The 144,179-nt window shown below is 39.2% G+C and overlaps 1 protein-coding gene across 3 annotated transcripts; it reads right to left on the bottom strand.

The window, feature by feature from the left end:
• Positions 1-59,081: 59,081 nt before the first annotated feature.
• OPRK1 (opioid receptor kappa 1) lies at positions 59,082-78,938 on the bottom strand. 3 transcript variants are annotated; one of them, XM_040972708.1, is made up of 3 exons: positions 78,632-78,938; positions 63,066-63,418; positions 59,082-59,705 (listed from the first exon to the last, which is right to left on the bottom strand). In XM_040972708.1, the coding sequence occupies exons 1-3, from the start codon at positions 78,886-78,888 to the stop codon at positions 59,173-59,175; spliced, it is 1,143 nt and encodes a 380-aa protein (XP_040828642.1). In that variant the 5' UTR covers positions 78,889-78,938; the 3' UTR covers positions 59,082-59,172. The 3 variants fall into 3 exon arrangements, with proteins under 3 accessions (XP_040828642.1, XP_040828644.1, XP_040828643.1); XM_040972710.1 differs by lacking the exon at positions 78,632-78,938 and adding an exon at positions 72,501-72,523 and having other exon boundaries at positions 59,173-59,705; XM_040972709.1 differs by lacking the exon at positions 78,632-78,938 and adding an exon at positions 65,626-65,660 and having other exon boundaries at positions 59,173-59,705.
• Between the last annotated feature and the right edge of the window lie 65,241 nt (positions 78,939-144,179).

The raw sequence follows: 144,179 nt of genomic DNA, 5'->3' as shown, positions 1-144,179 counted from the left end.
GAGTCTGGTCAATGTCAAGAGCCTATAATTCCATCCAGATCTTCCACATGGATGGCAGGAACACAAGCACCTGAACCATCATCTGCTGCATCCCAGGATGCACATCAGCAGGAAGGTGGATTTGAGCAGGTAACTTGGGCCTTAGAGCCAGATACTCTAATACAGCATACAGACACATGAAACAGTGATTCTGTTATCTGGGTCACAATACAGGTCCCTGTGTCCTGCTTTATAAAGCAAACAACATAAAGACTTAGGAGCCCATCCTGCCCCAGAATGACTTCTTGATGAATAATTACATCTGCAATGACCCTGTTACCAAGCAAGGTCTCATTCTGCAGCAACAAAGTTTGGAACTTCAGCCAAAAACATTCAGCCTAGAAAATGTCTCAAACATTATTGGTACCAAGGTATTGCTTAAATCTGAACAGTGCTGCTTTATCTGAGACTAAGAATTCCTATGCAGGTAGATTTCTTTTCCATAGCTGAGGTTCCAAGTTTTGTTTTCTGGTTTTTTTTTTGTTTGTTTGTTTTGTTTTGTTTTTAATGTGATACACAGAGACTTCTACTGTAGACATAATCCCTGGTGATGGGAAAGGAAATCAAATTCTCTTGTTGTGCTAGTACAGTTGCATTAATTGCAACTTTAGTTCAAACTCAAGGACACCAAAATCAAGTCTCATTATAGTCAAATTTTCCCTCAGCTTTAGAATTGTAGAGTAACTCAGCCAGCAGCGAGATAACAAACAAGAAATGAAAGCAGGCACTCAGCACTGCCATACTGTGAATTCTAGTGAAAATCCTGGGAAATAAGCATCTGAGTAAGGTAAAACCAGATCATAAGTGGAGCTAACATAATGAAGAGTGGAAAGGTTTGAACTTAGAAAACGCTGAAGTGGATTGTGCACTACCTCAAGTTACCTTAAATGCTAGAACCTGACAGTTGAGCTCCACACATTTTTCTAACAACAGGAGCAATGGAGAATCCTTAGGGTCTCAAGAGTGCTATATACACAAAGTCTTCTCTCTGTGTAGGACTTTATGGTCTCTTAGGACATGATGCTCATTTTCAGAAAGGGTTTGGAGACAGAGTAGTTTTTAATTCAATAGCAAGGATTTAATTAAAAGCTATTCAATGTAAGCATAACAAAAAGGCTTGTGCTTTGGTTCATACCATTATTCCTAAGGCTTTTTAAAGAAAGGGTTTCTGAGACTAAATGTCAAAGGCAAGACTAACCCAATATAATTACAACACTAAAAATGTGATATGAGCACCCATTTGCAAATAAAGATAGTATTACCAGGTAAACAAGAACAAAAAGAAAATCCAATCACAGTATGTAAAAGAAACCCACTGAAAGGTACTGCTCTTTTTCTTTAAAAATATTTATTTGATTATTTGAAAAGCAGAATTACAAGCAGAGGAGAGACAGAGATCTCCCTTTCACTGGTTCTTTAATTGTGGCAGTGACCAGAGCAGGGGGAAGCCATACCTGGGAGCCTGGAGCTTCATCCCCATCTCTAATGTGGGCAAAGGTGACTGAGTCAACTTCCACTGCATTCCCAAGCACATTAACATGGAATTATATCAGAAGTGAAACAGTTAGGACTCAAGCAAGCATCTGTATGAAATGCTGGCATCACGGGCAGAGTTTAACTCCCTATATCAATATGTTGGCCCCAATACACTGTTCTTGAATACAGGAGAATGTTGCTTTCTTTCCTAGCATACAAAGTTAACATTTAAAGAAATTCAGTTCCCTATCAATAATGGCTACATAGATTCCAAATATAAGCACAGCCAACTGTTTGCTCTTTGTTACAAGAGCTGGTTGCTCTTTGTTACATTAGCTGGTCAATAATGACTGGTATTAAAGTGCTAAACCAGAAAATGTTGTGCGTTATTATTATTATTTTAAGTAGAAAAATAAAGTTATTAATATCCATATCCCATGGAGAACATTTTGTTCTAAAATCCGTTTTCCATTGCTGTTAAAAGCTACAAAAATGTTAACAAGGTCATCATGGCACACTAACAATGTGCTGTCTCTTGAAAAGGGACGTATTATAACTGAGCTGAGGTGCAATCTTTTATCAAAATGCTGCATCTTTCTAGAAAACAGTGTGATATGGACATTGCTTTTATGAGGGACATTTATCGGGATTTAGATAAAGTCCATATCCAGAAAGTCAGCTCACAGAGAACAAGAAGTGAGCAAGTTCAAAAAAGTGTAGTGTCTTCTCATGTGATCTATTAAAGTGGAATATGTGCCTTCTTGAGTATTTTCCTAAGTTGCCATTAGGTTGCTAACTTTTACCTGTGTTTCAAACACCTTAAATTGGCATAAGAAGCAATGATATCATTTTTAAAAATTTACTTATTTTATGATATAGTTCCATAGACTCTAGTATTTCCTTTCACCCTTCCCAAATTACCTCCCCCCACTGATTTCCCGTATAGTATAGCCTTTCAAAAAGTTATTAAGTCCATCATTCTGCTATTTCCTAAGTGCATCCTCACATTTAAGGTATGGACAATGGCAAAGAATCCAGACAATAAATATATTGTCCAAATACATTTAATAGTTTCATTGGCAGTCTATCTTTGATTTGGAAATAGAGACGCATACTGCATTGTGTCTTCACATATCAATAATATAATCTCTGTTACACAGTACCTATAGAAAACCATATATACATGTATGTTTACCCATACATCTGTTGATTCTGTATTTTGCATGAAGGTTGCCTTAAATCGTAGAGAATACATGATATTTATCTTTTTGGGATTGGCTTACTTCAATGAACATAATAGTCTCAAATTGGGACTAGTTTGTTGCAAATGGTAGAATTTCATTCTTTTTAATGGCTGATTAGTATTCCATAAGGTAGATGTACCACAGTTTTTTTTTTATCTATTCCTCTTTGGACAGGAATCTGGGTTGTTGTATTTCCCTAATAGCTAAGGAGCCTGAGCAATTTTTCCTATGTTTATTAGCCATATGAATTTGTTCTGAAAAAATATTCATTTCTTTCACCCATTTCTTCACAGGGTTGTTTGTTTTTGCAGTTGTTGAGTTTCTAAAGCTCTGTGTAAATCCTGAATATTAGTCCCCTGTCAGTTACGTAGTGTGCAAAGGTTTTCTTCCATTCAGTTCGTTGTTTCTTCAGTTTGCTGATTGTTTCCTTAGCTGTACAGAAGCTTCTTCATTTGATGTAGTCCCATTTGTTTATTTTAGCTTTTATTGTCTATGCATTTGGTGACTTTTCTAAGACATTTTCCCCCCAATGCCTGTATCTTAGAGAGTGCTTCCTATGCTTTTGTCTAATATTTTGATGGTTTTTGGATACAGATTTAGGTCTTTGATCCATTTAGAGCTGATTTTTGTGTAAGGTGACAAGTGGGGGTCTTGCTCTGCAGCCTGCTATCCAATTGTCCCAAAAGTATTTGTTAAAGAGACCAGGCTTTTCCCAGGATTGTTTTCAGTTCTCTTGTCGAAGATTGGTTGGCTATACATGTGTGGGTTCCCTCTGGGATTTCTATGCTGTTTCATTGATCTTCTTCTCTTTTTCTCACCAGTATCAGGCTGTTTTGATTACCATTGTCCTATAGTATGTCTTGAAGTATGGAAGTATGGAAGTATGAAATATGGAAGTATGAAACATGGATTGCTCCAACTTGATTTTCATTCTTCAGTATAGCTTTGGCTACTCATGGTGTCTTGTGTTTCCAGATGAACTTTTGTATCATCTTTTCTATTTCTGAGAAAAATATTGTAAGTTTAAATTGGATCACATTGAATCTATATATTACTTTTGATAATATGCACAATATGTTTGATGATAGCAAACAGTATGACATGCTGATCCAGGAATATGGTGTTTCTGCATCTATTAATGTCTTCTATTTCTTTTTTTAGTGTTTTGAAATTTTCATCATAGAAGTCTTCCACATCTTTGTTTAGCTTACATTTCAAGGTATTTCAGGGTCCTGTCCACTATTTTGAAGGTGATTGTACTTACAAGTTCTTTCTCAGAATGCAGTGATTTGTGCATAGCAAAATCATTGATCTAAGTACATTAATTTTGCATCCTGTTAACCTGTAAATTATGAATTCTGATAATCAATTAGTTGAGTGTTTTGTATCTCCTACGTAGAGAATATGTCATCTGCATACAGGGATAATTTGGAAGGTGAATTTTTTTTTTGGTCGATTGATTGGGATTATGCTGCTGTAAAATAGTCTTCCAAGTTCTGTTCCTAAAAGTTAGGTAGATAAATCATAGATATGCCTAAAGCCTGAATATGTTTTGACTTGGATTTCTGCCCACATCCAGATCTGTACAATAAAAGACAACCTATGACATAAGAAAATCTTATTGTTGGACTAGTATAGCGTGGCCTCGTGATTAAAGTCTTTGCTTGCCTCGTATGTGCCAGGATCCCATATGGGTACTGGTTCATGTCCTGGCAGCTCCACCTCCCATCCAGCTCCCTGCTTGTGGCCTAGGAAAACAGCAGAGGATGATCCATAAGGCTTTGGGATCATCTACACCTGCATGGGATACTTGAAGAAGGTTTCTGGCTCCTGGCTTCAGATTAGCTCAGCTTCAGCCATTGTGGCCACTTGCAGAGTCAGAAGATCAGCAGACAGAAGATCTTTGTCTCTCCTCTCTGTAAATCTGGCTTTCCAATAAAAATAAATAAATCTTAAAGAAAAAAAAGTTCTGTCATCAGTTGCACAAGCATCTTATCAATTCAGGAAATAGTTACTGAAGCCTTAAGTAATGTGTCCCAACCCCCTCCAAGAAAACGTACTCCAATGGCCTTTAAAGTGCGACCAGCAGAACATCAAAGTTTCCATAAGGTCAATCCTCATTGTGTTGAGTTCTCTCCGACAGACACTCAGGTAACACCAAAGGCCTGTTTCACTCAAAACTTTGCTTGATGAATAAGAAATATATTAATTTTTATTAAACATTGACCCTAAATACATATTCCAATGTCATGTATAATAAAATAAGAAATAAATTTTAAAAATGAATACATACTAGAAACTAGTAGTAAATTGCAAGAGCAAGAGAATGTGTGATTGTTTGGATTGTAAGCTTAATGAGCCATTTATTTTCACAAATAACATTTTTACTTGAAAGAATGATTGACAGATAAATGATGGGTATTTGGACTTGAGTACTTGACAGTTTCTCAAAACGAACAGAATAAGCCTGCCACTTCAATGAAAGCAACAAAACATGAGCTTTCAAGTGAATATCAGAACTGTTGAAAGCCTGTAAAAACAGTGCAAGTTTAACAGCTTCCTAATAGCAAAAGACTTTTCTAAAGTTTTTTACAGTGATATTAAATAAAGTGATTCTTTTTCACATTGTCAAACAAAATGCATCAACATTTAGAAGATCTGTATAACTCAATGTGGCAGTACCTTGCTAATGTGCATGTTGTGATGATTTCATATTATTTTTTGTAAAAGTGATGAATCCAGATTGCAATGTATTTTCGTGTTATACACTGAGGAAAACTCTTTGAAATGATTTACAATTTCACATCACATAAATCATTTAAGAAGTCAACTAAAAATCAATCTACCGTATGACCCAGCCATCCCACTCCTGGGAATATAACCAAAAGAAGCAAGGCAATAGGTAATTTGATGAACATATACTGGCACCTTATTGTTTTAATTTGTATTTTCCTAATCACTACTTTGGCTGAGAATATTTACACATTCTTACTGGCCATGCAGTTTTCTTCCCAGTGTACTGTATTAATTTTTATGCTTATTTATTTCTTTTTTCTCTACTTGGTTGGTAGGAGACATTTTTGTTTTGCTTTTCTTATATTATAGATACGGATATTTGCTAGTTATATGCATTACATTCTTCCCCTTGTCTTTGAGTTTTGGTTTCCCTTATTATCTACATTTTAAAGATTATTTTATTATAATTAACTAAAATTATTTTTCTTCATGATTGTGTGTACCTGTGTGTACAAATGCATTTTTATAAAAAGTCATTTTGTACATGAAGAAGACAAGATACACTGTATAATTACATTCTAAAATGTGTTGCTTTTCATGCTTAGTATTTACATGGCGTATTATTTGTGTGTGATGTAAGACTTGTGTTCTACCCCCACTTATTGATTCCTCAAGAGTCTTCAAAGCCTTTTTCTCACCTAAATCCAGTCTGTAGATAATGCCATAATTCCCTTCAGGGATTTTTGTCTTTTTCTACTATTCCACTTGTCTATTCTTGGCCCCACAGCATAACATCTTAATCACTGTAGCTCTGAAACAAATCTTGACATCTAGTAGAATGAGTCTTTTCATCTTGCTCTTGCTATTCATCCTCAGTTATCTGTGACGCTTCATTCATCTTTGCAAGATCAATAACCAGTACTGTGCAGATTTATCTTGGGATTTGCACTGGAGTTGTATTAAATATAATTTATAGAATAATTTTATTCAAATTGGAAAATATTTTATTGACTTTTCTATCCATGAATGTGTTCTTTGCTCCCATTTATTTAAATCTTATTCTTGACTTTCAATAAAATTTTGTAGTTTTGCTGTTAAAAAGCACAAAGGAAATGAAATCTGCATAAGAGAAAGTAATCAGCAACCTTATTATTATAGCCGCACAATCCATGATAATGAAGACTTGGAAGCAACTCAGATACCCATTGAAAAAGAAATGGATAAAGAAGCTGTGGTAAACGTATTCCAAGAAATACTATTAATCCATTAAAAAAGAATGAAATTCTACCATTTGTAACAAAATAATCCCAAATACAGACCATTATGCTCAGTGAAAGTAAAGATACATTACAGTAAGCATCTCTATTCTTGAATAAAAGGAAGACTCTAAATGAAATGGTTAAAGATACCTCGACAATATGATACTGGATTTTCTGTCATTGTCTGTCTACAATACCATGGTATACTTACACAGCAGAATATTGGACTTGCAATGGTTACTGAAGGACTATACTACTATAATTATCTTGGAGGATGATGGGAGGAAGGGGAGATGGAGGCGGGAATGCCTATACCTACAAAACTGTATCATGGAAAATAATAATCACAATAAAAATACAAAAAATTAAGAAATTACCACTTTCTGTGTTTGGTCTATTATCAAGTATTCACAATTATCCCAAGTGATCACTAAAATACTCCATTATCAGCTTTCTGCTGTGTGACTTTGGACTTCATGCATTTCAAACAAAACAATTGTTGCAACTAATCAAATAGAGAGCTATTGCTTTTCTCCCTTAGTCTAAACACTAAACTAACATAAAAATATGAAACATTTTGCCACATACACTTCATATGTAGGCAATATGTACAAAAACCTATGTAGGATTTTTTTCTTGGAAACAGATTAATATCACAAAGTGAGAGATCCATGATAGTGATCATAGTGTGAGGAAAGAAAGGTACAGTGTGATGTGTGTAATATGATTCATTGAAGCAATGTTTGTAACTACATACCTAATCACATGACATCCAACCTTGTTTATTCTCCATGTTATCTTTCACAAGTACGACTAGAGAAGAAACTTACAGGATATTTAAGCAATATTTTCATTTACGTATATTATATAAATCCCTATACAGAATGAATATTTTATAGCACTGGAGAGTGTTCATTTTGTTGTAAGGATCCTGCAGCTTTTGAGGGTCCAAAATCATACTCACTTTACTAAAAACTTCAATTAAAACATTACAAACCCAGTTGTCTGGACAAAAATTTTTGATATAATGGTTAATTTATGATTTTTTATTCAACTAACAGACATTTTAAGATACATTAGCTTAATTTTGACAAAAAGGCTCTCATAAATCCCTAAATATTTTTCAGAGAATGAATGAACCCATAAGTCAAAATGAGAAGGAAAAAGAAATCACTGACTTCTACAACATATAGAAATTCTATATTTCTACGTAAAATAAAAAGATGACTTAGTAAACACAAATCGTAAAACAACTGAAACATGCGAAACATTTCAAACGGAAGCATATAATTCTGCTTATTTGGCTGGTTCTTTCAGTTTAGCTGAATTGTTTAACTCTGGTTACCAAATGGTAATTGTTTTTACTTGATATACACTTACTGTTTAAAATAAACATCCCAGGTATAGAACTGTACCCATTAAAACACGTGCAAGTGCTCTTACAGATTATAATCACACTACTCGTGATTATGAATGGAGCCAATTATATAATGAGAAGCTCACCGCTAAGGACTCTATTATCCATTCTCTGTATCTTTGCTCTTACCTTCCCAGCACAACCAGGTGAGAGACCTTTGATAAATTATCCACTCACTTTACAATACAGTCTAGACTCAACATGATTTTTAAGATTTGCCAACTGCTTACTTTTCACAATATGTGAGATTTGTCCCCTATAATTTATAGTATGCGGTACTGAAACTCATAAGGGTTAAATGACATCTTCAAATACAGTTATTGAAAAATGTCTGGAACTTTTTTACTTCTTTTTCCAATGTATAGTTTTGTAGGTATAGGGATTCTCACCTCCTCCTCCCCTTTCTCCTCCTAATTCTCCACACCATTTCACCCTATATTATTACAATAGTATAATCCTTCAGAACAGTCACAAGTCCAACATTTTTTTCCCTTTCTGTAACTCTACCTTAAACAAATAAACAACAACAACAACAACAAACTAATCACTCTAGCTCATTTTAGTGTAGCAAACAGAAAGTGAAATTTAATAATATATATAATTTATAAAAAGATTTTCATTTCATAGATTTATTACAATTGTTGGGTCAGGGGTAGGAAGTAACTAGACTATAAAATTAAATCCAGCATATTTTAAAATACAGTGTAAGGTTAGATGTTTAACATAGGGTGAGATGCTAGGTGGGACATTCACATCCATTTCAGAACACCTGTGTTCAAGTTCTAGCTTCACTTCCAAGTTCAGTTTCCAAATTATGCACAACCTGGATGGCAATAGGTGATAGCTTCAGAGATTAGGTCCCTGCCACTCATATAAAAGACCTCAACTGAGTTCCTGACCTCTGGTTACTATGGGCATTTGGAGGAGAGGAGGGCTGTTTTATCAGCAAATGGGAACTCTCATTCTCTGTCTCTCAAATTGAAAAATAATAAAATAAAATAAGGAACAAACATTGCAGCTGTGAGAAAAAATAAGATTGTCATGAATCTACTCCCATGGCTGTATAATCATGCGATGGATTCTGAACTCAGAGCTTTGCACCCCACCCATGTTTTCAAAAGAAGACACATCAGAAAGGATATATTTCAGAAACAGAATGAAAAAGCAAAGAATCACTATTCTTTATAATGTCTTTTATTATTGGTGCACACATACACATACACACACACACACGCACATACACACAATGTGGTCTTGCCAGTATCAAAACACCTCTTCTACTTACCTTTTTCTTATTTCCCTCTACTTTATGAAAACACACACTCACAAATGTAATGTATATGACTGAAACTTGTTTCTTGTTTACAGCCCCTGTCTATACGCCCACAGTAGTCTTTCTATTTTTTACTTGCTGAATTTTTAAAGATTTATTTAACTTTATTTCATTGGAAAATCAGATGTACAGAGAAAGGGAGAGACAGAAAGGAAGCATTTTCTATCTACTGGTCTCTCCCCAAGTGGCTGCAATGACCAGAGTTGAGCCTATTGAAAATCAGAAGCCAGGATCTTCTTCCGAGTCTCCCATAAGTGTGTAGAGTACCAAGGCTTTGGGCCATCCATTACTGCTTTCCCAGAGTAAGGATGGGAAGTGGAGCAGCCAGGACATGAATTGATGCCCACATGGGATCCCAGCAGATCAACATGAGGACTTAGCCATTAGATCAACACGCCAAGCCATTGCTGAGTTCTTTATCCTAAATAAAGAATCCTCAACTAAGAGGATTAATCCTGTAAATGTTATTACAAAAAATAAAAAGAAACATGCAGGAAGGAGGAGGGAAGGGCAATATGAGCTTGAATTTGCACATACGAAATACATGAAATCTCTTCATTTAAGTAAAGCTAAACTAATTTTAAAGGTAGTTGGAAATTTTTAAAAACCTGCTTTCCGGGCCTGGCGGCATGGCCTAGCAGTTAAAGTCCTTGCCTTGAACACGCCGGGATCCCATATGGCCGCCGGTTCTAATCCCAGCAGCTCCACTTCCCATCCAGATCCCCACTAGTGGCCTAGGAAAGCAGTTGAGGATGGCTCAAAGCTTTGGGACTCTGCACCCATATGGGAGACCTGGAGGAAGTTCCTGGATCCTGGCTTTGGGTTGGTGCAGTACCGGCCGTTGCAGTCACTTGGGGAATGAATCATCAGACAGAAGATCTTCCTCTCTGTCTCTCCTCATCTCTATATATCTGACTTTGTAGTAAAAATAAGTAAATCTTTAAAAACAAAAATCTGCTTTCCTAAAAAATCAATTTTCTCATTTCTTGCTTAAAACTCTCCTCGTGAAGTTTTCCAAGTTTTAATCTTAAAAAAAAAATAATAAGTAGGGTTGGCCCTTTCCTTATCAACTCTCTGCTATTTGAAATGAAGAAATAATCTCTTCCATTCTCTCACTGCACAGAAAAACAAAGCTTTAAATATCCTCCAGCCCCTATAACCATTCTGATAGATTAATATGTTCATAAAAAACGCCTTCAAGAGAAATGATGGAATATGCAACTGTTTTTTTTTTAATCCAAGGGAGTTTTTAGACCAATGATTCACAGTTTGAGTGTAAATTTTATATTGGCATATCAGATAAATTTGAGAATGCGTATTTATAAGTGCTATAAATTTTCAGGCTAATGGTTTATAGTTAGCTGGATTTATTATTTAAGCAGTATGTGCACTCATGGAAAAATATAAAAATGATTTGCCAATGGACCTGCATACTTAAAATTCAGCCAGTTCTGCTCTGTGCTTGAAATGGATCAGAGTGAGCCTCAATTGATCACATATGTATAGGCTGTGAACAATCCCTTGTGAGCTCATTGCACTGCACCCTGATTTTCACCTCGTGTCTGCAAAGGATGTAATTTGGGATGCTTGCACAAGAGACAGGGACATGGTTTTGCATTTGACTTTCTCAAGGACACAAGACTTGGTAGGATACACCCACAGGAGCCTGGAATATCTTCCCAACAATGCCATTCACCTTCAGTGAATGTAACAATCTGTATGTTGCCTGCAGCTAGAATATTGTGTATTTCATTACAAAAATGAGGAAAAGAATGAGTTTTAAGAAAAAGAGTCAGTTGGGATTGCTGTCATTAAAATACACTGTGACTGAATAGTGATCCTGTTGAAGCAACTCAGATCACAAAACTAAACCTAACAGAATCGGAAGTTATGTTTAGTGAGCTAAGTTTTATTTCAGGACTTGCCTCAATCTCTGAAATATTGTCTTTTGTTTATGTGGCAGGTCAGGTTCCAGGAGGAAGACAAAAAGCTGTCTCTTCTTCCTCATCTAAAAGAAGCTAAGGATACTCGAATTGACAACAGCAATCTGTGGAGGTGAGCCATTGTTCCTCCTTCTCTTAATAGGTCAGGGATTATACACTGTTTCCATTCTACATCTCCCTCTGGCATGTGCAAAGGTCTTTGTGTCTCTCCTTCTCTGATTTGATTAAGTAACAATTCATTTACAAGGCTTAGGGTAGTGAGTTTCCCTGCAGGTGGAATTTAAACTCCAAGAACACCAACGACGCTTGCTGGCGAGGATGCGGGGAAAAGGGAACCCTACTCCACTGCTGGTGGAGCTGCAAATTGGTACAGCCTTTATGGAAATCAGTCTGGAGAACACTCAAACAACTCAAAATCTGCATACCATATGACCCAGCAATAGCACTCCTAGGAATATATCCAAAACACCTGTTTTATGACAAACCAACATGCATCCCTATGTTCATAGCAGCACAATCAGTAATTGCAAAAACATGGAAGCAACCGAAATGCCCATCAGCAGAAGATTGGATAAGAAAGCTTTGGTTCATCTACTCCATGGAATACTACTCAGCTATTAAAAAAAAACAAAATGCAGTTCTTTGTGGCTAAATAGGCCCAACTGGAAACTATAATGCTAAGGGAAATGAGCGAATCCCAAAAGATTAGATACCACATGTTTGCCTTAATTTAACCTGTAATTTTTGTTTGGTTGTTTGTTACTTTTTGAACCTGTCATTGATACTGTCTCAACCCAGATGTTTCGAAGAATGGAACTTGCATTATTTTTAACATATTGTTTACCCAATACTATGTCAATTAATTCCATAATGTTGTATATTGATACTGAGGTTTTGTTGGGGCTTTTAACTGACTGGATCTTTACTCTGTTAGCCCTATCTTCAGACTAGAGAAGGTCTCCCCAAGAGGCCACTGAACTTATCTGGACAATAAGACGCTGGACTTTAAGCTAGGTATGTGTTTGCAAGGAAGGAATCTCAACTGAACTTGAACTGTGGTTATGCAACAAGGTGGAGGAATCCACCATGGGGGGAGGGATATGGGAGGGGTGGGGGGAATCCCCAGTGCCTATAAAACTGTATCACATAATACAATGTTAACAACAATAAAAAAAAAAACCTCCAAAAAGCACTGCCTTATCTTCTGTCAAGTGTAGGTTCTGATACTCCATGCTTGTTTTCCTACTTTTTTTTTTTTATTAGGCAGCAACAATATTAAGAACAAACTAGCTTGGTTTATGCCAGCTACTCATGGGATGTGGTGAGGAGGCAAATTGGATCAATGTAGCATAAACAACGAACTCATCCCATAATTTAGAACCTGAGTTAGCATCAGCGCTATGGATAATAGAAATATTGGAAAAATTAGACACAGGAATGTGCAGACAAAATATTGTTCTAATTTTAGAGAGATTTAGATTCCATACTCATTCCTTCTAGTTTAGAAAGAGCAATCATTGGCATAATCGATGCTACAGAACTACTGCTTTCCAGTATGACAGAGTGAGAAAGAAAAAGAAAACATAGGTATGGTCAGCTATCACTCAGTATCCACACGAAACTGGATTGAAGACCTCTCCATGGATATCAAAATCTCAGGAAACTCAATTTCTTATATAAAATAAAACAATATTTGCATGTAGCCTTTATGTATCCTCCCATAGCTTTAAATCTTCTCCATATTACTTCTGATACCTACTGTGATGTTAATGCTGTGTATGAAGGTTCTAAGAGTATTCAGTACAAATCCTATTTTTTAAAAATAATTTTGATCCCAGATTAGTTGAATCCATGGATACAGAAATCATTGATACAGCAGGTCAACTTACTTAGTAAATAAACTCAAATTCTAAAGTTGAGCTTAAATACATACATATTTCATTTAGTTCTGCAAATATAGATTATATATATAATTAGTCAACACACCCAATTGCTGAGAGTAACCATGTCCTAGCAGAGGCGCAATAGAATCAGTAATAGCTGGTCTCTGGCTCACAGAAGAGGGGAAGTACCTGAACTTATACAATGAAGAAACACACATGGTGGAGATGAGTTATGGAGAAAAGAAAATTCTCTGATCTCCCAGACAGTAAAGAATATATGCTTCCAGCTTGGAACAGGTAGTTCTTTCCATTGTTCCCTGCACAGTCTGTTCAGGTGATTGATACATGCTATCTGTTAAAGCATAATTTAATGAGTTATAGTTTTTCCAGCTCAAAGCAATCTAGAGAAGAACCCAATATGTACTGATAGAATTAGTAAATAATTGAAGTAGGAAATCTAAGCCCTCTCTTAATTCTGTTCTGGTATAATTTAAGTGCAGCCATCGGGGAATTAGCAGCACCAGGAAAAGTACATGCAATACTCTCTGTGTTCAGTTCAGTTAGACTATCTTTGGGAGAACCTGGGTCATGGCTTCCAGTAAATAAGTATAGACTTTGTTGATTGGTGCCTGAAAGTTCTCTGAGAAGATCATTTGTGCCTAGTCTATCAACCCAATGCAGAGACTAATTAATGTTGTTAGCTGCATTGAATGTCAGACAATAACAGGTGATGATTAAATACTGGTCCAGTTGTTTTGTAAGGACACATAGTGCAATTCTTAACGAAACTTACAAAAAAAGTAAATCCCACAGGGTAATTTAAATAAAGCTACAGACATGACATGAAACAGTAACACCGACAAAATATTCTTTAACACAACATGCACAGGCATTGTGGCACGTTAAGACTTGTTCGCTTGAAACACCTGCATTGGCACAGGGATAAGAATGATCTCGCCTGCAGACCAAATAATGCCGTAAAAATCTTATGGTCTGATCCTACCAAAACTACCTCAGGTATGATTTAAAAAGCAAAAATTATATAGCAGGCTAATTTTTATGTTAGTGATTTTTCATGGTCCACAGATAGTGTTATAAATATATAAATGGTCCTTGGCAAAAAGAAAAAACAAGTTCTCCACTCCTGCTTGCTGGTTCAAGCCCCAACTGTTCTGCTTCCCTTCCATCTCCTTGCTGATGTGTCTGGGTGGTAGCATGTTATGATTCCCTATTGTCTACATGAGAGATTCTTTCTGAGTTCCTATCGCCTGGCGTCAGTTTGGCCAAACCCTGATACTACAACTATGTGGGGATAAACCTGTGGATTGAAGTTCTATATCATTCTGCCTTACAAATAAATAAGTAAATGTCTTAAAAGAACCTTTTTTATTATGAAAAACAAGCATAAAAATATAGAGAGTGGTATAATGAACTCTCATAATCATTATATCATTGGCTCACTCGTGGCTAATGTTGTTCAATGTACAAGTTCTCATCTCCATGGAGACATTCTTTTATTTGCAGATATTGCAGTCAATATCTGTGAAAAATAAACACTTAGATATAGCAATATTGTCGTAAGTGAAATTATAGATTGTTAATTTTTATGTCATCTAATACATAGCCAGTATTTAAATTTTTCAAATTGTCTCATGATTTATTATTTTTATGAAAGATCCCACCAAATACATGCTGTATTCGGTCAGCACATTTTTTTCAGTTGGCTAATCTGCAACCTGCATGTGCCAGTATCCCATATGGATACCAGCTCATGTCATGGCTGCTCCACTTCTCATACCTGTTTCTGGAAAGGGGAAGTGCCAGAGGAGTGCCTAAACCCTCAGACTCTGAACTCACATGGTAGACACAGAAGAAGCTTTTTGCTGCTGGAGATGAGCTTAGTTTCAACAGTTGCAGCCACTTGAGAATGAACCAGTGAATGGTAGACCTTTTCTTCTGTCTCTGCTTCTCTGTATAGTTCAGCCTTTTCAATAAAAAAAATAAGTAGATCTTTTTAAAACATGCATGTCTCACGATTACTTTATATGTCACTCAAATAACTAGATCTGCAAAGATTTTTTATGTGTTTATTTTTATTTATTCAAAAGCAGAGTAAAAGAAAGAAAGTTCTTCCACCTGATTCATCCCTCAAATAACTGAAACAGCTGTGGCTGGGCCAATCCAAAACCGAGTGATTGGACCTGAAACTCCAGATCTCCCAGGGGAAAGCGTGATACCAATGCTTGAGACATCATTCACTGACTCTCAGAGTGTGAATTAGCAGGAAACTGAAGGAATGGAAAGATGGTTCACTGGGACCCGAGCACTCTGATAAGAAATGTGTGCGTCTCAAACGTGGCTTAACCTGCTGGCCACAATATTTATTTTTTCATGCAATTTATTTCTTCACAAAGCTTCCCATTTTTACTGACTGGTCATGTTACTTGGCATGTTCTATTCCTCTACCTCTCCACTCCAACTTCCTTCCTTTACCAAGAATCTGGACTCAGTTCTGGGACAAGGATAGATTTAAGTTTGTGTCTTTGATAAGACTACGTCATAGATATTAAGCTGAGTCACTTCTCCTTGTGGGATGTTATTGGAGATGGATAAACATTGCAGAGGTTTATTCATTCATTGTAAGTAAACTATTAGTTCGTTGCTGGGAGATGTTGGCCTTTCAAGGCAAAGCAAGGTGTAGAAAATAGGAAAACATTGGCTGCCTCTTCCTTATCCTGGAGTTTCATTGTCCCTGGTGTTCTGTGGATCACCTGACACATGCCTTGCAGAACGTTGTCCTATCTGGTTAATTAAGAATGAATGTTTTATGATTTAATGTCTGAATCTAAAGAAAACGGGGCAAAAATGCAAAATTATTTGTAATCATGAACTTGATAAATGCTCATGTACATATTTATAAGTGCATATAAATGTTTATTTACATATGTATGATCTTATGCCTTAGTTTTTTATAACTCTCTAGAGTAAATTTAATGATTTATGGCTCAGTAAATTGTATATGGAGTATAAGATCAAGATTGGATGATATCCTGTAGTATAGACAAATGTGAAGCACAAACTGAAAATCATCTTGTGAAGAGCCAGATGGGGTAAAAGGCAGTTAGGGCCTCTGGTCCCTGGTGAAGTTAGCTTTGTGAAGCATAAAGCCTGCTTCTCCTCAGTGCTTACAGTTTCAGGAGCATGTTCTCCCTAGCTTCATCCCTGTCCTCTTAAGAGAGAACAAGAGACAGGATCAACATATCAATTCCTATCTTTGAGACAAAAGCAAGAAGATACCGTGGAGTACCTCCATCCCTGAGTTACTGTCAGGGAAGGTGCCTGAGATTTCAGCTTCTCAGGATGGGAGGAGGAAGCCACCAGTCACACCATTATATGACACCGTGCTGAGCAAAGTGCCTCCTTTTCTCTCTACTCCTCTGTCCCCCTTCCTGAGATGGTACATAAAAGACACCATGTCCATCATTTCCTTGGGTCATTCCTCTTTTGGATCCCCTCCTGTCACTGGGGCAGGAAACTTCTCTTTTATTCTCTTAAATAAATCTTTCTTTGTACACTAATGTTGTCCAGGTGAAAATTCTTCTGTATGAGACAAGAAAAAAGGTTGCTGTCATCTTTTGTGGTGAATTCCCTGCAACAATCTGTGCTTATCTCATACAGATATACTTTGCCAATATAATTATATTCATGGATTAGTGTGAGGATTCTGTGAAGATGTAATAATTGAGGCACAGCAGATGTTCAAAACAAATAAGCAAAATGCTAGAAATGTTTATGAAATGCTTCATCTACTGAAAACTGGTATGAAGGATAGTGAAAATTACAGAATCCCATGCTGAGTATTTAAAATAAATAATTGTCCTGTATAAGTTAAAGCAGTTAGAAAATGTCTCAGACCAGAAATATCAACAAAATGGAGAAACCAAATAGGAGGAAAAACAAATGCAAATATGAAAAAAAAATGATGGAATATGTTGTAGGATTACTCACCTGTCATTGAATAATTCAGAAGTCAAGATTATACTTATGAAAAGTTAGCAAATTTCCGTACATTTGGCTGTGAAAAATATGGTAATGGATTGGATTGACAATCTTTTAGCACTTTAGCTCACTAAAAGTTATCTACCTTTAATAAAATATGTCATTCAGATAGATAATATATTTTACATTGGAGTTTATGAGCGTGTACTAGATTTTTTTAAAAATATAAACCTTCTAAACATACACTGCAATTGATTTCTTTCTTAAACAGGGTAACAATTGCTTAATTGTGATATTTTAAAAATATTTCTTAACTGAACTTGACAGTTTGCATGCATTGAGAGCTTATTGTAGACCAGAAACGTATGGGTATTAGAGACATAGAGTGGTGGACTTTGCTCCTCAGCCAAGAAAGCCTGGGAAGTGTTTGTAGAGCACCATACCTTGGTCCTACATTTTCAGTGGAAACTTCAGATGGACACATATTTATCGTCATTCACATACTCTCTCAACCTAGCCAAAAAGGAACAGTACCTGTGATCTCTGGGGCAGAAAAACATAAGTTTATTAATGCTTCTTGATATTCACATCCTAGATGATCTTTTCCTATCGAATGCGCAATTAACCTAGTGGCTTACTTCTGTCAATAAAATTTTACAAAGTTGAGAGAATAGTCATTTCAGGGCAGTTCACGAAAGCTCATGACTCCCATCTTGCTGGCACAGTCTCTCCAGTGCCGTTTCCACTGCACACCTTGATGACCCAAGCAAGGGCTTAAAGCAATGTCTGGTCAACAACATGAGAATGGACGCCCTCTATGAGCTGTAGCCTGCCCACCACCATGTAAGCTCAGAGGTCAGTCTTTTTCCATTGAGCCTTCAGGTGAGACCACGGATCCTGATCTGACAGCTTGATTGCAGCCAGAGCTAGATGAGCTGTGCACAGACACCTTTAGAAAGAAACTGTGTATGCTGTCACCAGTTGCTAAGTTTTGTGAGACTTTTAAATGTGGCAGTAGACAATTAATACTGTGCTGCAGAACTTCAGCCATATTTACTCGGCCCTGTTCTCAGGAACTTCTCCAAACTCTAATAAACACAAACAGAAGTGAGGCATGTAATTGATAAACAAGACAAAGCCAGACCTGATGGTTTGGAGGGGAATGTCCATAAGATCTATTTAGGCCAGACGGATTTGCCAGCCCAATTAGGAATCCTGAGTTGGGCTGTTAGCATAGAGTATCACTGACTGCCACACACCAGCCCACACCACAGCTATGGATGGGGGCCTGTTTGGCAGGGCTAGGTACCATTACTTGACTGGGTGGTGGAATAGTGGACTCTTCTCATTTGGCAGGGCCAAGACACTAACCAGCAAGTGAGAGAACTTGGTTTGGGGGTAAACTCTGTAGGGAAAGTGTGGAACCAACCCTGTGGAAATACAAGTCCCACAGGTTAGCTCGTGAATTGAGGTTGGCGAAGGGCAAAGCTAGGAGTGAACATGGCACCTACCATCACTTATGCGCAAAGGAACCAATGGCAATCTGGGCAGGTCAAGGCAGCACCACCCGAAGGTGCATCCTAAAATAGGATGTGAGGTGGGCCAAGCTGCAACTGGAAGGGGGCAGACTGGGCAGGATCAAGCAAACTTCAACTCAAAAAAGAAAAGAAATCAGGATGGAGCACATGTCATTCCAACCTAGGCTCTTACCCCAGCTGGTCTTCATGAGGCAGGGATACTATGGCACAGCATCAAAGGCAAAGGCTGAGACAGATGAGGGGCTAAGCCAACTGGGTCAGAGCACCCACTGACATGCATGCAATCTAGGATTGGGAATAGACTCGATTGGGGAGCTGTGAGAGCACACCCTTGCTGGATTGGGATTCCCACCGAAGGGTGCGGGGGCTGGAGTGGGGCCTGCATTCTGCTCTGGATATGGCTGCAATCTCCCTAGGCACAAATGTGGACTGGGGCTGGGTGCCCCAAGCTGGGCTAGACACCAACAACACCTGGCACTCTGGAGAACCACTAAACTGGGTCTCCGCCCCTACTGAGCCACGTGTGTGCAGTGTCTGGGTATGGACGAGCTGTGGCTGGGGTGAAACAGCCAATGGAATGGATGGAAGGCAGCAATAAGAGCTGGCCCATGGAACCACCAGTACACGCAACACCTGGCATAGGGAGAGGTTCTGAAGGAGGAGCTTGGGAAACGCCTCTGTCGGGACACAGCCCCTACAGGTGAGTGCAAGATCCATGATGAAGAGCAGTCCAGACCAGGCGACAGAAAGATACCCACCATCATACATATGACATAGGTGGGGGCAGACCAGGCTGAACCCGTTCACATCAACCACTGGCAAATCTGAGCACCAGCATAGAGTGTGGATGAGACCAGCTTTGGTCGCCACACATACCAGTGCAAATTAAGGAATGCCAAGATGAGGTGAGCCTTACCAGATGTGGTTGCAGTGCCCAAACAGTACACATAAGAACCAGGAAGAGAAGGAGGCAAAGCTGGGGGAAATGTGGGCTCCCCTGCTAGACATCCACTCCCACTGAAGAGCATGAGTTGGAATGGGGGCAGACCAGACCAGGCAGTGATACAACACCTGTGGGCCTCATGTGAGTTAGACTAGGTTGGACTGATTGTTACAACTGGTGCAAGCAAAATTTAGAATGGGTGATGTTTGGTTGGACTTTGGCACAGCATCAGCTGGCAGAGGCTGGTACTGGGGGCTAATTCTGTTAAACTCCAGAACCACCTGGAGAGTGCAAAATCTGGAAGTTGGAGTGGCCTAGAGGGAGATAGTGGACACCTCCCTCTTGGGTTACCACTCCCACTGGAGAGCATGAAAACCATGACTGGGCAGGGGTGGCTAGACAGAAAGGCACCTGCCAGTATGTGTGTGGGCTGGATACTAGGTTGGTTGGGTTGAACTAGGCTTCAATGTCCATTGACATGTACAAGAGCTAAATGGGATGTGGGAGAGACTGAACAAGTCTGTGGTACATACTGGCATGCATGGGAACCAGGGTAACGAACAGGCCTGGTGGTGGTTATGAGGAGTTGCCCCAACTAGGCTGCAGCTCCCACTGGTTTGCATGAGGACCCAGTATGAAGTGGGCAGGGTCGAGCTGGACTACAACATCCATTGGTTCAAGTGGAAGACAGGGCTGGAAACAGAACTGACCCAGCAACTGCAATGACCAGCATGTGCCAGACCCTGTACTGGCAAACTCACACAAGAATCAAGTTTGGGATCATCTCAGATGAAGTTTCTTTGGAGATCCCTCCAACTGATCAGCTGATCTCAGAACCCCAATCATGAAGAAACTATGTCAGCCAGTAGATTCTGAATAGGTTTCACTGTGCTTGGGATGGCGAGATTGGCAGAAATTCAGACCTGTTGAACTATCAAAACTGCTTGAGCAGGACCCTCTGAGCGAGCCTCACGTTGGAGACCTGGGATGGGTGGGAGGCTGTGTGGGGCTTCTTCCTTTGTTTCTCCCTGACCCCAGATACAAAGAAAAAAAGATGATATTAGTGTGGAAACAATGGTATTATCCACTTTTCTGTAGCCCTTGACCCTTTGTACCTTAATCAATTAAGTAAGATTATTAAAAAGAAATAAATAAAAATTGCAAAAAGAAAATTACTGCCACCTCAAGGAAGCTATGCAAATTCTACTGCAACATAGCTTCTTCATCAATTGGGCATATTAATATTAACATTTTAGCCTTCAAAAAGAACAATAGATGCATAGGTAAACATCTATACACATAAATTTATCTAGAGGAACTTATAACAGACGCAAGTATATCATGAAGATACATTGCAGTATGTATTTCTAGTTCTGAATAAAAATTGGACTCCCAATGAAACTGTTAAATGTATATTGACAATAGGATGCTAAACTTTCTACCATTGTGTGTACTTATAATGTTATTATACACTTAAATAGAATAAACAATGGACTTACGACTGTTTCCTTTTTAAATTTTTATGTATTTATTGTGTGTAACTGCACTAATATTTTTATAATTTTTTAAATTTATTTTATGATACAGTTCCATTGGCTCTGGTATTTATACTCCCTTACTTTCCAAGTTCCCTCTCCACACTGATCTTCCCTATGTTATTATAACACTTTAGTCCTTCAAACAACAGTCTATGTCTGTCATTCTGATATTTAAGTGTATCCCGACATTGTAGGTATGGACAATGGCAGAGAGTCCAGCATCCTATTGTCAAGATATACTCAGCAGTTTCATTGGCAGTTCATCTTTGATTACGAAGTAGAGATGCACACTGCCCTGCATCTTCAGATCTCAGTATGACAATCTCTATTGTGAAGTACCTCTAGATGACTATGTATACATGCATAGACATGTATATCTATTGATTTTGTATTTTGCGTGAAAGTTGGCTTATGTCAGAGAGCATACATAATATTTGTCCTGTTGGGAACAGCTTCTGTTAGTAAACCAATTGGGACCATTTTCTGCAAATGATAAGATTGCATTTTTTAAAATGACTGAATAGTATTCCGTAGAGTAAATATACCACACTTTCTTTATCCAGTCATCTTTGGATGAACATCTGAGTTGTTTCCATGCTGTCACTATTGTAGATTGTACTGCCATAAATTCAGGAGTACAGGTCATTTTCTCATATACAGATGTTACTTCTTTTTGATATATTCTCAGAAATGGGATAGCTGGGTCATAGAGCAGGTCAATTTCCCATTCTTTCAGCACTCTACACTGATTTCCAAAGTGGTTTTACTAGCCTATACCCCCACCAGAAGCGAAAGAGGGTACCTTTTCTCCCCACATCCATGCCAGAATGTTTTGTTAGAGTTCTGAACGTAAGCTGATCCAATTAGATGAGATTAGATGAGGTTAGATGGAACCTCAGTGTGGTTTTCATTTGTATTTCCCTGACAGCTAGGGAGCCTGAGCATTTTTTGATATGTCTATTAGCCATTTGATTTTGTTCTTTCAAAAAATATTTATTCATTGCCTTTGCCCATTTCCTCATAGTGTTGCATGTTTTGCTGTTGCTGAGTTTCTGAAGCTCTTTTGAAATCCTGGATATTAGTCCCCTATTGGTTATATAGTATGCAAAGAGTTGCTCCCATTCAGTTGGTTGCTTCTTCACTTTCTTGATTGCTTCCTTTGCTGTACAGAAGATTTTAGTCAGTTGTAGTCCCATATGTTCATTTTGACTTTGACTGCCTGTGGCTTTGGTTATGACTGTTTTCTGAAGAACTGTATCATTATAATAAAAACAGGGAAATCAGTGTTGGGGGAGGGAAGGTGAAATTCCAGATCATTTGGGACTGTATCATAAAATGAATTAATTGATTAGCTTTAACAGAAAATATTTTTAAACATTTATTTATCTTATTGCAAATTCAGATATACAAAGAGGAGGAGAGACAGAGAAGATCTTCCGTCCAATGGTTCACACCCCAAGTGGCCGCAATGGCTGGAGCTGAGCAAATCCGAAGCCAGGAGCTTCTTCTGGGTCTCCCATGCAGGTGCAAGGTTCCAAAGTCTCGGGCCATCCTCAACTGCATTCCCAGGCCACAAGCAGAGAGCTGGATGGGAAGTAGAGCAGCTGGGATTAGAACCAGTGGCCATATCGTATCCTGGTGTGTTCAAGGTGAGGACCTTAACCGCTACGCTATCACACCAGACCCAAAAAGAAAATCTTAAGGGAAAAAAAGAAAAAGAAAAAAAATTTTTGTTAAATTTAAAATAAAATCTGAAAAACACAATCAAAGCTTAAGGAAGACATGATACATTTCCTAGAACATATTAAAATAACAGACTTTGTGTGTCTGTGTATTTTTCTTTCCAGGATGTGGAATTGTGTCGTCTATCACACATACATGATGAACCCTTCAAGGAGAATTTCTCAGGTTTGGATCTGGGTGCTTGTACTTCCGAATAAACAAATAAATTAGAAATCTTTTTGCTTCTTTTAATGTAATTTCTTTTTTTTTTTTCAAATAAAAGCAAACTTATTTTTTTCAGTAGCTACAGGTCAATCTGCTGAGTCCCCACGAGAGAATCAAAACAAGTATGATACATTCTCTCATGATCTGTAGATACTGAAGAATCTGTTGCTTAACTGGAGAGACAACCCAAAGCATACAGAATAAACTAGACATCTATTGTTTTAACAGATTCCTTGTAGATACTGTCATTCTGAAATAAATTCAGATTTTTGCCATCATTTGTATATGATCATTCAGAATTCATTGGGTTAGCCCAGAAATAAAGCAAACAAAACTGATAGATCATAATTATTTTGTTTATTTCTCATAATTTCAGTTGTCATAATAACAGATGGAGACTGACTGAAATTGGACTAATTTAATTATCACTGTGCCAGACACTTGAATAATTCAATCAAATGGTTCCGTGTATGATGTTTTATTGGGTTGACATGATTTTTATTTAAAATAGAAGTAGAAAGAGAAAACAGAATGAAAGACATAAAATATTAGGCATGTGCTATGATAAAAGTTGTTTATTTAAAATTTCAGGATACAATTAATTATAGTTGGAAGATGAAAATAATTACAGCATCTTATAAAAAGAGACAATGAACTTTTCTGTGTTCTGTCCTCAGCTTTAAATAATAAGAAATAAAAGAGCTTCCATTGGAAGTATTTTGTTCTGCAATGCCTTTCTATTACATTGTTGAAAAGCGTGTTATTCAAAAGTAAAAGGCAAAACATTTTTTAAAATATCCATTTTGGCACCTTTATGCCTTATTAGAGTCGGATAACCATCAGTGAAGTGATAATTATGCATTTTAGTTATATATCAACTATAGGATGACATTTACACTGAACAAATTAGGGTAAGTAGAATTTTGAATTTACAAGTAACTTACAAGAATTTAAATTTGTACGTTTTCCCTCTCTCTGCTTGCCTATTCTAGTATCATCTTTTTTTCCTACCTTTGGAAATGGATTTATATCATTGATAATCTTGGTTCTTAAGTCTTTGGACTCAGACTACAATTGTACCACTAGTTTTCCGGAGTATCCAATTTGCACATCTAATGAAACTTCTAAGCCTTAATAATCATCTGAACCAAATCCTTGCAATAAATTCCACAGGTCAACAACAGACGTGGATGACAGACAGCCAGACAGCAGATAGATACAGTTATTCAATTGGTTCTGTTTCTCTGGAAATTCCTCACTAATACAAATTAGGAAAGAAACTTGACTGTGAGCTCAAAAGGGTTGGAATCCTGAAGCAGTAGACATGATAACTGCCCTGAGAAATAAGCTATGGCATATGGGTTAACTTACATTTTGTTGAAGGTAATAAAAGAATTAAGTTATAATGATATCTGATTAAAACTTTAGCAGTACAGCCAAATGTTATGCGATACTGCTCAATAGGACAATGCAAGAATGATTGGTAAAAGTGATGCTGTCGGGCTGATAAAACTTTACGTAATACTGGCATCCACAATCACACATTGTTACAGATCAAAATGGGGAAGCTTGTTTAAATTCTTGTGGATATTGGCTCACCATTAGTTCTTGCTATGAGTTGCTGATATTTATTGAGTGCTCACTGGACCGACTGCTTAATATTTGCATTTATTCACTCATCTATTAATTTATACAACATATGCAAGGGTACTTCAAAAAGCCCATGAGAAATTAAATTGAGAGATAAGTTTATTCAGGTGTAATAAATTTAAAGAATTATGAACACTTGCTTTGTGAAACAGAATGGAGTTTTATGGAATCTTAAAATTAGTAATACTTGTGATTAATGGTAGGTAGTGTTTTAGATGCTAAGCATATAACTGATGTATTCATCTCAGCTTCCCTGTGAATTGGATGCACATCTTCATTTCACTGGTAATAAATTTGAATTTAACTAAAATTGTGATTCAAATCCTATTGGTATTGTAGAACACCTCCAAAGCTTGAGTCCCAGCCCTTGTTAGGACTCTTTATTTTCTATTCAAAGCTATGTCATGCTTCTTGAGTCACAGTGGCCTCCCATGCAAGTTGGGCATAATGATACTGTCCTCGCCTGCTTTACATGTATGAGGTGATCAAGTCAGATATGTACACAAAAATGCTTTGCAACTCTAAAAGATATTATTACAAACCTAAAAAGCATATTTGCAATACAGAATGAGTATCTGAACCTGAGTTTTGTTTTACCCCCGTGTTTGATTTTCTTGCTTAAGAATCAGAAGAAGGGTCGCTGAAGGAAGCAGCCCATAGTGGTTTCTAAGAGAAGTAGGTTTAAGTCCCAGTAAAATCTTTGTTACTTGGTGGTAGATGGTAGCCCAGGCACAGAGCTGTAAGCACAGCTTTTCTCCCAATACCCAGGAGAGTAAAGCTCATAGCTCAGACTTTGCTTATCACCCATTCAGTTTGATTTTGCATTTTGCCCTTAAAAATCATGAGTCATGGTAATAGGCTTTAACCGTGTGACTGCCCAAAGGCCGAAAATGAACTTAATGAACTTCTAAGTTCCACTCTCCCAGATTCAGAATTATGTTGTCTGCAAATGCTCTGTGAATTAACTGCAACAGAGTATCTGTCAGAACCAAAATGAGCTTCATAAGTGTAAAATAAATACATCCACTTTTCCGGCTGTGAAAACATTAATTTGATTTGTTTCTCTAACACGTTAACTTGAACTGGAGGAGAATCATAAGTAATGCTGTTTTAAAATTTAAAATAAAATTTCAAGTAACAGAGCAGCTTGAAGCTTATACAAAAGCTATTACTATATAATTAAAAGTCGGATTGTTCCTGATCGTAAATGTCATGACAAAGACTGTTTCCTGGATGGATAGTTTTCAGGAATACTGGAAATTCATAAACAGTCTTGAATTATAGAAGATCTCATCAGGATATCACTTCATTAAAGACACAAAATGTAATGTTTTCAAAATAATTTAAGCCTTAGCATACAGCTTTAGAAATCTGACTAGTGACAAAGGAACAAGATGTTTGGGAAAGAACTGGTTAGCCAGCTTCATTCTCATTTACACTTCCTTTCACCAAATCTTTCTACAAGTAGGAAGTGAAGACCAGGAAAGTCTGTGTGCATTTAACAGGAATTCAGACATGATTGCTAGCATTGATTGCAGTGGGATTGTTACAAGCTGAATTCTGTCTCATCTCCTCGCCAAAGGTTACTTGAAGTCTTACCTTACAAACTTCATAATGTGACCTTTCCACATTCTTTTCAGAGGGACCTTAGTTAAAGTTAGATCATTAAGGGGCTGGCATACTAGCACAACAAACTGATCCTCTATCTTTAGCACAAGCATCCCACATGAGTGCCAGTTTGCTTTCCATCTGTTCAACTTCTGATCCAGCTTCCTGCTGAAGGTCTGGGAAAGCAGCAGAAGATGGCTAGAGGCTTGGCCCCCGGGGCTGCTATGGGAGACCCAGAAGAAACTCTTGACTACCACCTTTGAACTTGTCCAGCTCTGCCTTAATGGGGAGTCAATCAACAAATGGAAAATCTCTCTGTGGTGTCTCTCCCTCTCCATCTGTGACTCTGACTTTAAAGTGAACTAAGTAAATATATATATATATATATATTTTTAAAGTGGTCATTAAGTTGCCTTTTAATCCACTTTGACTATGGCTTTATAAAAAAAAGGGAGGGGCAAGGACAAGAGGGCAAGAGACTTAGACATCAGCACAGCATGACAGAAAGAAGATACTATGAAGAGATCTTGAGAATACCAAGTGTCTAGCACCTGGAGAATGGAGTGATGCTGCCACAGGCCATCATCTGAAGCTACCAGAACTTGGAGAAGGTATAGATGTAGTCATCCTCAGATCTTGGAAACAGTTTACCTTGAGCCCAGAGAATCATGAGACAAGCAACAACTGTTCTAAGATACAGCGTATGGTCCTTTCCACAGCTGTCCCAAGAAATTGATACAAGACTCTTCCTAAAGAAATGAATTTAGTGTAAACTTTATGAGGATAAAGTCAATCACACATTGAGCAAGTCAGCCACTGAAATAATGATTTTTCTTAAAATTTTGTATATTTTTATTTATTTAAAAGGTGAAGCAACAAGTAAGCCAAAAAGAGCGAGAGAATGAGAGAGAGACAGAGAGATCTATGTGCTGGTTCAATTTCCATACCCACAACAGCCAGTACTGAATTAGGCCAAAATAAAAATCAGGGACTTACAATACAGATCTGTTAAAGACAGACCAATCCTACCTTTGACATCAACAGCACTTGGTGATTTTTCTCAGAAGCAGACAGTAGTACATCCAATCACAGGACTAAGGAGAGCAACAGAACTTTGGGGTGGCTTTTTCACCATAGGTTTTAAGTAATCTATAGCTGGTAGATACTGGGGCCAGTTTTGTAGGCTATGCCAAGCTCTGAATGTAAGCATAGATTTAGCTGGACTATTTGATAAATAAGAAGTTTAAATTGGTACCAATAGGCTTGAAGCCAAAGAGCTTTTGCTGTTGTGAAGAAGTAAACAATGTAGGAGCCAACACACAATATGACTTACATGCTCAAGCATTCTGCCAGTTGTTTTTTTGGGGGGGATATTTGTTTCTTAAATGCTAAAATGTAGAGGTTATTTAGATGCTTTGGACATTCTTTGTTTTATCTAAATGCTGTACATATATTCATAGACTGGCTTGTAGGATTTTTTGTGGGCTTCTTCTTTTAAAAGATTTATTTATTTTTATTGCAAAGTCAGAGAGGAGGAGAGACACAGAGGAAGATCTTCCATCCGACGATTCACTCCCCAAGTGACCACAATGGCTAGTGCTGTGCAGATCTGAAGCCAGGAGCCAGGAACCTACTCCAAGTTTCCCACACTGGTGCAAGGTCCCAAGGCCTTGGGCTGGCTTTGACTGCTTTCCCAGGCCACAAGAGGGAGGAGGATGGGAAACAGGGCTACCAGAATTAGAATCCTTGCGCATATGGGATCCCAGCACTTTCAAGGTGAGAACTTGAGCTACTAGGCCACGACACTGGGCCTTGTGGGTTTCTTTTTGATGGAGAAATTTGACAATCACAAAATTCATAATTTTTATGAAGCTCAGAAGCTCAGATCATTGCTTTCTTAAAATGCTAGTGCATTTTTGTTTTGGTGAAAGTGATCTTTGTCTGCCTTGAGGCTAAGAAAGTATTCCATAAAAAAAAAAAGAAAGAAAAAAAGAAAGAAGGTATTCCTTGAACTTTCTTCAATAAGCTTTTTGGTTTCTACTTAGCATATCTATCTGTTTTTCTATCTATTTGGTTTATCTATCATCTATTTTATGTATTCTTCATATAATACAGAGGAAAAGTTTATTGAGTTACAATTTATATGCAATAAAATTCATCTTTTTCAAGTTCATTTGATGAGATTTTTTGTTGTTGTGTTTAGGATTTATGAATTTTTATTGGAAAGTCAGAGTTACAGAATGAGAGAGAAACAGAGAAAAAAAAATTTCCATCTGCTGGTTCACTCCCCAAGTAGCCATTAGGGCTGGAGCTAAGCTAATCCGAAGCCAAGAACCAGTAGCTTCTGGGTCTCCCACACTTTGTGCAGGATACCAAGGCTTTGGATCACCCTCGACTGCCACAGTAGGGAGCTGGATGGGATGTAAAGCAGCCAGGACATGAATTGATATCTATATTGGTTTCAGGGGTGTGTAAGGAGAGGATTTAGTTACTGAGCCATTGTTCTGGAATGATTTTATTTTTCTATCTGTATCCTTATTTCTTGCTTATTTTTTTCTGTCACTTACCGGGAAATATTAATTAAAATCTCCAATCATGATAACAAATTATCTTTATCTTCACTTCCAATATGCTTACACTGTACATTTTAACCTGTAGTATCAAGAGAATACATACTTGAGTGTACTATAATTAATTAAGCGGTCCTTTGATCATTATGAAAAATGTGTTTATTCCAGGTATTATTTTTAGGTTAAAATAATAAAATTTTGAGAGAAAAATTGCACATATTAATGGGGTATAGGATTTTGTATTTACTATACACATATATATGCAATGTTACATGCAATATAAATATACTACATATATACATATAATAAAGTATCATGTCAGAGTAAATATATTTGTCCTTTCAGGCATTTAATATCTGCTTATAGCAAAATCACCCAAAATTCTATCTTTGAGGTTTTATTTAAACTAAGGAAATGAGCAGTATATTCTTTTTCAACAGTTTCTCTACTGTGTGGCAGAACCATAAATTTCTTATTACTTTCCAATACCTGTCAGTTGATGTTTTTCTATCAATTACTTGATATTTGATATTTTGATATAGACTAATATATATCCTACCAGTGAGTCAGATCATATGATAATTCTGTTTCTGTGCTGGCTTATTTTGCTTTGTATGATGACCTCCAATTCCACCTATGTTGTGAATGACAACATTTCATCATTTTAAAGCTGAGTAACATGTCATGTAGCACTTCTCTTCATTCTACAGCCAAAGGAGATTTGTTTCCATTTCCTAGCTATTATGAATATTTCTGGGATAAACCTGGGAGTACAGATTTTTCTTTAACATAGGATTTTCATTCCTTTGGATATATACCCAGAGTTATACCACCTAACAGCTCTACTTTGATTTTGTTTTTTGAAGGTGCTCCACATCGTTTTCACGGCACCCCTACTAATTTAAATTCTCTGTATTCAATGGCTCCCTTTTCATTACCTATAAGCTATGTCTTCTATTTAGAAACATCCACCTTGAACTATTGCTTATCATTGAATTGATTTTTTTTGTTTATGTTTTCCTATTGAGTTGGTTAAATTCTTTATACATTTTGGATCTTTTATTTTTTATCTTTTATCTTAATTTGAAAAGCAGATCAGATTTATGGAGAAAAGGAGACACAGAGAGAAAGATCTTCAATTCACTGGTTCACTCCTCAAGTGGTTACAGTTAAGCTCATCCCAAGCTTGGAGCCACGAGCTTCTTCTGGCTCTCCCAGGCAGGTGCCGGATACCAAACTTTGGACTGTCCTCTACTGTTTTCCTAGGCCTTGAGCATGAAGCTGGGTGACAAGCGGAGCAGCTTGGACCGGTGCCCATATGGGGTCTCAGCTCTTGCAAGGTGAGAATTTAACCATTGTACATCACACTGGGATCCTATTTTGGATCTTTATTCCTTGTCAGGCACATGATTTATACACATTTCCTCCATTTCTGTAGCTTGTCTCTTCAATCTTTTGATCATTTCCTTAAGGGTGCAAAAACACTTAGCTTGATAAAATCTCATTGGTGAACTTTTAAAAAAGGTTTATTTACTAGAAAGCCAGAGTTAGAGATGGAGACTCAGGAAGAGGAGAAGGAGGAGGAAGGGTAAGAGAAGAATGAAAAAGAGAGGGAGAGATATCTTCCATCTGCTGGTTCACTTTCTGAATGACCACAACAGACAGGGCAAGGTAAATCAAAGCCATTGCCCCTGGAATGCCCTCTGGGGGCTGGATTAGAAGTGGAGCGACTGGGATTCAAACAAGTGCTCAGATAGGATGTTGGTAGTTTAACCCACAAAACAATAATTCTGCCTCCCTCATTTGTAAACATTTGCTTTCATTTCCTTTGCTTTAATGGTCTGATCCAGGAACCCTTAGTCCATGCTTATGCTTTCCTCTCTCAGTCTCAAAAGTCTTACGTCTCATATTTAGGTGATTAATCCACTTGAGTCAATGTTTTTGTACATGGTGGTAGACAGAGATCTGGTTTCATTCTTCTGCATGTGAATATCCATATTTCCCAGCACCATTTATTTAAAAATTTCTTTTTCTCAATCTGTTCTTAGCACCTTTGTCAAACATCAGTGACAATGTGTATTTTACTTCTCGGTTCTACGCTCTATTCCATTGGTCTATGGATTTGCTTTTATGCCAATAATATGCTATTTTAATTCTACGATTAAAACTAAATCATTGATGAAAGAGATCAAAGATGACACAAAGAAATGGAAGGAAATTACATGTTCATGGAAGACTGGGTTAAAATGTGCATACTATTCAGAGCAATTTACAAATTCAGTGTAGTTTCTGTGAAAATTCTGATGATATGTTACTAGAGTTAGAAAAGAAGCACTACTATAGTTTGTGTGGAAAAACAAAAATTCCTGAATAGCCTAAGTGATTTTTTTCTAATTTATCTGATAATGGTAGAGTCACACCAGTTTTTTTTTTTACGTTCAATATTTCATGCTATATTTTTACCTAAATTCATGATTTTGACCTATTGTGTCTTTATTTTAAATAAATAATTAAAAATAGGAAAAGAAAAAAAGAAGTCTTAACCAAAAAAAAAAAAAAAAAAAGAGGCCAGTGTAGCCGCATAGCACGCTAAGTTGATGCCTGAAGCTCCACAATTCCATGAGCTCCTTGCTTATGTGTCTCAGAAAGCAATGCAGGATTCCCCACATACGTTGACCCTTGCATCCATGTGGAAGACCTAGAAGAAATTTCTGAGTCCAAGCTTTGTCTTGGTCCAGTCCCAGGCATTGGAGCCTGGCTCTGTAACAGGGGAATAAAACACATGCCGTTTCAATAATTATATCACCAGTTTTCAATCATTTGAAAATGAGTTAAATATGTGAAATTATTTACTTGAAAGGCAAAGTTACAGAGATTTTCCATCTGCTGGTTCACTCCCCAAATGGTCACAATGGCCAAGCCTAGGTCAACTGGAAGCCAGGGCTCAAAACTTCCATTCAAGAAACCCACGTGTATTGCAGGGATGCAAGCACTAACGCATTCCTTTCCCTGGTGCATTAATCAGGGCTGAATTGGAAGTGGAGCAGCCATGACATGAACCAGCACTCATGGGAAGCTGGAATTGCACATGGTTACTGAATCTACTGTCCCAAAGCACCAGCCCCAGAAAGAGGTTCTTTAAAACACAATTGACATGGTTATTTAAAGTCAAAAATGTTATCAACAAATTATTCTGGTTTTATTTTATTTTTATTTTTAAAATTATTACATAGTTGAAGGAAATTCAGGATGGGTGCAAGTATGAACGAAAGTAGGTGGGACAAATGTTTCAATTCTTTTCTCTTTTACTCCTGTGTCTGCAGGAGCAAAAGGGAAAGGGGATGCTCTCTGCTGTCAAATTATATTAGCACCAAGGGATTGAGGATAGCCATTTAATGACTCCCTTGAGATCCTGATGTGAGGAAGAATGTCCTAAGAGTGCCACTTGAGAGATTTTGATAGATATGAAACATAGTTGGAGTCATTGCATTGGGATTGAGAAAGATCTATTGGCTGACCAATTCCCCCTTACTGCATCCACAGACCCAGACACCTATTGCAATACTTGGCCAGGAGAATTGTCCAACCTGTTTTTCTTTCCACCCTCTGAAGAGGCATTTGACATCCTCTGTTGGCCTAGATGAGCTGGCTGTCATGTCATGTACATCAACAACTAAGGAGGCCAGATCCCAACATAGGCACTTCCAAGTTGGACCACGTTGCTTTTGATTCTCCCTTTGGCAGGGTTTAAGTTCAATGGTCTAGTTGGGGAGTCCCCAAAACACCTTGCCTGGGATGATTCAGGACCTGACTCAGGACCTGACTCTTCTGTGTGCCAGATAGTTTAGGGTCAGATTTGGTTCATCCAACACACATACTGGTGGGTGCAGCTTCTTGGCCCATTCTGTCCCTGTCCCATCTCCTGCATGAACTGATGGGTGATGCAGCCTATTCTAACCCAGTTTTCACATATACCAGTGGGTGCTGCAGCCCAGCCAGCACAGCCCCCAACAATTCCAATCAGGCCTGCTTCCAGCCCCTGTCTCTGAGCATACTTGCATGTGCTGTGACTCACCCAGTATGGCCTGCCTCCCTTCTGGCTCTCATGCATACCCCTTGGTACTGCAGCTTAGCTCAGGCAACCCACCCTCAGACCTATCCTATACGTATGCTGATGGGTGCTGCTGCCCTTTCTAGCCTGGCCTGGTCGATGTGCCCACCATTGGGATCTGCAGCCTAACAGGCAAATGCCCACAGTTTTCCAACAGGCCTGCTCTTTTCCCAGCTCTAGATCTTGTGCTTGCCAGGGGGTAATTCAGTCCAGTCTGACATGACTTGCCCTCAGTTCCCGCAGGCACATGCTACAAACTACCCATTCCTTCCCCTCCACCATCCCTTGCTCTCATACGAACTGGTAGGTGTTATGGCCCAATCTGGCTAGGACTGCTCCTTGTCCTGACTCTGGCATATGCCAACAGGTACTGCAGACTGGCCCAGCCCAACTTGAACACAGATTCGGCCCATAAAATTAGTCCTAAATAAATTACCTTTTCACATACGTTGTTTTAGCATTTTGTTTTACTAAATCATAAATAATAAAAATAGGCACTCTGTTAGGCTAATACACATAGATTAAAATTTCAAGAGAATTCTTTGTGAACTTATATCCAATATTAAAGAGCCATCTGTGTTCTGGCTGCTTTGCTTCTGATACAACTCCCTGCTAATGAGCTTGAGAAAGTAGTGGTTGATGCTCCAAGTCTTTGGGCCCTCTCCATCCACATCAGAGAGATAGCTGGAGCTCCAATCTCCTGGCTTCAGCTTGGCCCAGCCCCAGCTATTGGAGATTCATTCTCTCTTCTTCCTCTTTCTCTCCAGAATTTTGACAAAGTAATTAATATTAAAGTGCAAAAATGAGAATCTATGTAAGAAAATATTTTTGTATTTTCTCCCAAACATATGATTTATATAATTCTTAAACTCTTCAAATCTGTGTGTAGAGCCCAGTTTCCAACTGGTTTCATATTCCTTCCTATTAATACATATTTACATGTCCTTTTCGAGGACCCCTTATGTACACGGATCTTCTACGTACTCAACAGTGCAGGAGGTGAAGAGAAGCTCAACTGTGTCAGTCTTGTTTCATAGTTCAGAGGAATAAAAGTCACCATGTAGGGGTTTTGTACCATCTTGAAGCTCTGTGCTCAACTCCAACAATAGAAATAGTAGCAGGCTCAAAGGGCACGTAGTTTTCTGGCACATTGGACAGCCTAGGGTGGATCTTAGGGAAGAGAGAGTTTAAAAACAAGACAGACAGCCTCTGTTTTGTGCTGTAATTATGGAAGATGCAGGTTGTATCCCCTTGTTTCATCAGTCCCAGTGTGTCTGTCAGTAACAGTCCAAAAGACCGGCAATCCATTACTACATGAAAGTCTTTAGCAAAATCGAGAATTCTTCCTTACATCACTTTTCAGCACTCTCGGTGGATTCCCCCTTCGTGCCTAGCCATAAATGTCATTACCTTTTAGTTTCAAGCTATGGCTTTCCTGGCATTTGAGGGATCAGGGAAAAAGATTCACAAATTTCTGACTGCTAGCAAAATACTGATTCACATACCCTTCAGCCCTTTGCTGACTTCTCTTCAACAGCCTCTTACACAAGAGATTGATCTCCAAGCTCTCTTCATTGAGCAGCAACACCTCTTCAAAGAAGTGCTCTTCACTTTCTGTTGCTGAAGGCCACTGAGTCAACTGCCTCCCAGAGAACCTGACTGGGTTGGGAAGAAGGGTGTGGCAAATATATTCCCTGCTTAACTTTTCTACCAGGCCTATTCTGCCAGAGCAGGATCCATTCCATCAATGACCTCCTACATGTAACCTCCTCTCTAAAACACTGGAGTATTCCTGGAACTCTCCCACTAAAGAAATTTGGTTGTTCCTAGTCATTCCTTTTATAGTCACAACTGGCTTGTTTCTTAAAATGCAGATTTTAGTCTTTTTTGCTTCAGCACAAATCGTTCAATCACACAATCAATCTTAAGAGACAAAACAGAAAGACTCAATGCAGCTCAGCTGGGTTTTAAGGATTGCTTTCTTCTCTTCCTCTTGAAGAAAGAGCTTTTTAATTCACTGATATACTTTAAGTTCTCCCACTACAAGAAGGTATAAATTTGGGACAAGTGCTACTGCAGTGCAGCATGCTCACAGAACCAGAACTACTCTGGAGGGCAACAATTAATTGTTGGCCACTTCTGTCTCTGTATGGTATTTCAAAGGAATGCTGGATGCTTTGAATAGGAGCTGTACAGGTAAACTCACTAATCCACAAATTACGTGGTGTGTTGGCTTTTTTGTCACTTTAGGAAGCAAAGATGATGTCAAAATAATTGTGTATAGTAGTATTTATTTAATTTATTTGAAAGGCAAATATTGAGAGAGAGAATATTTCAAACAGTGAATGACTCCCAAGATGCCTGCTAGGTCCAGGCAAAGCTCTGCATTAAGCTGGAATCAGAAGCAGAGCCAGAACCAAAACTAGCATCCTAAAGCGCTTATATGAGCTATAAAACTATGACTGCTAAAACAAAGAGTAAGAGAAATAATGAGTATTTACCAACTACCTATTATGTGTCATGCTTTGAGCTGAGTGGTTTATATGTTCTGCATAGTTTATGAGTTCATTAAAGAGTGAAAAAATACAAGAACTACAATATATAACCATTATATATCATGGAGACAAAGCACTGGGGATTCAAAGAATTATTGGTGGAGAGCTGTAAATTCTGCAAGACTTGAGCATGAGTCTGTCATCTATGTTTTGAATGTTTCCAGGGTGACTCAAGAGCAGCCAGGCTTGGAAATCACAGATCTGATGTGGATGCTTTCATGTAGACTGTTGGCAGGCAAAGGGTGAAAAACAGTGCATGACTAAAACTGCACAAATGGATGAGGGAGAGGTGAGAAGAACCAGGACTTGAATTGGGCTAAAAGTCGGAATATATACGAGTAGACAGGAGGAGGCAAACAAACCAGATCTGGTTACTTAATCAGGGTAAGCTTGGCTGAAAAAGAAGACACAGAAAACATGACTTATAATGAAGATGAGATAAGGAGGGAGACAATGTAAGGTGTGATCAGTTTTAAGTACCTGCCAGCTAATCTGAATTGACTGAGTAGAATCAAAAGGTAAGGAACTCGCTGGAGAATCATTGCTGGTACAAATTTCAATAAACAAAAAGCTTCATTCAAGTCTGTGTGAAGTGCAAGAGCAGGCAATTCTGGCTGGTAAAAGCTTGAGTTCTAGTAGCAATTGAGAGTACATGAACATTGCTTCTAAAAGTGTATGTTGATGGTTTGTGGCAGGATGGGAGGTTAAAAGAATGAGGCAGATTAACAGAAGCCCAGATGAGTTGCTCAGTGTTCTGTGGCTCTCTTACATAAAAGGAGCTAGAGCATCTGTGACATGAAAGTCAATAGGCCTCTCACACTAAATGCAAAGGTCTAGTGAGGAGCAAGGAAAAAGCTGGAGTCCAGCCATTTCATACCCAAGAGAACATACCACAGTCCCAAATCCCAAGATGGTCTCCCTTGGGAGACAGGCCCGTATGCTGCAGAGGCAAGTGAGCTTCTCTGAATCCCAACTTTTCCATTTAGTCTTGTGTGAACTGGCCAAGTTGCTCAACTCTTGTGAGCTGTAATTTTCTACTTGTAAATAATAACCCTCCTGGGAATTTTCTAAGTATTGAAGTATTTTATTTTAAAAAATAAATTATTTTTATTGGAAAGGGAGATTTACAGAAAGGGGATCGAGAGAGAGAGAGAGATCTTCCAACCACTGGTCCACTTTTCAAGTGGCTGCAATGACCAGAGCTGAGTCAATCTGAATCTAGGAACCAGGAACTTCTTCTGGGTCTCCCATGCAGGTATAGAGTCTCAAGGCTTTTGGCCATCCTCTACTACCCTCCCAGACCACAAGCAGGGAGTTGGATGAGAAGTAGAGCAGCTAGAACACAAACTTGTGCTCATACAGGATCCAGGAACATGCAAGGTGAGGACTTCAGCCACTAGGCTATCATGCCAATCCCAGTATTTAAGTATTTTCACATAAGACATGCCAACTCATAATAAGGAACCTGGCTGTTAGAAAATGATCAGTAGAGTCAAATGCAGCAGGATAAGGTGAAGTCACAGTAATGCAGGAGTACTGGAAGAGAATCAGAGATGGCACTATCCTACATGATAGGAGTGGACATGTTGGCAGCAGAGCAACATCTGAGAATCTATGAAAATAGGGATGCAGCGCAAACAGTGGTGAAAATGGCCTACAACCAGAAATCTACTAACAACACCTGCTGATGTGAATGTCAGGGAAAGATATCCTATTCCACTATCAATGGGAGTGTAAATAGCTACGAAAGTCAGAATGGAGAGTACTCAGACAAGTGGGAATTGATCTGCTATGTGATGCAGCTAATCTAGTCCTGGGAGTATATCCAAATGAAGTGAAATCTGCACATAAGAAAGTGACATGCAGCTCTTTACTTTTAGCAGCACAATCCACAATAGTGAACACACGGAAACAATCCAGATACCCATTGAATGGAATGGATAAAAAAATCTGATCCACCTACTCCAAGGAACATTATACAGCCATTGAAATCAATGAACTCCTACCATTTTCAACAAAATGGTCTCAACTAGAGACCATTGTGCTCAGTGAAATAATACCATCCAAAAGGGCAAATATTTCATGTTTTCTCTGATACAAGGCAACATATAGGACAAACTTCAAAATAAGTAGATATATAGCTGAACAAGCCTGTTCTCACAGATGAACTGTATAGCGGTGATTACCACACCGGGAACAGAAGATTTGTCACAGTATGCATCTCTATTCCCAAATAAAGCAGGATTTCCAGTGAAACCATTAAATATACTTGGACTATTTGATACTAGATTTTCTTAAGATTTTTTTCATTGGGAAGGCAGATATGCAGAAAGAAGGAGACACAGACAGAAAGATCTTCATTCCACTGTTTTACTCCCCAAGTGGCCCCAACGTTGAGCTGATTCAAACCCAGGAGCCAGGAGCTTTTTCAGGTTTTCCCACATGGGTGCAGGGTTCCAAGACTTTGGGTCATCTTCAGCTGCTTTCCCAGGCCACATGAAGAGAGCTGGATGGAAAGTGGAACATCCAGGACATGAACTGGTGCCCGTATGGGATTCCAGGGTGGTTGCAAAGCAAGGATTTAGCCTGGCCTAGTGCTAGGTTTTCTATCTTTGTCTATATCTACAGTTCTGTACTGTACTTAAATAGTAGAATGATAAACTTGTAGCAATCACTAAAGGATTATGCTACTGTAATAATCTGAAGGAAAATGGTGGGAGAGGAAAAGGAAAAGGGGGAGAAAGAAAAAGGTAAATTTCTAATCCTACAAAAATGTATAATGGAAAAATAATAAAAAATAATTTAAAAAAATTAAAAATAAATAAATGAATAAAAATGACCATGCTCAAAATGTTTACTGTTGGTATTGCCATTGGCCTGTGAGGCAGACCAGCCTGACAGTGCTCTAGAATTGATTTGGAGGTGAACTTGTAGGTGAGAAAGAGTTTAATTGAGATGATGAAAATGAGAGCTTGAACTAAGAAAGTATAGGCAAAGGGAGGACTTGGTGTTAAACTTACTAGGTAACTGGCTGTGGAAAACCACTGTAAATGTCAAAGTTGTCACATGGCGTTTCAACCTGATAAATTGAATTACACTGATTCTACAGGTATTTCCATAATTACTTTAAGCTCTGCCTAAAGCTGCCTCCACATATAATACAGTTCAAGTCTATTTTTTTTAAGATTTATTTATTTAAAAATTAGAAAAGAGAGAGAGAGAAGGTTAGAATTCAATGAGATCTTCCATCTATTGCCTCACCAAGTACCTGCATCAGATGGGGCTGGGCTAAGCAGAAGTCAGAAATCTGCAACTGCAGTCTGATCTCTCACATGGGTGGCGGGGATCCAACAACTTCAGCCATAGTTTGCTGCATTCCCAGGCATATTTGCTAGTAGTTGGATCAGAAGTGGAACAACAAACTACATTCATACAGGATAGAGACATTGCATTAGGTCTTAACCCTCTGGGCCTCAATTCAACAAATGACAGAGTATACTTTTATAACTGCAGAGTCTCAGCCAATCACAGTGGTCAAACTTAAGCCAATCCTCTACTGTATACTAAACAGATCCTGCCAATGGTATCCTGCTGTATTCATTCAGTTCTTTCCATCACTTCCTTTTCTCTAGTTATAAATATCTGCACTTGCGATGGGTGGATTGTTCTGAACAATTTTTCCTCTGACTACTGCTCAATTCAAGAATTGCCATTAAAGTCTATGCACACTCAAAAAAAAAACTAGATTTGCTCTAATTTTACCTTTTAACACACCTGCATGATGAGGCAACTTATGTTAAGTGCAATTTATACATGAGTTTTGAAAGAAAAAAAGGATTTGTGAAGAAATAGAGACTTGGAGATACCAGGATTTGATATTAAAATGCAGAGATTGCATTGACCCATGGAGTTTTTAAATCCATTAAGAAAGAGGTGCAACAGATGGTAAAGCCTTTGGAGGCAGCAAATTTATGGGGTAGACCAAAGCATAAGAAACAACCTTGAAAGAATATAATGGAGAGAATGTGATGTGTGAGAACCTACCAAGGGAGAGCAAAAACAAGAGTTTTGGAGGTAGGTGGAAAATCCAGCAACTTCGTTTGCAGAGAAAACTAAGGAAGGACTGAAGAGCAGGACACTGGGAAAAAATGGGGACCATGCAAAGAGTCAGGCTCCAGTCACCTGCATCAAACATGTAAGAAACAGCTGCACTCAGCACTTCATTGTCTTTTTAGATAAAAGTGGGCTAGCAGGTGATCCTTAGTTGAGGTACCAACTTGGTAAGGCAAATTGTGTGAAATACAGACAGATTTAATTTTTTTTTCTTTTTAAAAATTTACTTATTTTATGATTTGCTGACACAGTTCCATAGGCACTGGGATTTCCCTTCACCCTTTCCCAAATCCCTAGCCCCCTCCAAAACACACACACACACTGATTTCTCCTATATTATTGTATAAGACCTCATAAGCAATCATAAGTCCATCATCTAGCTATTTAAGTGTATCCTGACATTGTAGGAATGGATGGTGGTAGAGAGTCCAGCATCCTACTATCAAGATATATTGAACAATGTCTGCGGCAGTCCATTTTTTTTAGAAAATTCATTTATTTTTATTGCAAAGTCAGATATACAGAGAGGAGGAGAGATAGAGAAGAAGATCTTTCGTCCAATGATTCACTCCCCAAGTGAGCGCAACGGGCCGGTGCTTTGCCAGTCTGGAACCAGAGGCCAGGAACTTCCTCCAGGTCTCCCACATGGGTGCAGGATCCCAAAGACTTGGGCCATCTTCGACTGCTTTCTCAGGCCACAAGCAGGGATCTGGATTGGAAGTGGAGCTGCCAGGATTAGAAGTGGTGCCCATATGGGATCCAGGTGCGTTCAAGGCCAGGACTTCGACTGCTAGGCCACACCGTCGGGCCTCATAGTCCATTTTTGATTTGGAAGTAAAGATGCAGACCGCAGTGTATCTTCATATTTCATTAAGCTAGTCTCTATTAAACAGTTATTATACATACATTTAAATGAAAAGCCATGAGACAAAATCAACAATAGGAAGAAATATAGAAGTTAACAGCAATATAAAGTTAAATAGCATGCTACTGAATGACCAATGTGTTGCTAAAGAAATGAAAAAGAAAAATCAAAACTTTCTTGATGCAAATAAAGCCATTGTGTGAACTGTCAGTGAGGAAACTAATAAGAAAAAAAAAATGTTTTTGAGTGAACAAAAACAAAGACAAAAATATCAAACCCCTGAGATACAACACAAACAGTACTGAAAGGGCTGTTGATTTTGTATTTGCATGAAGGTTTCCTGATATCAGAGAGATTACATGACATTTGTCCTTTGGGGATTGACTTATTTCACTGAGCATAATGGTCTCTAGTTGGGACCATTGGGTTGCAAATGATAGAATTGTATTCTTTTTAATGGCTGAGTAGTATGCCATAGAGAAGATAAACCACGGTTTCTTTATCCACTCCTCTTTTGACAAACATCTGGGTTATTACCATGTCTTTGCTATTGTAGATTGTGCTACCGTAACTATAGCATTACATATCCCTTTCTCATATGCAGACTTCATTTCCTTTGGATATACTCCCAGAAGTAGGATAGCTGGGTCATACGGCAGATCAATGCTCAGTTCTCTTAGCACTCAAATTCTGAAAGAGTGATCACAAAATAACATAATTATGTCCTTATGTCCTACTAACGCTATACTTTACCTAACTTTAAGCATGCTTTTCCATCCTTAATGAGTTCCTAATATAATCTTTTTTATAGATAAAGTGTGTTCAAGTTTACACATCCGTGAAACTTGTAAGATGCAAATCAAAGAAACTAAATTTAGATATAAGGTAAATACATGAGGAGACTATATACCATGGAAACTATAGTTAATAATATTTCATTATATACTGGTAATTTGCCAAGAGAGTAGATTTTATTTACTTTTATCAGGAGAGGAAGAAAACAACAAGCGAGAGAGGCAGGAAGAGAAGAAGGAAAGGACAGAGTGAAGGAGTGAGGAAGGGAATCATAAGACAATAGAGATGTTAATTTGTTTAACTGTAGAAACCACTTCACTGAATGTTATATATAAAAATAAATACACTCTAACATCATATTGTACACAAATATAATCAATAAAATGATAAGTTGAAATTCAACTGAGTGGCAAAAGTCTATGCTGTGTTAACAATGGCAAAACAGTTTCTACTAGGGTGATCCATACCGCTGAAAAACTGCTCTGTGGAAAATGAGTTAGTCTAACTACTCTACAATGCATGAAGGTTCATTTAAAGAAAATAATTTGGAAAAATCACTCAGCACATAATCACTTGGATTGTTTAGTGAGCTTGAGTTCTTAACAATGAACAGAAGATTTCTCTGAAGAAATATTTTCTGAGAAAAAGAAGATTGCTTTTTCATGGATGATGTTGTTATTAAGAAAATGTTTTTTGCTAGAGAATGAAAACCTTGAGCTTAACAAAAACCCTTTGAATTCTAGCCCAGAAAATCTGTCTGGGTTTTGATTCAGCAATTGCCAAAACATTCAACATATATATCTGTCTAGGCATTGCCAGACGTAGCTCAATATTGTGCCATCAAAGATCTTAAATTTGCTTCATCTCATTAGATTAAACATAGTTCCTCCCCCACAGGCATTAATAGGCTATAGAAATACTCCTTAATTTACTACAAAGCAAAGATAATAGAAAGTCTTTATTGTGGATGCTGTGAAGTTCCCTGTTTTTAAATTTGTGGATCATGTTTTACCTGTTCAATGGCAATATCTGTGGAAAGCTGCACTCTAAAAAACAAATCCACGTCTTGTGACTAAAAGAGGCTGTCTGTCCACATTACTTTTTCCTCTTCACCCTGATTACATAGCTATTTCCTAACCAATAACACCTGCATTCCAAACTAAATGTGTTGAGATGACTGAATCTGACAAATGGCCTGGGGGTGGAACAGATATGAACCATTATCACATGTTTCATCTGAAATGGGATGGAAATGTTATAGCTTGACTTTTATATGTTGAATGTGTAACTTCATATGATGAGTCTCTGACATCAGAGAAATGATGCTTGTCATTTCCTGATGAACTTCTCTGAGCTAGGACTATGCTTCTTCTGGTTAACTGATAGAAATTTGTGGGTTAATCTATTATAGCAACTACTCCCACCATACTGCTATCCAACTTCAAATGATAGTTATTACCAGTATTCTTATTTAACATTTGGGGATGTAGTCAAGAAGTAAATGATATCAGATAATTTGATTCCAGAATCAAGGCTCTTGAACAGACAATAATTTGGTTCTTGACAAATAACAGCTCATTTTTTCTTTTAAGCAAGTGATATAACCCAATGGCACAGGGTTATCATTTAAAAATACAAATCTAAAATATCAAGAGAAGACATTTCTTAATAATGAATAAGAAGGCTGGTCATCTAAAGCTGTCACATGTCAGCTCAAATATTTCTACCAATTGGCAGGTTTTCAACTGACACTGAGAAAAACAGAGGGAGGCAGGAGGTAAGGAAGGGCTGTATCAACATACTACTGCTCTCTTTAGTCTAAGTAATCAAATAGGAACAGATGTTCTTGCCCTGGAGCTCCCAATAGGTCTGAATAATCAAACAAGGAGGAGTGCCTCCATCTACTGAATAGAACACAGAAGTATTTTTTCCAGTTTTTGCTTCCTTTCATATCCAGGAGTTTGTATCAAAATAGGAAAGAGGACTTTTACTTCCTTAACATTTATCTGGCCATGTTTCAACAGCAGTATAAAGGAAGTCTCTTCCCAGATCAATCCTTAAAGTAAACATGTATATTGACTTACTGAACTTCTGGTAATGAAGCAGATGCCTACAAGACACAAAATGTCCAAGGGAGAGACCAGAACCAGAACCTCTGCCATGAACTAAACTTGAAGACATTTACTATCACTCACGGAAATGCAGGCCTAAAATACAGCCTTCAGACTTCCTCTAGGCGGAGTTAACAGGGGCATCATCCAATGGCTGAGAAGCAAAGACAGTGCGAAAGTACAAGAGCATAAATACAAAGACTCAAAGCCTATCATAATTGGCATTAATCCTATCATAAAAGGTGGAACCCTCATTACCTAAAAACTCCCCTTAGGTTCAATCTTTCCACATCATGGTCTTAGAGATTAAGTTTCCAACACAGCCAAACCATAGCAGTGACAACCACTGTATTTTCAGATGTTTATTGTCACAGATTGCACCTGGGGTCACCATCAGTGATGAAAATCTCAATAGATGTCCCTCTTCACCAAAGTTGAGGGGAAAAGTGCAGAGGCTGAGAATGACATTCCATGTGCTACACACATGAGCCTTTATATTTTGCAGATACAAACTTGAAGCTTTAAAATGAGAGACCATACATTCAAAAGCTTCAAGTTCCTATCTGTAAAATGGTGACAGTGTCTGCTTAGCGGGATTATGTAGAGTATTTTTAAAGTTCATGTATGAGAAGTACTAAAAACGATCACCAACCAAATAACAGCATGCTATTAGCCATGACAGTCCCAATTGTTCCCAAGAGTTTAATCCTGAATGTCAATACTCCCTATAGTGATTACAATGATGACTTTGATTCAATCCATTCTAACTAGAATTTACCTACTAATAACCTATAATATATATGTACTAGCCTAAGGAAAATCTATGTTCAGCTCATATGCAAAATGAAACTCAGCACTGAATTTTTCACTTCTTCTGTGTCCATTGGGATGTCCACTGGGAAACAACTTTTCTTAAGAAAAACTTCATTATAGGGGCATTCATAACCCAGTAAGCATTTCATTTGACTTCTCTTACCAAATTCCTGCAATACAAAAACTTATATTCAATGTAGGACAGGAGTTGACACACTATACAGATCTTTTGAACCTATTGATGTTAAACCATGGTGTATAGAAGCTATTTCTTAGTCAGTAACCTCACATGACCCTCGACATAAACAATACTATAGAGATTTCTGGTAAGAGTGGTGAAAACATCACTTATTAAACACAAGAAAATCCTTTTATTTGACTGTCTTGAACTGTATAGAGTTCTCTTGACCTTTAACCAAGGCTTAGAACAAATTTTTAAATGACACAATCAATAGAAATGGTACTAAGCTTTCCTTTTTTGACACAGCAAATTCTAATTCCATGGGAAATTAAACAACACCTTGAGAGGCTAATGACGGTTTTCCATTGCTCAGAAACCATGATGTGACATGGTGTGAACACAACGGCTTCCTGAATTTGATAGTTTCTAGGTTTTTCACAATCTGTTTGTTCCCTGAAAGGAAATGGGTCACACTTATGGGGAAAAAAATTCATTCATTGATTTGGTTTCTGCATGAAGCTGGCTATTTTCATTTCTTAATTTCTTTCACTTCAGTGTTCACTCATTTACTCAAATCAAGTAGAAACATCAAAAGGCAGATAAACCTCGATATGTTGACTTCACTCCTGATTTTACATGGTCTTTATTCAAACTGCCATTTCATCAATAGTAACAGCTCATATAGGATCATTCCTGCACAAGTGGACTACATTTTTTCTGAGAGTTGTTTTCTTGCTTCACAAGCATTTGGTGCATTTAACCCAATTCCTTTTGTTTCTATAGAATTCCAGATCCCAGTGTAAGATGCAAACTTTTCTCCTCACAACAAGGAAAAGGCTGACAAACCCAAAAACCAATCATTCTTCTTAAATCAGCAGGAAGTTAAGGTGATAGAGAAACCATTAGTGCAGAAACTGAAGTGAGGAAAATATAGAAGCAAGTTTCCCAGGCATGGAAATTCAGCTAGCAGCAACAGTCAAAGGGTGGGAACTATTTACTAGAAACTTAGCGTGGACTAGATCAATTGGAAAACTGTGACAACACCACTCCCATAACTCAGCTTTGGAAGGAGTTGGGGAAGCATTCATTAGTTTTCTTCCAAGAAGGTACCAAGTTGTTTAAATGAAGATCAGAGCAGGGACATGAGAGAGTAACCATTTTGAAATAGACCCAGAGCCTTCCACCATTATTAACAAAGATAATTCTTTTATTTTTTAAAGATTTATTTATTTTTATTGGAAATAATACAGAGAGCAAAGACAGAGACAAAGAGCTCCTCTCCACTGATTCATTCCCTAAGTGATCACAGCGGCCAGAGCTGTATGGATCCAAAGCCAGGAGTGTAGGCCATCTTCAACTGCTTTCCCAGGCCACAGCAAGGAGTTGGATGGGAAGCAGGGCTGCTGGAATTAGAACCAGCACCCATATGGGATCCTGGCGTATGCAAGGCTAGCCCCTGGGCCACAACAACTAGCCCCAAAGGCAATTTTAAATGAAAAGCTATGTTACCAGAGCTTAACCAACAGAAAGTTAGGGAAACATCAAATCTCATCTTCCCAGTCTACCCAAAGAAGTGAACCAAATTCCTAGAAGCTTTTGTGAAGGGTACAAACTCAGAAAAAGAGTGAGTTTACACAAAAGCAGATAAGAACATTTTCTCCTGCCACAGTTTAATACCATACAGTTTTCCTCTTCTTTCTAATAGTACAGGTTACAGTTAAGACTGTAAGGCTCAGATCTTTTTAGAAGACTTTTTAGAAAAGCCTCAATAAGGAAACTAGAGGAAATTTTAGCCTCTGATATCTGTAGCTATAGCAAACAAATGCAGTTAAATCAGCCAGATGAATATGAAATTTCATACTAAAGAATATTTATCTCAGTGCCATTTTCTTAGCGAGTTATATATTCATTTCAACAAAATAGTGCAGTGCATATTAAAGCAAACCAGGTATAGATATGACAAATATTTGGAAAATGTCAGCAAAGAAGTCTAAAAGGACTATAAAAACATGCAAGAGCTTTAATGGACAATGTACAAAAACAAGTGGTAATGAAAACACAGAGCTGGAAAATCAAAAGGAGATGATCCTTTACAGGGGAATCAAAAACGCAGTGTACGGTGATGATGACCTCTGATGAGCTCATTCATAGATCTGACACAGCCAAGATTCAATAAATCAACCTGAAGACATGTCAATAAAAATTTCTCAAATGAAAGGCAAAACAAAAAATTGAGAAGAAAACCAGACTGGACATTCAAGAAGATTGAATGAATTTTTATCCAAATTGACTTCATCTTATTTCTAAAATTTTGAAAGGGAGATGAGAGAACAGAGAGGGTGAGATGGAGAACATGTAAATCAGCTCTCAAATAGTGTTTCACTCCACAAATGTTTGCAATGTGGTCAGGACGAGGCTGGAGGTGAAGCAGGGACTGGGAACAATTGAGGTTTTGTGTAAGTGGCATGAACTCTACTAGAGCTGTTTTCATTGCTCCCCCCATGCTCTGCAGTCACAGGAGACTATAGTTCATATTTAGACACAGCCACCTGAATATGAAAAATGGGCATCTTAGCTGCTAGGCTAAACATGCATTTCCTTTTCTTAAAAATTTTATTTATTTAATTAGAAAGGCAAATCTACAGAAAGAAGTAGAGACAGTTCACTCCCCAAGTGAACACAATGGCCAGAGTTGAATCGATCCAAAGCCAGGTGTCAGGAGCTTCTTCCAGGACTGCATATGCACTAAGGTGGGCGTGAGCACATTTCTAGCTCAGTGAACTGCAACAACATCACATCCTACAGGTTAAACTCAAGACAGGTCTGGGTAGCCCTCAGACCTGACGGCCAGCAGATCAAGAACTCTAGTAGTGGCACATGAGGCACCATTCTGTACCTTGTGGCAAGCAAAAGATTTATGACTGCAGGGACAACAGTGAGTTAGCTGAACATGTGCAGAGCTTGGTGAGAACTCACTGAGTTCAGTGCATTGCGCTGGTGCCACAGGGAAAATAATACTGACTTTAGCATCCTATGGGTCAAAATAGGTCCATGTGGCCCTTAGACATAACAGCCAACAGATTCCAGCAAGATCACTACCACCATCAACCTAGCTATATAGGACTCCTGGTTATCCCTAATCCTGGGAGCTGCCTGAACTGTAAATGGAGGAAAGGTTGTATAAACAACAGTGCAGCCTAAATACGGTATCACAAGAGGTAGAGACTGGTGAGACAGGAGCTGGGTCTACAGAGACGATGGTAGAAGTCTAACATAAAAACCCAGATCCGGAACATGCTGGAGGGAGTGGCACAAGTGACTGCAAAAAACCATGTACCAACCACAATAAGTAAAACTGAATTGTAGATCTGTGGGTGACAGCTTAGAAACCTGCCCCAAAAAGAAAAACCTGATAACCTGAAGTACAATGACGAAGAGCAAGAGATGACACAGGCACAATGAATATTACTGAAAACTCCCCTGCAAAGAAGCAAAACCCTTTGCCAACCTCATAGTTACCTGAGGAAGACATCAACAAAATGGAGATACAGATTTTAAAACACTTGTTATAAAGCTTCTTATGAACAACAAGAAGCACATAAAGCAGACATTCAAGGAATTTAAGGAATATGTCACACTGGAAATGAATCTAATGAAAGCTGATATATCAGAAATCAAGAATACAGTGGAGCAAATAAAAAAGTACAGTGAAGAGTCTCCAAAATAGAATGAAGGAGGCAGAAATAAAGAATCTCAAAATCAGAAGATATTTCCTGTCACCAGGGGGAAGCAGACAAAAAGCTGGAAGCAGAGCTGGTTTAAATCAAAAAAAGTATTCAAGAATTGAAAGACACTATAAAAGGCCAAATATAAGAGTTATGGGAGTTGCAGAAAGAGAAGCTGAGTTTAAAAATATACTAAATGAAATAATAAGGAAAGTATCCCTAATCTGGAGAAAGAATTGGGAAACAAGATCCAGGAGGGGCACAGAACTCCCAACAGGGTTGACCAAAAGGGATCTTCACCACGACATATGATATTCAAGCTCTTTTCAATCGAACATAAGAGAAAGATCCTAAAATGTGCACATAAAAAATCAATTGGCATATAAAGAAATGCCAATTAAATTCACTGGAGACCTCTCACAGGAAACCCTAAGGCCAGAAGAGAGTAGAGAGACATACCATGTTCTAAAAGCAAAAAAACTATCAAGCCAGGATAACATACCCAGCAAAGCTTTTCTTTGTCTTTGAAAATGAAATGAAATTCTTCCACAATAAAAAAAGGTTAAAAGAATATGGCTCTTCCAAACCTGCCCCACAACATATGCTTAAAGATGTTCTCTTGAAAGAAAAGAGGAATAGAACCCACCAAAACAAAAGGCAAATGTGAAGAACTTCCCAGTATATTCTAAACCAATGAACATCCTAGCAGAAGTCTAAATCAATGAACAACCCATTGCTAAAATGACAGGGCCAAATTATCACCCATTCCTATCAATCCTCAATGTATAGGCTTAAACTTATCAATCAAATGTCATAAATTGGTAGACTGAGTTAAAAAAACAAAACCCATCTATTTGTTGCCTTCAGGAGACACATCTCTCCAACAAAGATCAGCGGAAAATATATCTCATGGATTTTGATTTTTTGGGAGGTTGTTTTAACTTCATCTCTTCAAAATACTTTCTCCTTTAAATTCTTCACTGACTCATAGATCATACCAAAGCATCATTTTCTTCAAGAAGATTCTTGAATTTCTTTTTCATTTCTTTAGTGATATATTAGTCATTCAATAGCATGTTATTTAACTTCAAGTCATTTTTAATTCCTTTGTTTCTTCCTATTGTTGAGTTTGTGTTGTGGCTTTTCATTTAAGGGGATGTATAGTAATTGTGTAATGGAGACTATCATATCCACATTATTAATATGTGCATTCCCCTCACTGTCCCAGAACCACAATCTCTTTATGCCTTCAACATGTCTGGATGTTTGCTATTCAAAATAATGTATCTAATGCAGACCTGATAGTTCCAAGGAAACGTTACGTGCAGACATCACTGCCTGGGCAGGCCTGCATGTTAGGAGCACACATTCACGCAAGATCCAGGAGGAGCATTCTCTTGGAAGAGGAAGACAATTGTTTGTGCATTGTGTTTTGTGTCAGAAGTGCCATTTTTAGAGTGCTTATTTTTAATAGTGGCAATCACTCACTTATTTCTAAAGGTCACTTTGTATTATTTGTAGAATATTTAAAACTGTTAACAGCACTCTTTTCTCAGGGGCTAATTTTAAGAATATATTATTAGTTTTATTAATACTTGTGCACAAATTTGGATATTAATTTGTATTTTGAGTTTATCCTCAGGAATATAAATACTTCCAGTGTGGGTTTTATTCTTGGCAGTACATCAATCTTGAATTCAATTACCAGAACAGAAGGGAAAGGGGTTGTCAGAATTACATGCGTGCGTGTCCTGCGCTTGTGTGGGCCAAGCATGCTGCTCTTATTTTCTGTTCATCCCATTCCAAGGGCCATGCTCCACCTCCACCTGCCAATGCTGAAAGTTCCGTCTTTTCAAAATTGTTGCTCTTTTTCTTTAATCCTGCCATCCTATTTCTCTCCCCGTCTATGTAGCACATTTTTTTAAAAGATGAAAACAAATTGTTTAAATTATATAATTATGTATATTTATATGAATTATATAAAATATTATATAAACATGCATAATATGTGTTATTTTATTATATAATTATATAACATGTTATATAAATGTGTACAAAATATAAAATATATAAACAATATATAAAATATTGTATTGAGGTAGACAGCTAGTTCAAGCTCAAAAGTTTGCACACCACTACCCCAACACCACCTAGGTGTTCCCTCCTGCCCCCCTGTGATGCTCACCTATCATTATGAGCAACCTGAGCGGGGGTGGCATTACATTGTTGCATAACCACTCCTTCCCCTTACAAGTCCCTATAAAGGCTCATGGTATGGAGGGGCTTGCTCTCTTGGTTGTTTGCCTTCATCACTGCCAGTCCAAAACATGGTCTCCCCAGTACGTGCTTGCTCTCTGGCTTCCTGACGACAGACTGAGGACAGATGTCCCCTGATCATGGATCTTGTATGTCTTTATTCCTCACCCTCTGTTCACTGCTTGGGCAGGGCAGTAAAGATAGCAATGCTAAGATGCTTTGTATTTCTAATATGTGTATTTTCAAGATCTTAAAAATACGTTTCGAAAGCAGAAGGGGGAATATGCTATCCACCATGAACGTGTTAATTTGGCTTTATTCACCCTAAATTTTCTTCAGATTTTGTCTTCCAGTGAGCTATCAGTGGTGTGCCACTGGAGGCCCCTTGCTGGTGTTTTAGTTCCATGGTGGGGGATGGGGGGTTGTGAGCAGCCACCCAAAACTGGAAAGGCCCTAATCTCTTGCTAACTCTGGGAAAAGGATTTGGCTGTGTTTTCCCACAAATAATCTACAATAATCTATGTGGATGACTGCCTGCAATGTCAAGCCCTGTATGCCCCCTACCAGAAGATACTCCTCCAACTTAGAACCTGGTCTTGAAAAGATACGCCTTCAAGGAGACAAAGGGATAAGAGGAGGCCATTAATCCCAACATCAGGTAACAGAGATCCTAAGTTTGGGGAATATGATTCAGTGACTATCCCTGAACTCCTGAATTAAATGAATCCCAGATAGATTAGGGCCCCAGAGATATATTCTACCTTAGAATGTTTGAGTAAGATGTTAGGTATATTCAGTTACATACTTACTCTGTAAAAGAACAAGTAATTTATAAATGGCAGGTTATTGAGTGTCATGGACATTAAGAAAAAGCTATAGAGACTTGCAGTCGGACCTGAGAGTATTCTAATAACCTCTTAAAGGTAATCATGTGGTGTTTTATCACAGACCAGAAGGAGATCTCATTACAGAGCAGGAGGACAAGAGGAAGTTTGTACTTATGGTCCCAGTGAGACTTTCAGGGCCTCCCAAGCACTTCTGCTGCAGAAGCAGAGGACGCTTTGACAAGCACTGTTAGAAGGGATACTTCGGACCCATCTTGTCCCAACTACCAAGGAGATCAACTAAAATTTGACTGCCCTTGAAGGCTGAGAACTCCGAGGCCAGTCATTTCCTATTGGGTCTCCCACATAGAATTGAAGCAGCCCAGGATCCTCTACAGGTTCTGATGACACATAAGATAAGCACTTAGGAGACCTGGGTGGTCATAATGAAAGGGAAACGTATATGTTTCCTTCTGGACATGGGAAAGCAGCTTTCTTTGTCCTTAATGCTAGCTTTGGTCCCCTTTCCTCTTTTATAGTGACCATGATGGTCTCTCAGGAGCCCCACTTTAGCTCAGATGAAGAATATTGTTCTTATACAGAACAGAAATAGAGACTAATCCAGAAGTTTAGAACATCCAGGGAAAAGCTGACCGGCCTATAACTGCTCAGCCAATACCATTAGCCAGGTTCTCTGCAGGGCTATTTAACAATTTCTCTATTAAGCTAAGACTTCACTGGGGTAGGCTGCCCTTACTGCTCTGAAGCAGAGTTCATGTCTTCTTCATTTGCTAAATTATTTGGGACTTCTCTGCTTACCTAAGATTTTTTCCATTCTCCAATTGTCAATATATGACTTATTAGAACTACATAACTATTTAATTGCTTACCTCTGCCCTAAAGTGTATAAAGTTCTGTAAAATCTTGCTAGAGTACTATAAACTGCTAGGTTATTTTAAATCACAACTACTTTTAGATCCTTTGCCATCTGTAATATGATTTGTATAGATCTCATAGCAAGTATTTTGTTGTTGTGATTTATGTTCTAGGCTAAATGTCTTTCCACGACTCATAGGATTCGCAACAATTGGTAAAGCATAATTGTTTTACAGAATCTAACACTTGCCAATTTCCTGCCTAGATGCAAATATGGCTTTAGTCTTTTCAAAGTTCAAGTATGTTTAAGTGATTATGAGTTAAAACTCTATATATTCTCCCAAAAGATATTTCTTAATTCACAACTGTTAATGCTAGATAAGATGTGACTCTATGGAAACTTTGAAATTAAATTTGCACATAACTACGGTTTCTTTATCCTTGAATTGGCAAGATCAACAATCTTTCAGGACAATCGAAACAACCAGGGCAGAATTGATATAAACTCAATTTTCTGCACAGCTCAGGGAAGCTTCAAGAATTTTATTGCCTTCATTGAATTAATTGTTTATAAATCTTAACCTATAGGGCCCAGTTCTAACATTTACCCTGACAAAGATAAGCTCTTAAACCTAAGCTCTAAGACATGATAGCTTGGAAGAAATTATAACTGCGTTATGTTTTGTTATCTAGACTTCAATAAAGAGAAGCTTTCAAGCTCCAAGCAGTACTTTAGACTCCTGATGACATCTACCTTCTATCAGGAACCTCTGAACTGATCCCCTGGAGAATACCCTGCTGCTGTTGTTGACACTTCAGTGCCTCTTTTCAGCATGAAGCAGCCAGAGTGGTCATTGCCCCGTAGCCCTAATAGCAGTAACACTCCATTCTTCTGAGGGGTGGATGGGAATGTTAGAAGTCAGACAGTATAATAGGCAGTTGCAGTCTCTTGGCCTTGGTGAAGTTACCTTTTTACTCTTCACAGTGTGTGACCTCCTTGGCCTCATATGTGGTTCAAAAGGGCACTTGTGCAATGTTCCTGGGTTAAACTTTGTCCTCCAATGTCTATTCCAACATCTTAGGGTCACAGAACAAAAGGCTTCCCTTTTTGCAGAAGTCTTGGTGGCAGAATTTGTTCCGAATGCAGAGGGAGCAGATGTGGAGCTCCTGGATCTCTGCCTGCTAACTGGAGGATGTGACTCATGGCTAACCTGCCTGTGGCCTGAGCCACAGCTACCAGCCATGCATGTAGAAGGTAACCTGTGACATAACTGGAGGATCTAGAGGGATGGACGTACCTTCTAAACAATTACAATGCTATTGTTGGGTGGGAAGACTGTTGGGGAACACCCTTCTGCCTTCCCCTTTCCTCATCTATATAATTAGTTTGTGCTAACTTTATAATAAATGGACATGCACCATCAGACCCTGATGGTCCTTGTGCCAGAAGAAAACCATCACCTCTCTCCCTCAATAGTCTCGGGGCCTGCCATCAGGTAACCCCTCTAAGACTTTGTGTTGCTCAGGTGTTGGATGTTTAACCCATGGTAGCCTTGAGTCACCGTTGCCAAACTTAGAGAGAGATAGTCTGGAAAAGGCCAAGAAAAGATAGGTAGAAGGAGAAGGAAGAGGCAGAGGAGGAAAGAAGCAGTGGAGGAGGAGGAAGAAGGAGATGGAGAATACAACATTAAGAACAAAGAGATGAGTGGAGCCCTTGAGTCATCTCTCTCTTGGACATTAAATCTGTCTGTGGATTCCTGACATCATCTATCTTTTGGGCATTAAATCTATCTATGCCTCTCATCTGAGATATGTAGCTCCTGAGTTATATTGCAGAGGACACCTAGTGCCTAATAAACCAGCATCTCTGGACTCCTTTTCAGGTTTGGAAGCTACCAGGTGATTTTTTTTTCCCTTCCTCCACACAAACCCTAACTTCTTGGAGGCATCAGCAAGTGATAATCAGCAATCCAACTGTAATGAATGAATAACTTAGGTCTAGAAAAGAAGATCAAGCCGTTGGATCAGGTTTCTCATTATGCAGGATAACCAAGGCCTGTATTGAACCATCAAGGATGCTCAGATCATCCTTTGTGAACCAAATAAGGCCCAAAAATAATTTTGCAACTACTGTAAAAAGAAGATGACAACAAAAACTGTGTCCTGACCACCCACAATACCACCTGGGTCTGTGGTATTGTGGGTGGTCTGGGTCTGAAGCAACCCATGGGAAATTCAGTCATGTTATTTTAGAATGGAAAGAAACTATCAAAGTAATTGAACCCAATGTTCTGCATTGGGACTAATTAAAAATAATAATATTTACTAACACTTATTGAGATACTCTATTTGTATGAGTTCAACAACTTTGCATGATGCATACTCTTTTCATCAATATTCTCACAGAGCAGGCTAAAGTGCATGGAAGATAATATTTTGCACAAGGTATCCCTGAAGCTGGGATTTAAAGCAGATTTCACCCTTTCAAACTCTGTTATTTTTCCCAGTCTCACTTGCTGAAAATCACTAACTTGCCATCAATACTAGTCTTCAGAACTGCCATCATGTTGTATGCAATCACCACACTGTTTTCCACCTCTGCCAGTTGCTAACTCTGCAACCAAATTTATTTGCCATGTCATCATAAGGACCTCTGTCATCCCACCCATGTCCAAATTTCATGCAAGAAATCCAGGTGTGTTAAGCAGTTGACCTTGGGTATATATGGGTATGCATTTAACCTAGTAGTTTAGATATCAGTTAAGATATCCACATCCCAGATGTGAGTTTCCAAGTTTGATACTGGAATCTGGCTCATAACTCCGGCTTCCTGTTAGTGCCACCCTGGGAAGCAGTGCTTATGGCTTAAGTAATTTCATCCTTGTCAGCCATGGGGATGGCCTGGATTCAGTGGTGTGGTTATAGTCTATTGACAGTAGGAAAAAGGCTACTTGTGTTTCTAGGCTAAATTTGATTTTCTTATTCTTTTATTAACAATACGATTCTTGTATACTTTTTAAAGATAAAAAAATACATCTCAACACAATATATGTAACATAACACAAAAGATGTAACATTGATTCTGGGGTCTTGGCAGCATTACAAGACCAAGTAAGTTTTCTTAAGAGAATCCAGGTTGAGAAAGTTAGATTTCAATGTAGACTCTTACGTACTGTTCTCCTTTCCCTTAAACACCTTTAAAGTTGTCCTGAATGGAACCCTAGAGCAATTCTTACAGTTTTGAGAAACAATTAACATGGTTTTTGTGTGTCAAGTTTAATATCATTGAAGTCGTTGAAGGAATATTTGCCACAGTAATTTGCTGTTGCTATTTTTAACAGGTGCAATTTTTATTTTATTGCAAAGCACAGAATCATATATACAATGGATAGTGATCATTTTCTGAAAGCACAAAATATAAATAGCATACATTATAATAAAGAATATGTGAATATAATTTTGTTTCAGAGAAAAAAATTATCTTAGGGCAAGCAGGTTTACGTGATTTTTTGGATGATCTTTTCATATTTATGCTGATTCATCCAAACAAGTTTTACTTAGAAAATACATTTCATTAAATGGACACACAACTTTTTCAGCTTTCTAACTTTAGTTGCTCTAATTTAAAGTCAACCAAACTCATTCCCTTTATCCCGTTTTATTACATCCCAGTACTAGACAAACCACGTGATAGATACATAGGGACAGGAGTTTATCCTTGTGTTTAAAACTATTGAAATACCAGAATCCTATATTGGAGTACCCGGATTCACATCAAGTTCTTACTTTTGAGTCTAGCTTCCTGCTCCCAGATACTGGGAAGCAGTGTGATGGCTCCGTCACCTGGGCACCTGCAAGAAGAACTGCAATGAAGTCCTGACTCTTGGTTTAGCCCTGATAACACTTGAGGAAAGAACCACTGAATGGAAACTCTTCCTCCCTGTCTCTCTTTTGTTTTTCTATCTACCTACCTATCATCTATCTATTTTTCACTGTTTCTTAATCTCCAAATTTATTAATACATAAAATTTATGCAAATTGGGAAGTATAGGTCTCAATGACATATCATAGAATAGAAACAATTACTTAAGACACATTGATTAATCCTTTATTTTTTTCCAAATTATGTTTCTTTTCTTTTTTTTTTTTGTTAATAAGCCTAGAGTTACACTTGACTTTATAAGTTTTTTCACTCTTGTACCTCTTCGAGTTTCGATTTTATCATTGCTGCTGTTTCCTGTACTTATTAGAGTTTTAGTTTTATTGTTGCTACTGCCTATTTCACAGGTAATTCACATCTCTACACTTTCTTTGACCTTAGGTAGGACCCATCTTCTGAAACTTGTTTGTATTCAGAGTTTATCTCAAGATTAGAAATGTACTTTTCCAGTCTCAAAGAGACACAACAGACAGTTCCCTCCTTGTTGGAGTCAGCAAATGGAACGTTAAGAGATGGGAGGTCTCAGAGGGGTAGCACGGCTAGGACAGATGCATTGTGTGGTAATGATGAACAGAAGGCTATATATATAACCAATGCTTCCCAGTGGCACATGCACACATGTGTGCGTATGTTCACTGTCTATCTCTCTTTCTCTCCCTTAGACACACACACTCATTGACACATTTTTAACAGAGAGACACATTTGCTTAAATGATAATTTTCTTGTCAGATGTGATTCTCCTTCTTAAACAATGCAATGCCTTTATAACATTCATATCTTCCTTCTCCTCTTTTAGTTTGGTGGAAGTCAGTGTTAACAGTAATCATGAAGCTTGGAACACACAGAATGAACCATAAATATATTTCTCTGTCCTCAAGGGCTGCAAACTTACATAGAAGAGTTGCAGGATAATAAGGTGAAAGATCATTACCTAATCATAGCAGTTAATATGAATTCTGCTCTAAAGAGAGTGCTCAACCACATCCCATCATTTTATCTCTGGGTAACAATACATTAAAAAAATCTCATAACTTTTGCTACTCCATAAAGATTTTATGTTTTCAGTACTTTGTTCCTGCAACTGCATTCTATGGGGACATCCCACGTGTACTACTAAGATTTTTAACTACAGGATTCATGCCAATCAACTTTGAAGCCATTTTTACCCATCCCCAGTTATAAGAACACCATGGAATCCCAAGACTTTCAGTGAAATTTAATATCCAAGGGGGAATTTTATTTTCATTAGACAAATCCCCCAGCGCTACTATTCCTCATTTGCAATCAGTGTCATGTGACTCTGGAATAGAGACCAACATGTACTACTTTCTACACAAGGTTTGTTTCCTGCTAGTAAATATCAGGAAAATGCATGGTGAACAGAGCTTACAGATACAGTTATGGATATAGTTTCATAGGTCTGCACATTTACATTAAATTCCATATGACACCTCCTAGTAATATACAAGAAAAGCAGCAGGTGTTATCTGTGAATTATCCCCTTCTTCTTCCTAGATGAATTACAGAAAAGCAATAACCCTAAAATCATGAGTTGCAGGATAAGGGTGAGAATTTAATGTCTTTGGAATTTTTGTCAAAATTACCTTAAATGTGCTTCATGTACCATTCTTCTCACCAGGCACGCCTGTCAGAGAACATTGAGAAAGGTGTGTCCAGGCCCCAGGACCTGCATAATATCATCCTTCAGCACACATTTTTTGAACAAGTGTACTTCCTCTTGAAAGTGGCAAAATACTATCTTGAGTTCTACACAAATCAACCATCATGTGTTCCTTCAATAGAATCTAGCCACAGCTATAAATTTACAAAGAGGTGCTGCAAATAAACTAGATTTTGCCAAGATTACAACCCTGGAGTAAGTTACAGATGTGTGACTCATTCTGTGAATTAATTGGTTCTCAGGGACCCTGGAAGTGATAACATTGTGACTGACTCCCAGACAGTGACTTTCATTGCAGCAAAATTTCTCAGCTTCAACTGAGATCATTAATACACAATAGGGAAATATCCTGCCTAGAAGGAAAACCTGGCTCTTATTTGTACATAGACTATTATTTACAGATGAAATTGCCTACGTTTGTGATATTTAAGCCACATTATGTTTCCTGACAACAGGACATTCTTTATCACAAGGCTACTTACCTGAACAGCATGCAAAAATAAAAGGACAGCATCTGTATTTTTCAAGAAATTAAATTGTCAGAAACCAGCTTTTGCCTGTTTCAATGACATAATAAATATTGTTCTATCATACATAAAAGTCTGACACCTCAGGTGTGGGTCCCAGTCATACTTTGGCTAGAGCTCTAACCACACAGACATGTGAAATGTGTGTCCACAGCACACACACACACACACAAAATGGTTCTTTTGTGTTTTTTGTATTTTGTCTTTTTTTTTTTTTCCTTTTTTCTCCCCTTGAGGTTGTTGCTGTCAATGCCTGGATTGGATGCCCACTGAGCTCTGAAGCAACACTTTACTGCTATTTTTCTTCTGAAACAGTTCTTGTGATTACATTGCATAGGAAGGCCACATCAGATGAGTGCTGGACTAAATGTAGGTACCCAGAAGTTAAAGGTCCATTTATTTGTTCATGAAAAGGACTGGGAGTCAGCTTTGCTTTCTTGCCCTAGAGAAGAGTGGATGTTTCTCACACCTTTTGTCCTCCATCCCCACAGCCTGATGTTCCTAGTGATTTGCCTGTTCATGCAGCCTGCATCTCAGGATTTCCAGCCACGAGAGTTCTAAGTTTATTAAATATTCTTCCTCTCCATGTCACACTGCTGTTGTAATCTGAGTCACACCCAAATCGTTGAACTCTTCTCTGCCAGAAGAAACATAAGACGACATCTCCACGACTAGTCATACTGGTTTGTTCATCCCGTCAACATCCCTCATGTAAGCAGGATCCTGAACTGTGTTTCGGACTCTGCTGGTGCTCTGTCGCTCCATCCTCATCTTAATGGGAAAGCAGAAGTCTCTGAAGCACCGCTTGAAGTTTTCATCAAGAAAGGCATAGAGAATGGGGTTGAGGCTGCTGTTGGTATAGCCTAACGCAATGCAGAAGTAGTAGCTGGAGAGGGCAGCGGTGCTGTGGGAGGTGCTGCCCAGAGCCTCCACAAGAATGAAAATGTGGATGGGAGTCCAACAGATGATGAAAACAGCCACCACCACCAGAACTAGCCTGGTGATCCGGCGCAGGTTACGATCCTTCTCTCGGGATCCAGAAAGGAGCCGGACACTCTTCAGGCGCAGGATCATGAGGGTATAGCACACAATGATGATGAGGACGGGGATTACGAACGCAAAGACAAAGACACAGATCTTCATGAAGAGGTCCCACCAAGAGTAGTCATCATCTGGGAACTGCAAGGAACACTCAATGACATCCATGTCTGTAGGAGACACAACCAACAAAATCATAAGAAAAAAACCTGTTACTGTTCCCATTGGTACAAAGTGTTCAAATTATGAATTTTAATACCTTTGATTGCAAAAGTCCAATAATAATAAATGATGTTGCCTGATGGTAACATTTAAAGAAAATGCCATTTTTAGCTACATACAGAACATCGAACTAGAAATTACCAGTTATTATTAGCAGAAATGTGTAATAAAGAAGGTTACGTAACAATATTGCTTATCTTTGACATGAATGGCTTCCAGAAGAAATAAATTGTTAACTTACTACATACTGCTTATTTTATAGTGTTACTATGTACTAGCTACTCTCTGAAACTTAAGGCTCTGGCAATAAAAGCTAATGTCTATTTGTAATAAATGAGTAAATATTTAAATCTAGCCATTGAGTCTTCTAACAACATCCTACTCATTTGTTAAACATTATTGATTTATTCAGGTCAATAAAAATTAATATGAAATTAGTCTAAATATGCCTCTGGAGTTGTGATTTAATGGAAACAATGGTATCCATTGTAATTAAGGGCATTTACTGAAATGGGCAAAAATTCTGGAAAATTAGTAGTTTAAAGAAAATCAGAAAAGAAAGAGCAGGATTGAAAATTGCCAAAGAAGAAACTTCATCATCATCAACATAATCATCATCAAGGGATTCCCCAATAAGCCAGAATTTTCTTAAGATTAAAAAAAAATTTTTTTGAAAGGCAGAGTTACAGAGAGAAGGAAAGACATGGGGGATGAGGAAGGTCTTCCATTCTCTGATTTATTCTCAAAATGGCTGCAATGGCTGGAGGTGAATCCTGTAGCTTCTTCTGGCTCTTCCATGTGAAGACAAGACCGCAAGGACATGAAACATTTTCTACTGCTTTCCCACACCATAAGCTGGGAGTTGGATGGGAAGTGGATCAGCCAGGCCACAAACGAATGCCCAAATGGAATTCCAGTGCCGCAGGTAGAGACTTAGCCTACTATCCCATGAAACCAGTACACAAACTTTTTTTTCTTAATAACAATAGTATACAATTCATATAAAGCAAATACTTATATATGATACTTAGAAAACTAGTCTATTTGCTCAACTTCTGTTTGCTTTGTAGTATTATCTTGTAATAAACTTCATATTTGAATGAGCAGGGTCCCAGCATCAGTACCTTTACTCTAGTTTAATGAGATTTACTGTCACCAAGAACCAGGCAATACACACTTCTGCTTGCTCCTGAGCAATCAGCGAGTACAAAGCAGGTTGACCTCTCCCTGCCCTTATCCTTCCACATGGGTAGAACAGTGATCAGCAACACTGGAGTGCAATATTTGCAAAGGAAAATAAATCTACTTTAATTTTCTGCTATTTTCTTCTCTGTTTTGCTGCACAAATTAATCTTCCAAAATGGGTGAATCTTTTCTTCCATTGCATCTGTGCACATTTATCCCTAACAACTCCTTCCTGGCAAAGCCACATCTATCTTCATTTCCTCTTTCAAAAGCCTGATTGAAATCTGCTTATTCTAACATGTCATTTTTCTGACAATGATTGCAAGGAATGTAGTGATTCAGGCTACAAGTGAAATGTGAAATATAAAAGTTAGCTCTTTGTTTACACTGGGACAACCATCCATCTCCTATTATCCTTTAGTCTATCTCCTCATGTCCACTGTGGAAATGCAGTGTCTTTCCTTTAACTGCAATTCTTGCACACAAACATCTTGGCCTTAGAAGAGTTTCCAGCAATTTATTTTCAAGTTACATTGGCATAAGGAAAAAAATTCTTCATGTAATTAGTCACTTTAAAATGCTTATCTAATAGGCAAAGTTGGAGGCTTCTTAAAATTTATCAAGTATTTTATATTCCCACATGCTATGGTTTTGATAGAAACTCATTTATCATTTCAAAAGACACACATCATTCTTCATTACAAAAGAAAGATAAAATTTAAGACAAAAATTGCATTCAATCTGGCAGCCATGGTGCTGCTTGGGACTCCTGCATCCTGCCTTAGAGCATCTGGGTTTGAGTCCCAAGTGGTCCGACTCCCAGCACATCCTTGGAGGCAGCAGATGAAGGTTTGCATAGTTGGTTTCCTGCCAAGCAACTGGGAGACCTGGAAAGAGGTCCTGGATACTGGCTTTAATATGCTGCAGATATATTTGCAGGAGGCTTTTGTGGTGTGAGCCAGTACATGGGAGTTCTTTGTCTCTGTCTCTCTGTTTTTTAAATAAATAAATATACAAACAAACATTTTAAGGAAAAAGATACATGTCATAGAATATATAGCCCCAGAAATGAATCCTAACCTAACTATGAACTCTGGTTGGTAATGATGTGTTAACACTGTTCAGCAGTGGTTATCAATGTTCTACTCTGGTGAGACATGCTATTAACTAGGGAAAACGTGTATGTGTGAAGGCATGGTACTCTTTGTGCCCAGATTTGCTATGAATCTTAAAGGTGTTCTAAAAATTTGAGTCTTATAAAACAAGCACCATACAAAATAAGCTGTAATTTAAATGCCAGAACCTGGAAAGTCCTCATTATACATATTCAAATTTCATCAATCACAAGAATCACAAATCTAGACTCCTGGAACTGCAAATAACATTTATATAGCACAAAGTGATTATTATAATGCCCCCCACCACCCCGCACCAAGTGAATTCCTATAAGATACTGCCATAGTTTTCTCTTACTAGTAAAGTAACTCTTGGAACAATATTTCTTACATTGGCTATAGGCCGGAATCACCTGGTGACATATTAAACATCTTGACATCTAGGCCACACCAATTAAACCAGAGCATTTGGACTGAAGTAGCCGTGTTCTAAGGTGCCAAGGGCATTCAAATGTGCAGCCCAGAGTCCTATTTCCATGGGGCAAGAATGAATACATCCAAAATAGAATGGCTCCTTTGAAGTGTCCTTATATTCATATATATATATGCCTGTCTTTGGGATTTTTCCTAAGATGTACTCTGCTTACTACTATCTAAAGTTTGTGCAGTTAGAAATCATGGGTTTTTTTTTTTTAATTATTTAGTTTTATCGGAAAGACAGATATACAGAAAAAAGTAGAGACAGAGAAGAAGATCTGTCTGCTGGTTCACTCCCCTAGTGGCCACAATGACTATCAGAGATGAGCTGATCCAAAGCTAGGTGCCAGGAGCTTCCTTCAGGTCCCCCATGTGGGTGCAGTGTCCCAAAGCTTTGAGCTGTCTTTGACTTCTTTCCCAGTGCCCATATGGGATCTCAGTGCCTGCAAGGGGAATACTCTAGCCACTAGTCTACCACACCAGGCTCAGAAATCACATTTTTGTAAATTGGGTGAAGATAAGTACTCTTACCTTCTCTGACTTTGGTACCTCCGAGAACTATTGCAGATATACCAACAGATGATGACAGGAGCCAAATGCAAATATTGATGATCTTGGCCTTCAGAGGTGTGCGGAAGTCTAAAGCCTTAACGGGGTGACACACGGCAATGTAGCGGTCCACGCTCATCATCGTCAAGGTGAATATGCTGGTGAACATGTTGTAGTAATCAATGGAAATTACTATCTTGCACAGCACATCCCCAAATGGCCAGGAATTCATCAAATAGACTGTGCTCTGAAAGGGCATAGTCGTAGTAACCAAAGCATCTGCCAATGCCAGGTTAAATATGTAAATGTTGGTTGCAGTCTTCATCTTTGTGTACCTAAAGGACAAGAAACAATAGTATTTTCTTCTGTTCTCATCGCAAACCTACAAAGTAAATATCTTTGGATGATTTTTATTTTTAATCCACTTATTCTAAAACTTTTTTAATCTAGAATTAATACAAAATTAAGTAAAGAAGAAATGGGGCTGGTAAAACAGCAGCATGAAACCCAAACATCCTATCAGTGATTACTAGATTGAGTCTCAGCTGCTAAACTTCAGATCCAGACTCCTGTGATGCCCCTGGAAGACAACACAAGAAGCTGAAGTGTCTGGAACCCTGCCACACATGCGGGAGACCAGGAGACCTGGATGGAGCTCCAGGCTCCTGGATTTGGCCTGGCTCCGACTTCATTTTTTGGAAAGTAATCCAGCATATGAAAATTTCCTCTCTCTCTTCTTTATCCCTCTCTGTGTCTTTGCCTTTAAAGTAAGTAAGCCTTTTTAAGAATACAAATAAGTTAGGATAAATACATACGTAAGTGTACAGATAGATCATTTCAACAAACTTGAAAGTAATAGTCTTCATTTTGTTGCTGATAATTCATTTTGATCCAAATGCTCAACTTCAAGCATTTTTTTTAATTAATAAATTTTATTTTGACATTCTTTACATAGTTAATTAGGGTAAGAAGGTTCAAGGGCTACAGGAAAGTGGATAATACTAATATGTTTTCCATATTGTTACCTTCATGTTTAAAAGGGGGGTATTAAGGGAGAAGGCCCACCCAATTTCCCACCCTCCCCAAGTCCCGGGTGTAGGGCATGCTCTGAGGTTCTTGCTCAAGTGGTTTTGATATTGCAACAGTTATGAATCGCTCTCAATCTTGCCGCTCCAAGCACTATGAGGTCTTTGAAAAATCCACTGATTGACATAGTCCATCATAGCTTAGATGGTTGGTTGACCCGTTCTGTCTTCTCTCTTTTCTTTGTTATGGTTCTGACTCCAGCTTTTAGATTAGGAAGATCTCCAAAGAAACTTCTTGTATGTGCTAACAAGTACAGGGCCTGGCACCGTCCATCGCTCCAATCAGCTGGTGGTTGCAATTGCTGGGTTGGTTCTGTTTTCACTCCCGTCTTCCACTGGAGCCAATGGGTGTTGCAGTCCAGTCTGGTTCTGCCCAGCACATACTTGGCCCTCACATAAACCAGCGGGAGCTGTAGCCTAGGTTGGAGCGACCCACAATAACCCCAACCAGGCCCACCCCCTACCCTGGTTTGCCAGTAAGTGTAGCAGTAATCCAGTCTGTCCCACATCCCATTCCACCCCAGCCGCTGTCTTAGTTTTATGTCCTCCCGTGGAAGTGGTAACCCAAGAGGGATGAGCCCACTATTTCCCTCCCAGGCCTCTCCCACTCCCAGATTCCAGTTGATGCTGCCCAAACAAACCTCGCCCACTTTAATTTTGTTTGCACCAGTAGGAATAATCCGCCCAGCCTGGCTTTTCCCTGATCTAGTCCACATGAGGCGCACAGGTGTGGTAGCTCTGCCTAGTCTGGTCTGCCCCCATCCCAGCGCATGCTCTCCTGCGGAAGTAGCTGTCCAGCAAAGGAACCCTCCCTTATTCCCCTGCCAGCTCTGCCCACTTCCTTGCTTGTTCTCAGGCTGGTTGGGCGCTGCGGTCCCTTCTGGTACAGGCAACCTCACCTCGGCATTCCATAATGTGCACTAGTCTTTGTTGCGACCGACCCTGGGTCGACCCACACTGGTGCCTGGATTTGCCAGTGGATGATGTGGACAGATTCAGCCTGGTCTTGCCCCCACGTCTGCCAACTGTATGCCAGTGGGTAGGTTTCCATGGCCTTTTCTGGGCTGTTTCCTATCATGTTTCTTGCGTTTACCTGCTGGGTCTGTGTCCTGCCAGAGGAGTTGCCCAGGCTCCTCCATCAGAACCTCTCCCAATGCCAGGTTTCACGCTTACCAGTGGGTCCATGAGCCAACCCTACTCAGTCCACCTCCTGTCATAGCAGGAACTGTGGCTTTTCCTGACTGGCCTTCAACCCAATCTGGTTCTTGCTGTTGGATGTTCCAGCCCAGCCATGGTTTGTCCATACCCACGTATGGCTCACACATGGCTCAGTAGGGGTTTGAGACCCTGCCTAGTCCATCCCACATCTGCCCTGGTCCTCCAGAACACCAGGGGGAGTCGGGGTCTGGCCCAGTTCGGTGCATCCAATCCCAGTCCACACTTGTGCCAAGGGAGACTGCAACTGTATCCAGATCAGAACGCAGCCCCCTTCCAGGCCACGCGCCTCTTGGTGGGAACCTCAGCCCAGCTAGGGTTGTCCCCTTTGCTCCCCAACCAAGCATTTTTAAACAGCATTTTTCCTTCCTCCTTCAACACTGTTTTCTTCCTCCAGATTATTTAGAAAAATCAGTTATATATGTATATGATGTTTTTAATGAAAACTTGCCTTTAATTTTTAAATGTATATAATCCCAATGGCTACAATACAATTAACTGTATTGATTACTGTTTTCTAATGTGCCACTACTTTGTCATTTAAACTATATTACATAGGGAGCCAGTTTTGTGGTATACTGGGTAAAGCTACTGCCTGCAGTGCCAGCATTTCATATGAGTGATGATTCAACTTCCAGTTGCTCGAATTCCAATCCAGCCCCTTCTCATGCACCTGGGAAAGCAGCAGAAGAGGGCTCAAGAACTTGGGCCTCTGCACCCACATGAAAGACCGAAAAGAAACTCCTGGCTCCTGGTTTCAGCATGATTCAGCCTCTGCCACTGGGCTGCTTGGGAAGTGAACCAGTGAATGGAAGACTTCTTTTTTCTATGTGTCTCCCCATCTCCTCTGTAAGTCTGCCTCTAAATAGATAAATCTTGAAAATGTGTCATCTAAATAACGTAGCTGTGTTTATATATATATCATACTCCTATATATAGTCCAGTACAGTCGAATACATAGTCTCTCTTTACTCCAATCTTGAGAAAATTTAACATATAATTGGTCATCTATGCCAGTGGAAGGCATGTGATGTGCAAGGCAGAGCAGAAAGAGTGTTTATAAGGCGAAATCATTTTTTTTTCTGTTACAACATGAGGTCTAGAACCATCACATTTTCCACTAAAACTGAATTGAAAGGATTGCTTTGTTTAGAGACTGCTTTCTCAGAGATCTACAGAATATTAAACACTCCAGACTACAGCAACAAGTGTTCCAAAATCAAGAGCTAAAGTATGTTGGAAGAAATCCATATGTTAATTAGTTCATACACAGCTAAGACCTGAAGGCTTTGTCACAATACGTTCATCTATGTCCATTCCACTAAGTCACAGCATCTCTGACTCCTCTTGGAGCAACGTGAGCTAATGGTAAGTCAGACTGCCCTGAGCCTCAACTCAGTACGCAGCTAATTTATTAAATAGGACGATAAAGCCCAGCCTTCAATATATGACATCCAGGAGTATATGGCCCAACTCAAGATATTTGGCCTGTATGATCACACTTTGCCCTCAGTGTTTACTGACTTTCCTTCCAGTCCATTTTCCTCTTTCTTACCAATTTCAGGGTACTTCTCATAAAGTAGATGTATTTTTCTTTTTAAGATTTATTTATTTTTATTGGAAAGGCAGATACACAGATACAAGGAGAGGCAGAGAGGAAGATCTTCCATCGATGGCTCACTCCCCAAATGACCGCAACGCTGGAACTGAGCCAATCCGAAACCAGGAGCCAAGAGCCTCTTCCAGGTCTCCCACATGGGTGCAGGGTCCCAAAGCTTTGGGCTGTCCTCGACTGCTTTCCCAGGCCACTGGGAGGGAGCTGGATGGGAAGTGGAGCTGCCGGGATTAGAACTGGTACCCATGTGGGATCCTGGCACATTCAAGGCAAGGACTAGCTGCTATGCTATCATGCCAGGCACAAGTAGATGTGATTTTATGGAAGTGGGAAGGCACTGTGAATGAGACAGCATAGAAACAAAGCACACTCTGCCCTTCCAGACCTGTCAGCTATCTATCTATCTCCAGCTCCATACCAATCATGGGCATTTATACCACAAAAGACTCCCTACTGTCCCTTTACTGACTTCCTCAACCTGCATATATGTCCACAATAGCCTTGTGTGATTCATATGCAATCTGTGAAGACATGAAGAAGTGAAAATACATTACAATATACATCTCTACTCCCAGAGAAAAGATGGTAGCAGAATCTGTGATTGTCGCTGAAGGACTATACTACTGTAATTATATAGAGAAAAAAAAGTCAGAGTGAGGAAGAATGGGGGAGAAACAGGGGAAATCACTGAGCCAATGGAACTGCATCATGAAAAATAAAAACTTGAAAGAATAAAATAAAAATAAAGTGCTATGTGCAAAAGAAGCATCCACACCTACAGGGAACTTGGAGCTGAGTTCAAATCAAAGTGCTGTATGAAGGAGACAAACCAGAGACTGAACTGGCACAGTCATTTCTCCCCAGCCCAACAAAAGCTCTGTTCAGTTCCTACTAGGGACTCCGTGCCATGCTGTCTCCGTGATGTGGGAACATAAGCCCCCAGTAAACCTTAGCTTACATGTTGGTCTCCTGTCAGTTCAATGTAAGGCAAAGAACCTGGGTCAGTATCAAAAAGACAAGTACCACAGCCCATATCTGTCAATTTCTATTTTGGTCTTCTGTTACCTAGAGAGTGATGGAATCTGGAATGAAGAGATCATTTAAAAGTTTATCTGCACACTTTTCATTTATGCACTATTAAATGGTCCATAAGTTTCGAAAAGTGACTAAATATGCCAAATATTCACAGCATAGGCTTTCAAAAAGCATGAATATAACCAAGTACAGACATCGACTGTGAAAGGACTAAATGCTTCCAATAAGAAATTGAAGAAATGATATTTAGAAATTGTCTTCTTAAATATATGGTTTTATGCTTAAAAATACATTTTACCAAATTTACGTTCTAGTTTTCCAAATTTCTGGAAATAAAAATCTAGAAGAAATTTCAAGTGATAATATCTTTTTAACCCACTCTTGTATTTTGTGGCTCTGATATTTCCCTCTTTCTTTATGAAGTTAGACTGGCATGCATTGATTTTTAAAGTAGGGAAGATTTGGGTTGTAGTTCTCATCTTTCCCTCCACAGAAGAGTAGACTGTAGAGAGTTAATAAGCCATCCCAAAGTTTCTGTCTTTCTGAATCTAAAGTAGAAAATTACAATACTTATCTCACAGCATTCCAGATATAGTGAGCTGCACCTGACCCATTGAATATGTATGACTGGGCCCAGCATGGTAGCCTAGAGGCTAAAGTCCTTGCCTTTCATGTGCTGGAATCCCATGAGGGTGCCAGTATATAACCCAGCCACCCTGCTTCCCACCCAGCTCCCTGCTTGTGGCATGGGAAAGCAGTGGAGCATGGCCTTGAGACCCTGCACCCATGTGAGAGACCCAGAGATGGCTCCTGGCTTCAGATTGGCGCAACTCAGGCCATTGCGGCCACAGGACGAGTGAATCATCGGTTAGAAGATCTTTCTCTCCGCATATCTGACTTTCCAATTAAAAAAAATAAATAATTTTAAAAAGAATATATGTGATTTATTTTATGTTCTCATGCAAAGCAGAGCTGCTAGTTAGCACAGAATCAGAGAGGAATGTAGTTTATAGGTAACTTTTTTGAAAGATTTATTTTATTTTTACTGCAAAGTTAGATGTACAGAGAGGAGGAGAGACAGAGAGGAAGATCCTCTGTCTGATGATTCATTCCCCAAGTGACCACAATGGCTGGAGCTGTGCTGATCTGAAACCAGGAGTCAGGAACCTCCTCTGGGTCTCCCACGTGGGTGCAGGAACCTAAGGCTTTGGGCTGTCCTTGACTGCTTTTCCAGGTCCCAGGCAGGGACCTGGATGGGAAGCGGGGCTGCCAGGATTAGAAATGGCTCCCATATGGGATCCCGGGGCATTCAAAGCAAGGTCTTTAGCCACTAGATCACCACGCTGGGCCCTAGATAACTCTTAAAGTCATTTATACAATCCAGCTTTAGACATAAAAGGTGAGAGTAAAAAACAAAGCCTGAGACCATGTAAGATCCCACTGAAGAAAAACAAGAATGAAGTAATACATAGATTACCATAAAGTGTCACTTTCATCCTTAATATAATCATAAAATGTTGAAAGACAGCTTGCTTTTGGTTTCTCCAAAAATTTGCAATAAATGTATAAAATGGCACTTATATATAATTCAAATCCTGCAATCATAGCTCAAAATTAGCAGACTAAGCTAGAAAATAGCCATTATGAATTATATCCCTCAAAAAATGCTTTCTGTGTCAAGCACATCCTTATACATCCCAGTGATTGCTCCTTTAGTTCTAAAGATAAGTCCATGTGGTAGATCAAACCTCTCTTCCATGGGTTAGGCAACATCAGAATCACAAGATTGTCCTGAACATTCTCCAAGGGATCCTGTGATGAAAGGCGTGGCAGAAATCCTGACCCATGAATCTGGTCCCTGTTTGTACAGTCTCACTCTGTATCTCCCCCTGCACTTTTCAGTTTACCAAGTCTGAAGACTGTACTTCTGTGTATGAGTCATATGTGATTTTCACAAGATCCTCACAACAAAGATTTGGATCTTTGTCCCTCACATTTTTGAAGAATGTTAAGTTCAGTGAGTTAAGTGACATGTGCCATGTCAGTAGATGCAGGAGATTAGCGAATTATTAGAAGGAATGTAACATTGGACAACCTTTCCCAGGGTGTTCAAACATAAAATGTTTACAAAGTGAGGACTCACAGGTATAAGCATATGAATGAATAAACTATAAATTCAACAAATGTTTTGCTAATTTTTTATGTCTTCTCCTAGGCTGGATTATGAGATTATGTGAACACAGCTCTGATATTTCCCCTCTTTTTGGACTTAGACTAGTATCCCCTACCCTCAGGGAGACTCTGGCTGACCTCTCGGTTGAATTAGCCAATAGTAACTCCTTTCATTCTTGACATATTCACTTGTGAAAAAACAAATACATTTTCTTACTATTATAGGATATGAAATCCTTTTCTATTTCATCTACACTGCTTTACAAAAATTTACAATTGTTTCAAGTGGAATGGTACCATCTGAGTGGGAGTTTTGGTTTGTATGAAAAAGCTGGAAGTGAGTTGACGGCAAGTAGTTGCACTTTTCAGCATATACACTATGGTAGCATGCGGCTTTAAAAGAGCAAATTCTGTGGGCTGTCATTGCTAAACTTCACAATGCTGCAAACCTGAAAATGAGGGTGCCATGCAGTGGACTTAGAATATAGCCTTATCAGGAGCATGACCCTCCTTCCTGGATATAGCACTCTGACAGTACACAGGTAGAAAATAACTGCTGAGTTACAAGATGCTTTTGCGATGAAAATACACTGCCAAAGTCTGTGTTTTGATTTCTCACATTCAATGACATTTCTTGAATCAGGAACTCCTGACCTTCATGCCATCAGCACAGTAAAACTTTCATCTCTTCTGTTTTGCTTTTTTTTTCTTTCCCTTGGACAGACAGAACAACAGAAAAGGGGGAAAAGGAAGAGACAACAGAGAGAGCATCCATCTGTTGGCTCACTCTCCAAAGGATCACAATAGCCAGGGCTGGACCAGGCTGAAGCAAGGAGCTGGAACTCCAGCCAGGTCACCTACAAGAATGGCGGAAGTCCATGTATGGCCAACTTATACTGTCTTTTGGAGTGCATTAGCAAAGAGCAGGATTGGAATCAGAGAAGCTGAGAGCTGAAGCAGCACTCATACGGGATGTTAGTGTCATAAGCAGCAATTTAACCCACTGAGCCACAACACCAATGCTATAAAATCCTAATCTTGATATACCTTTGAAAATTAATACATGTTTTGTTTTTTGAATTCAGCTATTTTTATACTTTACCTCAAATATTTTCCCATGTTGGCAACTACATACATTTTCTTCTGTGCTTATGTTTACTTTCTTCCATAGTATTTATCCTGGAGCTTTTTTCAACACTTTTTAAAGTGCTTATGTGTAATAATCGATATATATGGCACTGGGGGGGCTGGAAAATAAATTCAATGACACACCTATGGAATCTCACTAATCAACTCATAATGTGAACTAAAGAAATATACAGAAGAGAATTTCAGTGAGTAATAAGCAAGAAATTGGCAGTACTTAACTTTGAGAAGAGTTTAGACAGGAGAGATTTGATGGCTAGTGTCTTTCATGGGTCAGCAGCTCACTGGATTTAACCGGCTCAGGGACGAAGCTAGAGAACGAGGAGAGGCTGATTGTGCTAGGAGCAGTGATGTCAGGCCACAGAGGACCACGAGCATCAGAAGGCCGAAATCATTTTAAGCACTTAGTAATGAGTTATGATGTGACAGACAGTGCTTTAGGAACTTTCTATAATCTGATACAATTGTCATGATGATTAAATGAGGCATGCATAGAATTACTTAGCACCGGATCTGGTCCTGGATAATTGGATCTGGTGCACGAATGCCAGCTTCTGTTGTTATCATCAGTGATGCTGTTGCTCTCGTTAGTGCTGTTATCATTAATTACTTGCCACTGCCTTAATAATCCACATTGCAACCCATATTATGCTATTGCCCCCACTTGTTGTGGATGAGGAAATATTGAGAAAAAAATCTTAGAAATACCCTGCTTCTTAAGTGCTCTCATAATCCATGTGTTTTCTGAAGGAATCAGGTGTTTTGTCAGTGAAACAATGTGAATCTGTGAATCTATAACTTGAAAAGCATTCTGGTTAGTGTGTCAAGTATGTATCATGAGGGCAGTAGACATTAATACAAGGGTTTTAGCTGTGCACAGACTCCCCAGACAACAGAAATAAATGCATCCTGAAGCTCAGCTGGAATGAAGGAGGCACCCTCAGCACAGTTCACAAAAAACACTGCTCCTCAAGATCCAGCAGAATGATGAATGGAAATGGGCTTTTCTGCACTGTGAGAAATAAACCGCTTCTCACACCAAGATAGGATGCCAGGAAAAGATTGCAGTCAAAGCAATCATGAAATGATTTTGAAGGTTGCAATTTTGACTAGAGTATTCAAAAGTTTTAGAGCTCTATTCCTGATCACCAAATTGGTTTTCTTCCTCCCACCCTGCCTCCCTTCCTTCCTTGTCTTACTTTTTTTCCTGTGGGTGCTTAGTCCGATCCTTGAAACAGTTCTGAAAGGCTTGAACTTCCTCTGCAATCATATAAACATCATTGTAGCTAATTCATGTAAACAGTTACTGTAAAACTAATTCTCTCTCTAAGAGGTTGTCAGATATGTGCAAATTGCTTGGAGAAATGAAAGATAAGCTGCTTTGAAAATAATTTCTGAAGTAACTATGGTTATATTTGCATATAAAACTATTTTAATGTTGTTTTCAAGACAGGATTTGCGAAAAAAGAATTTGTGATTATTTTAAAATATTTTATGTACTAGAAAAGTAAAATGACAGTGAAAGAGAGAGAAATTTTCCATCCAAACAGCACTGGGCCAAATCAATCTAGAAAACTGAGACTTCTTCTGGGTCTCCCAAGTCCTTAAGCCATCACCCACTGCCTCCCAGCATGCATCAGCAGGAAGTTGCATTAAAAGAACAAAGTTGGGACTCATTCCATGTACTCCCTTATAAATACAGACATCCCAAGAAGCTGCTTAACATGATGCATAACAATACCATTACTAGAACTTATTATTTCAATCAAAGGCCAAGATAAGGCTGACATCAATAAGCAGCAATAAATTATGTAGCTGCCTTTGTAACTGTCTTGTGTCATGTCTTTATGTATATGGTATGGTGCTAAGGTTTTAGGCGAGTTACACTGACACTTGTGAGATTATGGACTATGTGAGTGCATGCCTCCTTTGTTACTGCACTGGGTACCCTGAGGAAGGAAAGCAAAGAAACCTGGGCTGGAAGAGGAAGGCTCTCTGACAGACACTCAATTCATCACCCCATTGCTTCCCGTGTTTCTGACCCTGTTGAGACAGGGTGACCAATGTGAATACAGTAACTTCCAGTAAAGTTAAGATAGTCTAAAAGGGTGGATCATATCATGTATTTGGAATATTTAGAATGTATCTGACAGTTGTCCTCAGAAGAATAGCAGAAGCCAGTAAAAAGAGTATGATAGTCAGTGTGATGCTTTACCTTGGACAAGATACAGTCCTCGGTCCTCCAACTCTTGTCTATGCTTTATGGCTCAGGTAGATTGATTCAAATCCATCATTAATTGTCTTTAAGCAAAGTAAGTCATCCCAGATAACCTGGGTTATCTCAGTCTAATTAGTAGGTATGCCTTCACAGCACAGCTGCCCTTTTAAAGAAGATGAAATTTCAGCTGAAAATGTCTGTCTGTCATTCCAGGTTTCTTGCTTTTATTTTTCTATTTTGGTTACTATAAATAACTACAAATGAAAGGTTAGTTTATAAGGAAGATAGATTTATTTTCACTCATGGTTCTAGAGGTTTAACATCTAAGAGCATCACCTCATGATGATCTCATGTTTTTGAAGGTCTTCTGGCTGTGACAGCATCACACAACAAAGAATAAGATGCCTGAATATCCTGGTAGTCTCCTTATAAAGCTACAAGGACTCAATCACCAGCCTCCACACTAGGGACCTTGTTTAAACCTATTCACTTCCCACATCTAAACATCAAATTATTCTACTTCATATGTCACGATTGGGCTAAAATTTTAAGGCAAATTCTTGTGATATATTCAAACTATAAACAAAATATTGCACTGCCCTACAGATTTTAGACTTTCTCAACCAGTTCCACGGTCACACAAATCAATTCCTTCCAAAAAAAAATTTCCTCATTTCCATTCCCTACCAGCTCTGCTTCTCTGATTCAATCTTACTAAATACAGAGTATGAAAAGTTATGATCAAAGACAAAAAATCTTGGATAATATGATCACTTAAAAATTATTAGAGGAGCTGGAATTATGGCACAGCAAGTTAAGCCATCATTTGCAATGCCAGCATCCCATATCAGATTCCTGGCTACACTGCTTCTGATCCAGCTTCCTGCTAAGGCAACTGGGAAGGCAGCAGATAAAGGCCCAATTTCTTGAACTTCTGCCACCCTCATGGCTGACCTAAATGGAATTCCTGGCTCTCACAATTGCCCTTTCCCAGACCTGACCGCTAAAGCCATTTGGGAATCCAACCTTTGTATGGAAGACAGCTCTCTCTTTCTCTATCTATCTACATGTGTGTCTGTGTGTTCCTATACCAAATAATAAATGTTTAAAGAAAAACAAGAAGTCCTAGGGGGAAATAAATCTGTGATGGGAACCAAAAATAAGCCTAGAGAATGCAATGGGAATCCGAGGAGAGAGTGCTGTTGGAGAAAACCAGAAACTAAGACTGATCAAGCATGCCAGATTCCCCACAGAAGTCAAGCCATGGCCAGGTCAAAGGAGCAGATGGAACATAAATATCAGGACTCTCATAAAGTCACAGGAAAGAACCAAGGTATGGGGCAGAAGGATGATGGAAGACAACAAAGAGCAGGAATTCTCCCCCACTTATCTATGATAGGCAGCAGTAGTAAACTCTTATTTGTTAAGAAAACTCAGAAAAAGAAGAGTGGACAGATACTGTGTTGTCATTTGTGAGATGATTAATACCTGAGTATGTCTTTGTGCTGACAGTACAAGAACAAAATGCAAAGGGAAATGAGATACCCAATGTGGCAAAGTGACATAACAAGACAATGGAACTCAAAATCCAGAAGCATGGAGTTGACTGGCTAGAGAGGGAAAGCTCCTCCCCTGAGTGAGGGGCAGTGGCTGACAATGCACACAGGTTGAGAAGGGTTGCTCTCAGCAGCTGAACTCTGACATCTCAATCAACTTTCAGCTATGATAAGACTATTCATTGAACTTGAGGGACTGTAATTAGGTAGAGGGTTTAGAATCATTCATTTATTTTTAATTAAAATCAGAAGACAATATTTGTTTTAAGTACCAAATAGGAGATGAATATACGAAAACTTCTAGGCAGAACAGAAGTTGAATATACTTTAGGACAGCCACTTAGCTGTGACCAAAGATAAGGTTGATTTATCCAAAGCATTCAACTGCCCAGATGTAAAAGCAGGGAAAGTGAATCAAAGGCTTTATTGAGGGTTAAAGTGTCAGTCACACAGCAGCAGAAAGACATAGGCAGAGCAGTTATATGCGTTGAGAGACACAGGCTAGATTAAGGGCTCATGGAGCATAGGCTGAGTAACAGAAGACACGGTCGGGGACAAGTTTAAGATCCTTTAAGCAAGAAGGTATCTAAAGGTTTACAAAAGCGATTAATGAGAAACAGAGTGGATGAAAACACAGGCTCTGGGATCAGGCTGCTAGGATCATTCAGGCCCATAAGTTAGCAAGGTGTATGACCTTGGTCAGTCTGACCTGCTGTGACAATACTCTGCCTATGGTTGTGAAGATTAAATAAAATAATTTACCTCAAGTATATGCCTTTAATCTGTTGGAGAATAAAGGCTTTTTTTAAAATATCACATAAATGGAATTAAAAGACAAGTTTCCTTTATGTAATAAGGATATTGAAATCTGTGCACAATATTTTAGTTAGTATTTTTAATAACTTGTATAACTGTATTAAATTTTAAACACCTTTGTTAAAAAGGAGATAATCTCGTGTGGGCACCTGTGGTGAGTGAAGAATGGATGCTGACAATGTTGGAGGCAAGGCTGCCTGACAGGACTGGAGACCCAGCAGGTGGGCATAACACGGCTTACTGATGGTGAGCTGTAAAGGAGGAAGTCCAGAGACCAAAGACTAGGATCTGAGCCTAACACCAGTGGACACACCTACAGATAAATATGCCCAAAGCTTAGAAAGAAGGGATGCTGAACTGCCAAAATATTAAGGTCTTTACTTGAAATAATAATATGCCCTACGAATAAGGGGCTAAACTAATTGATATTCAATAAATTATGAGAACACTTGAAACTTTAATGGTCTTTAGGAGATAGTAGATCACCCATCCAGAAGACTTGGATTGAGTTCTAGGCTTATAGCATCAGGCTCATTCCAGTCACAGCCATCTCAAATGTTTGTGGAGTTATCCAGTGGATGGGAGACCTATATCTCCTGGCATCACTAATACATCTTTATTTTTAATTGAAATGAATAAAGTCCACAGACTAAGCTATGCTAGCACCCTTTTGCATATATGATATTATAAAAGACAGAACATCTCAAAAATGATTTCCTACCTTTGTAGACAGAGTGGCTCAGCCCTCAGTTTCAACTGGGTGAGACATATGTGTACGGCACATCTAGAGTCTACTCAGTTCTGTAAACATGGCCCTATCCTCTTTGTGCCTTCTTACCATATCATAAGTCTGTTCTGCTGAGCTAAATAGACCGAGCCTATTTGCTGCTTTTCAAAGTTTCCATTTTCAATTCCTGGATCATCTACCTGTATAAATAAATTTTAAACACTCCTTTCTCCTTCTTAGCTATCAAGTTGGAGGAACTGTCATTTCAGTAGGTTGCCATCCCAGAAAGACAATAAAATTCTCCACTTTTAACTTCTCTCAAACGTAACTTCTAAGCAGTGACAAAGGAGTAGGGGAAGGCATGATTCGGTTATGTTAACTACCTAACTTCTTTTTTGTTTTTAGCTGAATTTATCTTAAGTTAACAAACTTTAATGCTGGGTGTCTTTTGAAAACCTGCCCATGAAAGTCATATTTAATCTACAAGAATTCTTCCCTCCGCTAGTCAGGTCTGTCCTCTGTGCATATCATCCAAATATTATTTTAGGTTTCTTTGTCCATTTTAATACTAGTTTGCACTGCCACATTAAAAAAAAAAAAAGACTGTAGAGCAATAGGAAAGTCCTTTTCAAACTCAAAACTACAAGTGAGCATTTAAGTAACAATGGAAGGACTTAAATATGGGAATAGCAGGAACCACGGCGATTTTTATTGTTACCATCTTTTACAAGCGTGTGTGCGTGTGCGTGTGTACCAATGTTTTATTACCAAAAAGTGGCAAACGGTTCCTACAATTCTTAGTTACAATTTAGAATAGACTCGTCTTTGATTTCTTTTATTGGTTAATGCAATCTGTTTAATGGAACCCAGCCCTGGGATTACTAATGACTTAGATAAACAACGTGGTTTCAAAACATCCACCTTGCCCCAGTCTTCCACAGACAGTGATACAAGTTCTATGAAATGCAATAAGTAACAATGGAAACTAAGGTCGTTGAACTGCACACACTCATTCTAAGAGAAATAAGCTTTCTGATATGAATTTGGAGATATAAGTGGTGTTTGTAATCTCAGAGCCAAAGATGGGAATAAATTACCTGATATTTCCAAGTCAATAAATAAATAATTATAAAGATTTTCAGTTATTGTAATGATTTCCCACGAGAAGGATTTGCATTTCTGTAGATACATCACCTTTAAAATTGTTAATCAATAAAATACTTCTTTTTCCTAAAACTAAAGTCAAAGTTAAAAAGAAAATGCAGCAAAGGAGAAAAGCCACTTCATCTATCAGAAAATTAGCATACATATGGGTATGTGGGAAATTTCCAAAGGAGTTGAACTCAAGAAAATTCCACAAATGGCAATTAAAACAAACCTTCAACGGTAAATGAAGAAATGGAATTGGCAAAATCATCAAAGAAATTTCTGGAAGTCTGCAGGGCCTGTACTTTGGAGAATAAATATCAGGTAGCTTTCTTACAAAAGCCAAAGGTCCTAAAGGAATGGGATGGCAGTGCAGTTCTAAAACTAGGCTCCAATATGGTTATCAACAACCTTAAATAGTATATTGGCTGTGTTTCATAAGCCATTAACAGGAGACTGATGAATCGTAAGAAATTATCTTCAGTGTGCTCAGTTTGGCAAGGGAAAAATCTGGTGCAAGCGATCTGGCAAACGGCCACGTGTGTGGATTCTTCTCCTTACCTGGTGACAAGACCTGTGTCCTCACCCACCCTGGCCCAAGCAGGAGCTTAAAACTCCTGGACTTCTCTGGCTGCTGGGATCTGTCCTGCGTGAGCCTCACAGTCCCCTACCAAAAACTTGCCAGGAAATTCATCATCCCTCCAAAAATTCTTCCTGAAATCTAGTAAGGGAAACATCCCCATCTCCAGGCTGGCTGCACACCTCCTTGTCCGCCCTGGCCCAGCTTTGTCTCTGCGGCGTCAAGATCTCTACTCACCGGATAATTACGAACATGACCAGCGAGTTGCCCACCAAGCCCACGACAAACACCACGGAGTAGACTGCAGTGATTATGACAGGGATGACAGGAGAGATGTGCGTGGGTTCCAGCTGCGCGTCCTCGGCCCCTACAGTGCTGTTGCCATCTGGTTCGGCCCAGTTCGGGAACCAGGCGCTGCCGTTAGGGAGCAGGCAGGCGCTCGGAGCGCAGGTGGGGGCCGGCTCCCCGCGGAAGATCTGGACCGGGGACTCCATAGCGGGGCAGCTACAGCTGGCTGGCGAAAAGGGACGCACCTGCGGGGCTGCGGAAGAGACAGAACAGGCTGGAGACGGAGATGCAAACTTTGCTGGCTCCCGAGCTTGCACGCAAGGCTGGAGGCGCTGGCGACCCAGAACCCTCTTGTCACCCAGCCGGGTTGCAACAGCCTCGGAAGCGGGACACAAAGGACCGATCTCTCATTGTTAACCTAACCAGCTGAGGTGCCCCTGCGTGCTGGACAAGGACAGGGAATGCTTAGTCTTTCTTCTCAAGCTTTTGACATGCTCCCTTACCCACTCCAAGGCTGCGATTTCGGCAGAACTGTCTCCAGACTGCTGATTTGAGTCTAAAAGGACAAGGACATTCCTGGCCCCCAACACACACACACACACACACACACACACACACACACACACACACACACACACACACACACACACACACACACACACACACACACACACACACACACACACACACACACACACAGCCCTCATCGCCTGCCAGGGCCGCAGCTCAGCTCAAAAGCCAAAAGCTCACCTCTTGTTCCGGGAGGTGAGAGAACAGGCACACCGGGAGGTACTAAACCGCGCGCACCGAGTCTCCTTCAGTCCTAGACATCCCTGCGCACCTGCAGCTCCGCGTTCTGACCAGGAGGCGTCTGTTCTTAACAAGTGCGGTCCCGGCACCTAAGCCAGCTGCATCCACTCCTCGCAGCTCAGCACGCGCCGGCTCAGCCGGGCAGGACTCAGCCAGGACGCCGCCAAGAACTGGGGACCCGCTAGAGGAGAGCAGAGGATGAGAAGAGGTGGGGCACGCCCGCCCAAGCCCCGCCCATTCCCGCTCGGCCAGTCCCCAAAACCTGGCTCTTAGCCTCGCAGCCTGGCTACTCCACCTGCCCAGTCTGCTTCCTGCGCCCACTGCCCTATGCCACACGCCGCGCTCCTAGGCATCTGCACGCTTCCCAGCTGCCAGAGGCTGGGCCGCCTGACTGTGCACACCGAGCAGAGCGGAAGCGTCTTTCTATGCAGTGCTCCTATGCATCTGTGCTATTTGGAATGTTTAGCACCTGGTGTCTGCGTGGTTCACAGGAAACATCTTTCAAGAGAGACAAATAGCCTTCTAATTCTGTTTATCTGATTGATTTGTCCAAATAAAGTAGCAAAAGGACTAGATCCTGAAGCAGAATAATTTAGGACAGGTAAATAACAACATTTCTATGCTTTTCGCTCCTTTCTGTCTGCTGTAATTGGGATGACAGGCTGCACACACCCAGGACTTTACAGATACTACCTGGAGTTCATGATATTATCTAAAAAGAACAAACGCGGCCCCTGAGTAAGGCCCGGCCCGGGTGCTGACACTGGGTCGTGTCTGTGTCACACTGACCCCTTGCATTCTATGTTCCTCCTCTACCTCAACTGAGACATTCGGTCATTGCTGTTCCTGCCCATGACTGCCAGGTAACAGGTACATTACATCCACAGATCCTTATCCACTAAGGGGATCTAAGGGACCAGGATCACGAAGGTGGGAGGAGGAAGAAGAAAGAATGAGGCAATCCTCCTTCTTGATTGGGTATTGGAGAAGAGCAAGGATTAGGTACCGAGGTTTCTGAAGTGGATTCACTGACTCGGAATAACAGAGCTCTCCATTGCCTAACCTGACTTACATCCAAGCCCAGACCTGGGCCTCTGAATGCCTACTACAATCCTTCAATTTGCTGGCTGATGACATGGTAGAGCTCATACATTTGTCCAGACGCCATGACCCAAAGGAGCACTTCACCAACCACAGTCTCCCCACAAGTTGGAAATACACAATAGGAAGCATCTTTTTTGCTCTGATTGGCAAATTATTATCAAATCTTGATTTTCTTTGAAGCCAAGTTTCAAGCTTTCATTACAGTTTAACATCTGCTTTCATGGAACATCATTCCTGCCGGGATGCTGTCCTGAGAGCAGCACCTCTGTGAGACATGACAGACAGAATCTTGTCCACATATTTGGAAATCATTTACCAGATAGGTGCTTGAGGCTTAAAAAGCTGAGCTATATAACCATTGAATGAAAGTCAAGAAAACTTATTAAGGAAATCCAGCATCTGCCTCTCTATTATGTATCCATTTGCTTATATTTTCATGCATGTAAGACACAACTACCTTTGTGTTATGCATCCTAGAAAATGTATCTGTATTAATTAGCCACATTCCACACTCAGTTATCACCTTGTTGTCTCTATTTAACATGCAAGTGGCTCACATTGCTGATTTTGGCCCTTCTGTAATCTATCAAACATTTCAAGTAGGGAAAATAAACACAGAGCTATTACTTCTCTCCGCCTCCAAAAAGAAAAAAATGTAGCAGGGGTTTCTGTGCCTAGCAAGCACAGAAATAAAGAACGTATTACTTGCCAAGATTGAGGTACTTTGAAAGAGGTAAACAACTTTAAAGAAGTCTCCATGTTGGTACAATTTCAGACACTCAGTTGCTGAATCTCCCATTTTTCATATGTACATGGAGTCTGACCTGTTCTTTTCTAGGGTGAGCTCCTATTCCTGGGGTGTGCTTCTAAGCTACAGTATAATGCCCTAACTATCACTGATAACAAGCCATTACTCATGGAGACAGTGTTTTGAAGGTAAATGACACTAATTTCCAAAAAAGGCACTTTTGTTTCATTTGGATGCTCCTACTCTTTTTCTTTTCCTTTTTAGGCAAATTAGGATCCACCCACCCCCAAAATATGAAGCCAAAATGGACAGAGCATTGAGAAACTCAGGTGGCCCTTGTTGCCAGGGGAACCTGGCTGTGTCTGAACAGTGTGAGCATGACTGCTTCTGTAGAGTCAAGCTCTCAGGAGTATGAGATTTTATCATAATATTGGATAAAAGCTCATAAAACAGGAAAATGAACTGCTAAAATGCTACACACTACCTCATATTGATATAAAGCACATCTGATGAACTTATTAGCTTATTTGCAGCTGCCACTCTATTCAATGTAAATACAAAGAAAGCACTTAAAGAAAAAAATAAGAATTTTTTTAAATGTTTAGCTGATATATATAAAAGCTGTACATTTGTGGGATAGATAGCATGTCTTTATAGATGCCTATATCGTGTAATGCTCAGATCAGAATAAACTATCTCAGAATAAATTATCTCCTAGAAGATCTACCACCTCCTTATGGTGAAAATGTCCAAAATGGTTCTAAACTCACTTTTCCATCTTTAAATATATAGAAAACATATTGTCATATTCATCATAACACACAATAAAACACTATAGCTTCTTCTATCTGACTAAAACATGACACCAACTGATCGACCTTTCTCATTCATCTCTATCCCCTATGTCTCCCAGTCTTCAGTAGCCACCATTACATTAGACCAACTTCTATGAGATCAACTTTGTCACATTGTACATAGGGGTGACCTCATGTGGTACTTATCATTCCAGAACTTGCCAAACAGTTTAGATTTCAGCCTAAAAGTAATAGAAGGATTGGCATTTGGTGCGGTGGTTAAGAAATTCATACTCTCCGTCACAGTGCGTAGGTGTGGTTGTGTGCACCAGCTCCTGACTTAACTTTCCTAATGATGTAGAGCATGAGATGCAGCAGAGACCCCTGCAATATTTGTGATCTGAACACGACATGGAGTAACTAGATTGAGTTCTCAATTCCTGCCTTCAGCACCAACTACTGCAGACATTTGGGGAGTTAAGCAGATAAGCACTCACAGTCTCTCTTTTCCTCTCGAATAAAGACATTATTTTTCAAAATAATATAAAACCATTGAAGGATCTCATAGAAAGTAGAATGCTCAGATTTGGGTTTCTGAAATACCACTTGAATTTAGTTTGGGGTTTGTATCAGGAGAGATAAGGTAAATTTGAGTAGGTTCATATTGAAACACCATATTGTATTTTTGTGATAAAAATTGTTTCAGCATGCCATATACATGCATGCTATACAAATGAGAAGTACAATCAGGAATCATTTCACCATGGTCAATAATTAAACCTGAAACTTACACAGAAAATCTTGGTTGAGTTGAATCCAAAAATTTGAGAATTCAGTATCACTCACATGCCAAGCATTAGACTGTGAAGTAAAATTCTGGCAACACTGGACAGTGAATGACACCCCCAATGTTTCAGCTAAATGAGCCCAAAGGAGGTCTAGTGTGGGAAAGGTGGGGCAGAATGTTCCAGGAGGAAAAAGTTCAGAGATGCACATACAAAGGTGTGAGAGCTAGAGAGGCCATATTGAATTTGTTGTGTCATCAGAGTCCATGGCACAAAGATGAGATCCTGAGGGGGAGAAAAATAGAGCTAGAGGTAGAGTTGCAGAATGGCAGGGAGACAGACTGAGGGCTGCTCCAAGGTTGTGAGGGAATCATGTGGCCAGAGCTGCAGATGATGGCGTATGGTACACCTACACGAGAACAGCAGTAAAGCCGTACGAGTGGTATAGATATGCATCTATCCTGAATCAACATAACTGCACAGAAGATGAGTGGGACATGATCGGCTTGAGACCTATTTAAAACATTAATTGGTGAGACTTGTGCCCTGAATGAACATGAACTATAGGGAGTAGGATTAACATAGAATTACTTGAAGATTGTGCTTGGGTGACCAAGTGAAAGATGATGCCATTAACTGAAATAGGAAATCCAGGACAAATCACAGCCAGCTGTGAGCAGAACATAATGAACTCTGGTTTGGGAAGGCTGTGTTTTGAGGCACCAGGAAGCATTCATTTGTGCACATGATGTAGGCTCTTTACTATTGGACAGATGCAGTTAGAGCAAAGAGGGGCTTTTTGAATCATGCAAGTGGATAAGGGCATCCAAGGTGAGCACCCCAAGAAAACCAAGCTGACCATAAAACATTTTGGCAACCCTGGAACAGGTATCTTACAAAACAGGGATAGAGAATAGGCATAAAAGGATGAAGAGAAAGATAAAACAAGAGAAGAGAGAATCTCAGTAAGAACGGGTGATCAAGAGAATCCACATGAGAGAGCATAAATAAGGTATTTGACAGAGTCACTGGGAATCCCACCACTACAAATAATTAAATATGTCTCACATTTGAGCCTTGGTACAGAAATAAACAAGTGAAACATGCTGAAACCTACTTCTTTGTTCTCTGTCAAAGGAAGTTAGCCTGTGAATCAGATTGCTAGTGCCTAATGTGAGGGGCCCTGCTTCTCTCTAGCTTGACCTGAGGCCATTCCTTGTTTAATATCAGAACTATGGGAGCAGAAAAGCTCCCTGGCTAGCCCAGCTACAAAATATGCTAACGGCTTGCACTGAGGGGTCAGACATACATTTTCTCTCCTACTAAAAGTCCCAGACTCTCAGCTTCTGCCGTGTTTGCATTCAGAACACAACCCTGGGACAGGGGAGCTCCAACTCTCCTGTTCTTCCAGACTATCATGTATGTTGACTTTTCTGTATCTGTTCCTCCATTCTCTCCATGTCCACTAAAACTTCAGGTGGTTGTGGGTAAGGAAAGACAACCTGCTAATAGATCACAGATCTAGCAAAGGTTAAAGCTGTGTTTTGGACTCAGCACCGTTCTGTAGCAGGGTCCTGTAATTGGCCAACAGCTTAGTTTGTCCAAAGTAAAACATTTTCAAGGGGGTTCTTGATGACACCATATCTAAAATGATTTTATCTGTCTAAATCTATTTACAGAGATATTTTAGAATACTAAGAGTTTTTTCCTCCTCTATGTGTTGGTTGCTTTCTGTTACAGTTAATGTGATCACCTATACCTACTCTAGCCCCAGTAAACACCTTGCTATAATAAGGAATTAGACTTTCTTCTCTTTCAACATAACTATACACTCATTTTCCTGGAACAGTTGAGGTACAAAAAAGAGCCTTCTTTGAGAGTCCTTTTTAGGCATTGCCTGAAGGCTCCGTCAGCTCAAATGCAAGGCATATAACAGGATCCAGAGGACAGAGCATGCCCCCCCCCCCCGACATCTGTCTTTACTGCCCAATGCCACATAATAATGCTGGTCTCAAAGGTAGCTATATGAAGTGTGATTCTTCAGCTTCTGAGAACTGAATCAGAAAGACCATGTGAAAGGCAGAAGCACACTCTTAAATCCAAGGGCTACTCATCACTTGTATGAATCTATTACTATTTCACTTTCTGTGTAAAAGAGATAGCAAGAGAGTCAGGAGCTTTTCATCTTTGGGAATTGCCATAATTGCTAATACACAATGTAGCAAACCAGAACAGTGAGGGTTCATGGACCAAAACACTGCCCATTAAGAGCTGAGCAGCTGCTAGTTTGGAAAGTATTTGGTTTCCCTGAAACTAAGAGACTCCTCAGACCTTGGCACAGAAGAAGCGATTGTGTTGTTGCCAAGGAAACTCATGGATATCAAGTCTTTCCCACTCCCCTGCACCCTGATATGAAGACGTCCAGAAAAGGCAGCTTGCATACAGTCAAACCTCAGGTGATATGGAGGATTCTGGTACCAAGTTCCAAATGCCTAGTCATCCAGAATTTGACCTTATCATGTTAGTTTTCTGCCATCATACTCAGTCTCACCAAACTCACTCTCCTATACACAAAATAGAGAAAGAAATTTTTCCTTAATATTCACAATAATGGGATCAATCAGGTTAAGCTGCAGACTGCAACTCTAGCATCCCATAGCACACCAGCTGGCATCCCAGCTGTTCCATTTCCCATACACTTTCCCACTAATGTGCTTAGGAAAGCAGTGGAAGGTAGCCCAAGAACTTGGGCTGCTGCCACCCGCATGGGAGAACCAGATGGAGTTCCATGCTCCTGGATTTGGTCTGGCCCACCCAGATGTTGTAGCTGTTTGGTTAATGGACCAAAAGGTGGGAGATGATCTCTGTGTGTCTCTCTTTCTCCCCCCTACCCTATTCCCTCTATCTCTGCCTGTTAAATAAATAAAAACAAATCTTTAAGAATCAACAAACATTTGCATTGATATTATTAGTTAAATTCCAAACAGTCTTTGATGTCTAAAAACAAGTTGACTGCATAAATTAATAAGAGAAGGTTATATGCCACATTTCCCAGCAAGGAAGCAAGAGGTAGAATGGGAGCGCACAGCCAGAAAGAGGCAATGACAGAGTATAGCCATGTTTTTGAAAGGAAACATTCCTGTGAGACACTGGTTACACTGCATTTACCAACTTTGATTGCACTTTTTCATCATATATCTTAATCTAAATTTATAACCAAAGTGCTAGAACTTAAGGAATAGTAAGCCTAGAGAAGGCTAGAAGGTGAATTCTTTTGAATACTTTACAGCATTATAAACACTTACTATCATCAGCACACCCATTGAGCTTCCTGAGATTCTGCAGTTCATCACTCCAGAACAAGCCATATGTCTGAAGACAATGCTTGCCTGGAATGCTGTTCATGTTACACAATAATTTACAACACAAGTAGCAATTCCAATCTCAAAACACAACTCCCAAGTCCATCAGTGGACATAACTCCTGACATGCAGTAATGACTGCATCTCACTGACTCCTTTGTCTTAAAAGAAAAGGATCTCCTTCAATTTCTGACACTTGCAGCATGTGCCCTCCAGAAAAGCTTTACACCCGAAGAGTGATCTTTAATAAGATCAAAGCGTAACTCCACAACCTACCAAGGGGCGGGGGAAGAACAGTGAATGTTTGGATAATTTGCCCTTAGACAGAAAGACAATTACAAACATATTTCAGGTGATGCAGAGATGAATTCTATTCTGTTCCTTTTCTGTTTTCCACCTTCTCCCACTGCCCCCCTTAACAGAATTTGAAAATAAAAATATTTGAACAGTAGGCAGGATAGGCATTGTAAAATGATATTCTGGATAAAGATATAAAACTAAACCAATCTGACATAAATACTAACAGAAAGCAACATTTGAATTCAACCTTAAATCAAAAACATCACATTTTAATTGCAGAAAGCTATGCTGCAAAGGAAACTATGACTCCGTGGTCATGGTGATAAGAATGTCTTAGATTTGCATAAGGCTTTGACTTCACCAAAGCACTTCCTATAATTGTATCTCATTTGGTCACTATAACTTCCATTTCCTTCTGGCAGGAAAAGAAAAAAACCTTGACCAGCCCTATTTTATAATTTAAAAAGCAGGCCCTGGGAGGGTTTGCTGCATAACCATGATCACTTAGCAAGTGAAGAAACTAGGAATAGAATCGTTCTTTTGAACACCAACCCAGTGATCTTTTCACCTTCCCAGTTGCATAAAAAATGCTATCTTAAATGAAAGCAGGGATGAATCATCAGAGTGAAATTAAAATGTGAAAAGAATGTCAAGTGTTTGCTCTGACACTGAAGCCTGACTGCAGCTCCCGGTCTCCCTCCTGCAGGAGCTGGAGAGTGTGGGCTCCCATGAGACAGACAAAGGGTCGCAATGGAAGCTGCACAATGGCAGCCATGACAGTGTGAAGGTACTTGAAAAAATTCAGGGAAACTGCAATCAAATGATCCACTTATTTTGGTGCAATAAATTTGAAATTAATTAGGTTTTTCAAGAACACATGTTTTCCATGAGCTTTTTCAAGTATCCTTGTATGCATAGTTTGAAATTTTGGGCAGTACAACATATTGATTGTTTAAGCTCATTTTCAATGAATATTTCTAAGTATCTCTGTATGTTGGTTCACCTATAAGCAACATATAATTACACAACTAAAGCAATTAGAAGGAAAGACTGATATCATTACATTTTTTACAAAAAAAAATCATTGTTTCACATTATGGCTTTTTTTCATGTAGCTGTTTTGCAAGGAATAATTCAGTAATGGCTCTTAGTTTAAAGACAGTAATCATTTAAGAGTATTCCATTCTGGGAGCATTCTGCTTTATCTAGCACTCCCCTCAAATGGGTAGGGATGGTTTTGCTTTTCAGCTGCACGTTTTCATGCACATTTTTTCCACTGAGCATGAGTGCGTACAACATGTGGCAAGACATTCCAGGAGGACTGGATGCAAGTATATAGATTTGCATGTAGGAATTACTAATAACCAAATTGTATCAACATTAAGCAGATTACATCATAAATAATGGTAATCAATGAATCACTTCCTAATTATTTAATATGCTTTCCTTTGTCCTGTGCTCTGGCGATGGTTTCTAGCGTGCGAATCTGGGGAAGCCGCAAGGTCTTCCTGTGTCTGCAGGCTGGTGCGCAATGACATCACGCTCGCGGCTGACTCATCCCCGTTGGAGGCAGGCACGCCTCAGACACTGCAAAGCGCTGAGGGTCAGGCTGTAGTTCCTTTTATCCATTGAGCCTTGCTGGTGGCTCTACTTCCGACTTTGCTCCCTGTTAATATGCCTGAGAAAGCTTCAGAAGATGCCAGTTGGGCTTGGACCCTGCCATCCACATCAGAGATTCTTAGAGACACAGTGTGGGGAAGAATGTTCACAGGGTGTTTGAGTAGTTTTGGTAAATCTGAGACATTGTCAGCTTCATTGTTTCTGTGTTGAGAAAATTTTTCCAAGGTTTATTGGTTGACAAAGTCCACCTTAGGGCATCCACATACCTAGACACTTGCTGCCAAAGCTTGGCCAGGAGACATGTCCTCTGAAGTCGCACTCAACTTCTGCTGATTTAGATGATCATGTCCCCCATGTTCTTCTGGGCATGTTGTCTACTGCACAGGCATCATCAACTGAGGAGGCTCATTACCAATACATACTCTCCAAGGTTGGAGCGCGTATCTTGTGATTTTTCCCTGTGGCCAGGGTTTGAGTTTAGTGGTCAAGTTGTGGCATCCCTCAAGAAACCTTGCCTGGAATGACCGCAGACCCAACTCTTATGTGTACCAGCTAGTGTGGGGCTTCATTCAGTGCACCGCCCACATCAGCCTATGTGTGTAGCAATGAATGCAGTTGCCTGGTCAGTTTCTCTTCAGCCCTGTTTCCCAAACAAACCAATGGGACTGGCACAAACTCAAACTGCCACAAACCCAGCTTCCCAGTGGGAATTGCAGCCTAGTTGGGGCAACCCCCAATAATCCCTCACCAGGCCTGCCCCCAGTCGCAGTTTCTGCATGTACCAGCACGTACAACAGTCTAGTCCAGTCTATCCAAATCCCATCTGGCTGTAGTACACACCTATAGGTGCTGCAGCTTAGCTTACTCCAATCTACCTCTAGACACAGCCAACATATATGCTAAAGTGTACTGTCACATTGTACAACCCAGTCTGCCCCAGCCCTGGCTCTCATGCTCACCAAAGGGAGCTGCAGTCCAGAAGAGGTGTGCTTACAATTCCCCTTACCAGGCAGACTCCCAGCCTCTGATCTTGAACTTGCCAGGGTGTACTGTGCCAAGACTTACATCCAATCCTGCCAGTGGATGCTGTGGCAAAGCTCAACTGGCCTGCATTTATTCTGACTCTTGCATGTGCCAGCAAATATGGCCTAGCCTAGCCTAGCCTGGCTCTCCCTCAAACCCAGTTCATATACTGAGCCCTGCACAGGCTGGTCAGCCTATGTCTCCAGTTCTCACACTCACCAGTAGTAGCACTTGCCTAGCAGGAGAGTCTCTGAAATTCCTCTGCCAGGCTCACTCCAAGCCCCAAGTCTTGCATGTGCCAGTGAGTGTGGTGGCTTATTCTGGCATGACTTGCCTCACCTCAGCATTTACGGATAGGTGCTGCAGCCTGCTCTGCAGGGCCTTTCCCCAGTGCCAGCTTATGTTGGTGGGTGCTACATCCCAGCCCAGCCCAGCCCAGTGATTTCCCAGTCCTGGTCCTCATGTGAACTGCTGAGTGCTGTGGCCCAATCCTGCCTGGCCTATACCCTGTACTGACTCTTGCAACTGTCAACCAGTGTAGCACAGTGGCTCAGCCTGGTCCAACCATGATCCAGCCCACACGTATGCTTATGAATATTATAGCCTTGCCTAGCCTGAGCTGCTCCAGGTCTTGCCTTTCATACTAACTTAACAGCAGGAGCTGTGGGAGCTGTGGGAGCTTTAGCAGCCGTGGCCTAGCACGAGAGTTCCTCAAATTCACCCATCAGGCCAGCTCTCAGCTCCAGTTTGTGCATGCAGCTGTGTGTTAAGCACAATTTGATTTGTCTAACCTCTTGTCCTGGCATTTACTGGAAGGCCCAGTCTGATTGGCTCACGTTCATTTTGGCTCACACTGATGGGTGCTGCAGCTCAACCCTGCCTGGTCCATCCCCATACTTAGCTCTCATGTGGAACAGGAGTGCTGCAACCTAGCCCAGCCTAATCCAAACCCACTCTGGCTCTTAGGATCACCAACAGGTGCTGGGGCCTAGTCTAGTGCATCCCACCCACAAACACAGCCCACACACATGCCAAGGGATTATACAGCCATGTTTAACCTAGTCCTGCCCTGGCCCTCACATTCACCAATGGGAACCACAGCCTAGCAGAAGAGGTCCCTTAGTTTCCCTGCCAGGCCCACTCCCAGCCCAAATCTTACATGTACATGTGGTGCTCTGATCTAGGATGGCATGGCCCACCCTGAGTCTCAGCACTTGCCAGTGGATGCTGTAGCCTGACTTCTTCTGGCCTGTCCTCCGTCCCAGCTTTAGCTGGAGTGTGTTGCAGCCGAGTCCCACCAAGCCTTCCTTTATACTTGGCTCTCGCATAAACTGGTCACTGAAATAGTCTAGCCTGGCATACTCACACTTCAATCTGATCCCCTGCCTCCCAGTAGGTGTAAGGTTTGGCATGGCCCAACTCGCCCACCCCTTGCAAGCTAGCCTACACACATGCTGACTAGTGGTGTAGCCCTGGCTGGCCTGGCCCATCCCAAGCCCAGGCTTTCATGCTCATCAGCGGGAGCTGAAGCCTAGTAGGGGAGTTCCCAAGGTTTCTCCCCCAGGCCCACTCTCAGCGCCAGCTCTCACTCATGCACACAACAGATTTGGACATCTGATCTCCAGAAATATAACACGTTTGTGTGCTTTTACGACACTAGGTGTAAGGTTGGCTGTTTTAGTGTCCAGGGAAAATAAATGCAATTTCCTAAATAGCAAATACAAAAGAGCACATTTTCTTTCCTCTTTACACTGTTCAGTGTTACTATGCTATATATTTCTTAACATTCATCTTTGGAATATGATGCAAGTTTATGATTTAAATACTTGATTTTTTTTTTAACTTCATGGGATGCCTTTGATTCTGAGTCATTTTCAGATTAAGCAACTAGCATGTTAAAGGACACAAAACAAGGCTCATCAACTTTTTGAAAATCTAAATTATACGATGTATCTTCTCAGACCATCATGGAGTTAAACTAGAGACCAATAATCAAATCACCGAGGAACACATGAAAATACCTTGAGACTGAATAATATGCTACTAAATGAGCAATGGTTACAAAGGAAATCAAAGGGGAAATTAAAACAAATTGTTTTCTGCTGTTTTTAACATGAATGACAGTTTGGCCAGACAGTCCGGCTTGTACTTTATTTATTTGAAAATCAAAAGTTATGGTTTCACTGTATTCTGCCTTCAGATGACATGACATAGAATTAAATTCAGTTTGATCACAGTTTTCTTTTTTTTACAGATTTATTTATTCATTTTTCTTGGAAAGTCAGATTTACAAAAATACAAAAAGACAGAGAGAAAGATCTCTCTGTGGTTCACTCTCCAAGTGGCCACAACAGCCGGAGCTGAGCTGATCTGGAGACAGGAGCCAGGAGCTTATTCCGGATCTCCCACATGGGGGCAGGGTTCAAAGGCTTTGGGGTTGTCTACAGCTGCTTTCCCAGGCCACAAGCAGGAAGCTAGACAGAAAGTGGAATGGCTGGGATACAAACCCATGCCGATATGGGATCCCAGCCCATGCAAGGACTTTAGCCACTAGGCTACCGCACTGGGCCCTACATTTATTTTTCTTTTCTAAGACTTGATCACTTTTTTCAGTGTTTCACACAAGCTGTTTTTATCATCTCTTAAAGTAAAACACAATTGCTCAGCTAGTTCTCAATATTGACATTTCAAAGACTGCTTTTATATACCATTTCAAATTGAGGAGTTCTGTTCTCGGGCAGCGACTCTTCGAGTATTGAAGTAGGAAATATGATCCTGGTGTCACCTCCTCACCGCAAGAGCTTCCTGCCAGCAGGTGTTCTAGGAAAAAATGTTAGTCACTGATGAGCAATTAAAATGAAAAATGTATAAACTGTGTCTAAAAAGAACTTAGAGAAAAGTAATGCATCTGGGGGAGAAACAGTGATGTATAATTACTTAAGGAAGAAAAACAAAGCAATTTTCAAAAACAAATGCTTAAAGATAGAAAGTATGAAGTATTTTTCTGATAAGATAAGAAATCCTGGCACTTGAGTTAAGGACTGATTCTCCCAGTTTCCCCATGAAATGACAGACTTGACATGAGGCACTTGGTGTTGAGCTGGGCTCCGTTTTAGGTGAGTTACCACCCCCTCTGCCTGCCTTCCGTGAGACCGTAGCCCACCTGAGAAAACCACATCCTTCTTGACAAGATGGCATGAACCCTTGACTGGGTTGTTCAAGCATGACCACAAGAAAAAATGAGTCACCTGGTTGAGCAACAGAAGCTTGCAAAGCTAGGAAAGTTTTCATCCCTAAGGTAATGTGCGTTAACTCAGCCCCCTCTAAGCCCCTCGAGGATTGTAGCATTTGCCTTTGTAAAACCTGCTGCTCTGAACTTTGGGGTCAAGAGTTCTCTGGGACATGGGTCCACTCTCCACCACTGGCAATCAAGGATTTTCAAATTTTATGAGCTCATGGCACTCCTCTGTATTGTTATGGAGGACTCTCTACTCCAAGAAAAGAAAAGCGAAGGAAATACCACCAATAATGAAAGAAATGAAGCCTCAAAAATTCTGTAGATAATTGTATATATATATATTTTTTTTTAAAAAAAGAAGGTTAGATGTTATGATAGGAAAAAGAACAAAAGTAAAGGAGACATTTTAGCTCCACTCTCAGTAGGGCACAGCACTGAAGCTTACCCTTCCTCTCAACACATGTGTCCATACAAGAAGCTGCACGTGAGTACACACACACACCTATGCATGCATGGACACACACTCAAACACTGGTCTCTGTCTTATGAAGTGTGCCAAAAGCCAAGCAAGCTTCCTTCCTCTTCGCCCATCCCGAATTCTCATTCCACAAGGAAATATCTGGACACAGAAAGTAGGTAAGAATGCTGTCTTTTCCTGCACAGCTGTGTGCTGCAGAGAGCTGCTCTGGTGGGCTCAGCAACCACGTGTAGTCTTCGTCTTGCATAATCTTACCAAGTGAGAGAGAGATTTGGGGAAGATTTGGTAGCCGGTAAAACAGCAGAAAATCCCATCTTTCTTTGCCATTGGCTGCAGAAGATTCACACTGGACAGTGGCAAAAATGATGGCCGTACTGGTTCTTCTCCTGCCCCTCTTCTCCACTTGCTTAACTTAGGGTCTCACGATATTGGATCACTCTGTGAGGTGTCTTATGTCCTTGAACATTACTAAAACCAATAACGTCATCAGTAACTAATTAGCCAGAGGTTATATCACAAAGGCAGATCTGCCCTAAGCCTAGTTTGAAGAGAAATGGAAAAGACTATCAAAGGGAATCCGAATAAAACTAGAGTCATCTTTGATGGTTAGGAAGATTATGTGCCCTTCCAAGGTTATGATTTCTGAAAAAATGATCACAGAGCAAATTTTTGAGTTAGGAGCCGCAAATTATACTAAGGCTAAACACTATTTCTAAGTCAGACATAAAATCATTACTACTTAGAAAAAAGTAGGTTCTCACAAAAAAAGTGAATTATGTGAAAACAATAAGTTTATGTATAAAAAATAAGAAAGATCTCAAATTGGTAGCCTAAATTTATGTCTTTAGAACTACATAAAAGAAGAGTAAATTAAACCCTAAATTAAATGATGGACAGAAATAACAAAGAGTTGATTGGAGATTAACCAAACAGGGATTTCAGAAACAATAGGGAAAATCCACAGAAGTAGAAAGTGACTCTTTTCAAAGAAAAGCTTTATACATTTTAATCAGTCTGACATAGGTTTAAAAATACTCAAATCACTGTAATCAGAAATAGTAAACAAGTATAATTAACAGCCTCAGAAAAAAAAGGATTAAGACAATACCACAGGGCCCAGCGCCGGGGCCTAGCGGCTAAAGTCCTCACCTTGAACGTGCCAGGATCCCATATGGGAGCCAGTTCTAATCCCAGCAGCTCCACTTCCCATCCAGCTCCCTGCTTGTGGCCTAGGAAAGCAGCCAAGGATGGCTCAAAGCTGTTGGACCCTGCACCCGTGTGGGAGACTGGATGAAGCTCCTGGCTCCTGGCTTCAGATCAACTCAGCTCCAGCCATTGAGGTCACTTGGGGAGTGATTCATCGATGGAAAATCCTCCTCTCTGTCTCTCCTTCTCTCTGTATATCTGACTTTCCAATAAATAAATAAATCTTAAAAAAGAGAGAGAGACAATACCACAAACAACTGTATTCCAATTAATTAGATAATAAAAGTAGAATGGATATTTTCAAACAATGCAGTATTCTCAAGGACTTCCTACTTTCAGCATACATTGGGTGAACATTTGGTCCAGCAGTAAGATACCAGCAGCCCATGTCTAGGGTTATGGATTGGATTACTGGTTCCAGCTCCCAACTCTGCTTTCATTTTTATACAGACCCTGGTAAATGATGACTGAAGCATATGGGTTTCTGCCAACCATATGGGATAGTGGCTGCTCTATTTCTATATCAGGCTCTCAGTTATACACATAGGGAAGCAACAATAATGGCTCAAGCACCAGAGTGCCTGCTACCCACAAGAGGACACATTTCTGGTTCCTGGCTTCAGCCTGTACCAGCACTGGCTGTTGCAGGCATTTGAACAGCAAACCAGACTCTTTCTCCCTCTCTTCCCTTCCTTCCCCTGTCTCTCCCCAACCCTCTATTTCCCCTTCTCTCCCCTTCTCTCTGTCAACCTGCCTTTTAAATAATTAACTAAACATTCTTTAAAATGCACAAAGCAATTGATTTAATTGGGAAATTAAAGCACAATGTCAGGATACATCTGTGTGCATGTGTGTGTGTGTGTGTGTGTGTGTGTGTCCTTTTTATTGTTATTTTCCATGTCTCAGTTTTGCAGGCAGAGGGACTCCCCCCTCCACCTCTCTTTTCTCCCTCCCATTACTCCCCCATATTACTTCAATAGTGTCATCCTTCAGCAGCAGTCACAAGTCCAACATTCTACTATTTAAATGTATCATAGAACTGTAGATATTGGCACTGGTTGGAAAATTCAAAATCCTCCCATCAAGGTATATTTAATAGTTTCATTGGGAATCTTTCTTTTACTCAGGAACAGCAATGCATCCTGCAACATGTCTTCAGTTCCTGGTAAGCTAGTCTCCATTATAAGTTCATCTATGAGAATATATGTATATGCATGTTTATTTATATAACCATTTTCCATTTTTTGTATTTTGCATGAAAGTTGCTTTATATCAGAGAGAACATGTAATATTTGTCCTCTTGGGATTGTCTTATTTCACTGAGCGTAATGGTTACTAGTTGGAACCATTTTGTTGCAAAATGGTAGAATTTCATTCTTTAGTAAGATGGATTCTTATAAAAAACAAAACTCCAGAGAAAATTGAAAATCTGAATGAATCTATGATGCACAAATATGATTAATAAATAATTTTAAAAACTTTCATAAGGAAATACATAGGCCTACATGACAGTGCTGGCAGATTCTATGATAAAAAAAAAAGAATTAATACCATCTTTCACAAATTCCTCCAACAAGTTTAAGAGGAAGGAATATTTATCAATCTATTCTATTCATTGATATCAAAGTAGATAAAGATATAACAAGGAAAAAACCTACAAATCTACCTTTATGAATGTAGAAAAAATAATCCTCAGGAAAATGTTAACTACTATAATCATGTAATAAGAATACTACACTAAAAACATTTATTTATCCAAGGAATGCCATTTTAGACACTGTAGCATTGTAGACATTGGCAAGGTAGTACACCACATGAGTAGAATAAACAACTAAAATTGTACAGTTATTTGAAAAGGGGTAGAAGAACCATTTAACAAAATCCAACACATTATCATGATAAAAATATTCGATCAGATAAAAATAAAATAGATTGCAACTTCCTCGAGTGATATGGCTCATCAAATGAACAGCTGCTAGCTTACGTCAAACTTAGCAAAGACTAAACATGCCATGTAGAGCCATACTTGCCTCTATTCAACATTGTACTAGAGGCTGACAGTGTGGAAAATATGCATACAATTAAATTAAATTAAAGGCTTGTGTGTTGCCACAGACTACCATTATTTGACAAGAATATGACCTTGTTTATTGAAACCCCGTAAAATACACTACAAAAATAAATTAAAATCATTGGAACAAATAAATGAGTTAAGGAAAGTTGTAAGATACACTATAAAACTATCAATCTAAAACAATAAGCTACATTTCTGTACAGCATAAATGAACAATCTGAAAATTAAATTTAAGAAATTTCATTTCCAATATATGGCACAGCCTGAAATGCCAGCATCCCATATCCCTGAAATGCCTGATTAAAGTTCCAACTATTCCAAATTTGTAATTCATCCTCCTGTTAGTGTATCTGGAAGATAGAACAAGAAGATCTAAGTACTTGTTTCTGCCACCTACCTGGGAGACTCAAACGGCTCTAAGCTCCTGGCTTTCTCAGCCTTGCCCAGGCACGGCTGCTGTTGACACGTGCAGTTAACTAGTACATAGAAAATCTCTTTCTATTTCTCCTCTCTCTTTCTCTCACTCCTTTCTCTATAGCTTTACCTATCAAATAAACTTGTTTTCCTAAGAAAGTCATCAAAATATAAATAACTTCATGAAAGAAGTACAAGACTTACACAGCAAACACTCAAAAACTATTGAAAAAGACATTAAAATACATAAATAAATTTACACTCTACATTTATGAATCTGAAGACTTAATAAATAATATTAAGATGGCAATACCTCACAAATTGAGCTCCAGATGCAATGAAGATCTCCTACGGAGATCCCTGGCAGCTTTCTTTCAGAAATCGGTAAACTGATCCTAAATTTTATATGAGATACAATGGATTCCCACTCCTCAATTTAAATGCTTAGTACAAATCTGCAGTAATTACGATGGATGCAACCTTAATGCAAATCATAAGATCAATAACCCCTTCAATACTGTTTTTGCTACAACCCATGGATTTTGATACTTTTATTTTTATTTTCATTTCTTCAAAAGGGTTTTTTTTCCCTCCTTTAAATTCTTCACTGATTCATAGAACATACAGTAACATTATTTTCTCCAAGTCTTTTTGTTTTCTTTTTCATTTTTTCATCGATACATTGGTCATTCAGTAGCATGTCACTTAACTCCATGGTGTTGTAATGTTTTTTAACTTACTCTTGTTTTTGATTTTGTATTATGGTTTCCTATTTAAGGATATGTATAATAACTATGTAATAGAGACTATCAAATCCAGATGTGAAGATACAATACAGTAAGCATCTCCACTTCCAAGTGAAAGGAGTACTCCCAATGAAAATGTCGCATATACCTTGACAATAGGATGCTAGACTGTCTGCCACTGTCTATATCGGCAATGTCAGGATACACTTAAATAGCAGAATGATGGACTTCTGACAATTTATGAAGGAGGATACTATTGTAATAACAATGGGGAAAAAATTAGTGGGAGGGAATTTGGGGATGGGTTAGGGGAAATCCCAGAACTTATATAGTTGTATCATAAAATTAAAAATAAATTAGAAAGAAAAATTAAGATTATGATACTGTTATAATGCTACACATATATACATCAATGAAAGAACTGAAATTCCTAAATATGTGGATACAAATGCCTATATTGATTTCATTGTCAATAAAGATGTTAAAATCTGAAGCATGGATTTGGAACTTGATATCATATGTGAAAACTCAAAGCAGAGAGCCAAATGCAATAATTAAAATATAAAAATGTTAGAAGCAAACATGGGAGAACATCCTTATGACTTTGGGTTAGGTAGTAGTTCATTATAAGTGAAATCAAAAACACAAATGACAAATGGAAAAGATGAACAAAATGGTCCTTATCAAAATGGAAAACATTTTGTGTTGCAAATGATACCATCAAAAGGGTGGAAAGAAAATCCACAAAAAAAGGCGAAACTACTTGGCAGTAAGATGGCCTAAGAGTGCAATTATCCCTAATGGGGAAAAAACGTCTCAACAAGGTAGGAACAGCATCATAGGATAAGAAGAAAAAAAGGAATAGATGAGACCAAATCTTCCAAGCACTAACCAACACTTCCTGGCTGAATTAACATCCTGTAAATTGGAGGTATTTCCCTGTGGTGGATAGGAATGCGTAAGAGTATAGTGTTAAGTAGCCATACCATTTCACACTGACTCCATACACACTAAACAAGCTTTTCATTAGATTTCACTTTCCCTACTCCTTGCCCCACAGGAAAATAGATGTTGATGGCTCTAGAAAGAAAAATTGCCATCCACATTACAATTGAATATCTCATTGTAGAAAGGAAATATTATTTTTTGGTCAGGTTTTTGTGAGTGCAGTGACTGTGACTCAGTTTATGAGAGTGAGTTACTGGACTCCCTGAGCTGAACACAAGACTGTGTGAATTGCGAACTTAATTCTATTTTGTGAAGCTTCTTGGAATCTAGCCAAATAATTAGCACTGCTTACGTTTTGGTACTGCAATTAACCTCTAGCAGCTGTATTCTCTCATGATGGGTGTTTAACAGTAATTACTTGGGGGTGGGTGCTGTAGTGCATCAGGTTAAACCACCAGCTGGTATGTCCATGTCCCATATTATGGAGTGCTCCAGATCAAGCCCCACCTCCATCTTCACTACAGCCTCTGTTAACATCCCTGCACCCAGCAGTGTTGATGTAAGTGGAGTGCTCAGATGGAGTTATTCGCTTAGGTCTACTTGAGTCTAGGATGCTGTGGGCATTGAAAAGTCAACAATCAGATGGAACACCTCTCTTTGTCTCTCTCTGAGAGACACTGAAGAAACAATATACTGATGATATTAAAAGAAATAGTTATTCATGTTAATAGAAGACTGTTTTACAATCTAACCATTGGAGTCCTACTAATAGTCAATAGTTAAACCCAGAAGTCAAGAAGCAGTTACATCATTTTTTGTCAACAAGAAACATGTAAATTAATGGACATTTCACTCAACAGGAGTATCAGAAGTGCATTAAAACAGGCTTTTTTCACATCTGCTTGTATTTATTTTGTTCTTTTTATTGCATCCAGGCCATGAAAATAATTCTATAAAGTCTCTCTTACAATGTATATTACATTTATTGTTTTAATAAAATTTGAAAAAAGAACTTTGAAAAAAGTTTTATTTAATTTTGTAATATATGCCATCTATAACTAATAAGCACAAATTTTATAGTATTAGGTATGCAATCCCATGTAGAATTAAATGTTTTACAAAAAATGGTGCAGTGTGGGCCAGCATGGTAGTGGCTAAAGTCCTCACCTTACATGCACAGGGATCCCACATGGGTATCAGTTCATGTTCCGGATGCTTCACTTCCCAACCAGCTCCCTGCCTGTGGCTTGGGAAATTAGTCCAGGACAGCCCAAATCCCTGGAACCCTGCACCAGCTTGGGGAACCTGAAGGAAGTTCCTGGCTCCTGGGGTAGGATCCGCTCAGCACCAGTCGTTGCAGCCACTTGGGGAGTGATGCAGCAGATGATGGATATCTTTCTCTCTGTGTCTTCTCTCTGTATATCTGCCTTTCCAATAAAAATAAATAAATCTTAAAAAACACAGTGTTTGCAAGAGGTTTTATACAATTTATTCAGGAAAGTCTGAGATACTTGTTGTAATCCAGCTCATTAATTACTGCTAAAATCAAATAATATCCCACCAAAAATGGAATAATTAAAGTAATGCTCATCAATATTGACCATATTTGTTGCCCTATAAATTTGTTGCAAATTTTAGGGGAAGAAATTTTATTTTCACAATTCTCTTCTTTTTGGAATCACAAGGAAGTGATTCATGATGTGTAATGTAAATGGCTCCTGAACGGGTTGAAAGAGTCCATTTTGTTGCAATATAGCAGTAACAAAGGCAAGGAACAAGATGTGATCCTTCAGGTCTAATTAGACCTCACACTTTGTTCCCTGTTAAATTACCATCCTCATCTACCCTCACAGTCCAGCCAAAATCAAGCAGGCCACGGATGCCATTTAGCTGACTATGATCATGAGTTTGCAATTTTATCCCAAGAAAAACACAGTTTCTCTGTCCAAGTCTTCTCGTTTTCATTTTTTTTCCAAGGGTATCATCATAACCAGCCTCATATGACATCCAGAAGTCAAAGAAAAAGACAAGATACTATAAAAACATAACCTCCGCTGTATTGTGCAAATAGACATAAAATACAAATAAATTGATATTTGCATACCCAATTCAATCATTAAATTCTGCTACTATGCATATTAGGAAACAAAGCCTTATGGAACTTTCCCAAATGACACAGTTTTGCCATTTTTTCCTAACTTAGTTGATCTTATATATGGTATATGTATCATACAAAGTATTTGCAATTCCTAAATCACTTTTATTGTCTTATAGAGTTAATTTTTATAAATAATGCATATGTACTAGAAAATGATGTGTACTAGAAAATATTAACAGGAGAATGTTGGATTCTAAGTAAACGGCTCTTGAAGTTCACTGATTCTGCTCTTCATATATTATTTGTCACAACAAATTTCAATCTGTCTGTTTATTTTATATATCAGTCACTGTAAGATGCATCTAAAATTTGTTAGTTTCCCATTGTGACTCTGTTCATATTTGTTTTGTGTATTTAATGCTAGTATTGTAAATGCATACGATTTTAGAATTGTTTTAGTTTCCTGTATGTCTGATCCTTTACTTATTGCTGTTTTTATACTTTTTTTTTTAACTAACAGCCCACTCTTTTTTCAATAATACAGTAATGTCAACCTTCTTTATTTATTCTTTTACCTCCAACATTTTTACTGGATTATATTTTTTGGCATTTTTTTAAGATTACATTTAAAAATTCTGTCCAATAGGACACACTGTCCTGTCTCACTGTTCATGTTAGCACATTCACATGTTTATGGTCATTGTTATTTTTTTAACATATTCATCATTGTTTCTGCCTGTATTTTCAGTTTTCCCTATATTAATTTTTCTTCATCCTTACTTCCTTTGGATTGCTTGGATTTTTAAATTTTTATTCTCCACTCTTTCAGCAGTTTTGTTATTTACTTAGTGGCTATGCTTCAAAAGCCTTGTTCTGGATGTCAGTGGGCTGGTAGGAAATTAATAGCTTACTATATAGACTATATTTTCATAAAGGAATTTTTCTCAAGTGTAGTCAGGGTTTAGCAGTTTTGTAAGGACCAGTAAGTGGTGATTATTGCATTTAGTTTAGAAAGGGTGTGTAGAGTGATTTCTAAACCTACAGAGAGTGGATAGAACTATAAACAGACAGCTGGGAGACTGGTGAGAGAAGCTTCCAACTGAGCCTCCACCTGGAAAAGAAGGCAGCCCACCTGTGGAACCCTACCTGGGAGTAATCCAGAATGAAGGCCTGAAAATCACTCTCCTTTCACATCTAGATCCTCCTACCACCACAGGGCAGAGTGCAGAGCAGAAGGAAGGACATATATTCACTTAATTCTAAATCCAGATCCCTACTCTCCCACTTCTATCCAACACCCCAACATTCATGACACTGTTTTAGTTGGATTTTCAAAAACAAAAATAAATATCATTGCTTTAATAAGTTTTTTGACCCACTCATTGATCTACGAAGTACATCTTTGCATGTGGAGTATTTTGTGCATTATTGTTCTTTCTACAAATTCCTTCCAAAAATTTTTCCCTGAGGGCAGAGTATACTCTATTTTTATGTATTTGAAAATTCTTCAAAAGTTTTTCTTATTTTATTTTTTTTTTTGCAATGTACTTAAGAGTTCGGTTGCCCTGCTCATATTTTTGTTTTGTGATATCTTCTGAAGCATCTTTTGTCATCACTCCAGAGATATTTTCATTAATCCTTACCTTGGTATTTTCTGTACCATGCAGTTAGCATTATTTACATGCAAGCCTACACAAACATAGATATTTTCAGGGTTACAAATCCTTTGGATCAGTGTTCTTATGTAATGGTCTTGTTCAGGTTAGGCAGCTTGTCCAGGGTCATGAGCTTGGAAGCCAAGCCTCCCCCATCTTTCTGCCTACTGTGAGTCAAATGATGCTCACCTATCATCACCTGGAACCTGAGCAGGGATGGAATGTTTTGTTACGTAACCACCCTCGCAAGCACCCACAGAGGCCCATGATAGGGAGGGGTTCACTCTCTGGGTTAGGTGCTTCCATCACTCTTGCATTCCAGCCTCTCCAGGAGCTGCTTGCTCTCTGGCTTCCAGCAGACAGACTCCGAGGACAGAGGTCACCCCTGAACATGGCCACTTATGTCTATATTTCTTACCCTCTATTCACTACTTGGGCAAGTCAGTGAAGATGTGAATGCTATGATACTTTGTATTTCTAACCAGTGTGCTTTCAAGAGTTCCGAGAGAGGTGAGGCCTAGCAATAATGGAGTATAGACAGAGAAACCAGGAAAAGGTGTACGTTTGCAGTTTGGTGTGTTCAGGTTGTTCACTGAACATCTCAAAATAATTTACATTGCTGGGAAAGCTGGAATATAGGTCTTCAGTTTAAAGGGTGAACTTTACAGTAATGACCATTTGTTCCTCTCAGGATTTCGATTCAGACTGCATTGTCACTGTGAGTTTCCATTTGCTAATTTCTAGTGGGTGTTGACATCAGCAAGCTTGGTTAAGAAAGACTTCTAAGCCTGGCACAGTAGCTTAGTGGTTGAATCCTCACATTAGAACTGGTGCTTCTCATATGGATGCCAGATCTAATCCCAGCTGCTCCACGTCCCATCCAGTTCCCTGCCTGTGGCCTGGGAAAGCAGTAGAGGATGGCCCAAAGCCTTGGAATCCTGCACCCGTGTGGGAGACCCGGGGGAAGCTCCTTGCTTCTGGTTTTGGATCAGATCAGCTCATCTCCAGCTGTTGCAGCCACTTGGGATGTGAATCAGTGGATGGAAGATCTTTCTCTCTGTATCTCCTTCTCCTGTAAACCTGACTTTCCAATAAATATAAATAAATCTTTTTTAAAAAATAAAGACTCTTTAATCCTAGATTTGTCTGGTGTCAAGTCTTGCATCTCACAACACTTCCTGATTCTTATGGGCAAACAGGCAAATCTTTCAGTGACAGGTCTTTTTACCAGAGGGCAGACTTATTTTTCAGGCTCGAGGCACTGTATGTCTTTCTGCTCTGAGCATGGCTGCTCCACTCAGATGGCAATCTTTTGGCTGCTCATTTGGGAAAAAGGGTTGCTTGAATGTGCAAATGTGGATTAATCCAATGGCTTCAACTCTGGTAACCCACCTACCCATCTATTCTAAACCATTGCTAATGAGTGGTGTGCCCTTGACAGTGATTTATTGTATGTTAGTATGAAGTCACTCAACTATCCATAAAGTACATTTTATGAGATGCTCACTAATGCACACCATCAGTTTCTGTAATGCTGAAAATTTTAGTTACTGGGGAAGCTGAATTGTGCGAGAAAATGTACTACTACACTCTCCATTGCAAAGACTAACAGCCTCATACTAAATCTCTTAATTTAAAGGGGAAAAAGGTCTAAAGTTCTTAGATCATAGTTGAACATGCTCCAAAGATTTTTGCTCTGTTTACTCAAAATATGAATATATATATACACACAGACACATAAACACTTACACACACACATATATATAATGCATGGATAATATGCTTTACATAACTGATTTTATTTGCAAATTAGGTATAATAATTTAATTTCCAAACAAGCAAGGATAATAAGCCTACCAAAATAAAGCAGATAAAAAAAATCTGTCAGATAGTTGTTAATCATGAAATCGAGACTACTATAATTTACTGTCTATCTAATATCATTTCAATGTACTGCCTTGATCCAGTACCTGCTATCACAAGTAAAAGACTGGGAACATCTCACAGTATTGATAATTTGTCATTGATTAGTACCTGTCGCGTAAAGACCTGCAGGAGTCTATCTGTTGTTCCGGCATGAGCACAAAACCAAAGTGTGAGGGGAGTAAGAACCCTGCAGCAACTCCTGTCTATCAGAAAATGAAGCCAGTTCAGAAACACCCCAGGGTGCATGTCTCCCAAGGGTACCACTGTGATGCTGCCCCGGTGCTGCTATCATTTTCCAGATACTGGAAGATTGACTATCTATGACTCTGCAAGAATTTCTTCAACTGAAGAACTTAGGCTGTACTACTTTTTTGGGTTCTCTCACTACCCAAGGATTTATCAATACTAGAGTATAGAAGTTTAGCTCCTTCGTCTCTATTTAAGACAACTCACAAGGCTATCTTAGATCCAGAGAACACTGTGGACACAGGGAGGCCTCTATGGTGGTCACAGCATGATTCAACTTCTCCAGTTCTCCAAGCATTTAGCTTCTTCCTTTTTCCATACTGAGAAAGAGACTACCATTGTAATAATTCTGCTGACCTATGTACTGTATCTCAAGATAGTTTTCCAAGTTAGGCAAGGGCTAAACCCTTGTTCTAGACTTCATTGTTTTGGTGTTACTTTGGTGGTGGCATGTGGTGGGGTGGGAAGGATAGTGTGTCAGCTCCATCTAGGTCCAGGGTCTCTCACTTTCTTCCCTCATGCCTCCTTCCCGATGTATGAGTGTGTGAATCTGAGCATGCCTATATTTAAGGATACTGGTGATTACTACTCTTAAGCAATGATATCTTAATGTTTTAATCGCAGTATCTCTAGCATAAGGATCAATTACAACGAGAGAGAGTGCTGGATTTGCAAATTAGAATTCAAACCCAATAACATCTTCCAATTAGATATTGAATTGGTAAAGGAAAACACAAGCAATTCAGTATGCTCATCTTTCAGTGCCTCATTGAAAATTATATTTATTATTTTGCAACATTATAATAAATAAGTTACACACTTATTCAAAAAGTTATAAATTTATTTTTTTCTGTAGTTTTTAAAAAAGATTTATTTATTTTTATTACAAAGTCAGATATACAGAGAGGAGGAGAGACAGAGAGGAAGATCTTTCGTCTGATGACTCACTCCCCAAGTGAGCACAATGGCTGGAGCTGCACTGATCCGAAGCCAGGATCCAGGAACTTCTTCCTCCAGGTCTCCCATACGGGTGCAGGGTCCCAAGGCTTTGGGCCATACTTGACTGCTTTCCCAGACCACAAGCAGGGAGCTGGATGGGAAGTGAAGCTGCCGAGATTAGAACTGGTGCCCACATGGGATCCCAGCGCGTTCAAGGAGAGGACTTTAGCCGCCAGACCATGCTGCCAGGCCCTAGTTTTTTTTTTGTTTGTTTTTTTTTTTTTTCTTCTAAGCAGTGAAGATCGATAGCTATCTTTCTCTCATAGCTATTCCTAGAAAGTTTTGATACCTTTGTTAAATTCAAATCTAAAACCAATGCCTTTGTGGCTATTAACTTTTGGCATTTAGTACTACCATACCATGCAGGAAATTAAGTGCTTATTCTTTCATAGTACTCTATGATTATTTTCCTTTTAATGATAGTATGAATAAAATCATTGTTAAAAAAAAATCGCAAAGACATGAATATAGCTGCTAGTAGCTATAATGCCTTTTTCAACCAAGCACAATAAAAACTAAAAATCAAGTAATCATATAATGATTTTTACCAGCATGGACAATCAATCCACAGTGCCCACGCTTCCAAGGCAACACATTTCTCTTTCGCAGAATTCAATTAAACCTGTATAATTCATTATTTTCAATATCCATTTTATTTTGCTTAAATTAATCTGGTTGGCTTCAAGAAAAAAAATATGAAAATGCTCCAGATACTCTTTTCCTCAGGCCTTTGAAATTTGATGTAGAACATTAGCATCACATTTTATAGTTATGAATATCATGTTGTTTAAAAAATGTCCCTGAAATTAAAGTTTTGCTGTTAACCACTTGAGTTTTCTGAGGACATAAAAATGCATGAACCTTTTTTGACACACAAATACCCTTATTTCTGTAGGGCATACAGGTGATTACTTTGTTAAATTCTAATGGAATTCAACTGAAATGCCAAGTCATATTGCATCCCTTATCTTCCCATGCGCTTCTCCACCCGTAACCACACGTGTGTGGCTATTGCTTAACTCTGGGGTGACCCAGAGCCTCCCCAAGCTCTGTGTCTTCTCTATCCATCCCACCTCTCCCCTTGTTTTCTTCCACAATTTGTCTAACTTGCTTTTAACTTGTCAATCACAGCTTATCCAAAAGTACAAATGTCTAATTCTGTATGACATAATTTGATGAACAAATGCTTCCCGACACACAGTTGACATAGAGAGCTCTGTTTTCCAGTAGTGTAGATATTTCAGGTTTGAAAGCCCACAGTCAAAATGCCAAGATCCCTGGGGTGATAACAACAACTGATGTTATTACTAATACTAAGGAAGCGATCTTGACTGGACAAGGCAGTACATGTGCAAACTTGGATTCTAGTACTCAGAAGAGTATGTCTCCGAAACCAGCTCTAGAATAACTCCATCAATCTAGGGATAAACAAGTACATAGTGACTCCACAGAAAATACTGAATGGAATTGTACATTAGCGGTACAATGTGGCAAGTGTGAGTATATAAACAAAATCAGATGCAGTCCATCTGAATATTCATCATCAATTTTCTTCTTGCAACTGCAAGCAGTACTTCCAGTGCCTCGGTGCAAAAACTTTTTTTCCCCACTGTAGCCTGTCTGGCTACAGATATTCATAAACTTGCTCCCTAGAAAATTAACAGGAACAAAATTCAAAATGTCCTGAAAAAAGATTCACTTCAACTTACGAGATTGTTCTTTGGCAAAAGAATTAAAATAAGCCTTAAAGCTACTTTCTAACTTTATCCACCCCACCAAAGAGCAGTAGAAATTTGAAGAAATTGCATTCAATTCAGACAAATCTACTATAGGCTTTTTACTTGTTTAGAGTGTATAAGTTTAATCTCCTTACATCCCATTTATGTTGGCTTCATCAATTAAGACTAAAACTAACCAAACAAAATGTATCTGGCTTGCTTAGGTTACATTTAAGTGTTTTAATGAATTCATGGTGAATACAAAAGCTTCAGATATTTTATAGAACCTGAAATTGTATATGAATTATTTTTGTGTTCATTTTCATAGCTTTATTAATTAGCAAAAAGAAGCAAGCATTTATGCACTTTTTATGAATTCTCAATTCAGGCATTTAGGAAGTGAATCAACCTTAGGGAGAACTGGTGTTGTTTCTCTGTTTCCTCTCAAATAAAGCACTGGAAATAAAAATGGAATAAGGACATACAACATGTTATGTTTTATACCCTTTGTTGTTTTTATATGTACTGTCAAAAGAGCAACAGTGCATCTAGAATCAAGAGGAGAAAGATGAAAGTATAATAAGCAAATTGGTCATTGTAAGCTAAACAATTTAAATAATTAACAGAGATTATTGCATATGAAAATAAACTCAGGAATGACATAATAAAAAGTTAAATGGAGAACTAAGCACATTCAAGGGAATCATGAAATAGATGCCAAAGACAGCATAAAATAAAATGCTTCTAATCATCCAAAGATGTTTTAAAAATGATGAACAAAAATAAACAAAGAAAATAAAGAAATACCAGTATATAGTAAGTATAATTCTGCTCTTAAGGTGATTAGAAGCAAGGAAAGAATAGAAACAGACAGTGGAGATATGATGCTAATTTGTAGTGTAAAATCCAATGTCATCCAATAAGATGTCAGCCACCATTAAAAACTGGAAACTACAAGAGGCACAAGGAGACACGAACTAAAACTTTACTAATGATAAAGAACTTCAGACTCCCTGGCCAAGGGGAATGAAGTAAGGTTCCTAAAGAATATGAACAGCATCATAAAGTGACAGCTCTTATGCAGATTTCACAGCTTGGTAATAAAAAAAATCCTCACGTTCACATGGGAAAATTTGATTGCATGTTTGATAAGAAAGAATATTTGCTGGGCCCAGTCCTGTAGTGTAACACATAAAGCTTTAAGGCACATAAAGCCACCTGTGCTGCTCAACTCCCATATGGACACTGGTTTGAGATTGGCTGCTATACTTCCAACCCAACTGCCTGCTAAGGCTCCTGGAAAATCATCAGAAGATGACTCAAGTACTTGGGCTACTGTACCCACATGGGAGACTTAAATGAAGCTCCTGGTTCCTGCCTTCAGCCAGGCCCATCCCTAAACATCACAGCCATCTAAGGAGTGATAGTGGAAGGAAGATTCTCTCTCTCTCTCTTCCTTTCAAACAAATGATACAAATCTTTGTTTTGTTTTGTCTTGTCTTGTTTTGTTTTGTTTTAACTTGATAACATAAAAATGATATGTGAAGACTCTTTAATCATAATACAATAAATCTGGAAAGTATTAACAAAGTCAGAGATCTAAAGTACATTACAATCTAAGAATTTTTAAACTTGTCATTAAATCATTTTTGAGTAACAGAAAAGTAAGGTTGAAATAAAAGCATCTTATAAAATAGTGAAAATATATGTACCAGAATCTATAGTCCATATAAATAATTTTAGGAAAAGTGAATAGAAGAATAGAATAGAATAGAATAGAATAGAATAGAATAGAATAGAATAGAATAGAATAGAATAGAACAGAGAGAATAGAAAATATTAGAGGTTTCCATATCAGCAGGTCCCCTCTCACCACTGAGGGGATGTGGTAGCAGCAGCAGTATTCCTCAGCATGAACCACTGGAGACAGTCCAATCCAACATATCTGTTTATTGTAAAACAAGCACAAACTTTTACAGCCTAAGAAAGAAGGCAGAAGGACATCTCCTGACAGTCCTCCCACCTGACAATCACACTGGAATTGGCTAGAAAGCATGTCTCTATCTCTCTCAGGAGCCTCCAGTCACGTAGGAGGTCATGTACAACATGTATGGCTAGCAGATATATGATGCAGGTCATGTTCACCATGTGTGGCTCTGGGTCAGCTGAAGGTCACACTCACATGTGGCTGGCAGGCAATGTGAGACCACAGCTACTTCTCAGAGTTACTTATTAAGGATTTCCCAGCACAGCTCATCCAAGGACAGAGAAGAGATACTGCTCTCCCCTGTATGGCCAGTGATCAAGCCAGGTTGAGGTTTTAGTGAGCCAAGACCATTATTGGGGTCCCTATGACCTCCCACATACGCCCAGCAGGCAGAGATCCAGGGGTGATTTTCACATATATCAATGGAAATGTTATAAGAAGTAATCATCTAAAAACTGAAAAAATATAAATGTACCAACCAAATCTCAAATCAAAAAAGTAACAAAGCAAGGACATAGGAAATGATAAGGATAAAAACAAAAATAATGAGGCTAAGAAAAAATGCTTTAATTAGTAAATCAAATAATTTCCTTTATTTTTAACAACTAGACAATCAATTTTAATTTAAAATAAAGGGAAGAAGCACATATACACTAAGCAAGGAATCACAAGAGGAACATGATCCTGAAAACATAGACAAAACAAAAAATCAGAATTAACCCAAGCAGAGGTAGACAACTTAAACAAATTTACTTAAAGAGAAGAACGTCAAGGGACCAAATTGTAAAGGAGGCTCTGAGCCTCAGCTGGTCCACAAAGGACACATGCCCATCTTCCAAGACCAGAGAGCCCTACTGTTACACAGACCTCCCGCAGGTGATTAGTACGAACACTCAGTGTCTTTATGAAGCATATAGAGAGGATCAAGACCTGAACCTTGCAAAGATGACACACACAGCACAAGAAAATGGTTTACAAATGGAAATGGTTTATAAATAAGCAATGCAAAAAGTATTGGCAGCTGGGCATGATAGCCTAGTGACTAACTCCTCACCTTGCATCCAGCTGCTAAGATCCCTTATCAGCACCTGTGGTTTCGCATCCACTCCCTGCTTACAGCCTGGGAAAGCAATAGAAAATGGCTCAAACCCTTGGGATCCTGCACTCTTGCGGGACACCTGGAAGAAGCTCTTGGTTTTGGATCAGTTCAACTTCAGTCGTCATAGCCACTTGGAGAGTGAATCAGTGGATGGAAGGTCTTTGTTTCTCCTTCTCTCTGTAAATCTGCATTTTCAATAAAACAAAAACTATATTTTTGAAGAAAGTATTGGCAATTTTATCAGGAAAATACAATAAGCAGTAATCTCTACCCATAGACAGAAGCTGAACCAATATTAGAACATTTTCCAATAGGTTATACCAAATTAAGAGAACTATGGAGAAAATCATGGAGTCTTACTCTAAGTGTTAAAAGACCCTGAAAAATTCAAAGCATAATTCTGATTATAATATTTAAAGAGATAGAAATTGATGGATAAAGTCTTAACGGCATCTTACTTATTAACAATGTCTTAAGGATGTTTTTGTGCAGTGCAAATATGTGTTTGAAAATCAGCTAGAGGAGCAAAAAAGTGGGCAAGAAAAGTGCAATTTGTAGATTATATGAAATGTCACCTAAAAAAGGTCTTAGAAAATTAAGGATAAATCACCTCAGATAGAAAGAATTTAGTAAACTGCTTAAATATAAACGTAACATCTAGAAATTAACGGCTTCCACACATTAGGTAAGTAACAAATAGAGAAAAGTTCCATTTTACAGTTGCAACAAAAAAGATAAAATACTTAAGCACAAACTTAGAGGAAATATGCAAAACCTGTATGAGGAAAAACTTCTAAAATTCCAGGAAGACAGAAAAGCAGACTGGAGCAAATGAAATACGGTCCTTATTTGTAGGTAGTGTATGTAAACATAAGGTGTCAGTTTTGCCTAAGCAAACTTTGATTTCCAACACAATCCACCCAAAATACTAACAGACCTCTTTATGCAGATAGACAAGATTGATGCTAAAGTTCATAAGAAACCAAACATGCAAGAATAGTCAGAAAAAGACTGAAAAGAATAACTAGGGAGGGAGTCAAACTTACTAGAGATTATGACATACTTTAACCTGTAGAAATAAACAGCCTACACACTGGTATTATGATCCAGTGAGTTAAGCCACAACTTTCAATGCTGTCATTCCACATCAGAGTTCCAGTTCAAGTCCACAGTCGCTTTGCTTTTGACCCAGTTTTCCCCTAATGCACCATGGATTGCAATTGATGATGATGGCCTAGTTTCTGGATTTTTAGCCTTAGTCTGGGTCAGTTCCAACCCTGAGGTCTACCTCTATCTCCTGGCTCACCAACATTCTGCCCTTCAAACAAATGATGCAGTCAAAGTCACAGAGAGGGAGAGACAGAGAAAGATACTTCATATGCTGGCCACAGGGTCATGTGGCGACAGGGCCAAGTCCCACATGGAGAGAGCAGGGGCCCAAACACCTGGACTATATTCTGCTACTTTTCTCGGGTCATTAGCCAGGAATTTAATTTTTAAAATGGACAAAATGGCACTGCTATGGCTGCTGGCATTGTAAGCAGCAGCTTTCCCCACTACACAACACTGGTCCACTGGACTTTTTAAAAATGGTTTTGAAAGAACTGAATAAGTTGCAGCTTTATCCATTATATCATCATGCTGCTCCCCAGAAATAATAAAAATGCTTGTAAAATAAATGCAGCCAAAATAAACCACAAGTGAATGGGATTGGTTACCTGCAATTAGTGGTAGGTAATGCAGGAATGAGGGATAGAAATATTTCTGCAGTGAGGAAATTACATTTCTCAAAAATATATTCTAGGGCCCGGCACCTTGGCCTAGCGGCTAAAGTACTCTCCTTGAATGCGCTGGGATCCCACATGGATGCCAGTTCTAATCCTGGCAGCTCCACTTCCCATCCAACTCCCTGCTTGTGGCCTGGGAAAGCAGTGGAGGACAGCCCAATGCTTTGGGACCCTGCACCCATATGGGAGACCTGGAGGAAGAAGTTCCTGGATCCTGGCTTCGGATCAACATAGCATCGGCCGTTGTGCTCACTTAGGGAGTAAATCATCAGACGGAAGATCTTCCTCTCTGTCTCTCCTCCTCTCTGTATATCTGACTTTCCAATAAACAAAAAGTATATAGATATATATATTCTAGTGCATGAGTTTCTGTTTTGTTTAAAAACAAGTTTGCTTTTAAAACCTTTTAATACATTTGATCGGGAAGTCAATTTACAATGAGTCAGAGACAGAAAGACAGACACATTGACACAGCTTTCATACACTGATTCATTCCCTAAACACCAACCCAGTTTGGGACTCAGACCTGCTGAAGACAAGACCCAGAAACTCAGTCCAATTGTCCAATATGAATGCCAAAAGCAAAACCAATTGAGTCATCACCTGCAGTCTCTCAATTTACTAACAAGAAGTTGAAATCAGGAATGATGTGAGATGAATATCAAACATAGGCACAATGATATCAGAAGTGGATTTGTGTGCTGGGCTGACAGCCTCTTCTCTGAAGACAGAGATAGCACCTTGCAACTTTTCAGTAAGTGTCCATGGCAAGGCAAATCTACTGTTGTGTGGGGTCAGTGCTAAAGCAAGTTGACTCAGCGTGGCAGTCCACAAAGTTCAGAATGCTCAGGATATAGAGACTGTCTACCAAGAGAGTAGCGTTTTTTGTAGAGCCTTACCATAGTAACTGAATGTCTTCCAGAGTTGACCTTCATTACAGTTGTTAGGTTCTCAATGCAGATAGAATTTCCACATGTGTGATCTCAAGGCAGCTCTGGCACTTATAATCTGTGGCTGGGTCTCCAAGCCTGGGCAGCCTCCAGACACACAAGACACCAAAAATTAAAGTTACGAAGGTACTTTTGTACTAAGTAAAATTCATTATAAAATTGTAATTTTTTAAAGATTGTAGCACCATGACTGCAAATAACAATAAACAAAAATGATCTAAAGAAAATAGCTTCCAAATTGTGTAGACTGATAACTTTACAATTATATAAATATATCTCTAGAGGGAGGATGCTCAGTGAATTATAGGATGAAAAGATAAATTACTCAGAAATTACAGTAAACTAAACAGGTTGACATTTTAACCCAAATAAGTCAGATGAATAATAGCTGATCTAGTTATTCATTAAAATATCCCACAGGGGCCAACCTCTTGGCACAGATGATTAAAACAACTTTTGTGGTTATAGCATTTCACTTCGAGCACTTAGTTCAAGTCCCACCTTCTTCATTTCCTAACCAGCTTTCTGCCAACATGTCTGAAACCAGTGGAGGATGCTTGGGTCCCTGCAGCTTACTTGGGAAACCTGAATGGAGTTCCGGTCTCTTGTCTTTAGCCCAGACCACTCATTGCATTGCAATCATTTGAGTAGTAAACAAACAGACAAAAAATTCTCTCTTAGGGCTGGCGCCATGGCATAGTGAGTTATGTCACCACCTACAGTATCAGTATCCCATATGGGCACTGCCCCATTTCCTATCCAGTTCCCTGCTAATGCACTTAGGAAAGCAGTGGAAGATGGATCTTGTGTTTGAGCCCTTGCACCCATATGGCAGACCTGGAAGAGGCTCCTGGCATCCGGCCAAGTTAATTCCCACTTGGGACGTGGGCCAGTGGATGAAAGATTCTTTCTCCATACCGGCATCTCTCCCTCTCTGTAATTTTGCATTTCAAAGAAATAAGTCTTTGAATCAATGTCTCTCTCCCATCCTTTCACTCTTTCTTTCCAATAAATAATTTTTTAAAAGCTGAGTCTGTTAACACATGGTTACTTTTACAAGATATTGAACACTTCTTAAAATTGTCCTGCCATTTTGCTTTGCAAAATCTTATACTTTAACCATTTAATAACCTTAGTCTAGCTTCTGACTATCCCTCCCTATATAATTTTCCCTAAGTGAATATTTTATCTAAAGTCCTTTTCTCATATGCACTGACCATTTATATGAATGGTAGCCAGTACAAAGTTGGAATAAAACCTGAAAGAAGCTTCCATATTTTATTACAACTTCCAAAGATCCTCAATTGCATGCACTTCTTTTTACACCTGTACATACCCAATTAACTCAGTGCAGTTGCTCATGATTTGTCACCTCAGTGGTTCCACTGCTCATCAAATTTACTTTATTAGGCCTTAAAAGATCATTTTGCTCAACTGGAAACTATCTCAGGGTAATAATGAAGATCAAATTTCTAGAGGAGCTTTTAGCCACAGCTGACATAAGTCCTCTAAAACTGTGTCACACAGCACCATGCCACTGCATACAAAAACCATGCTCCAGGGTTTACTTGCTTTATTTCAGGAAATGAATTTAGTGACGGAAATTAGTCATCAGAATGATTAAATCACATGATAGTAATGATATAGAAGCAACAGTGCCAGGAAGAATTTGTCTTAAATAACTAAAAAAGATGTCCTTCAGCAGAAAACACTCAAGGCCGGAAGCACCAAGTATATTTCCAATTGAATCATTTCAAAGATGACAAAATAAAATCAACTAATATATCTCTGCTACTCAGGAGAGATGCACAGAGACTCAGGGCCTCTCACCCTCAGGCTCTCTGATGATTCTCATGGTGGCAAAAAGTCTCGTTTTGCTTTATTTTAAGGTGAAAATAAAGCAAGCTAACAGAATCTACTTTCATAAAACATGGGAATAGAATAAACGGAAACCATGTGTGCATCTATTTCATTTAGTAAAGGTGCGAAGTCTACGTAGGTGTTCATTTGTTTGCATGTGTCCATGTAGAAGTGAGAAAATTCCAGGAGCCAGGAAAGACAGGCATCCTCAAAGATAAGTGAGTTTTAATCATTTTAATTTCATATTAACTTAAAAGAGATAAAAAATGCCAGCTTTGGCTATGACCCAGATTAATAGGAAAGCATTGATAGCAGTTGTGATATAAACTTCTGGGGTCAGGCATTTGGTGAAGTGTCTAAGATGCAGCTTTAGAAATACCACATTCTATATCAGAGTGCCTGGATTGAACCCCAACTGTTCACTTCCAATCCAGTTTACCAATACACATTTTGGAAAGCAGCTGGTAATGGCTCTGGTACTTGGGTCTGCATCATTCATATGGGAGAACTGGATTGAGTTCTGGGTCCCTGGTTTTGGCCTGATCCATGATCCATTCAACAAGGCTGTTATTGGCATTTGAAAAGTAAAACAAATGGAGGGAAGAAATCAAATAATCACTTTTTGATTTTCACAAACTCATTTCTTCATCATAAATAACATGTAAGGAAACAAATTTCATTTTTTAATTTAAGCAATTAATTTTTATCATTGGTTTAATTCCCACTATGATGTTTTGAGCACTGAATTTCATGGTAAGCCTGCTGTAATTTGTAAAGACTGTCTTCACTCTGCTTTAATTACAAACTGAAACTCCACTGTGGGCCAAATCATTGATCAAATAAAATGAATAACAGCCACACCTGGTTCTCCTGCCCTTTGGGTAGTCACAATATGAAGGACATACAGTTTCTGTGCTGGAAAAACAAACACAATATTCTCCTGGGGTGTAAATACCAGAGGAATTGCGACAATTTTTCTTTATTTCTGGATTTTAATTATGAATGAAGTGTTTTCAGTTCACTTTCATACCAAAATATGCATTGAAAAAAACAAGACAAATGATATATGAATTTCTTTGGAAAAACACACAATACAATCTTCCAAAATGAGTTAATCTATGAATTCTATATAAACATTTGTTTAAAGCCAGGATTTGTCTTTAAGAACATAAATCTTTTGAGTAAAGTAAATAGACATAGGTAACTTCAGTAATAACAAATAAAGCAGAAAAAAATCCTAGTGTTCTCAAGGCAAAATTTCACTTTTGCTCATTTGTACCTCATTTGTAACTCAAATATACCAGATCAAAGTTAACACAGTCTCACCTGGGTTGTAAAAAGCAAGTTGCTTATTCTAGTATTTATTATGCCAATTTCCAAGAAGTTAACTCTATGCTCTCAACTTTTAGTTCAGTGCCTGGCAAGGAGGAACTACTCAAAGCCATGTGAGATATAAATGTGTTCTTCTGCCCTCTGCCTCCTTCTCCATGGGTCCATAAACTCGTCTCTAACCCTCCGCAGCAGCATCTGCCAGCCAAGAGACTCATGGTGCTGAGTTAATGCTCACTTTGTTCCTACAGGAATGCATCCGGAGGGCCACACTTTTGAATTTTCCTAGGAAGTCAAAATATCTTTTGCCTACGACATAGAAACTTAGCTCTTTGAAGCATCCTCTAAGTTCATTGCTTCAGTTTGGGGCTTTAATTTTTAATGTTTTTAATACATGTATCAACTGCTATCATGTTACAAGCTCCATGCGCTCTTTTAATCCCTGCTCTGGATAGCCCAATCTTCCTCCCTGGTGTATTTTCCTTGGCAACAAGATCTCAGCTCTTTGTTGTAATGCAAGGGAATTAACAAGGTTTGAATCCTGAAAGGCATTTGGCAAGGATGATGACAAGATGTTAAAGTGACAACTGAAACAAATCAAGAGCCAAATTTGCTTTATATTAATGGCACTACTTATTTTATAAAGCAAAAGAACAGAAGGCATTTCTATCACTCTTAGTAACCAAGAATGAAGCAATAATGTATCACTCATTAGCAGGAGAGAAGGAAAGTAATTAAAGGATACAAAACAAAAGCATATTCAGAGCGCTTGCTCTGTGTGCTCATATACAGATACACAAAAAATAATGACTTATTCACTGCACTGTGATTAGAAATATTTAATCAATGCTTCTGTGCTCACAGCTCATTTCTGCACCTAAGAGGAGGTGAGTCTTTAAATGAGGACACAGTCTAAAGGACAGTCCAGCAATTTGTGTGACAATACTGTATTACATCATTCAAGGTGTCACTGAAAGGAGCTTACAAGTGACTGGAGATGGGGATTGGGGTGCAGGAGTACACAGACAGCTCTGCATAGAGAGGAGTGATCATGGTGGGCCTAAGACAGGAAGGAAGGACTTTGGGGTGTGAGCAGCCAGCCGGTTACAGGAGGAGCCAGCAGGTACTTAATGCAACCTAGGTATTTTAAAGCTCACTAGAGGAACAGATAGGCATGTCTGATATGAAATCCTACCTAGACTAGTACCCTTGTGATTTTGAGCTCCTGTAGCAAATGAGCATGGACCAAGCATGTTACACAACAAATATTTATTCCTCACACTTGCTGACAATAGAAGCCTGGGCAAGATCCTGGTATGTTAATGCTCTAATAAGAGCTTCCTCCTAGATTTCAGACTGTTGACTTCTCACTGTATCCTCCTTTTATGGGTATCACAAGGGCATGAAACCCATCTTGAGGGCTTCACACACTTGACCCTATCACCATTGAAAGGCCACCTACCTGACATCATCATAGCAGATGTGGTGCTTTTCATATATGAATTAGGAGCCAATGTGAACATTCAGTCCACAGCCATCACTAGCGAACTTATCGCAATAGAACAACAATGTCCTGAAAAATGGGAAGTATGACATTGCAACATCTTCAAATTTTCTGTGGAATAGCTGAAAAGAAGCATACCATTGTCTTCCTAAAAGGATTCTTTAATGTTAATATTTCCAATATTCATCAGCATTAATGGTAAACATTCTTCATAATAATGCAGTAACAAGATTAGTAGTACCAGACATTCATCTATAAGATACTAAGTATTATGCTGTTCTCTCAAAGAAAATTAAAAGATAGCAGGGAGATAAAGAGGTTAATTATCAAAGGCAGTGCAGGAAAATGGTGCATTTCTAACTCAATGGAGCTTCCAGGAAGCAACTCATTGACCTTGCTGGAAGGCTACATGGATGGGAGTTTGTGGGTGTCTAAGGTTGCATTTAGAATGCATCTAGAGGGATGAAGGAAGCTTTATTGAGTAAAAGTACAAGAGTAAAATTCAAGAAAGACAAAGCACAAAGGGTAGGCTTTTGGAAAGAACAAAACTGGCAGCAGGACTTCATTCACAGGGGAAAGATGGTGGGACAGTCAAGCTGCATGGCAAGACACAGTCATGAGATAAAGTGCCCACAGGCTTTGCAGTTAAGCCATCTGGTTTGATGGCTAACCCCACCGGTAATACACAGTTCAGTCCTTCTGTTTCAGTTTCCTCACCTCTTATCAAATAAGAGTCCTAATAAGACCAACTAATGACAAGGCTGTGATGTCCTCTGAGTCACTCAGCTTAGCAGGTGTTCACCCCTCCTAGATGTCCAGGACTCTTTGTGTACCAAAAATGCTTGGGGTTGGTTTCGATTCTGTTTTATGTTATGCAGAACCAATTCTGACAAAAGCAGAGATCAGCAAAAGGAGCTGAGCCATCAAGGATGAGATCCAAGAGACCTGTCTAGACAGATCCTGTATACTTTCATGGAAGCCATTCAGTCTCTCAATTCTTTTCCCTATTGTCTTTTCTGTATTTAATCTTTTAGCCAGATTGCCCTGCCCTGCCCCAACTCAATCTATCATCCTCAAAGCCAAAGAATGTTCTTCCAAATGAAAATCTGAACATCAAACTCCAATGCTTCGAACCCTTCAGCAGCTTCTCTTCCCCTGCAAGAATGAGTCAACGTTACGTTTTTCATTCTAATTTTACTGTCACTTTTCCCCTCTATGTCTTCACTTTCCCTTCCTAATTTTTAGTGTGGTTAACCACTGTCAGGGATACAACTTCTGCATCTTGCATCTATCATAGTCATGGAACACACTAACTAGTTTGCAAATCCATCTCCCTGACACTCCAAATGCCGAGTCACACAGCTTCTGAGGAGCATAGATTACCTATTAGAAGCAATAGTAAAAGGCATGAACATATTTATGTTTGGTGCGCAAAGATTTGTCACAAATTGGACTTTGAATGAAAAGAAACCAAAAGTAGACACAAGGTAATCAGTTGGAATGCTCCTTTAAGAATCCACACTTGGAGATCATAAACACTAACATCATATGGGGCTTACTCACGACATGTATTTAATGCTCTGGGCCTGGCAGAGCACTCTGTGCTCTTCAAGTATCATCACAATCCATCCTCTCAACAGCCTGTGCGGTGCTATTTTTATTCCCACTTTTGAAGCAAAGCCAGACTTTGAGTATAAGATAACTCAAGCAAAGTCACAAAAGTGACATGGAGTGGAAAGTTTCTGGAGAAGAGGCAAGGAATTTAAGTAGTCATGCTAGGTTTAAACATTCAAATAACAAATAAACCTAGAGCACAAACCAGAAGAAGGAAAAAGCCACAGAATCTAGCTTGTACAGTTGGAAGATAAAATTCGTAAAAGCTAAGTAATACCAATAGGTCCTGCTTATGATGTTTCAACAAAAATGTTTCAACTTAACAGTGATGCGGAAGTGTTCCCATACTATAAGTCTGTTTTTCACTTGTAGCACAGCTGACGTTACATTACATAAAGCATTTAGCACTTTATTACAAAATAAGCTTTGTATTAGATGATTTTGTCCAACTGTGAACCAACATTACATATTGAAAGCATGTTTGTAGTACAGTAGGCTAAGTTATTATGCTTGGCAGGTTAACTGCATAAATGTATTTGTAACTGAGCATGCTTTTAGTTTACAATGAGTTTATGAGAAGATAACCCCATCTTAATTTAAGCAACATCTGTCTGGGGAAAAGAAACCAAGTCATGGAAGGTGGGAGTCTGAGTATTAAAGTAACACTCATTCTCAGAAACTGGTATGGAATTCAGACTTGTAACCAGAGCGTTGAGACGCTAACACTGTTTTGAAATACACAGGCAATTGCTTCAATGGCAACTGAGAAGCAAATGTTCATGAAGTGTTTTCAAGTTTTTAATTCACTCTGTGCCTGAAGTATAGGAAATATGATGGTTTTATTGGTATAATTAATGTCTAATTTTTTTCTGTGTCAGTACAGTTTAATGAAACGAAGTTGCTAAATGGCCACACTAAGGCCATCAAGACGCTGAAACTTTAGGAGGGCAGGAACTTCAGGAATTTCAGTCATCTCTGTTTCCTAAATGCTGTGAAAAATAACTGGGACATTATAGGCATTTATTCAATATTTAATGAATTGAACAAGGAAATCATTTTAAATTAACAGCATTATTCTCATCTTAAAGAAAAAAAAAATGAAATCCCCTGCCTTTAACAATATCACACTCACATTAAGATCACAAAATATGCATGCACACATATATGTTATATGGACTGTCAGCACTGAGAAGCTTTGGGATGGCTGGGTGGGGTAGCTTAACTACATCTGCTGAAGAAACACATCACTGGGGTGACCTTAGCTGCAAGTGACAGACTACCTTAGTCAGCAAAAGCACTTCCACATAATTGGAGCATCAGTTGGCTCACAAAATAAGAACACCAAAAGTCAGAAGTTCAAAGATATTAACAACTCCCAAGCTTCTTTCTGCCTCTTAGCTCTGCCATATGAGGCAGCAGCTCCTGCTGAGGCAGCCTCCTTATGAGGATCTCAACAGCCACGGCAGCTACATCCTACACGCTGTGGTCTTCATAGCTAGTGAGACAGAGTCATGGTCATGGCTTCCTCTGAAAATGAAAGAAGACCAACTCTCCAAAGTTTCAGAAAAGGGTGTGTCACCTGAGCATTGCTGAACCAATCCTTGAAAACTGTTTGAAAACATGGTATTCTGCTAGACCAGTGGCCTCCATCCTTGAAGTTCGAACTGGAGTCTGCTTCCCCATGTTAGTCTTCATAGAAAGTTGTTACCTACCCTAGAGAGTAGCAAAGGGGAAAGCATGATGACATGAAGCTCCAACAAAATCAACTGAGGAAAGCAGGAAGTCGCTCCCAGCAAGGTCCACCTACTTTTGTATAGATTAAAAACAACAAAACAATCTGAATTTGACCCAAAAAACAGAAGAGGTTCATTTCCTTATGTGAAAGGTATAGAGGTGGCACTATAATTTATCAGTTAACTTCAGAAACGGTTGAGAAGAAAATGAGACATGAAAATCATTATTCTTTGGATTGGTGTGTGGAGGCAGTGGGTGGGGGGGATATATTAAGAAATGAGCTTGGCTTCCTAGAACTATAAATGAGATTCTTTAAAACCTGTTTACAGAAATTTTTAATTTATCTAACATCAATGAAGAGAATTTATAAGCTACTTGATTGGGTAATCATCCTGCAACATATTCCAGAGATTTACTCAATGTTTTAACAGTAGCTATCTCTTTTACTGGTATTTTCCAGTTTTCTCTTCATGCTTTTATGCTTTTGAGAAAATTACCTTTATTAACGAAAATTATCAACTCTCTCTCCTCTATTTATACATCATCTTTATTACATTTATTTCTTAGTTGCAACAGAAACTGTTTATGGCTTTAATGAGATATGTTAATCATGGATATATTGTAGAATGTTTAATTCACAGTGTATTTCAAGGTTTATGAAATAGTAGGTTTAGCATTTGATTTAATACTTCTTCAATAAAAACATGTCAGAAAATATCATGTTATACCGCATGCATAAGTACAATTATTCTTTGTCACTTAAAGTATGTTTCTAAAATTCCCGACTGCTTTTAAACATTTTTTTTAATATAACAGGATTCAGGGGGTAAGTGCTTGGTATAGTAGTTAAGACACTGTGGGAGGTCCATATCCCACGAAGTACATGGGTTTGAATCCCTGCTCTACACAGGACTACAGCTTCCAGCTTCCAGTTAATGTGTACTCTGGAAGCAGCAGGTATTTTTCAATTGCTCTATCCAGAATTTTCCCTATATAAATGTGTACAATGCATATTAACAAAATTTGTACACGATCACTAAGATTTGGGTAAATTTATACATTCCTATTTCCATGTGTGCTCCTTTGTTCATATCTGCTGCCATACATCGTAATAGCACTCAACCCACAGAGGGAGGCAACACAGATGTGGTCTCTCTTTTCCAGGAGAAATAAACAATCAGTAAATAATCATTAAATAATTAGTTATAAACATGATTAGTGATCTAAGATACATTTACCAGAAACCCAGCTACTTCTGAATTTGGTAACTGGAAGGAAGCTGGGTTAGATGAAACAAAAGCAAATATGCACAGGAAAAGAAAGCAGAGATGCTAGAGGATTGGACAAAGAGCAAACAGCATTCTGCTGTTCAGAGAGCAGATTTTAGACTTTGGCCTAAGAAATGAAGCGTACAATCAAGAAGGTGATGCATTCACCCATGCATTTTTTCAAAAAATGACTGAGAACAAGAGTGTAGAAAACATTTCTGAAGGTCTTATGGCAGTCCATGCAAGAAATAACAGCAGCTCCATCATGTGAGCGCCCAGGAGTCCCTGAAAGGGTGTTACAGACATGGTGTGCTTGACCAAAGTGCATCTAACCTTGCTCTGATGTTCAATGACTGTCTTCACATCATCTTCACACAGACTTGCATTGCCGTTTTAGGGAATGTGCACTGAATATCAGGAGTCTGCCAGAATTTATTTAACCAGTCATGTATTTTTTAACAGTTACATTGAATTTTTCTATATTAAAAAAGAAGCAGAAGCAAGCACTCTTGTACATATAGCTTGTAAATTTGCACAGGTAGTACCTTTATGAAAAAAAAAATCCTGCTAAAGTGGAATTGATGCATTAAAAGGTTGGGAAGATTTTTTTTTTTTTACCAATTCTGCAACCTGGATTGTTGTATAATTCACACCATTTTTCTCATCTTTTCCTTTCATTTTTCCCCTAATCTTACCAGTTTGATTGACAACTCTGTCTTCTGTAAAAGATTGAAATTGTTGAATCATTTAGACTGAAATTGATTTTTTTTTGCTTAATTTTTCTATTGGAAGTCAGATTTTGTTCAATTCTTTTAAGAAAACTTTAATTTGCAATGAGAGTAGCCTTTTTTGATTACACACACATATATACACATGTATATTGGCCATCTACATAAATATTTAGTTATAGGTATATGTACATTGCCTTTAGAAATCAAGCATGTTGAGCACCCACACAAAACAAGGATGCAAATCCTAAGTCCAGGTGCTAACAGCTTAACCTTCAGAGAGAAGTCCAGCACCCAAGCCATTTTCAGCTACCCTGGAAAACCACTACTCTGGCAGCACATATGCCTGAAAATGTATATTATGCCTGGGAACTGAGTGTGTTGGTGAATGGCAACATTCGAAAGGGGCAGCACAGGTCTTCCAGTGCCAAAACGACTCCACTTGGCCATTCACTTCACATACCATCAGTATTTCGAGCAGATCTAGAAGGAAACCCTGTTTGGTCACTTCTCGTCCAATGTCCATGGAGCCCAGGATGATGAAATCAAGCATGTTGAGCACCCACACAAAACAAGGATGCCAATCCTCACTCCAGGCGCTAACAACTAGACATCCAGAGAGAAGTTCAGCGCCCAAGCCATTTTCAGCTACCATGGAAAACCACTACTCTGGCAGCACATATGCCTGAAAGTGTGTGTCATGCCTGGGTAACTGAGTGTGTTGGTGAATGGCAACCTTCGAAAGAGGCAGCACAGGTCTAAATGTCTATAATCCCTACAAATCTGTTTCCATAGTAACAATATTTAAATGGCCAGATACGTTTACTGAAAGCATCATTCACCACAAGTTTTCTCTCGTAAGTTAGTAGAGGGTGGTTGTTATTTCCATTTTCTTCACATGCATGGTGTCTGGAGAGAGCAGACTCACAGAAATCAGTGATGAGTCACATAGAAGACACACAGTTTGGTAAGAAAAGTAAACGTAATAAAATTTAGGACCTAGGGCGGTAGCCTAGCAACTCAAGTCCTCACCTTGCAATGCACCAGGCTCCCATGTGAGTGCCAGTTCTAATCCCAGCAGCCCCGCTTCCCATCTAGCTTCCTGTTTGTGGCCTAAGAAAGCAGTCAATGATGGCACAAAGCCTTGGGACCCTGCACCCGCGTGGGAGACCCACAGGAGGTTCCTGGCTCCTGGCTTTGGATTAGCACAACTCCAGCCGTTGTGGCCTGTGGGGGAGTGAGTCAATGGATGGAAATCTTCCCTTCCATCTCTCCTTCTCTCTATATATCTAACTTTACAATAAAATTAAATCTTCTTAAAAAAATTTAGATGAAACAGTTTTGCACCAAATGCTGCTAATAGCACAAATGAAGATACCTCCCACCGCAATCTTCACAACTTTCAACCCAGCCGATATTGTCAATCTCAAAGTTGAAAACTGGTCGTTTTCATAGTTTTGACTTTATAATCAGTCATGAAACAGTGATATTTCTACTATATGTGCCTATTGAAAAAAAAAATGGGAGCGGGGTCTGGGGGGCTGGAGAGTGACCAAGGCAGCAGAGCAGAGACACATGGTAGTAGGGTATTGAAGGCTTTGGACTATATCCAAATCGCAAATCTGCTGCAGCATGGCTGTGTAAAATCAGTTACGTTTCCAGCCTCTTTACTGTGCTTTCCTTCCCATGGAAAGAGCGTGACAAATTTTGGGGTAGTTTGGGATGTCTAAGCAGAAAAATGTACCTGAATATCAAAGCTATAATTGATTATTAATAAATATTGGCCCCAATCTTTATCCTGGACTACTATGTGTATGTATAAGTGTATGACTGTGTGCATGTACAGTTATGTATGTGTTTTTATGGTTATATAATATTTATCTATTTATTTTAACTTGTTAAAGTATATTGTACACTGTAGACATAGGTTCTCTAAATTACACCAAATGTGCTATGACACCAGTTAACTGGAAATGTCAATCAAATCTCACTTGAAAACTGGAAGAGAATTTTATTTACAGTTTGGGAGACACCAATTATATGGTTCTAAATGGATGTTCTGAGGAAAACATGGAAATGAAAGGCTTAAAAGGGAACCAGTGCTGATTTACCACCAATGCAGTAAAATTTCTTTGTAAGAATCTTATGTGATGAAGAATCTTATTTTTATGGTTGGTGGAAGGCAACAAGCACAAAAGCATAGGCTTAGTAACCAGTACTCACAGAACAGGAGTCTGATAACTTTTTGACATGCATCCTGAGTTTCCTAACATAACATAATTATCCACTCTTTTCAGATGCCTTTAATCAAAGGAAGGAGCTAATTTAATCTTGAGTCATGTACATGTAATGTACATTACAGTAATGACCTCCTAACTCCATTGTGAAAACTTATCACTGCTGTTTGCATCATGAGTTTTCCTATTTCTTTCTTTCTTTTTAATAATACATTCATTTTATTTTTGATGATGCTTATATAATTGAGGAGGATGCATACTCATGTGGACCATAGATTTGGGTGGGCAGTGTCAAGGGATAGGAGAAAGCAGATGAGGCACAATACTTCCAATCTCTCTCTCTCTCTCTCTCTCTCTCTTTTTCTTTCTATACCTGCGGAAAGTGAGGAGAAGAAGGAAAGAGAGCCACTCTCAGCAGCCCAACCACATCAATATCCAGGAATGGGAGACGGCCACCCAATGTCATCCCAGTGTATCCAATGTGGAGCATGTTCTCAGTACATTGCTGAAGTGGTTTTCATAGTTCTGAGATGCTGCTGATTTCGTTGTTCCAAAGTTGAGAAAATCCTTCCAAGATCCATTGGCTGACATAGCCCACCTTAGAGTCTTGATTTGCCCAGGTACTTGATGTTAAAGCTTGACCAGGAAAGCTATTGATTTGTTCTGCCATCTATGGTACTAGATATCCTCTGCTGATTCCAGTGATCTGGTTGTCATGTCCCCTATATGCATCTGGGCATACCGTTTACTGCACATCTTCAGGAACTGTTCTGACCCATGCAATCCATGGTCAGAACAGTTCCTGTAACTTTAACCGTGGTTGGAGTTCTGAGTTCAAAGATCCAGTTAGGGGTTCCTAAAAGAAACCTTGCCAGAGATAACCCTAACTTGATTTCTGAGTGTGTTAGCTAGTGCAGAGTCTGGCTCAGTCCATCACCTACATCAGCTTACAAACACAATGGTGGTTATAGTCACCTGATCAGTTCTGTCCCAAGCCACAACTCATATACAAATCAATGGATACTGCTGTCCAGCTCAGCCCTGCTCACCACACACTTAGCCCTCACGCACACCAGCAGGAACTGCAGCTTAATTGGAGTGACCTCTAATAACTCCCACCAGGCTCACCCCCAGTCCCTGGTTTCTGTGCATGTTAGTATGTGCAGTAGACTGGTCCATCTGTATTGCATCCCATTTGGCTATCATATACATCAATGGGCATTGGAGCCTAGCTCAGCCCAATGGACCCTACTATCTAGCCCACACTCATGCCAGCAGGTGTCACGGCCTGTCCAGCCAGGCCCAACCCCAGTCCTTGTATGCTCACCAATGGGAGCTGCAGCCCATCAGCAAAGTGCCCACAATTTCCCTACTAAACCTACTCCCAGACCCAGATCTTACATTTTTCCAGGTGGTTCTGCAGTCTAGTCTAACAGGACATGCTCATAGTCCCAGCAACTGGTAGTTGATGCAATGGAAAAGTCCAACCAGCCTGCACCTACTGTGGCTCATGCATATCCCATTATATGGTCTTTTAGCTCAGCATAGCACTCATCCTAATTCAGCTCACATGCAGGCCAATAGGCTTTGTAGCCTTACCCAGCCTGGTCTTCCCCAGTCCCAACTCTCATGTTTACCAGAGGGCATGGTGGCTCAGCCGAAGACCTTCTGCAGCTCCCTTACTGGTCTCGTTCCCCATCCTGGGACTTATGTGTGCTATAAGAGCTATGGCCCACACTGACATGACTGACAGCACCTTAGCATTCACCAGTGGGTGCTGCAGCCTATTTCAGCCTGGTTTACCCCCAGTTCCAGTATAGGCTGACAGATGCTACAGCCTAGCTCAGCCAGGCTATCCCCAGTCCTGGTCCTAATGTGAGCCACCTTGTATTTTGGCCCAGTCAGGGCTGTCTTTCACCCCATCCTGGTTCTCACATCTGCAGCAGGTGCTATGAACTGGCCCAGCCTGGTCCACCCAAGACCTGACCAACAGTATGCCGATGGATACTGTAACCTGGCTTGGTCTTGGCTTCTTTCTTTCTCCCATGCAGGTGCAGGGTTCCAAAGAGTTTTGCCTTCCTCAACTGCTTTCCCAGGCCACAAGCAGGGAGCTGGAGGGGAAGCAGGGCCGCCAGGATTAGAACCAGCGCCCATATGGCTGCGTGCAAGGCAAGGACTTTAATCACTATTGCGCCAGGTCCTGGGATACAGTTCTTAACCTTACCTGGTTGTGTTACCCCAAACAACTTTTCAAAAGTGGGAACCATTAGTCCTAGAACTGGTCTATCTTTAGAGCTTCTTCTTAAGGTCTTGTCAAGGCTCCTCTTCCTGAAGTGTGTTCCCATTATTCCTGGCTGCATGAAAGAATGAATGATGTCTTTTTGTTGGAATAATCATGAGGAGAGAATAAGCAGTGTCTAGCAGAGTGTCTGCCAAGTAAACTGTGCTTAATAAAGGGCAGCTATGGCTGGCCACAGTCATCCATTTGCCCAGAAGAATTAAAAGAATGGAGCAGTAAATAGCAGATTCATCACTGTAACATGATGCTGACTGGACTAAGCAAATTGTAGTCTGCTGAGTTGCTCTCAACTCTCATAGTCAAACAAGGAGGACTTTTCTTTCCATTCTAAAATCAGCTTTGAATGGATGTTTCATTTGTGTACTAAAAATTACCCATTTAAAGAACGTAAGTCAGCGTTGGTTACTATAACTACACTGTTATGCCAGCATCATCACATTCTAGTTTAAGAACATTTCCATCACCTCAAAAAACAAAACAAACAAATAAAAAAAACCACTATCCCTATTTTCCCAATGCTTCTTCCTCTGAGACAAAGACAAAAAAAAAATAGTTTAGGGTCATCCCAGTGGCTCCTCAGGCTAATACTCTATCTGCAAACATTGGCATCCCAATTAGGCACTAATTTGTGTTCCGGTTACCTCACTTCCCTTCCAGCTCCCTGCTTGTGGCCTGGGAAAGCAGTGCAGGATGGTTCAAGTCCTTGAGACCCTACACACATGTAGATACTTCTGGAGGATACTCCTGGCTCATGGTTTTGGAATATCACAGCTCTGGCAATTGCAATCATTTCAAATATGAACCAGAGAAGGAGGCTCACTATTTCTGCCTCTACTTTTCTCTGTAAATCTGCCTTTCAAAAAAAAACCTAGTTTGTTTTTCCTCTGCAGATTTTCTTGTATCAAGTATTGAATATAAATGCAGTCATGCAAAATGTGAACTTTGGTTAAGGCTTTTTCACGTATCATAGGTTTCTAAGTCCATATTTTGTCATGTATCACTACTTCATCCCATTTGTTTTAAACAATAACCTCTACTATGAATATGTTATGTTTAATTTATCCACTCATCAAATTATAAGCAATATTACCTTTAGGAATGGTATTGCTTATGATCTTTTTACATTAATATCTGTAATCACTTATTTTCATTTCATTTGGTTATACCCAGAAGTAGAATTAGTTGGTCCTCTGATAATCATGTGTTTATTTATCTCAAGGATTTTCCAAACTTTTTTTTTCAAAAAAGAAGAGTGACATTTTGTAATTCCAACAGTAATGAATGAAAAACTCTACTTTGTCCAAACTGTAGTGACCAATTTATATTACAGGTATTTATCCATATATACATATCTATCAGATGTATCACTAAAGTTTTCATTTGCATTTCCCTAAAGATTAATTATGTCTGAAATGTTTATATACTTCTTATACATTTAAATATCTTCACAAAGTCTAAATTTGACCAATTTTATATTGGGTTAATATTGCTATTATTTTATATTCCGTATCAACTTGTTGTCCTTCATTCATTCTTGATATTACACCCAACCATACACAACTTGCATTTTCCTATTCATGAGATTAGTTTTTATTTTCTTAATTATGTCCTTTTCACAACAGTCTTTTAAATATATGTATATGATGCCTAATTATCTTTCTTTCCATTGCTGCTTTTCTTTTCATATATATTAAATCACTGTTTTATCCAAGACTACAAAAATGTATGTTTATGTTTCTTTCTTTCTAAAATTAATAGTTTTTATTTTTTATGGTTTACATTGTTTATTAGGGTGATTAGGGTCAAGGGCTACAGGGAGGTGGATGACATCACCATTTCCACATCCTCTTTTTTTCTTTCTATACCTGGGGGAAGAGGGAGAGAAGGAGAGAAACCACACCCAGCCTCCAAAATGCCTCTGCACCTTGGGATGCAGGACAGCTACCCCACAGTTCCCAATTTAGGGCATGCTTTGCAAGTCCTGCTCATGAGGTTTTCATAGTTCAACTGTTTTAAATTATTGCCAGTCTCGCCACTCCAAGCATGATGAAATCTCTTCAGAATCCACTGATTTACATAGTCCACCTTAGAGTCTCTGTTTATCCAGATGTTCACTGCCAATATTTGGCTGGGGTAGTTGATCAATTTGTTCTGTCCTCTGTCCTCTGTCCTCCACCCTCTGTTGTGGTACCAGGTGTCCTCTGCAGAATCCAATGTACTGCCATATCCTCCATGTACACCTGGATATGCTGTTCGTTGCTCCTTCTAAGCCAGTGAAGGGGCCCATCTCTGATACATGCACACCAGTCGGACCATGGAAACTACAATTCTCTCCATTCTCTCCAAGGTTGGGGTTCTGAGTCCAACAACTCACTTGTGGGGACCACCAGAGAAACTTCATCTGAGGTGATGCCAAATGAGATTTTTGTTACAGTGTTCGTTACAGTCCATCAACCCAATCAGCATATGCACATGCTGACAGTTGCAATTGCTGGGTCAGTTGTGTCTCCAGCCCTGTCCTCTACACAAACCAATGGGTGTGCAGCCCAGTCTGATCCTGCCCACCACATACTTAGCATTCACATCACCAGTAGGAGCTGCAGCCTAGTCTGAATGACCTGTAATAACCCTCACCAGGCCCATCCCTGCCCTGGTTACCATGCTTGCCAGTATGTACAGCAGACTAGTCTAGTCTGTCCCACATCCCATTCAGCTCTCATACACGTCAATGGGCATTGAAGTCTGGCTCATCCCAACCAACCCCACTATCCAGCCCACACACATGTTGGCAGGTGCCACTCCGTCTAGTCATGCCTGCCTCAGTCCTGATTCTCATGCTCACCAGTCGAGAGTGGAAACCCAAATAACAAGTGCTTACTGTTTCCCTACCAGACCCACTCCCACTCCTGGATTTTGCATTCTCCAGGTAATTCTGCCGTTTAACTTGACAAAATTTGTTCCCCATAGCAGCACCTGCCAACTGATCTGGTCAAAGTCCAACCAACTCACAACCGCTCTGACTTATGCATGTACCATTAGGAACAGTCAACCCAGCCTGGCTTTCCCCTGATCTAGCCCACATGAGGCAAAAGGGTGTTTTGGTCCTACCTAAGTAGGACTAAGTAAATGCCTGACCTGATCGCATAAGGTAAATCAGTTTGGTTTAGTTCTTAGTTATCTGACTCTCAAGCCAGGACTTTTTTTTTTTAATACTTCAAGCTCTCCTCTTTCAAATGTATTATCTGGAGCTGAACTGTTTCATACAGTTGCTTAGAAAAGGAATAATTCAAAACTAAATGCTTGCTGCTTTCACTCTGCCTTTTCAATGTCACTACATTAGAAATATCCATGTTAGCTGTGGGAGATGAGGTTCACTATTTGAATGTGAGCTCTGTATTCAACTTCTTCAACCATACATTTGGTCATCACATGCTAACGGACCAACATACTTCTTTGAGGAATGACCTAATAGTATTTGAACATACTAACGTTAATGCAATGCACCAATATTCTTGCCTTTTTCTAAATACCCACATCATCTATATCTTTCTTAAGATACTTATCATTTTAATCCCATGCTTTAAAATAAATGACATTTATTAAGCAAAGTACTCTTCTTACTAATGACATCATTTTTAGAATCTTATACCTCTGAAGAGTGACTGTTACAACAAATGGAATGTTGCCAAAGCTTGAAATACTGTAGCTGAGACCACTCTCACCCCTGATACAGATGCCATAGTTCTAGTGCTACCATCATGCACACCAACCAAGAGCACAGCAGGTACAGAGCACACAGATAATAAACACAGATGGCTAGAGAAGGCAACAGACAGGTCAGTTTCATCTGTATGGAAACAGTTGCTCCCTGCTAACTCCTTAGTAATAATAAAATGAGTTAATGCCATGAGCATGGGTGGGGAGGGGATATTACCAAATAATTATAGGCAAACAATCTCCATTTCAAACAGCTTTATTAAATTTATTTTTATTTTATTTGAAAAGCAGATTTTACAGAGACAGAAGGAGAGACACAGGAAGAAGTGTCCCAATTTTACCAGGTTTGTGGTGCCTGGAGTTGTGCTTCTAGGGACAAAGAAGTATTCGTGTAAATAAATGCATGCTACTAAGCAGTCTCATAATTGAATCAGGGTATATGTTTCACAGAGAGCTGACCTGGCTCAAGTTGTACCTCATAACCCTTGAGAAACTTAAAAACTAATTGACCTGAGGCCAAGGTCCTTGACCTCAGCTGAGAACGAAAAACCTCTTAGCAATGATATTCTGTCAGCAGTGGCAGAACACTGCAATCTTGGTCATTTGTTTTTTTCTTATTGTTGTTTTGTTTTGTATTGTTTTTAAATATTTATTTATTTTTATTTAAAGGCGAATATACAGAGAGGAGGAAAGACAGAGAGGGAGATCTTCCGTCCGATGGTTCATTACACAAGTGACCGCAACAGCTGGAACTGAGCCAATCCAAAGCCAGGAGCCAGGGGCTCTCCCAGGTCTCCCATGCAGGTTCAGGGAGCCTTTTGCCTTCCTCAACTGCTTTCCTGGGCTACACGCAGGGAGCTGGGTGGGAAACAGGGCTGCCGGGATTAGAACCAGCGACCATATGGGATCCCGGCGTGCAGGGCGAGGACTTCAACCACTACACTATCGTGCCAGGCCCAATCTTGGTCTTTTGTTACTTTATATCTTTTCTCCAGTTTTATCAGTTCATAAAACTTTAATTATCTCTCCAATAGAAAGTGGTTCTGGTAACACCTGCAATTATTCCTTTCAATTCCCATGTTTGGTCTTCAAAAAGAGAGTATTTCAGTTTCGTATTCAATATTTCAGTATTTCAACACAGGATGCAATTTTACACTTGAAAATAATGGCCACAGCATCCTGGTACAGGAGGCAGAGGGTGTTTTAGCTACTGATAATCCAGCCCTGTATTGACTAAATGAGAGCATCTGAAGTGACCTCCAAAGTTTCTAGGAAATTGGGGAACTGAGTCTTGGGGACTGATATATTTGGAACAATCACTATCTTTGGTCTGACAGATGCAGCAATTAGTACCTGAACTTAATTAAGTGTAATTGCTGTTGGCCATTATTGCTATGGAACACATGAGTTCTGCTGCCAGTGTACATGAAAAGTCCTAGCTGCATTTTACAGGGAGAAAGTTATTCCAAAACAACCCATCACTACCTCAACTTTGACTTCTAAGAAGCTTTTGCAAGCAATATTAATAAAAAGTGAACTGGGAGGTAACAGACATTGGAATCGATTGGTTGATTGAAAGGGGACATTCTTAGTCTTTCTGTGCCAATGCAGCGTAGCTATGCCTCTTTGTATGTTGCATGTGCAAAACATGATAGACACGGACTATTAGTGGGATGCTCAAAATTCTAATCAGAGGGTCAGTGTCCACCTGGCAACATGTTTGTTTCTAGCTTTCTCCTAATGCATAACTTGAAAGACAACAGGTGATAGCTAGTATACTTGAGTCTCTGTCCTCCATGTGGGAGACCTGGATTGCATTCCATACTCCTGATTTTGGCCAGACCTAGCCTGAGCTGTTGTAGGCATTTGGATGGTAATGCAGACAATGGAATATTTTATTTTCCTCTCTTTCTACAATCAAAATGAAATGTTGGAAAATCAGTAAAGACTACCTTTCAGAAGGTAGAGGTTTGGGTCAAAAACATCAAAAGTTCTACTCTTTTTGTCTCCTGAGATTCTGACACATTCTAGCCATATTGGGGAGTTTCAAGAATATTTCTTATTGTACTAAAAGGTAAGTTCAAGAAATTTGAGTAATTTATGCATTTCTGTAACCATGTAGGGCACAGTAGCACCAACAAGTGTTTAAAAAATATCATTATTTTTGATCTGACCATCCCTCCTTTGTCTTCCTAAAGTTGGGTGAGGCATATCCGTTTTGCTTCCCTAGGCTTGGCAATATTTCTGACACAACAGAAATGCTACAGTTCCACTGATACCAGCATATGACTGTATGCTGGAATTCTGTCTTCTGAATGACCAGAATGAATTGCTGATAATAAAATATATCTGGGATGAGCTGAAATTAAGTTTTGTGGTTTCAAAATTATGATTTTTGTGAACCTCTTTTCAAAATGACAGCAGGTAGAGTCTGTTATTTCTAAAACTTCTTCATGAGATTCCTCTTCATCTGAGGGTCCCCATATGCAAGACACAGATGCAGGGACCTTCTGTCAGCGACCTGCTGAGCAATCTCTTCATGGCAGACGTTACCTCTCACCTTCTACTAGAGGGCTAGGTTTCCATGATTGACATCTCTCTTTTTCCATCATGTTTCATTTTGTACTCTCAATAATTTAAACAGTTCTACTCATAATGGCTGGTTTTAAATTTATATTTTTATGTCTAATTAAGCAGAAAAATGATTAGTTACATTTTAACTTCCTGCTTAGTGACCTAGCCTACAGTATCTAAGTTTTAAAATGCTACAAACTCAATTATGGCTGTTCATTTCCAAACTGTTATATAACAAACAAAACCCAACAAATCTAGGTCAAGAGCACCTGGAAGCATTTTGTGCAGCATCCCCTTGTACATAGAGCATCCAGAGAGCAGCACAAAGCTGGCTGAAGGGCAGAACCTGAGCACAGTGACCTGATCCTATCACATCCAACTGTGTGAAACACTTCTCAAAGCATCAGCCAGTAGAAGCTGCTTCAGAGATGAAGAAAAGCACCTGCCAGCTTGCCAGCTGCCATTGATGCTCAGAGTTCAGCAAGCTGAGTGAGCATAGAAGACAGCAAACTGCATCAGAATTATTCAAATCAGAGTAGCAGTGTTTACGCACCACAATGATGAAATCTGGAGAAAAGGATCTCAATAAGACAAAGCATTTTTACAAATAAATTGGCAACAATTCACAACAATATCATTGATTATGAAACAAAATCGCAAACAGACCAGATGAGCAGCTAAATCACAAGATGAGTCACAACAGAAAAGGACTACAACTCACAGTTATGAAGTCCCTTTTGAGGCAAATGGGAAAACTGCATCAAATCGAGCTGTAAAAAATTCATTCTAGTTCATGCAAGGCCATTGCCATTTCCCTTGAGGGAATCAGTAACTGATTTTCCAAGTATAGCATTGGAAGGAGAAATCTGCTTTATGTGGGTATGCAGCTATATTTTCTGTTTTGCATACATACATACATATATTATAGGCTACTTACCCACACATTTATTAACTAGTTCAACAAATACTTATTACGTGCCAGACACTATTTTAGCTCTCAAAGTTACAGAAAAGCAATGCCAAGTCCCTTTTCCAGAAAGCTGACATTCTTATGGAAAGGAGAAGTGAGTCAACAAACATTTAATCCTCTTCACAGGTCAGATGTTAATCGACTCAGTGGAGGGGAAAGCAAGGCGGGACGAATGGAGCATGCTGGGTGAGAGTAGGTACCTAGTATGCCTTCATGTGTTGCCATAAGAGATGAAACCTGAAGAAGGTATCTAAGAGACATGTACAGATAACTAAAGGAATGAACTCCAGGAGGAATAGCAAGTGCAAAGGCTCTGAGATGGGAGCACTTTCCTAATGTTTGCTAGGTTGGAAAATGACAGTTTAAGATCACAAACTGATATGCAGTGAACACTGATTTTATATGGAATAAAAGAATGCACATGAATGCATAACTTGGATCACATTGTTCCAATTAGCAAGGTCTTTCCTTTTTGAATCTTTTAACTTTGTCATTTTTATTTATTTGTGAAACAGAGAGACAGTTTCCATCACTGATTTACGCCCCAATTTTCCACAATGACCTGTGCTCTTTACATGAAATCTTGATTATAGTATCATTACCCCCATGCTCTTGCAGACTACTGAAAACAGCTAAAATTTGCAAGCAACTCAGACATCCATCAATGGATGAAGCAATAAAGAAAATGTGACACTATAAAATACCACGGAGCCATAAAGCAAAGAAAATTCTCTCATTTGCAGTCCATCCATGGATGAACCCAGAAAACATTATGCTGAGGGAAATAAGCTAGGAGAAGAAACACAACACTAAATTATCTCACCAAAACACAAAATCTGAAGAGGTTGTGTTGTCAGATCAGCACAGGGTCCAACTTCTCAAGTTCTCTGGAAGCCAAATTTAGAGACACTAGCCTTTTGCTAAATAACACAGTTTATTATTTGCATGACTAAGCAGGAGATAGTCTCAGTCTAAATTACCTTCTACCCTGGCTCAGGGATGGGATTTAAATAAGATATAGAAGCAGAAGCTTGGGAAATTCAGGATGAGAGGACCTGAGTATTTAGTGAGGTCCATGCATCTTTGCCCTTACAATGTTTGTGCAAACCTTCAGTGGCCTTGGAGTTGTGGATGCCATAGGAAGCACATGTGAGCAGCACCCTTCCATCGGTAGACTCCGTGTCACCGTTTCTGTTTTAAGGGAGGATCTGATTTTTGAAAGAATGGAGATTTTTCACTTAAAAATGATTTGTAAATGCTTAATGATTGAACAGGCTGAAGGAATATTTCTATTGCTGTTGAGAAAAAGAAACAAGGCCCTCAAGGGAGACCCTGGGTCTTCTTAATTTTGGAGCCTCTGTAGAAGTATAGAGGTTACCAGGGCTGAAGGGAAGGAAGTATATGGGAAAAGGAGAAATATTGACTAAAAGGCACAAAGTTTTAGTTAAACAAGGAGAATAAGATTTAGTGATCTGCACATATGGCATTATATGTATCAACATGAGTAACAAGTAGATTTTAAACATTTTATCAAAGAAAATGTTCAGTTTTTCAATTACTCCTGTTCAATTTTACCATATGATAAATATATATCAATATGCTATAATGTATCTTACCATTGTGTACGCTATTTCACAATTTAAAAAAAAAAAATGTGTGGCTGCCAGGATTGAGCTCCTGATTCCGGCTTCCTAACACTGCAGATCCTGCTGGTAGCAGGTGATGGCTGAACTAATTAGATTCTTGCCACCTACATGGGGATCTGGATTGAATTCATGGCTCTCAGCTTTGACCTTGGCCCAGTCCTGGCTTTTGCAGGCATTTGGGCAATGAATGAGCGGATGAGGGACCACCCATTCTCCCACCTCTTCTCTCTGCCTAAAATTAAATTTAAACGAATTTTTAAATACTAAAAATTTTGATACTTAAGGTAAGATTTATATACAGTAAGTTGCCAAGATTAACGCATATTATAACATTTGAGTGTTTTTTATTTGGGTTTTTAAAATTTTAATTAGCTGTTAACAAACCCAATGTGGTAATAGATACAATTCTTTCAATAAGCTTTTTAAAGATTTGTATGTTTATTTGAGTAGAAGAGGGAAAGAGAGAGAGATTATTCTTCCATTCACAGGTTCACTATTGTAATGGCAAAAACTGCCAGGCTGGGTTGGGCAGACGTCAGAAGTCTAGAACTTCATCAGGAATTCAACATGGGTCACAGAGTCCCAACTACTGGATCTATTTTTCACTACTTTCACAAGCAATTGGCAGGGAATTGAATTTGAAGCAAGCAAGCAAACTCTGAACAATATTCGTAGGAGAAAACAGCAGCTTACTATGCCACAAAGCCAGCACCTCAATAAGTTTTGACCAAGCGCAAATACCCACCAACATTACTCAAAACAAGACTGAGTGCATAGTCCTTACATTTCTCAGAAAGCTTCCTGTTGACCCCCCAAGCCAGTCCCCACTTCACCAGAATCAGTTACTATATGATTTTGGTCATCATATATTCTAGAAACCTACGTAAAAAGATTCAGAAGCACCTATGCTGTTTTTCCAGCTTCTTTCTCTCAGTATAATGTTTCAGTACTTGATTCATGCAGCTGCCTGTATCAATACTTCCCCACCTTTGTTAATGGGCACTGATTCATTGTGTGAGTGTACCTCAAGTTGTTCATCCATTGACCTGTTAACAGATATTTAGGTTGTTTCAGTTTGTGATTACAATAAATACAGCTACTATGAGCATTTTAAAAACCAAGTCTTTGTTTTTGTTTTAGTTGGAGCAGCAGTTGAGCTGTGAATTGAGACACCTGCATTCTTTATCAGAGTATCAACATTCAAGTCCTCATTCAACTTCTCATCCAGCTTCTTGCTAATGTACACCCAGGGAGACAGCAGATGACAAAGACTCTAGCACTTCTGTCTCTGCCATCCAGGGAGGAGACCCAGATTGAGTTCCAAACTCATGGCTTCCCTCTGGCCGTTGTGGGCATATGGGGAGTGAACCAGTAGATGGAGACTCAGTCTCTTTTGCTCTCTATCAAAGTGTTGTTCCACCATTCAAATATAAATAAGTAAATACTTTGAAGATAAATTATTTTGTGCACAAGAATATGTATTACTCTAGAGCAAATGCTTGTAATAGTGGAATCGCTCAGTCGTGATGTACACTATGTTTAGACTTATATGAACATATCTAACTGTTTTCTCATGGTTTTTCGGTCTTTTCAGAAAGCTTCAGAGTTCTGTTTCCAAGAGTTCTGGATTTTGGCAAGAGGTAGGCACGGGAACAGGGCAAGAGACCCTGGAACAGATTACTCACTTGAGGCTTTGGTCATAGGATGCTTCAGAAAAGCCCATCTTACATCCTTGGACTCAGAGGGAACTAGCTCACCACAGACAAAAAGCAGTAAAAATTACAGGAAACCAGTGGGAGGCAGAGCTTCACATAGGGGAGAAGATTGGCTCCATTTTTTTGAAAATACCCTTTGTTAAGAAGCATAAAGATGTGCATCGCTTAATGTACAAGTACAAGGGCCCTTCTATTTTCTCTGTTCCCACATTTTGGACACCCTCCAATCATTGCTAAATGAATGGTTATGTTATTGTAACAAATTGGAGAAAATAATAAGAGGAGTATCTAAATGAATGAGGGAGGCAGGTTCCTCTAAGCTTCTCAGTTGAGAAATGTGAAATCTACTCACTATATATAATTTAAAAAGACAGAAACAAACCCTCGCACACTGCTTTTCAGGGAGTTGATTTCTCTAGGGAACTATACTTCCCCAGTATCTCCTGTGCTTTCCACAGGAAACAAAGGATTTTTCTGCCTGGGACTGCTCCATTGGCGACAGCGCCAATACACAGTCCCCTGGTGACCGCTCACAGTGCCCACAATTAGCGCAGCAGCAAGCAATTGCTGCTGTGTATTTTATTGTAACAATTTAAGCTGTTACAGAATTATACTTCTTGGTGGTTTTAATTAACAATTCCTTGAAGACTAGTTATATTAGGCACATTTTCATGCACTACTTGGACATTTATATATTTTCTCTGGTGAGGGATCCAAGTCTTTGAGTATCAACCATGAACACCTTGCACATCTATTCTTAGACTCTCTCTTCTTTCTTTAAAAAAAAATTGTTGATTCCTATTGGAAAATCAGATTTTACAGAGAGAAGGAGAGACAGAGAGAACGATCTTTTGTCTGCTGATTCACTCCCCAAGTACCCACAATGGCTGAAGCTGTGACAATCCGAAGCCAGGAGCCAAGAGCTTCTTCTGCGTCTCCAAACAGATGCATGGTCCCAAGGCTTCGAACCATCCTCTACTGCATTCCCGGGCAACAGGCAGGGAGCTGGATGGGAAATGGAGCAGCTGGAATATGAATTGGCAGCCATATGTTATTCCAGAGTATGCAAGGCAAGGATTTTAGCCACTAGGCTATCGCACTGGACCCAGGTTCTCTTTTCTGAACCATGGATCTGTGTATCTGTCCTTACTCCTGGTTATGAGGCATCAGTGTAAATTCTAAAAAATGATACAGTAAAGAAGCATGTTCAATTTTATTATTAGACTCACTTTGAATATTCTAAATCCTTCCTATTTCCATTTTTAAAATTCCTCAGGGCCAGTTCTCCAAGTTCTTCATCAAATGCCTCCTTTAGTTTTATAAGGATTTGGTTGAATTTAGATAAACGACTCAGTGCTGTGGCACAGTGGGTTAGCTGCTTGGGACACATGCATAGCATACTGGAATGCTGATTTAAGTCCTGGCTATTCTGTTTCTGATCTAAGTTCCTGCTAATGCAGCCTCTGAGACAGCAGGTGGTATTGCATGTGCTTGAGACCCAGCTGACCACATGTAAGACAAAGAGCTCAGAGCTGCAGCTTCACTCTGACCCAGCTTTGAGTGTTGCTGGCATTTGGGCAGTGAAACAGTGGAGAGAAGATACTTCTCTCTCTGCTTCTCTCTCTGTTCGTCATTCTGTCTTTCAAGTACAGAGAAAGTACATAAACAAACTTTGGAAATGTGTAAATTACTTAACAATCAATTTGTTTGCACTAGTAGTGCTGAACATTCCATCATAAATATAATAAAATGCTTATTTGTTGAAACATTTAATTTCTCTAGCAACATTTTACAATTTTAAGACTAGATGTCTCATAATCTTTAATTACCTCAACTCACAAATATTTGATTTACTAGTCCTTAAAAACATTGCTTGCTTGGACAACCAATTGTACATTGCTGGTGCCTACAAATGCAATTTTTAGAATTCAGTTTGTAACGTTTTACCTTGTGAAGCTTTTAAATTCACTGAATAGTTTTAAGGATTTTCTTACCAGTTGGAGAGTGCTTTATACATGCGAAAGCATGCTATCTTCAGTAACAATAATGTTGCTTCTATAGGCAACTTCTATGCTTTCTATTTCTTTTGCCTTGTAACATTATCTGGGACTCTCAAACGAATAAAAGCAGTGATAGGTGCTAGCTTTGCCACCATTGCTATCTTAAAGAAAAGTAGAGGAAGTTAAGCACTGATTTTGTCAGACTAAGAACATTTTCTTCTGATTATTGTTTTTCTCCTGTAGAGATATTGGATTTGCTCACTCTTTGTATATCTATTGAACTGATCACATGGAGAGTAAATGGCCAACTATACTGATTGATATGTTTTTAAGGATTTGTCTGTTTTCAAGGCAGAATGACAGAGAGCTCTTCCATTTGCAGGTTTACTCACCAAATGCATGCAACAAGCCAAGTCTGGGCCAAACTGAAACCAGGAGCCATGAACTCCAATCTGCATTTCCCATCTGAATGGTACTGAGCCAAGTACTTGGCCATCAAATGGTGCTGTCCCCACTACATTAGCAAGAAGCTGAAATGGGAACTGAGTAAGCTGACCTACAATCAGTGCTTCAGTAATGAAATGTCAGCATCCCAAGTGGTAACTTAACTTGCTGTTGTACAGCTCTAATCCATTGCTTGATTTATTTATGTGCTAAATTGATTTTATTGTTCCTCATATGAATTCCACTTGTTGTGATAGAGTATCTTTTCTATCTATTGTTGAATTTAATTTTCTAATATTATATCTATGTCTATGAAACATTACTGTGTGATTTTTACTTCTCATCCCTATCTCAGGTTGGATATCGAAGTTCTTCTGGTCTTATAAAACAAATTTGGAAAAACTTACTTCCTGAAAAAAGTGTGTATACAATTAACAATATTGATTCCTTCAAGGAACTTGCCAATAAAGTTATCCAAAACTGAAGTTTTTCTTTGTAGACTTTGTATAATCACAAAGTAAGCTTCTTTTACAAAATTGAGGTATTTATATTTTCTGCTTCCAGTCTCATTGATAAATTGATTTTTCTCAGAATTTGTGCATTTTATCTAGTCAATGTAGACATTAGCATGTTCCGGTGCTTTTTACTCCCTGCTTCTTACTACCAATATTGGCAGTGTGGCTTGCTCTTTGTCCTTAATCAGCATGGCTAGAAGCCTCATTATTTTTACCAATCTTTTAACTAACTTTCAGTTATAATGTTTCTGAGTTTCTGACAGTTTATTTTTTTCTTTTCTTTTATATACTTTCAGTAAAATTTACTGACTATTACTAACTTGCAAATACAAAAACTAACAAAATTGATTTTAAACATTCCTCCTCTATCATATGGACCATTGAAGCCGCCTATGAGCCTTCTCCAGTGGCGCCTCACAAAACTTGGCACATTGTGTCTCATTATCGTTTTACTAGAAATGTCTTATTGTCTCTCTATGGCTTCCTTTTTTCTATTGTGGTCTTAAACAGTATGTTTTTACATGCCTGCAGAGTGGGAGATTCTCCGGACTTGATTTCGGTATTGGTTTCTAATTTAATACCATCATAACACGATAGAACATCGGTCCTCTGACACAGCTATCTATTTTTGCCAGCTTACAATTGCACATGAATGAACCAATGTTTTGCAGTGTTATTTTTAATGTTCTATAAATATGAATTAGCCATTTATTCAAAATATTATTCAAATTTAATATTTTATGTACTTAATACTTCTTAGAGAACTTCTATAAGTAACTGAGGGATTATTAGTATTTATTCTGTGACTACAGGTCTGTCTTTTTTTTCTCATTCTTAGTTTTATCATGTATTTTCAAGATTTGATTTCTATTTTGCACATTTAGGAAGTTCAAGTGTTTTAAATAAAATGGTGCTTGCATCATTATGGCACCTCCTGGCTTATTGTTATAAAAGATTTTAGCTGGAAATCTGCTGTATGTGATACTAATACAGCCAGCTGGTATAACTGCACTTAGTGTTTGTGGTATTTATGTGGTAAGGAATTGGGTTTCTACATTTCAATGCATCTTAGTTAGTTAAAGTTAACATGTAATCAGTGGCTAATGTGTAGAATTTTAAAAATTTCAGTATGCATCTTTATTTGTTGCACTTTTCATAATTATTAAAAGAATTAATATTTTTAATTAAAGGATAAATATTAGCTCATGTGGAACATGATTGTTTGTCCCCTTGTTGCCCTAGTGCTCTTATCATCTTGCACTTTATTGCTGTGTGTGCTATAAACCACACAGTACATCTCATTTTCATAACAGATAATTATAGTATCATCTCAGTTAATAATTACTGAATCATTCCTAAATGACAATGTTTCCTGATAATGCTTGTTTGGACAATAGAACACAGACCTGAAGCTAAATGGGGTTTCTAAACTCTTCCCCATATGAACCTGAAGCCCACTTACTGGTCAGTGAGACAGAAGACCCTGACTAGCTGGGCCGTGAACACCTAAAATAAAGAAGCCCTCAGCCCTCTGTGGGGGCGTAACGGTGGTAGAAGGACTTTAAGGACATCACATATCCTGGGAAACCAGTTGGAAATTACCTGGTTCACCACACCTGTATGCACATACATGCAATAGGAAGATAGAGAGGGGGAGAAACTGGGTCACACTGACTTTTTTCTCTATTGTGTATATAACAAATACAAAAATTTACTTAACCAAAAGCAGTTTCTTTTCAATTTTACAATTAGATGGCCTAATCTTGATGCTAAGGGGAAGACAATTGGGAAACAAAACTAAAAATATTTTCTCTAAAACAACCACATTTGCACTCTGACAGTCATAGAATGAGCGGCTTACAACAAATATGTATTTCTCCGGTTCTGGAAGCCAGCATTCTGGATCATAGGCTATGTCAGAACAGTGACCCCAAAACTTCCTGGCATTCAGGTGACCATATGCTTATTGTGTCCCCACATGACACAGAAGTAGCAGAAAAGACCAGGTATTTCATAGGAGACTAATAGAATTATGATTCCTTATGAAGGACTAAATTATTTTAGTAAAATGTGGGAAATCTGTCAGGGGGTGGAAGGTATTTTTGGGGGTGGAGAATCTCAGCCTATACAAAATTGTACCACATAATTCAGGATTCAAAATAAAGATATATTTTTTAAAAGATCTAATTCCCTGATGTTGTGAGAACCAAAATGATGTCAGCCATAAAGAGTTCCACACTCAGAGTAGATTTTCTATCATTCTAACTTTAGTGGAGTCAATAAGATTGGCCCTGGATAATACTGGTACTTATTAGGAGGTTGCACAACCCTGCACAAGACAAGGTGCATTCATTGTTCCTTAGTCTCCGAACCTCTACTCCCATTGCTTCAAGTGATGCCATCGTGCTTCTAGGACCATCACTCTCTGAGTTTGCTCAGGAGCACAAGTTTTCTTCAGATGGGACCTTTCTGATGCCAAAACAGGAAAGGCCTAGGCAAACCAAAATCCCCATGCTCCTTATTCTCAGGGAACACCATTTTTCTGCCATTTCTGTGTATGTGAATTGGCAGGTTTGCATCTGTTCCTGGTCCAGGAATATCTAGGACTTGCCTCTAGCTATATATCAAGTGTGTGAAATACTTTCTCATACTGACTTTCCCCCATAGAACAGATAAGATATGGAGTTAACAGATTTGCTGTTCTGATAATCTGAAAAATTTGAAAATAGAACTAAACAAATCTAAGCAGAGTGGAAAAATAAATTAGCCATTAGTGACACTATTTAGATATGCACATCCATCTGTAATTAAAACATTATTTCACAGTTATATGATCCTACAAGTTTCTCCTATTATAAATCAATCTGGGTGAAAAAAGAATCCAGATTTACTCATTGATAGATTTACTCTTTCTGCATCAGATAAATAGCTAGATATCCTCCCAGTCTTCAAGGAGTATAGAATTTGTTATAGGACAGAACAAAGAAGTAGAAATACTGCAGTGGCAAGTGATGGCAGAACTTTCCGTGTGTGCTAAGTCTGAGAAATCCATGGTCAGAGAAGATTGGCAGGGGGGATATTATTTAACTTAAAAGGGCAAATAGGGTTTTGTGCAAGTGAAGATAGAAAAAGGGGCTCCAAATGAAGGTACTAATGCAAGCCACTCAGGAATAACTGTTAATCACACATTCCTGTTGAACAAGAATGCCTGGGTCAGTAACAATGGCA

Source organism: Ochotona curzoniae, unplaced genomic scaffold, assembly GCF_017591425.1.
Source record: "Ochotona curzoniae isolate NIBS_2020 unplaced genomic scaffold, NIBS_Ocur_1.0 contig_2318, whole genome shotgun sequence".
Classification (NCBI taxonomy): Eukaryota; Metazoa; Chordata; class Mammalia; order Lagomorpha; family Ochotonidae; genus Ochotona; species Ochotona curzoniae.
This window is presented reverse-complemented; position numbering and strand designations above follow the sequence as displayed.

What these genes read in the sequence shown, in the direction of transcription:
- OPRK1 (XM_040972708.1), bottom strand. Translation starts at nt 78,888, where the DNA reads ATGGAGTCCCCGGTCCAGATCTTCCGCGGGGAGCCGGCCCCCACCTGC. An exon ending in GTCATGTTCGTAATTATCCG is followed by an intron (nt 63,419 to 78,631) that starts GTGAGTAGAGAT and finishes CTTGTCCTTTAG; the next exon opens with GTACACAAAGATGAAGACTG. An exon ending in AGGTACCAAAGTCAGAGAAG is followed by an intron (nt 59,706 to 63,065) that starts GTAAGAGTACTT and finishes TGTCTCCTACAG; the next exon opens with ACATGGATGTCATTGAGTGT.